Source organism: Pygocentrus nattereri, chromosome 2 (assembly GCF_015220715.1).
Source record: "Pygocentrus nattereri isolate fPygNat1 chromosome 2, fPygNat1.pri, whole genome shotgun sequence".
Lineage (NCBI taxonomy): Eukaryota > Metazoa > Chordata > Actinopteri > Characiformes > Serrasalmidae > Pygocentrus > Pygocentrus nattereri.
The window spans coordinates 7,541,115-7,650,993 of NC_051212.1; the positions used below are offsets into that span (position 1 = coordinate 7,541,115).

The 109,879-nt window shown below is 42.5% G+C and overlaps 7 protein-coding genes and 2 pseudogenes across 12 annotated transcripts; all 9 read right to left on the minus strand.

The window, feature by feature from the left end:
• Positions 1-1,850: 1,850 nt before the first annotated feature.
• LOC119262209 (E3 SUMO-protein ligase ZBED1-like) lies at positions 1,851-4,578 on the minus strand. Its single transcript, XM_037533180.1, has 2 exons — positions 3,761-4,578; positions 1,851-2,520 (listed from the first exon to the last, which is right to left on the minus strand). The coding sequence occupies exons 1-2, from the start codon at positions 4,576-4,578 to the stop codon at positions 1,851-1,853; spliced, it is 1,488 nt and encodes a 495-aa protein (XP_037389077.1).
• An 8,198-nt stretch (positions 4,579-12,776) lies between these two features.
• LOC119262375 lies at positions 12,777-15,862 on the minus strand (annotated as a pseudogene).
• A 7,576-nt stretch (positions 15,863-23,438) lies between these two features.
• Positions 23,439-31,390, minus strand: LOC108415592 (E3 ubiquitin-protein ligase TRIM39-like). 2 transcript variants are annotated; one of them, XM_037533900.1, is made up of 7 exons: positions 31,253-31,390; positions 30,230-30,819; positions 29,385-29,480; positions 27,684-27,917; positions 27,441-27,588; positions 27,127-27,153; positions 23,439-25,569 (listed from the first exon to the last, which is right to left on the minus strand). In XM_037533900.1, exons 2-7 carry the CDS (start codon positions 30,815-30,817, stop codon positions 25,025-25,027), a joined length of 1,638 nt encoding a protein of 545 aa, XP_037389797.1. In that variant the 5' UTR covers positions 30,818-30,819; positions 31,253-31,390; the 3' UTR covers positions 23,439-25,024. The 2 variants fall into 2 exon arrangements, with proteins under 2 accessions (XP_037389797.1, XP_017544127.1); XM_017688638.2 differs by having other exon boundaries at positions 27,127-27,156.
• Positions 31,391-32,807: 1,417 nt separating this feature from the next.
• Positions 32,808-44,292, minus strand: LOC119262365 (E3 ubiquitin-protein ligase TRIM39-like). 2 transcript variants are annotated; one of them, XM_037533905.1, is made up of 7 exons: positions 44,278-44,292; positions 40,236-40,825; positions 37,668-37,763; positions 35,197-35,430; positions 34,954-35,101; positions 34,614-34,640; positions 32,808-34,503 (listed from the first exon to the last, which is right to left on the minus strand). In XM_037533905.1, the coding sequence occupies exons 2-7, from the start codon at positions 40,821-40,823 to the stop codon at positions 33,956-33,958; spliced, it is 1,641 nt and encodes a 546-aa protein (XP_037389802.1). In that variant the 5' UTR covers positions 40,824-40,825; positions 44,278-44,292; the 3' UTR covers positions 32,808-33,955. The 2 variants fall into 2 exon arrangements, with proteins under 2 accessions (XP_037389802.1, XP_037389799.1); XM_037533902.1 differs by lacking the exon at positions 44,278-44,292 and adding an exon at positions 41,259-41,386.
• A 6,463-nt stretch (positions 44,293-50,755) lies between these two features.
• On the minus strand, positions 50,756-57,773 carry LOC108417267 (E3 ubiquitin-protein ligase TRIM39-like). 2 transcript variants are annotated; one of them, XM_037534150.1, is made up of 7 exons: positions 57,699-57,773; positions 56,676-57,265; positions 56,491-56,571; positions 52,041-52,274; positions 51,801-51,948; positions 51,472-51,498; positions 50,756-51,361 (listed from the first exon to the last, which is right to left on the minus strand). In XM_037534150.1, the coding sequence occupies exons 2-7, from the start codon at positions 57,261-57,263 to the stop codon at positions 50,814-50,816; spliced, it is 1,626 nt and encodes a 541-aa protein (XP_037390047.1). In that variant the 5' UTR covers positions 57,264-57,265; positions 57,699-57,773; the 3' UTR covers positions 50,756-50,813. The 2 variants fall into 2 exon arrangements, with proteins under 2 accessions (XP_037390047.1, XP_037390050.1); XM_037534153.1 differs by lacking the exon at positions 57,699-57,773 and having other exon boundaries at positions 56,676-57,266.
• A 3,460-nt stretch (positions 57,774-61,233) lies between these two features.
• Positions 61,234-65,618, minus strand: LOC119262212 (E3 SUMO-protein ligase ZBED1-like). Its single transcript, XM_037533221.1, has 3 exons — positions 65,593-65,618; positions 63,153-64,139; positions 61,234-61,903 (listed from the first exon to the last, which is right to left on the minus strand). Exons 1-3 carry the CDS (start codon positions 65,616-65,618, stop codon positions 61,234-61,236), a joined length of 1,683 nt encoding a protein of 560 aa, XP_037389118.1.
• Positions 65,619-67,219: 1,601 nt separating this feature from the next.
• On the minus strand, positions 67,220-87,615 carry LOC119262370 (E3 ubiquitin-protein ligase TRIM39-like). 3 transcript variants are annotated; one of them, XM_037533949.1, is made up of 7 exons: positions 75,096-75,104; positions 74,073-74,662; positions 73,888-73,968; positions 69,064-69,288; positions 68,821-68,968; positions 68,493-68,519; positions 67,220-68,382 (listed from the first exon to the last, which is right to left on the minus strand). In XM_037533949.1, exons 2-7 carry the CDS (start codon positions 74,658-74,660, stop codon positions 67,835-67,837), a joined length of 1,617 nt encoding a protein of 538 aa, XP_037389846.1. In that variant the 5' UTR covers positions 74,661-74,662; positions 75,096-75,104; the 3' UTR covers positions 67,220-67,834. The 3 variants fall into 3 exon arrangements, with proteins under 3 accessions (XP_037389846.1, XP_037389842.1, XP_037389851.1); XM_037533945.1 differs by lacking the exons at positions 73,888-73,968; positions 74,073-74,662; positions 75,096-75,104 and adding exons at positions 86,236-86,331; positions 87,028-87,615; XM_037533954.1 differs by lacking the exon at positions 73,888-73,968.
• Positions 87,616-90,268: 2,653 nt separating this feature from the next.
• LOC108416620 (nuclear factor 7, brain-like) lies at positions 90,269-95,168 on the minus strand. Its single transcript, XM_037533938.1, has 7 exons — positions 95,033-95,168; positions 94,134-94,717; positions 93,946-94,041; positions 92,241-92,474; positions 91,998-92,145; positions 91,668-91,694; positions 90,269-91,557 (listed from the first exon to the last, which is right to left on the minus strand). Exons 2-7 carry the CDS (start codon positions 94,713-94,715, stop codon positions 91,010-91,012), a joined length of 1,635 nt encoding a protein of 544 aa, XP_037389835.1. The 5' UTR covers positions 94,716-94,717; positions 95,033-95,168; the 3' UTR covers positions 90,269-91,009.
• A 2,955-nt stretch (positions 95,169-98,123) lies between these two features.
• Positions 98,124-102,011, minus strand: LOC108417771 (annotated as a pseudogene).
• Positions 102,012-109,879: the final 7,868 nt, after the last annotated feature.

A 109,879-nucleotide genomic window follows, 5' to 3' on the forward strand; every position in this document is an offset into this window, starting at 1 on the left:
ACTTAGTACAACATCCTTTTCCAGTTATGAAATCTTTCAAGCGTGAAACATAGCTTGACACAAGTGTCTTGCAGCGACCTATGGGTATCTTAGCCCATTCTTCATGGGCAAAAGCCTCCAGTTCAGTCACATTCTTAGGCTTGCGCGCTGCAACTGCCTTCTTTAGGTCCCACCAGAGGTTCTCAATTGGATTTAAGTCTGGTGACTGCGATGGCCACTCTAGAATGTTCCAGCCTTTCATCTTTAACCATGCTCTAGTGGACTTGGATGTGTGCTTCAGGTCATTGTCCTGTTGGAAGGTCCAACGTCTCACAAGCCGCAGGTTTGTGACTGACTCCATCACATTTTCCTCCAAGATCTCCTGGTACTGAAGGGAATTCATGGTACCCTGCACCCGTTGAAGCTTTCCTGTACCATTAGAAGCAAAACAGCCCCAAAGCATACTGCAGTAGACTTTTCTTGTTCTTTGGAGTCAGCAAGGGGGTGCGCCTGGGAGTTCTGGCATGGAGGTGTTCGTTATGCAGTGCGCGCCTTATTGTCTGAGCTGAAACTTTGGTGCCCACATCTGACAGGTCTTTTTTCAGTTCCTTAGCAGTCATGCAGGGATTTTTCTCCACATTACGCTTCAGGTAGCGCACAGCAGTCGCGGTCAGGATCTTCTTTCTGCCACGACCAGGTAGCGTTTCCAATGTGCCCTTTAACTTGAACTTGTGAATGATACTTCCGATAGTGTCTCTTGGAATATTTAACAACTTCGCAATCTACTTATATCCACTGCCATTCTTGTGAAGAGAAATAACCTCTTCTCGTGTCTTCTGGGACCATTCTCTTGCCTTCACCATGCTTGTAAACACACCAGTAGATGTCTAGAAGGAGCTGCGTATCACACTCCTTTTAAATCTGCCTAATTGGTGCTTATTATGCTTGATTGCTGCTCGTTGACGTCCACAGGTGGTTTTAATACCTGATTGAAAACACTGGAATGAACCTCTGTTCTTAAGAGTGGTAGTCGTAAAGGGGTTGAATAATTGTGTCAATGAAGAAATCACAAAAAGGCCATTTAATACTTTTTGACAAAAACAAGTGATGCTATTTTAGTTGCATTTAGTTCTTTAACAAGTCCTTGTAAGATTTAATTATGAACGCAATTACAAATGTGCACTGAATTCCATAAAACCCTTCACAGCATTGGGGGCTGAATAAATTTGATCACAACTGTATGTGTGTGTGTGTGTGTGTGTGTGTGTGTGTTTGTGGTTGTGCTAGGTGATTGGTTCTGTCATCTGTCAATAAAAAAGTCTGACTTGTGGGCGGGACTAGGAGCTGCATGGAGAACGGAAAGAGAGAGAGTGAGCTAAGCCAGTTCAACCACGCGGTAACGCAGCTAGTTCGGGTTTCAAATACTGATGGGATTTTCGGCTCTATTTTGAGATGCGGCTCTAATGGCTCTTCTTACTGTGGAGAGCCGGCTCTTTCGGCTCCCAAACGGCTCCCCATATATATATTTTTACATTATTAACTAATTAATAGCTTAAACCTAGTTTTATAACATTTTGTTTCATTATTGACATTGTTAAGCACTTGTGATGAGTAGAAATGCTGCATAACAATGCTTTATAAATAAAACTTTTATTATAACCAATTATTAAATTATCACAAAATAGCACCACTTCCACAAAAATAACTTGAAATAAATGAAACAGTTATACATACAATCACCCACCACAATACGAAAAAGTATTAAAGCAGCTTCATAGCAAAAAAGGTGCCACAATACAAATATCATGTGAACAACACAAGTTTTGAACCACTAGAGATAAAGAACTCACTGTATTAAATCACTCAAAGACTTACAGATTGGCATTGAGAAACACCAGGTGTCTAAGCTTGGCGGGGCTGATCCTGTTCCTTCTCTCAGTTATGATCTGTCCAGTTTTAGAGAAGATCCTCTCTGAGGGGACGGATGTTGCCACTATGCACAGTCTACGTTCCATCACATGAGAGAGATGTGGATAGATCAGTGTCCTTGTCTCCCACCAGCTCAGTGGGTCAGCACTGCGCTGGAAAAGAGGCTCCTCAAGGTAGGACCTCACCTCCAGAATAGCATCAGCTGTAGGATTCCTGGTTGCAGTGTCTCCGCTTGCCCGCTCCTCAAAAAACCTCCAAACAGCCGATGCTTGAGGCTCCTCCAGCTCACGTGCTGCTGCTGCCTCCTCTCCTCCATGACCCCCTTGCAGGTGAGATGACTGCCCATACCTTAATGCTGCTGTAGTTATTCTTTGGAGAGCTTCGTCGACTGCTCGTTTGTCATTAAAGGCCACCTTTTTGAAACGGGGGTCAAGGATGGTGGTTTCGGACAGAATTGTGTTGTACTCCATCCGGTGGAATTTTTTGTCCATGCTAGAACAGAGAGAATTCACCAACTCCTTCACGCTCTCTGTGGTTACTCTGCTCTGATGCTCTGCTGTCACTCTCTGAAGACCCCTACACAGTATCAGCATTTTGGAGGCGGTAACATACCTGAAAAAAGAAGCATCAAAATATTATATTTTATATAATATTTATTTATATAGCCTATTTAGCAATAGTATTTTGTTTCATTTCTAAATTGCTTTACATAATATTTTTTTTATTTATTAGTATTATTTTCAACCATTTCTAAACCTGTTTGTCAAATAAATAACAAATAAAAAAATATTACAATGATAATAACATCATAATAAAGTTTAATAGGTATCATAGTAAAGTTCAATGAGATGATGTTTGAACACTTTGGATTAGATATACAACCTTTGGATTAGATATACAGCCTGTTAAACTGAAGTTGACTACTATGATTGGAAGAAGCATGACAGTGAACAGCGAGCGAGTTATGGGCCTTAGAGTAAGAGGGTACAGTTCAGCAGTTTACATTGATCTTCCCTGTTCGTATAGTAAAAACTGTATTCCTGTAAACCGTGAACACATCCCCACCTGTGAGACAGCTAAACAGTGGAGCCATCTGCGCACAATTGCAGCAAAGATTCCTTCTTTGCTGGAATGTGAAGTGGGCCTTTTGATAGGCTATAACTGCTCAAGAGCTTTGGCACCTAGGGAAGTGAGATTGGGTGGAAATGAGGAACCGTATGCTGTACGGACAGACTTGGGGTGGAGTATCGTAGGACATTCATGTCCACGTTCTGACTCCTTGAGTCATGCTAGTGTATGTCATAAAGTGGTGGTTAAAGAGTCTCCATGCATTGTACCAATAGATGTTATTCACGTACTTGAATCTGATTTTAAGGATATTCAAGGTGATGAGAGAACTGTTTCACAAGAAGATCTTTTCTTTCTTCACAAGTTGAAGAATAACATTGTTAAGAATAACTATGGTCACTATGAACTGCCCTTGCCTTTCAAAGAAAGACCGAAATTGCCTGACAATAAGCCGCTTGCCCTTAGTAGACTTGTACATCTCAAAAGGAAGCTCCTGAGAGATGAGAAGTACAAGGAACATTATATCGAGTTCATGAATGAAATTATTGAAAAGAAGGATGCTGAAGAAGTTGTAGATGGAGGAAAGCTGGGAGAAAAATTGTATATTCCCCATCATGGAGTTTATAATGCCAAGAAGCCAGACAAGCTGAGAGTAGTTTTCGATTGTTCAGCTAAGTATGAAGGAATTTGTCTAAATGATCATCTCCTTACTGGCCCTGACCTAATTAACAACTTGACAGGGATTCTTATTCGCTTTCGTTATTCAGCAGGGATGCTACAGTACCTCTCTGCGCTGATCTCCACTGTGACCTGGTCGAAGGGCTCCAGGACACTGCAGGCCTCTTGCAGAGCCTCCCACTCCTCTTGGCTGAGAGGAACCACAGGTGCATTGATGACTGACAATGTTGCGATAACCGCATCCTTTGATTTGAGCATTCGCTGGATCATATGGAATGTAGAATTCCAGCGGGTGACACACTCCTGTTTGAGCTTAAGCTCTACCATAGACATCTGTCGCTGGGTGGATTTAAGCTTTTGGGTGGCTGCTGTGCTTCGGTGGAAAAATTCCACTATTGCCTTCACTTTGTCCACAGTGGGCTTCATAGCCCTCAGAGCATTTCTCACAAATAGATTAATGGTGTGTGCTAGGCATGGATGGTGTGTCCCTTTCAACAGCTGGATGGCTCTCGTAATGTTGGCTGCATTGTCTGTGACGCAGCATACAACTTTGTGTTCCACCCCCCACTCTCTTGCCACTCGGAGGAGCTCTTCAGCCAAGTTTTCAGAGGTGTGTCTGTCACTAAACTCAAAGCAGTCTAGCAGAGATGACACCATACTGTAGTTTTCAATGAAGTGGCAGGTGACAAACATAAAAGATGTGGTGGCGCGGGATGTCCAGCAGTCAGTGGTCAAGCATACAGCTGAGGCTCTCTTCACTCTTTCTTGCAAAGATGCCCTTGCTGCATCATATAGGCCTGGGATTATTTTTTGTGACAGGGTTTTTCGGCTGGGGATGACATACATGGGATTGAGGGCATGGCTGTAACTCCTAAATCCGACATCCTCTACAATTGAAAAGGGCTGGAAATCACGTGCCACCATCTTGGCAAGCTCCTCGTCAATTGCATTCTGTCTTGCTGGAGTTTCTGCAGGAATTGCTTGATTGAGCTGTGGGTTGTAGATGCAGGAGGGTGGGATCCAGGCTGGGATGTAGGAATGGGGGCAGACGTTGTGGCAGCTGAAGAAGCAGTTAGAGTTGATATTATTGCACCTGAAGAAGTAGTTGCAGTTGATGCACTTGCACTGTCAGAAGGTTCTCTTTCTGGTCTCGACTCCTCCAGCAATACTGATGAGTGTGATGTCCTCATGTGCCTGTGCAAGTTGTTTGTCGAGCCTGCTCTATATGAAATGCTGACTTTGCACAATCTTGCTACGTTTTCTGTCACTCATTTTCACACCTAGGCCTATTGTGTTCTCACACAGACTCACCTTCTTTCTGCCGTGCTTCTTGACCGCTGTATGTGAGTGTCTGTATTAACACCTGCCCACGAACGCAATACAGCGTGGCCACTTGCCTGCCGTTTCCACAAAAAAGTGGAGATAAACTTTTTTTTCAGTGTTTCCCCGTTACCTTATTAATTGAAAGCTGCGTGTGATTGATCAGATGTGTGGAGCACACGCTTGACATGCGGGCAGTGGAGACATTAAGGCACCGATTGAGGAAAAACTCTCCGCTCTGTAGCGCTGGCAGAAGCAGAGCAAGACGCGCAAGGAGAGGAGGAGGGGAGAGACAGGAGGCACCGAAGGACAAAAAAACGACGTTGGAAAAAAAACTCTCGGCTCTGTGGCACTTGCAGAGCACAAGCGCAGCGACAGGGAGGCGGAGAGACAGCGAGATACTGAAGGAAAAAAACGGCTCCCAAATAGGATCTTAAATGGGAGCCGGTTCCAATCGTTCACTTCAAAGAGCCGACTCTTAGAGCCGGATCATTTGCGAACGACACATCACTAAAAGAGAGGGCTGTAAGCGGCTGCCTGGACGGTTCACCATTTGCACGACCCTCGCTCTCAGCCGGATCTGCTGTCGGCCTGTTCCTACGCCCACCTGCTCGCACCAGAGATCCACAACTTTCGCTAGAGGTCCTGAATACTGTGCTTGTGTAACCCACTCAAAATATTAATCATCAAATAAGTTGTAATCCACTCTAAAAAAAAAATAACCTCCTCAGAAAATGATAGTAAACTACATTAATTAAAAAGAAAAGAAATAGATGAATAATAATTATAAATAAATAAATAAAGGAAAAGATTATGGGGGTAGTTTACGCTGCTGCGCATGCTCAGTGAGTCCGGGGTGAACCCAGCAGATTGGAGGGAGAGGAGAGAGCTCGTCAGCCAAAACACAGGTTTCATCCACATAACCTCACTAATACCCTGATTTTATGCTAGGAAAGCAGGTTAAAGCATATTTGGTACAGTATTTTGGAGGTTCTGTAACTTTTAAACGGTGCTGTTATGCTGTTTTATCAAGGTTTCTAGCGGCAGTGCGGGCTGCTGCTTCGCTGGCTGTAGGCTAAGCTGCTAACAGACATGTTGGTAATTTGTGCAGAAGTTACGTGTTAATGTTAATAATGCAGTGTTAGTCGTAAAATAATGAATATTTCTTGGTTATTGCTCATGCATATATCTGAGATGTGTGTATTTTTTTGGAGAATTTGGTAAATAAGCACACTACAGGGTAAGCTAGCGGTGTTTTTCTTTTGTATTTGTTCATATCGCTTTATGCTGTTAACAGTTAAGAGTCTGTACTGTACGATTTACTGTACTAATGAGTGATTTAGCTGTGCGTTGGTTAAGTAGTGTAAAGCAGTTCGGCCGTAAAGTTTTACGCTGCTGCGCATGCTCAGTGAGTCCGGGGTGAAGCCAGCAGATTGGAGGGAGAGGAGAGAGCTCGTCAGCCAAAACACAGGTTTCATCCTCATAACCTCACTAATACCCTGATTTTATGCTAGATGGGAGAGATCTTGCTCTGTGGGACTGCTCTGCTGTGCCCTATGATGCTGACCGACTGCTGATGCCATGCAAACGGACCCGAGAGGATTTGTTGCTGCTGTGTTTTTTATAAGGATCCTAGTAAGAGCGCGCGCGTTTCACATTCTTACACATTTTTTTTCTTCAAGATTTTTTTTACCTGCAGGTGAATTTTTTTTTTGAACAGAAAGGCCTAAAGACAATTTTTTTTTGTATTTCAGCACAAAAGGACTGCATTAAGGTGAACCCCACCCACATTGACGTTCAGTTCTTTGCATTGGTACATTTACAGTAAAAACAAAAGTTCCTACCACGGTGTGCTTGGGCCTGATATTTCTTTATTCAGACTCTGTGGTAGTACATTGCTATCGGACCCACATAAAACAAGTTCCTCGTTAATCCCTTATTGTACATACAAGGTGGTTTAGACCTTGTGTACTAGGTTACACTTGCACCCCAGAAAGTTTTGTGTTGCTTACATTAAGTAAGTGAAGTGGTTATAAATGTTTTGAGCCTCAACGCGCTACGAGCTGCGATCCAGGCCTGAAACGTTTTTCAAATTCAGCTCTTCTAATTCATACAATTGTCACAGTACAAGTTGGCTACGACATAAAACTTATTGTTTTGGTTCTCTGTGTTCTCATTTGATCTAGCTTTTGTTTTAGATACAGCTATAGCACCACTAAATACAAAATCTCCTTTTAGTACTTTACTACTCCATTTTATATGTTGTGTTCATATAGGTCTTCAGACTAAGGAATATTATATGAAGCACTAAAACTTTATTGGGGTGGGAGAGAAAAGGGAGACATCCGGTGGCGTTTTGAGTTGAATTTCATTAGAGCCTACTAAGTCCATTTCATTTCGTTTACATCAAACAAATTGTAACATATCGTGTTCATCACCCCTAGTAAATGGGACCCAGGGCGCTGCCTTTATTTCACAGAGAGTTAGGCAGGGTGTTACATATATATGAACCGTATGGGTTAAGAATGGGATTCCACTCAAGTTCATATGTGTGTGATGGCAGACGAGGGAATACTTCTGGAAATATAATGTACTTGTCAATGGTCTAAACTCTGAAAAGGTTGTCTTGATATGTTATCAAAGTTATACACTATGAATTAAAAGAAGAAAAAGATAGGTTTTAGGTTATACACAACAATAAAATTAATAAACTAAGTAGTATTGCTTACAGATTATATAAATTTTGACAATTAAGCTGACAATGCATCAAGTTTCCCTGGGTTCTTCAAAAGGACATGTCCTTATGGTGCTGCTGTGTTGTGCCTCATTATCACCATTTGGGGTTGATGTAGCTCCACATCTGAATTGTCAATAAAATCTAAGAAGGATAACTTTGTTATAGATTCTCAATACAACCTCGTTTTTGGTGTCTCCAGGCTTTTTGAAATGAACCCCTTTGAATGGTGGCAGTTCTGCATTGGTGCATTTTAATTTGCAAGTTTAGTTAAAAGTTTGGTGAGGCCTGTAGCTGCATCCAGGAAAGGGTTTGTAGCTGCATCCAGGAAAGGGTTTGTAGCTGCATCCAGGCGAGGGTTTGTAGCTGCATCCAGGCGAGGGTTTGTAGCTGCATCCAGGCGAGGGTTTGTAGCTGCACCCAGGCGAGGGTTTGTAGCTGCACCCAGGCGAGGGTTTATAGCTGCATCCAGGCGAGGGTTTGTAGCTGCATACAGGAAAGGGTTTGTAGCTGCATCCAGGCGAGGGTTAGTAGCTGCATCCAGGCGAGGGTTTGTAGCTGCATCCAGGCGAGGGTTTGTAGCTGCACCCAGGCGAGGGTTTGTAGCTGCACCCAGGCGAGGGTTTATAGCTGCATCCAGGCGAGGGTTTGTAGCTGCATACAGGAAAGGGTTTGTAGCTGCATCCAGGCGAGGGTTTGTAGCTGCACCCAGGCGAGAGTTTGTAGCTGCACCCAGGCGAGGGTTTATAGCTGCATCCAGGCGAGGGTTTGTAGCTGCACACAGGAAAGGGTTAGTAGCTGCATCCAGGCGAGGGTTTGTAGCTGCATCCAGGAAAGGGTTTGTAGCTGCATCCAGGAAAGGGTTTGTAGCTGCATCCAGGTGAGGGTTTGTAGCTGCATCCAGGCGAGGGTTTGTAGCTGCATCCAGGCGAGGGTTTGTAGCTGCATCCAGGCGAGGGTTTGTAGCTGCACCCAGGCGAGGGTTTGTAGCTGCACCCAGGCGAGAGTTTGTAGCTGCACCCAGGCGAGGGTTTGTAGCTGCATCCAGGCGAGGGTTTGTAGCTGCATCCAGGCGAGGGTTTGTAGCTGCACCCAGGCGAGGGTTTGTAGCTGCATCCAGGCGAGGGTTTGTAGCTGCATCCAGGCGAGGGTTTGTAGCTGCACCCAGGAAAGGGTTTGTAGCTGCATCCAGGAAAGGGTTTGTAGCTGCATCCAGGAAAGGGTTTGTAGCTGCATCCAGGCGAGGGTTTGTAGCTGCATCCAGGAAAGGGTTTGTAGCTGCATCCAGGAAAGGGTTTGTAGCTGCATCCAGGCGAGGGTTTGTAGCTGCATCCAGGCGAGGGTTTGTAGCTGCATCCAGGCGAGGGTTTGTAGCTGCACCCAGGCGAGGGTTTGTAGCTGCACCCAGGCGAGGGTTTATAGCTGCATCCAGGCGAGGGTTTGTAGCTGCATACAGGAAAGGGTTTGTAGCTGCATCCAGGCGAGGGTTAGTAGCTGCATCCAGGCGAGGGTTAGTAGCTGCATCCAGGAAAGGGTTTGTAGCTGCATCCAGGAAAGGGTTTGTAGCTGCATCCAGGTGAGGGTTTGTAGCTGCATCCAGGCGAGGGTTTGTAGCTGCATCCAGGCGAGGGTTTGTAGCTGCATCCAGGCGAGGGTTTGTAGCTGCACCCAGGCGAGGGTTTGTAGCTGCATCCAGGCGAGGGTTTGTAGCTGCATCCAGGCGAGAGTTTGTAGCTGCACCCAGGCGAGGGTTTGTAGCTGCACCCAGGCGAGGGTTTATAGCTGCATCCAGGCGAGGGTTTGTAGCTGCATACAGGAAAGGGTTTGTAGCTGCATCCAGGCGAGGGTTAGTAGCTGCATCCAGGCGAGGGTTTGTAGCTGCATCCAGGAAAGGGTTTGTAGCTGCATCCAGGAAAGGGTTTGTAGCTGCATCCAGGTGAGGGTTTGTAGCTGCATCCAGGCGAGGGTTTGTAGCTGCATCCAGGCGAGGGTTTGTAGCTGCATCCAGGCGAGGGTTTGTAGCTGCACCCAGGCGAGGGTTTGTAGCTGCACCCAGGCGAGAGTTTGTAGCTGCACCCAGGCGAGGGTTTGTAGCTGCATACAGGAAAGGGTTAGTAGCTGCATACAGGAAAGGGTTAGTAGCTGCATCCAGGCGAGGGTTTGTAGCTGCATCCAGGAAAGGGTTTGTAGCTGCATCCAGGAAAGGGTTTGTAGCTGCATCCAGGTGAGGGTTTGTAGCTGCATCCAGGCGAGGGTTTGTAGCTGCATCCAGGCGAGGGTTTGTAGCTGCATCCAGGCGAGGGTTTGTAGCTGCACCCAGGCGAGGGTTTGTAGCTGCACCCAGGCGAGAGTTTGTAGCTGCACCCAGGCGAGGGTTTATAGCTGCATCCAGGCGAGGGTTTGTAGCTGCATACAGGAAAGGGTTAGTAGCTGCATACAGGAAAGGGTTAGTAGCTGCATCCAGGCGAGGGTTTGTAGCTGCATCCAGGAAAGGGTTTGTAGCTGCATCCAGGAAAGGGTTTGTAGCTGCATCCAGGTGAGGGTTTGTAGCTGCACCCAGGCGAGGGTTTGTAGCTGCATCCAGGCGAGGGTTTGTAGCTGCACCCAGGCGAGGGTTTGTAGCTGCACCCAGGCGAGGGTTTGTAGCTGCATCCAGGCGAGGGTTTATAGCTGCATCCAGGCGAGGGTTTATAGCTGCATCCAGGCGAGGGTTTGTAGCTGCATCCAGGCGAGGGTTTGTAGCTGCATCCAGGAAAGGGTTTGTAGCTGCATCCAGGAAAGGGTTTGTAGCTGCATCCAGGAAAGGGTTTGTAGCTGCATCCAGGAAAGGGTTTGTAGCTGCATCCAGGCGAGGGTTTGTAGCTGCATCCAGGCGAGGGTTTGTAGCTGCATCCAGGCGAGGGTTTGTAGCTGCACCCAGGCGAGGGTTTGTAGCTGCATCCAGGCGAGGGTTTGTAGCTGCACCCAGGCGAGGGTTTGTAGCTGCATCCAGGCGAGGGTTTGTAGCTGCATCCAGGCGAGGGTTTGTAGCTGCACCCAGGCGAGGGTTTGTAGCTGCATCCAGGCGAGGGTTTATAGCTGCATCCAGGCGAGGGTTTATAGCTGCATCCAGGCGAGGGTTTATAGCTGCATCCAGGCGAGGGTTTGTAGCTGCATCCAGGCGAGGGTTTGTAGCTGCATCCAGGCGAGGGTTTGTAGCTGCATCCAGGCGAGGGTTTGTAGCTGCATCCAGGCGAGGGTTTGTAGCTGCATCCAGGCGAGGGTTTGTAGCTGCATCCAGGCGAGGGTTTGTAGCTGCCTGGTATACCTTATGGAGCAAAGGGGATTTGCTAACCTCCAACAGTGTCTTTACTTTGAAGAGCTTAATAACAATAAGTGATTGAATTTTAGAGCATGTTCCATATAAAGAACATGAAGAAATTAGGTGTGTGTTCTGTTTCTTTCTCTCTTAGGTCATTAATGAAGGCATGACACTATGAATTGAAAATGATTTATTATTATTATTATTATTATTATTATTATTATTATTATTATTATGGGCTCCATGTTCCCCTTGCTGTGCTGTTTTTTATGGGAGGTTTCCAATGAACACTGTATTACTGTTTATTTGAATACAGACATTTCTACCTTACAGCTCCACCAAACAGAGTTATTACAGTTATTCCACCAACAAACATTAACATCTACTGAGTCTCATATTTACTCTTAAAAAAGATGCTACTTCAAGGATTCTTTGACGATTTGTCAACGAATGACATATGACAAACTGCATGAATCCACAGATCCAGACTGGCTTGTGGGAACAGTTCAAGCTGGTGGAGGTGGGGTAATGGTTTATAGACACAATTGTATATAGCGTGTATATAGGTTGTGTATAGCGTAGTGGGTAGAACCTTCATGCTGTAGGCTGGGGGTCAATCCCCGCCTGGGTAAACACCCTATATTATACTATACTATACTATACACTCTATACTATACCAAGAGTCTTTGGGCAAGACTCCCAACACTGCCTTCACCTACCTGTGTAAAAATGAGCAAATTGTGAGTCATTCTGGATAGGAGCGTCTGCCAAATGCTATGATAGGTCTAGTGTGATAATACACCACTGCATCCACTGAACATAAGAATAAGTTCAGTGAACTTCAATGATCTTTACAGTCCCCAGATCTGAATCCAGCAGAGTGCTGTTCAGACGTGGCAGAACAGGAGATTCACAGCAATGTTCATCTGATGAGACTGTGACACATACATTAGAGAAAAATCTGTATTTCCTGATAAGATTGATTTTGTTTTTTATTTAAATAAAAGTTATAAGTCTGTTAATATTTAAAAAGAAAAACCAAAAGTATCAGAAATGAAGACGTCTTTACAGTCTGTTTTGCTCTGGTTTATTAAGGAGGCCGATATTTGAGGAGGGCACGGTACGGAGGAGCCTGCAGAGAAAGTTCTACTGTGTATAAATCCTCAGGAAAACTGCACTGACATCAAAACACTTTATGGAGCTTTGAGAAGTTCAGTAGATCTGTTTATTTCTTTTGTAGAGCTTAATTTGACATTTAATACAGCTTCATTGAAACTTGAGCGTTTCATGCTTTAAACAGACTGAAATAAAAACAGACAACATGAACACAGAGCTCATGCTAACACACACATTTCCTCGATTTGGTTATTGTTTCCAACTGAACTTAAAAGTCAGCTCAAGCTTATTAATTAAACACTTAGATTTGAGAGTTTAGATGTTTAAAATGTTATTTTAATGGGATTTGGAGTAAATTTATAATAACTTTAAGCATTTACACAAATCAAAAAGACGCAGAGCTTCATCTTCATATAAAAGACTGAGATTCCCACATCAAGGTCATCAAACTGAAGCTGATATTTTGAGCTTTATGATCATTTCAGTTCATTAAAAGGAGATCTGTGATAAACAGTGTTATAACACTGTTCAACTGACTTAGAGTTCTCCAAAATGAGTGAATCAAAAATCGTCTATTAATTTATTAGCTTGTTAATTAATTCATTAATTACATAATGTTATAAAGAGTTTAAGACTCTATTTATGCTCTGAAACATTTCAAGTGACAGATTTGTTTCTGACAAGAATGTTTTATTAAAGAAGTTCACCTTATTTCTGAAGTTTAACAGGTGTGATGATCAGCGGTGCTGAGTTTTTACCTCCTTCACTGAGACAGGGACTAAAGTATGGATAGAGTTTCTCAGTGAAAGACTGACCAGTGAAAGAGTAGATATGAGATCTGGACTCAACACCATAGAAGGAGACCAGACCCTCCTCATAGTCCACAAACACCCCCACCTTCTGGGGAACCTGTTTCAGGGAGAGGCGGACAGAAGAAGAGTCCAGAGCTTTATATTCAGTCTCATTTCTCAGAAATAGAGTCCAGTATCCTTTCTTAGGACTTGGTATAATCTGTCCCTTCCTGCTACTGGACTCTGTGGTCACTCCTAAATCACAGTTAGTCTTCCCGCTGACCTGAACCTCATAGTAAAATCTCCCTGAGCAGAACCCCTCCTTTCCCAGCACACAGACACAATAATCAAACCTCTCTGGTTTATCGGGGAGATTCTGTCATTTGTCTCCATATCTCACTTGTTTCCCGTCATCAGACAGGATGAGATCAGGATGAGCTGAATCAGGATCCAGAGTCACGTCCACTGAGAGAGAAACACACAGTTTAACCCATTTTAACACTAACCATACTCACACTAATGCAGACTCATATATTTTACTCAATAATATTATGTATCAGTGAGAATCCACACACCTGCATATTGTTGAATTCTCTGCATTTCTGTGTTAGAAGAATAAAGGATGACATCATTTGTTATTAGAATCTATATTGAGCTAAATTAAATGCCTCATTAGTATCGACTACAAGCCAGCATTTCATATTAACACTAAGTGACAGTGCAGTGATGTCATGGATGGGAATTTTAAAAGATTAAAAATCTAATAATTAAATATTTAAATGCCTGATTTACACAAACATTCATTTCTGGTATTTGTATCTTGATGAAGTCCTGAATTTTTCTTCCTACCAATATTTTTTTTCTGCTGAACATCAAAATGTTTTAATAACCAGTAAAGACTTACTGATCTCAGGAATCTTCTTCATCTCCTTACTGAGCTCTTCCTGAAGCCGAGTCAGAGCTCTCCTCAGAGTCTCCACCCTCAGATGAGAGTTAATCCTGACCTCAGTCCAGTTCTTGGTGGGTGGAGGGCTGCAGAGGGACGGGTAAACCTACAGTCCAGCAGGAGAGAGGAGAAACCCCTCAGGATGGGCAGCGCTGTCCTGTGATGGACTGCATTACTATGGAGAAATAGAGGGACTCTGACCTGTAGGAGGTGGAGGTGGTCCTCAGTGTGGGAGAGCTGCTCCAGCTCAGTGTCTCTCCTCTTTAGCTCACTGAATTCCTGCTCCAGCTCTTTAATGAACTCTTCAGCCTGCCTCTCTGCTGCTTTCTGCTTCTCCTCCATCACCTCAAGCAGCTCTGCCTGGCTTCTCTCAATGCAGCGCAGCAGAGCTCTGAAGACCTCCACACTGTCTGCTTTCTCCTTCTCTGAGCTTTTCTAACAGGAGACAATAATGACATTGTTAATAAAGCAGCTTTTGTACATTAAATGTATTCAATTTACTTTACATTATATGAATCGGCCTAAAACAGTAATAGAGAACAATAAAGAACATAAACACTTACAGAAAGAGATAAATGAGAGTAAAACTGGGAATTTAATAAAAAAGTCATTACTGAAATTAAAACATGGCAATAAAAGAAATGAAAGAAAACAGAACCATTAGTTGACTTCTAAGTATTCAAGCATTCAAAAGGACAAACACTGATACTGTAGCGTGTTTGAGAGACGTTTCTGTCATGATAGGTTTTGGTTTTGTGTTTCCTGGCATTTATTCACTGAGTTCAATTTGATTAAGGACTCTTATTGATGTTGGGCAGAGCTAGGAAACCCCCCGGAGGGTGTATGTGTGGGCCGAGGGGGAAAGAAGCAGATGTGAGCTGGTGCAGAGAACGGAATGTTAGGCAGACGAAAGCTTCACTGATGTCTGGCGTTGCTGAGGCCACCAACAGCTAGAAAGTAAAGCACCATGACTGGTGTGTCTGTTTTAACAGCAGTGAACACTACAATACTCTGTGATTATCACCAGTGGTGGACAGTAATGAAACAAATGTAATTAGTTTCTGTACTTTAGTATTTTTGGTGTATCTGTACTGAAGTTTCTCCATTACTGGGCGACTTTTTCCTTTCACTCCACTACATTTCAGAGTCTAATATCCGACTTTTTCCTCCTACATTTTGAGAAATCTGTCGTTCCTTTTGGTTTCTGTGTATAAAAACGTAACATGTCAAAACGAAAGAAGCGCAAAGCCAGAGCACCAATCAGGGCCCAGCGGTCACTTTGTTTAGAGCTTATTTTGACCTGTTGGTCATACCGACCCAGTGCAGCATGCGGTTCAACGTCAGCGCAGCAGCGTAAAACTTTGGGAGAGTCTGTTCAACATAAATGATGAACTAACCTAACTTTGTGTAAATAGAGCACAATATAGAAATATGTCCACATATGCAGTCGAGACTGACGCGGCTTTTTTCTCAATTTCTACAAACACCATTTCATTTTATAGTAAATTAGTTTGGGCTGGTTTATGTTTATGAACAGAGGCCTACAGATCAACATAGTAAAGGAGCTCATCTGTGATCCTGTGTAAGCTCATATTTAAGACCTGATATAAATTCAGCTGAGACTCACTTTATTGAGCTCTACAGACTGTTTGATGTCCTCAATCTTCTTCAGTTGGATCATCTGCTGAACTGAACATCTGCCTGTGTCTTTCCCAGCTGAGTCTATAAAAAAGGACAAAATATAACAAAACCACTCTTTCATTTAAACCCTAACACAACAGAACAGAGGGAACATTTCTCTAAATGTTCCTCACCTTCTTCTCTCCACTCTCCTCCTCTATAGGACCTCTATGCAGAACTGACACACACACGTCTGGTCGTCTCTACAGAAGAGCTCCAGGGGTCTCTCATGTTTCTGGCAGATGTAGTTCTCCAGGTTCTCCACAGGGTCCATCAGCTTGTGTTTCTTTAATACAGTGACTCTCTGATGAGGTTCCAGATGAGTCTTGCAGTAAGAGGCCATACAGGTCAGGCAGGACTTCAGAGCTGCACTTCTCTTTTCACAGCAGACATCGCAAAGCACCTGGCAGGTTTCTCTGGAGCTCTGCTGGATTTGACCTGAACTGACTTCTTGAACTGAGCAGCCAGTCCAGAGATGAACGTGTTCACACGCAGCTCAGGCCTTTTGGACAGAAATGATCTGAACAGCTGGATGTGTTTTCAGTAACAGACAGTAAGAAACTTAGACTCATTACCACTTTCACTTTCTCTCCTTTGGTCTGCTTTTCTGCTTCTTCTTCTTCTTTCCTGGCGGGAGAACCTTCAGACTGGAACCTGTGTCCTGCTGGAAGAACTGGATTCTGTTTATGAAGCTCCCTTTACTTTCGTTTTCGTTTCGGAGAGGAAATAGTGCTGGAAATCCCTACTTAAGTAAAAACACAGTCACTGAAGTGATAATTTACTTCATGATTTAGTTCAGTACAAGTGAAAATAATAATAAAGGACATTATAAAGTAAATAAGTAAGGAAAGTCAGAGTAAATAAGCAGTTTCTTGGAAAACTACTTGAATAATAGAGTTAATCTTTTTAGATTTTTAATCACAACCTGGAATATTTCTGAGTCGTCTCGGCTACATCCGAGAAAATAATGTGTACCATCAAAACTAAAGCAAGACATGATATAAACATGAGAAACCAGTTCTGAGCGCTGAGAGAGATCTCAGTACACTCTGCTAGTGACAGTTACAGTCTCTCTGTGAACTGCATCAGGAACCAGGGTTACATTAAACTACATGCTTTTCATGGTCGGGTGATTATATGAGGCGTCCGAGTTTTTCTGCTTCAATAGTTTGGAATCTCTTAAATGACTTTAAGAGACAAAATAACAGGTTTATTACTCAAACAATGATAATGTGATTACGAATGACAGCCCTGCTGCCCATCAGCTCTCTGACCGTCAGCTTCCACTAACAGGTGTGAACGTCTACACACAGTCACATTCACAGGCTTCAATCCGGACGAATTCACTGATACCTGTATGGAATATTTCTACCATTAACATCAATACCATTAAAAGCAGGTACCACTTCTGGCCAGACCAATATGACTGATGACCCCTTGTCCACCCCAGCAGTGCATGTTACTCTTTCACTGTCACTGGAAAGAAGTCTGATATGGACGTTTGTTCCACCACGGCCACTGAGTGTTCACGGCCTGTGCTGCTCTGTTTGGATTGACCAGCATTCTTTCCCACTGGCTTCATCCCCAACAAACAAGCCTCAGCCAAATGTCCTGGCCAGCCGCACATCCAGCCCTGGTGATAGTCTTGTGCGACAGTTCGGTATGGGCAGTGGACAAGCCCATAGGCAGATGTTCTGGTCAGCTGCATGTCCAGCAACAGCAATAGCCCCTTTGTCACTCTCTGTTTGGCCGTGGTTGCGGCCAGAGCTCGGATCATTTCTGTCATCACCTCTGCCTACACTCAGCTCTGCCTGCAGGACTGACGGCCACATGCTGCTCTCCTGGGTGGAATGACTCGCCCCTGGAGGCTGTGGTGTTCCTGAAAGACGCAAACTCAACGCCGACTTCCTCAGTTGTCTTATCAATAGCGGTGCAATGATTATTCGACTTTGTCGCCTAAAATCGATGACCAAATTAATTGGCAAATAATTTAGTAGTCGATCGGTTGGTGGCGTCATTACGTGTCTTTCTCGTGTTCACCAGGAACGTTTTGACATTACTGCTCACTGGTGAGTTAACACCAGTGTGACTGCAGCCTCAAGAACAAAATCCTCAAACATGCAGGAGCTAAACCCAGAAGAAAAAGGTGGTCAGTTGTGCTATGTGTAAAGGTCAGCTAAGAACAGCTCATCTAGTTTGTACTGCAGTCCGCTCAAAGTTTCGTTACACGCTTCCACAGCGTAAGACTAATGTGGTTTCTTTAGTAGCGATGCTGTAAAGGTGTAGGAACAAACTCTTCGGTGACACTCGTCTCTTGTATATAAAGATGTTTATTAGCATTGAGAGGTCGAAGTCACAGACAAGCCTTTGCAAATCAGCTTGGAGAGAAGAGCCAAATTCCTCTCTGACATACATTCCCAACTCAGGGTTTTTATATGTTGGTGTGGACATATAGTCCACATCTGGTTTCTATTAAGATAGCCTCTGCAATGTATGGGTCTTCTTCAAGCAAAATACCTTTTCCCCAGAGTAGCCTTCATCACCTAATACCATATATGGCTTGTTTACATTCAGGGGGCCTCTTTCCTGGCCAATGGACCCTGGATCTCAAATCCACTGGTACCTTGAGATCCTGCTCCCATTTCAGTCTGGGGCCCACAGAATAAACTCCAACCAGGATCTTACACAGTATAATAACCAATATGATAGAAATTAATGTTATGACTATAGAATTAATAAGATCAAATTCACCACACTAGTTCAACCATAATAATGGATAGTCTTTAGTAAGTCTGGGGTTTTAAGGGGTAAAATGGACACAATGACACAAAAGGTCAGCTGTCAATGTGCTGCGTGCTGCGCACACACGACACGCTGACATGACTTGTACAGACTGACTAGACTGATTTACATATCTCGCGCTGCGTGCACATGGAACTCAGGGCTGCGTCACACATGCGCAGTATGCAATATTATGCACTTGAACATTTACTCTACATGACATCTCCCCCCCCTTTTCAAGTATAGTAGGCGTACACTATACAAACATTAACTGTTGGCATAACTTATAACTATACATGTACAGCCACTTATCTCAGTTATCACTTGTAAACAAAATCTTCCATATACCCAACAAAACACATTCTTACAAAGTTTCTTTTTGTTTTTTTTTTTACAACAGTAACTAAGGGTGTGGGTAGACTACCACAGTCCCTTGAGATGAGGACGGATTTATTCTGCCCTTTTTGTCCATCATCTCAACTAACTTGCATACCTGGGGTTTGGTTTAACAGTCCGACCAAACCTGGTGACAACTGGAGTTGGGTGTTCAGGGGAACCAGGGGTATCAGCAGGAGCACTGGCGGTGGTTAAGCCCTGCTCAGCTGGCTCACGCTGTCCATCTTGATCCAATGGCTGAGGAACATCCATCTTTCGCGGTGATGACAGCTCCTGGTTGGCCAGCCGGATGTGGTGCCGGTTCTGTCGCGGTATGTCGCCTCGCTCCGTCTCCAGTGTAAAGGAACGCGGCGCAGTCTCCTGGCGCTGCACAGTTGCTGGTGTTGTCCAAGCCTTTTCTCCGTCGATCTTCAATCTGACTTTATCGCCAATGGAGAGTGATGGTAGAGGCTTGGCAGAGTACCTGCGGTTGTAGTACTTCTCATAGGACTGTTTTGCTTTCGCGTCATTTTTCTTGACGGTCTCTAGATTTGGCCACATTGGCCGCAGGCTCTCTTTGAGTACAGGGAGTGTTGTACGGATTTCTCGACCCATTAGCAACTTGGCCAGACTTTGCCTAGTTGGCTCTGTTGGTGTTGAGCGGTAGCTCAGAAGAGCTAGATGAGGGTTGTCTTGCTTGAGAATCCACTTCGCCGTCTTCACAGCTCGTTCGGCCGTGCCGTTGGATTGTGGGAAATGAGGGCTTGAAGTAATGTGCTGGAAGTCGTACTCAGCTGTAAAATTTCTGAACTGTTCGGCTGAGAACTGAGGGCCGTTATCTGTCATGAGCTCCTCTGGAATCCCGTAGCGTGTGAAGATGCTTTTCAACTTCTGTATGATGGTTTCTGAGTTTGTTTTTGGTAAGTGTAGGATCTCGAGCCATCTGGAGAAGTAGTCGATCACGATTAAGTAGTCAGAGATCAACGGTTCTCTGCTTTGGCTCGGTCTGTAGATGTTGCAATGTTTACATGACGTCACAAGCTTCTTCACGTCACTGGCGATGCCCGGCCACCACACAGCGCCATTGTACCGTTCTCGGCACTTGGTAAGGCCTTGGTGGCCCTCGTGAATCTTCTGCAACATGTAGTCTCTCATACTGCTAGGAATCACGATCTGCTTGCCGCGTCGCAGCAATCCATTGGTCTCACTGAGTAAGCCACGCTCTTTGAAGTAGGCGCTTGCTCTGACAGCTACGCTCTTCATGTATTCCGGCAACCCCTTTTGGACGTACTTGAGGACAGCCTGGAGCTCAGCATCTGTTCTTGTCTGGTCTTTTATCTGCTCGACGATCGGCTTCCTCACTCTCAGGTCGTCCTCCACTGAGTCCACGTACGCTTTCACCTCCGCTTCTAGGTCACCTGGATTGGTGTCCGCCATGGGTTGCCTAGATAGGGCGTCTGCGACGACTAAGTGTTTGCCTGGAACATATTCTGCGACTGGGTTAAACTTCATTAACCTGATAAGCAGGCGCTGACAATGAATTGGTGTGGTGTCGAGGTCTTTTGAGTTGATTAGAGTTACCAGTGGCTTGTGGTCTGTAAGCAGCTTGTATCTCTCTAAGCCACAAAGATACTGGTAGAAACGCTCAGAGGCCCACACTCCTGCAAGGCACTCTTTTTCGATCTGAGCATATCTCTTCTCAGTATCCGTCAACGTACACGAACAGAACGCAACAGGTTTCAGGACTCCATCATGGCTCTGCAGGAGGACTCCTCCGAGCCCGTAACTGCTTGCATCTGCACTGACAACGGTTGGCTTCGCCGGATCAAAGAACTCCAAGACTGGTGCTGATGAAATTAGCTGTTTCACTTCTGCGAATGCTCTGTCTTGCTGTGGACCCCAGCACCAATCATGCTCAGTCTTGAGTAGCTCGTTGAGCGGCTGTAACACCGTGGAGAGGTTTGGTAGGTAACGGCCTATGTAGTTCACCATACCAAGTAGCCGTCTCAGCTGACTCACGCTCTGAGGTGGTTCCATTGTTGTTATGGCTTTGACCCTCTCTTGATTAGGGGCTATGCCGTCCTTGGTCACGACCTGTCCCAGGAAGTTCAGCTCTGGTTGGCTAAGCCTGCATTTGTCTTTGTTGAGTCGTAGACCTGCGGCGGTGATGGTCTCCATGACTTGCTTTAGCCTCTGGTCGTGTATTTCCTGTGTTTCTCCAAAAACCAAAATGTCGTCCATGTATACGACTGTCCCCTCGTGCCCATGCAGTAGCTCAGACATCTTTCGCTGAAAGATCTCGGGCGCCGATGTTATCCCAAACGGTAGCCGCTTAAAACAGTATCTGCCTAGGGGCGTGATGAAGGTGGTCAGACGTGCACTGTTCTCTTCTAGAGGAATTTGCCAGAATCCGCTCTCGGCGTCTAGGCTGGAGAACACAGTACTCTTTGCTAGCTTGGGCATGATGTCATTCAACGTAGGTAAGATAAACTTTTCACATTTTACATTTTCATTAAGTTTTTTCAGATCCACACAAATTCTTATTTTTCCATTCTTTTTAATAACAGGTACCATGGGCGCGCACCATTCGGTCAGGTCAGTCACTTTTTCTATTATACCCATTGACTCCATTATCTTTAACTCCTCTTCGACCCTGGGGAGTAGTGGAATTGGTACTCGCCGTGGCATAGCGATGCTGTATGGCTCTGCACCTTCTTTGAGTGTGATTTTCACTGGTTCTCCTTTCAATGTGCCTGTGCCACTGAATGTGTTGATCTCATCGATGCGCTTAATTAGGCCCAGTCTGGTTGCCACTGTTCTGCTCAGGAGATTTTCCCCATTGGTTTTAACTACAACTACTCTGAAGCAGCAATTTCGTAGTTGCCCACTGATATTAGCTTTTAATTTAGCTAAGAACTGGCCCCTTGTGGCCACAGTGCCACCTGGACTCTGAAGGGTGTTTTTCACTTCACTGAGTTTAGGTTTGCTCCGTAGTGTTTCATATGTGGCTTCAGACATGATTGAGGTATCTGCACCTGAGTCGATCTTAAATGACACTGGCGTATCTGCTACGTCTAGAGTGGTGCGCCATGGTGGCTCATCCTCTGCTAGTCGTACATCTTTTTGTTTTAGCTCTACTGAGCCTAGGAACACTGTGTCATCCTCGCCAGCTTCAGTTACCTCTTGAACAACTTTTGAATAGCACACAGCCGCAAAGTGCCCAATTTTGTTACACTTCATGCATTTTTTTCCTTTCGCATTGCACTGCTCGGCCTCCATATGATTACGCCCGCATCTTGTGCACGCTCCTGTTTTCGTCTTTTTGTTTATCTTTGCCATGTTGCCGTATCTCTTACGTTCAGTTTTTCTCACTGACTTTACATTGTCCACGTGCTCTGCACCGTGCCCTCTCTCTGTATTCTGTGACTTGATCAACTCACAATGCCTGGCTGTTTCAATGGCAGTCTTCAATGTTAAATCACTTTTCATTTGCAGTCTCTGCGACACTTGTTCATCTCGAATTCCGATCACTATGCGATCCCGCATTTGTTCCTCTTTTAGTGCCCCAAAATCACAGTTTTCAGCTAGTTCATACAGTTGCCTGACGAATGCTTCCACACTCTCGCCTGGTTGTTGAACTCTTGAGTGGAACTTAGCACGCTCATAGATCACGTTTCGTTTCGGAATGAAATGTTCGTCGAATTTAGCCATTACAACATCGTACTCATCTGCATCCGTTGCATTAGTAAACGTGAAAGCCTTGAAAATGTGCTCAGCCTCCGCTCCCATGGAATAAATCAATGCATTCACCTGCACTTTTTCCTCTTCCTCTGTAAGCAGTGAAGCTATGCGATACCTGCCGAACCTTAGCTTCCAGTCAGGCCATGCTTCGGGCTTTGATAAATCAAACTGCTCCGGTTCTTCTCACTCACGTCCGACGTTTTTCATCCAGTTTTCTTCTGACACCATGTGTCGTTTACATCACCAAGTAACGCGAGGTGGACGACATTATATTTCTAATGCGTTGTTTATTGAACACACACACGACACGCTGACATGACTTGTACAGACTGAGTAGACTGATTTACATATCTCGCGCTGCGTGCACATGGAACTCAGGGCTGCGTCACACATGCGCAGTATGCAATATTATGCACTTGAACATTTACTCTACATGACAGCAGTGATGTCAGATTAATGACAATCAGCTCCTTAAAGGGCCAGGGCCCAAATTCTTATTACACATTTTATAACGTTTGAATAGCTCAGCCAGTTTGCACTGAAGTCCCTGTAGTTACTAAGGCTTATAGTTCAGTATGTGTAACACCGGTCAGCGAGGAGGCGATCGCACATGCTGAGATAAGCGACTTTTATTATGGGCAAGAGCAGGAGGGACAGATATGACAAAATGAACACAGAACCTCAAACAACAACCAAACACCACGAGAATACATCACACCCAACACGATCAAACATCCAAACATGCAAACAACAAAGACCAGCAAAGACAAGGGGCAAACACCGGGCTTAAATACAACAGGGATGATGAGGGCCAGGCGGAAAACAGGTGGCGACAATCAGGGGTGGAGTCACAAAACAAGGGGCCGGACTAGGAAACCAAAACAAAGAAAACACACGGACTAGACCAAAACAAAACACGAACACACAGACAGGACCGGGAGGGGTGTTGTTTATTCTCAGTTGTGTAGGTGGGGAGACGAAAGCTCTGTAGACACCATCTGGATTTAAACATGAACAACTTTATTTCAAATTAATAAGATAGCGCTAAAGCCCTGTGAGAGTCCTGAAGGCCAATGTGGGATCTCCTCCCTGCGTCCGGGTTGGCTCTGGTTTATATATGGTGAATGACCGCAAAAACACACATCCATACATCCCACAAGGAAACATCTGGAAAAACTTATTTCAACACAATCAGAAACCCCCGGCAAACACTGTTCTCCTAACCGTAACATGTTATTCTATACATTAGCTTCCTTCCTCTTGAAGGAAGGGGCGAAAGAGGCCCTCAACAGAACACACACACACAGAAGGATTTTAAGGGGTTAAAATAACTGCTTGTTTAAAACCTTTAACACTGATATGTAAATCAGCTCTGCTCTTATTGGCTGTCCTCTATTATGCTTCATTTAAACAGCAGTCAAGGCTCAAACACTCCTTATAAGGTGAAAGGGTGGGGCTAAACTGCTGCAGGCAAAATACCCAAAAATATGTAAAAGCACTGATTTTTTTGTGACATAAAAAACAAAGAATTCAAATCAAACTTTTTAAAGCATAGTTTCCAGGGATAGACGCTACAAACTGGACAGACAGCGTTTCCCATAAGCAGGCTCTACAGCCAAAGGTATTTTGAGAGCTACCCAAATATATTTTGTCACATTTAAATAAATTCCAAAGAGAAACTATTTGAGATTTTAATGTATAAACACAGTGTCACTGATGTAAAGCATCACTCTTTCCCCTGTGGTCATTTCCATAACTTTAACCTTCACTTTAGTAAAGTCCAAGACACATTTCTTAAATATGATACTAACAACTTCAGTGAAATTCAGTGACCTCCAGTCACCACATCTGAATCTGATAGAGCACCTTTAGGATGCGGCAGAACAGGAGAACTAGAAGACTGGAAGAACCTGGAGACTGGAAACAGGGAGGAAACTCCACAGAAAGAGTTTCTGTATTCGTCTTTTATAGATATTTTGTAGAACGTCCTAATAAGATGTGTATAACAACCTATGCTGTAGTTTAAACATGATATCATGAATAAACATGAACAATGTGAACAGTGTTTGTGCCAAAGACATGATGTCCTTGTTTTGTTTGTCTTCTTCAGTTTATTAGTGAAACATTTTAACCAGTTTTCATTTACGTTTGATTGGCATTTGAAGTGCATTTCTGAAATGTGGTCCAAACTAAAATAACCATGCATTTACAGACAAAGAGCAAATAAAAAAAGAGGTCCATTTCTCTGAGAGGCCAAAGTTCTGTGTGAGTTTTATCTATAAAAGAGCTGTGACTCCCACAGGGTTCATTAATGGCTCAACTGAAGCTGATTTTCTGAACTTTGTCATTATTTCATTTGATTAAAATGACATCTGTGATAAGCAACGTCGTATGTTGTACATCTTGCTTCCAAAAAACCCGTCCAACTTTAGTAAATTAGTCCTTTAATTTTTCACTTAGAGTTGATAAATATATTCATCACATCATTAAGTGAAGAATGAAAACACCCTCAAGTTACACCCTGAAATACATTTTAATTGATCGCTTTTTTTAATAAAAAGGTTTTATGGGAGAAAAAAGGACCTTCATTTAAGTTTAACAGGTGTGATGATCAGTGGTGCTGAGTTTTTGCCTCTATTATTGCTGCAGGGACAGAAGTATGGATAGAGTTTCTCAGTGAAAGTCTGACCAGTGAAAGAGAAGATATGAGACCTGGCCTCAACATTGTAGAAGGAGACCAGACCCTCCTCATAATCCACAAACACCCCCACCTTCTGGGGAGCCTGTTTCAGGGAGAGGCGGACAGAAGGAAAATCCAGAGCCTCATATTCGGTCTTATTCCTCAGAATCACAATCCAGTATCCATCTTCAGGACAGGCTATAATCTCTCCCTTCCTGTTACTGGACTCTGTGACCACTCCTAAATCCCAGTTAGTCTTCCCACTGACCTGAACCTCATAGTAAAAGCTCCCTGAGGAGAACCCCTTCTTTCCCAGCACACAGGGACAATAATCAAACCTCTCTGGTTTATCAGGGAGATTCTGTCGTTTGTCTCCATCTCTCACTTGTTTCCCGTCATCAGACAGGATGAGGAAGGGATTTGCTGAATCAGGATCCAGAGTCACGTCCACTGAGAGAGAAACACACAGTTTAAATCAAATGAACACTTTACAACATTAATACATAACATAGCATAATTGAGCAGACACACATACATACATATACACACAGTACTGTACGAAAGGCACCCAAGACAAATTTTAAAAATCTATTTATTTGTGTAGTTTGTGCTGAGAAAAGTGTTAATATTTGAATAAACAAAATCTATAGAATAATAATTAATAATGATTTTGTCTGTATTATGTATATATATATATATATATATATATATATATCCATACACACACACACACACACATACACACACGTGATGTCCTTAAAACAAGTCAAAATGAGGCTCAGGCTACCTCTGGCGAGCTCATGGAGGGCTGTGCGGCCCTCCAAAGAAATGCCACCCCACACCATTACTGACCCACTGCCAAACCGGTCATGCTGAAGGATGTTGCAGGCAGCAGATCGCTCTCCACGGCGTCTCCAGACTCTGTCACGTCTGTCATGTGCTCAGTGTGAACCTGCTTTCATCTGTGAAGAGCACAGGGCGCCAGTGGTGCACGGTGTTGGGCTGTGAGCACAACCCCCATCTGTGGATGTCGGGCCCTCATACCATCCTCATGGAGTCGGTTTCTAACCGTTTGTGCAGACACATGCACATTTGTGGCCTGCTGGAGGTCATTTTGCAGGGCTCTGGCAGTGCTCCTCCTGTTCCTCCTTGTACAAAGGCAGAGGTAGCGGTCCTGCTGCAGGGTTGTTGCCCTCCTACGGCCTCCTCCACGTCTCCTGGTGTACTGGCCTGTCTCCTGGTGGCGCCTCCAGCCTCTGGACACTATGCTGACAGACACAGCAAACCTTCTTGCCACAACTCACATTGATGTGCCATCCTGGATGAGCTGCACTACCTGAGCCAGCAGAAAGGTACTGAGAAGTGGTCTGTGGTCCCCACCTGCAGAACCACTCCTTTATTGAGCGTGTCTTGCTAATTGCCAATAATTTCCACCTGTTGTCTGTTCTATTTGCACAACAGCTGTGAAATTGATTGTCAATCAGTGTTGCTTCCTAAGTGGACAGTTTGATTTCACAAAAGTTTGATTTACTTGCAGTTATATTGTGTTGTTTAAGTGTTCCCTTTATTTTTTTGAGCAGTGTATATATATATATATATATATATACACACATGCAACAGCCTTGGTGCACCTTGTTGAGCTACATATGCTGTTAATAATTTGACACATCTTCTAAAGTGAACAGACTTCTGCACATTTTAATACACAATTACTGTTTATTTACTGAATTTACCAGAACAAAAAATAAAGTGCAGCCTGTGCAAAAGACATATTTTATATTTTATGTTTTAAGTTTTTAGCAATATTTTAACTCAAATACTTTGGAATTGCACTAAAATGAACAGAAGAGAGTTGTTTTAATTTGGTTCCTGGTACAGGGGGTTTATTTTATCTCTAAAACACGTCTAACATTTTTTCACTTAGAAAATGAACAAAACTTAATGTGGCCAGGGGGTGATCAGACATTTGCATACGACTGTATGATGTGATCAGTGAGAGCGGCTCACCTGCGTATTGTTGAATTCTCTTCAGTTCTGCTTGAAAAAGAAAAATGGACAAAAACCTTCACTGTTAGAATTTAAACTGGGCTTAATTAAATGACTCTTTATCATCAACAAACCAGCATTTTAATATTAACACCAAGTGATGTGCATGGATGGGAATTTTAATAGATAAATAAATCCATGATTAATTGTATGAATGTCGCATGAATCAACCATTAATTTCTGGCATGAGGATCTTAATGACTTCCTGAATTCTTCTTCCTCCAAATCCATTTCCCTTGAACATCAAAATGACTTACTGATCATTAAATACTTACTGATCTCAGGAATCTTCTCCATCTCCTTACTGAGCTCATCCTGAAGCTTTGTCAGAGTTCTCCTCAGAGTCTCCACCCTCAGATGAGAGTTAATCCTGACTTCAGTCCAGTTCTTTTTGTGTGGAGGGCTGCAGAGGGACGGGTAAACCTACAGTCCAGCAGGAGAGAGGAGAAACCCCTCAGCATGGGCAGTGCTGTCCTGTGATGGACTGCATTACTATGGAGAAACAGAGGGACGCTGACCTGTAGGAGGTGGAGGTGGTCCTCAGTGTGGGAGAGCTGCTCCAGCTCAGTGTCTCTCCTCTTTAGCTCAGTGATCTCCTGCTCCAGCTCTTTAATGAACTCTTCAGCCTGCCTCTCTGCTGCTTTCTGCTTCTCCTCCATCACCACAAGCAGCTCCGCCTGGCTTCTCTCAATGCAGCGCAGCAGAGCTCTGAAGACCTCCACACGGTCTGCCTTCTCCTTCTCTGAGCTTTTCTAACAGGAGACAATAATGACATTGTTAATAAAGCAGCTTTCGTACATTAAATGTATTCAATTTACTTTACATTATATGAATCAGCCTAAAACAGTAATAGAGAACAATAAAGAACATAAACACTTACAGAAAGAGATAAATGAGAGTAAAACTGGGAAATTTAATATAAAAGTAATTACTGAAATTAAAACATGGCAATAAAAGAAATGAAAGAAAACAGAACCATTAGTTGACTTCTAAGTATTCAAGCATTCAAAAGGACAAACATGATACTGTAGCGTGTTTGAGAGACGTTTCTGTCATGATAGGTTTTGGTTTTGTGTTTCCTGGCATTTATTCACTGAGTTCAATTTGATTAAGGACTCTTATTGATGTTGGGCGGAGCTAGGAACTCCCCGGAGGGTGTATGTGTGGGCCGAGGGGGAAAGAGGCAGATGTGAGCTGGTGCAGAGAAGGAAATGTTAGGCAGACGAAAGCTTCACTGATGTCTGGCGTTGCTGAGGCCACCAACAGCTGGAAAGTAAAGCACCATGACTGGTGTGTCTGTTTTAACAGCAGTGAACACTACAATACTCTGTGATTATCACCAGTGGTGGACAGTAATGAAACACATGTAATTAGTTTCTGTACTTTAGTATTTTGTGGTGTATCTGTACTGAAGTTTCTCCATTCTGGGCAACTTTTTCCTTTCATTCCACTACATTTCAAAGTCTAATATCCGACTTTTTCCTCCTACATTTTGAGAAATCTGTCGTTCCTTTTGGTTTCTGTGTGTATAAAAACGTAACATGTCAAAACGAAAGAAGCGCAAAGCCAGAGCACCAATCAGGGCCCAGCGGTCACTTTGTTTAGAGCTGGTTTTGACCTGTTGGTCATACCGACCCAGTGCAGCACACGGTTCAACGTCAGCGCAGCAGCGTAAAACTTTGGGAGAGTCTGTTCAACATAAATGATGAACTAACCTAACTTTGTGTAAATAGAGCACAATATAGAAATATGTCCACATATGCAGTCGTGACTGACGCGGCTTTTTTCTGAATTTCTACAAACACCATTTCATTTTATAGTAAATTAGTTTGGGCTGGTTTATGTTTATGAACAGAGGCCTACAGATCAACATAGTAAAGGAGCTCCTCTGTGATCCTGAGTTTAAAGCCAGTTTTTATTCAACTTAAACTTGGAATTAAGTTGAATTAAGTTCATTAATCTTTTAGTACTTTTACTTTGATACTTAAGTACATTTGAAGACAAATACTTTTGTACTTTTACTCAAGTGGAGGTCTAAATGGAGGAACTTCTGCTTTTACTGGAGTAAAAAGTAAAATTGTGTATCTCTACTTTAACTCCAGTACATGATTTGTTTACTTTGTCCACCTCTGCTCATCACTAGTCTGTCTGACGTCACTAGCAACATTTACCAATGCTGTACTTTACTAAGACCTGATATAAATTCAGCTGAGACTCACTTTATTGAGTTCTACAGACTGACTGATTTCCTCAATCTTCTTCAGTCGGTCCTGGATCATCTGCTGAACTTCAGCCTGTGTCTTTCCCAGCTGAGTCTATAAAAAAGCACAAAATATAACAAAACCACTCATTCCATCCATCCATCCATCCATCCATCCATCCATCCATCCAACCATCCATCCGTTATCTTCTGCTTCTCCGTGGTTCAGGTCGCGGGGGCAGCTTCCTAAGCAATGAGGCCCAGGCCTCCCTTTCCCCAGCCACTTCCACTATCTCCCCAGGGGGATTCCGCGGTGCTCCTGGGGATTATAGTCACGCCAGCAGGAGGCATCCTAACCAGATGCCTGAACCAACTCAGCTGGTTCCTCTCGATGTGGAGAAGCAGCGGCTCTACTCCGAGTCCCTCCTGGATGACCGAACTTCTCACCCTATCTCTAAGGGAGAGTCCAGAGACCCTGCAGAGGAAACTCATTTCGGCCGCTTGTATTCGCAATCTTATTCTTTCGGTCATTACCCAAAGCTCATGACCATAGTTGAGGGTGGGAACGTAGATCGACCGGTAAATCGAGAGCCTTGCCTTATGGCTCAGCTCTTTCTTTACCACAACAGACCGGTAAAGAGCCCGCATCACTGCTGACCCAGCACCAATCCGCCTGTCAATCTCCCGCTCCCTTGTACCATCACTCATGAACAAGAGCCCGAGATACTTGAACTCCTCCACTTGAGGCAAGAGCTCATCCCCAACCCAGAGAGGGCTCTCCACCCTTTTCCGCCTGAGAACCACTTATTCATTTAAACCCAAACACAACAGAACAGAGGTAACAATTCTCTAAATGTTCCTCACCTTCTTCTGTCCACTCTCCTCCTCTATAGGGACAGTGCTGTGAGTCTTGTGGTCTCCTTCAGTGCAGAACTGACAAACACACATCTGATCATCTCTACAGAACAGCTCCAGGGGTCTTTCATGTTTCTGGCAGATGTAGTCCTCCAGGTTCTCCACAGGGTCCATCAGTTTGTGCTTCTTAAATTTAGGTGTGGTTTTATGAAGTGCTAGATGAGTCTCACAGTAAGAGACTCCACAGTCCAGACAGGACTTTACAGCCTCCAGCTTCTCCTCACTGCAGGACTCACACAGAACCTTTGTAGGCTTGGAGGGTCGTTTCTCTGGAGCTCTGCTGGATTTGACCTGAACTGACTTCTTGAACTGAGCAGCCAGTCCAGAGATGAAGGTGTTCACAGACAGTTCAGGTCTTGTTGGGAATTCAGTCTTACAGACTGGACACTGGCAGCGTGAACTGCTGTCCCAGTACTCTTTGAGACAGACCCTGCAGAAGTTGTGTCCACATGAAGTAGAAACTGGATCAGTGAACACATCCAGACAGATGGAGCACTGGAGCTGATCTTCAGACAGGAGACTGCTGGAGGAAGCCATGACTGACAGAGAAGAGACACATAGAGGTGATTAGAAACCACAAAAGATGTCCTGGACGTTGAAGGTCAACCCTTCTAACTTCACGGGTTGAGTGAAGAACAAAATATGAAAAGACGATGTGAAATGAAAATGTGATGAAAACCCTTTTTATGGTTTTGTATAACTGGAATGGGTTTGAGCAGGAAGGCCGTGATGTTCTCATTAATCACCATCATTCATCTGGCTGATCAGCCTCACACTGTTCCTATTAACCGTGCTCTACATCCTCCTCTGTGTGGTGAGCGCTCTCTCTGTCTGCTCTGATTCTCTGTAGCTGAACAGTAACAGCTCCACATGTGAAAACACAGGTGACAGATTCCAGCTTTCTGAGCAGTTTAATAAAGTAAGCAGTAGTTAGAGGTAGAAATGTGCTGAAAAGCAGCTCTTAGAAATTACCAGGTTCTCTTTTTCTCTCTTGGCCTGGTTTTCTGCTCCTTCAGTTCGTCAGCAGAGGCTTTAAGTCCTTTAAGAAGCTTTAAACTGAAGCTCGTGTCCTGCTGAAAGGATCTGGATTCTGTTTATGAAACAGTTTTACTTAACTTTCGTTTCTCCCCAGTGACGTCACGAGGCCATGCCCACTTCGCCGTGACGTTGGTCTGTTGCACTTCCAGGTTTTGGCCACCAGGCAGCAGAAATTCACCAACTGACTTATAGCACATTCACCTGTTTCTCAGTATTTTCCAAAGAAATAAATATTAAAACAAAGAATATTTAATTAATCCACATGAAGATTTATCTAGTTAACCAGGTACTACTGACTTTAAACAGGTTTAAGATACATTAGGCTTTTACAGCAGTGCTGGTTTTCTGAGTCTGAGATTTTGATCTGAAGACGTACAGAATCAGAGTCAATAACCAAAAACATCTTCAAAACGCTGTGAAAACCTTCATCAGTTCACACTGGAGCAGATTGATAAAAGGATGTTTTATCTTCAGTGTTGAAGGTCTTGGTGAAGATACACAGACTCATGTTCCAGACTGTAAATCATGTAAATGAGGTCTATTTATTTGAATACACACATTTCTAGCTTACAGCTCCACCAACCAGTGGTATTACAGCCTTCCACCACCAGACATTAACGCCAAACACTAACATCTACTGATTCTTATATTTCCCACGACCCTGAGGGAGAAGCGGCTTAGAAAATGGATGGATGGATGGATGGATGGATAATTCTTATATTTACTCTTAAAAAAAGATTCTACTTCTAGGATTCTTAGACAGTTTGTCAAACAATGACGTGACATTCAGAGTTTATCAAAAACGGCATTAACCCACAGATACATATATATAACATCTCTGCCTTCCACGCTGTAGACTGGGGTTCAAACCCCACCTGGGTAAACACCCTGCACTATACCAATAAGAGTCTTTGGGCAAGACTCCCAACACTGCCTTCACCTACCTGTGTAAAAATGATCAAATTGTGAGTCGCTCTGGATAAAAGCGTCTGATAAATGCTGTGATACGTCCAGTGTGATAATACACCACTGGATCCACTGAACTTGAGAACAAGTTCAGTGAACTTTAATGACCTTCACAGTCCCCAGATCTGAATCCAGCAGAGCGCCGTTCAGACGTGGTAGAACAGGAGATTTACAGCAATGTTCAGCTGACAAATCTGCAACACTTACATGATGCAAACATGTTATTTCAGCAAAGGGAGGCTGCACAAAGAATTAAACGAAGAGGTGCCGATGACTGTGACACACAGATTAGAGAGAAATCTGTATTTCCTGATAAGATTGATTTTGTTTTTTATTTAAATAAAAGTTATAAGTCTGTTAATATTTAAAAAGAAAAACCAAAAGGATCAGAAATGAAGAAGTCTTTACAGTCTGTTTTGCTCTGGTTTATTAAGGGGGCAGATATTTTAGGGGGGCACGGTACGGAGGAGCCTGCAGAGAAAGTTCTACTGTGTATAAATCAAAACACTTGATGGAGCTTTGAGAAGTTCAGTAGATCTGTTTATTTCTTTTGTAGAGCTTAATTTGACATTTAATACAGCTTCATTGAAACTTCAGCATTTCATGCTTTAAACAGACTGAAATAAAAACAGACAACATGAACACAGAGCTCATGCTAACACACACATTTCCTCGATTTGTTTATTGTTTCCAACTGAACTTAAAAGTCAGCTCAAGCTTATTGATTAAACACTTAGATTTGAGAGTTTAGCTGTTTAAAATGTTATTTTATTGGGATTTGGAGTAAATTTATAATAACTTTAAACATTTACTGTCACACATCCCTCCGGTACATTGCAAGACCCTGAACCAAGTACAGAGTCCACTGAGAACTCAAAATCCCAGGATCCCTCTGAGAGTCATGTGACCATCTCACCACACCACCACACCAATCATCTCTGCTCTAGATCATCAGAGTATGGACAGCTATTTCTCGTTCACCACCTGTTTTAAAGCTCAGTCTTTCCATTACACTTTGTGAAGTATTGCCCCTGCACGTGCTTACCAGGCCTTCTACATCTCTGTTTGCTACTTTGTGTGTGACCCATTCTGTCTCTGTATTTGCCTTTGGATTGCCCCTGTATTGTTGGGTTTCTCCTGTCGGTACTTGACCTTGCTTCCTGTTTTCGAGTCTGCCTTGGCTTTGCCCTTCTGTTTGGTTTTGACCTCCACTAACTCGACTTCCGTGTTTTTGCCTAGGCCCTTGGTAATAAGCACCTTGCTCCATTGTACCAGCGCCTAACTGTTCTGTACAGAAGCCTTACATTTACACACAAATTTAAAAAAAAAAGTTTTTTTCCTGACAGGCCAAAACGCAGAGCTTCATCTTCATATAAAAGACTGAGATTCCCACATCAAGTTCATCAAACTGAAGCTGATATTTTGAGCTTTATGATCATTTCAGTTCATTAAAAGGAGATCTGTGATAAACAGTGTTATAACACTGTTCAACTGACTTACAGACTTCTTCAAAATGAGTGAATCAAAAATCGTCTATTAATTTATTAGCTTGTTAATTAATTCATTAATTACATAACGTTATAAAGAGTTTAAAAATCTCTATTTATGCTCTCAAATGTTTCAAATGACAGATTTGTATCTGACAAAAATGTTTTATTAAAGAAGTTCACCTCATTTCTGAAGTTCAACAGGTGTGATGATCAGCGGTGCTGAGTTTTTACCTCCATTATTGAGACCAGGAAAGAAGTATGGATAGAGTTTCTCAGTGAAAGACTGACCAGTGAAAGAGTAGATATGAGACTTGACCTCAACATCATAGAAGGAGACCAGACCCTCCTCATAATCCACAAACACCCCCACCTTCTGGGGAGCCTGTTTCAGGGAGAGGGGGACACGAGGAGAGTCCAGAGCTTTATATTCAGTCTCATTTCTCAGCCACACAGTCCAGTATCCAATCTCAGGACTCAGTGTAATCTTCCCCTTCCTGTTACTGGACTCTGTGGTCACTCCTAAATCCCAGTTAGTCTTCCCTCTGACGTGAACCTCATAGTAAAATCTCCCTGAGGAGAACCCCTCCTTTCCCAGCACACAGGGACAATAATCAAACCTCTCTGGTTTATCAGGGAGATTCTGTCGTTTGTCTCCATCTCTCACTTGTTTCCCGTCATCAGACAGGATGAGTTGAGGATGAGCTGAATCAGGATCCAGAGTCACATCCACTGAGAGAGAAACACACAGTTTAACCCATTTTAACACTAACCATACTCACACTAATGCAGACTCATATATTTTACTCAATAATATTATGTATCAGTGAGAATCCACACACCTGCATATTGTTGAATTCTCTTCATTTCTGTGTTAGAAGAATAAAGGATGACATCATTTGTTATTAGAATTTATATTGAGCTAAATTAAATGCCTCATTAGTATCGACTACAAACCAGCATTTCATATTAACACTAAGTGACAGTGCAGTGATCTCATGGATGGGAATTTTAAAGGATTAAAAATCTAATAATTAAATATTTAAATGCCGGATTTACACAAACATTCATTTCTGGAATTTTTATCTTGATTTTTATCTTGAAGTCCTGAATTTTTCTTCCTACCAACATTTTTTTTTTCTGCTGAACATCAAAATGTTTTAATAACCAGTAAAGACTTACTGATCTCAGGAATCTTCTCCATCTCCTTACTGAGGTCTTCCTGAAGCCGAGTCAGAGCTCTCCTCAGAGACTCCACCCTCAGATGAGAGTTAATCCTGACCTCAGTCCAGTTCTTGGTGGGTGGAGGGCTGCAGAGGGACGGGTAAACCTACAGTCCAGCAGGAGAGAGGAGAAACCCCTCAGCATGGGCAGCGCTGTCCTGTGATGGACTGCATTACTATGGAGAAACAGAGGGACTCTGACCTGTAGGAGGTGGAGGTGGTCCTCAGTGTGGGAGAGCTGCTCCAGCTCAGTGTCTCTCCTCTTTAGCTCAGTGATCTCCTGCTCCAGCTCTTTAATGAACTCTTCAGCCTGCCTCTCTGCTGCTTTCTGCTTCTCCTCCATCACCTCAAGCAGCTCCGCCTGGCTTCTCTCAATGCAGCACAGCAGAGCTCTGAAGACCTCCACACTGTCTGCTTTCTCCTTCTCTGAGCTTTTCTAACAGGAGACAATAATGACATTGTTAATAAAGCAGCTTTCGTACATTAAATGTGTTCAATTTACTTTACATTATATGAATCGGCCTAAAACAGTAATAGAGAACAATAAAGAACATAAACACTTACAGAAAGAGATAAATGAGAGTAAAACTGGGAATTTTAATAAAAAAGTAATTACTGAAATTAAAACATGGCAATAAAAGAAATGAAAGAAAACAGAACCATTAGTTGACTTCTAAGTATTCAAGCATTCAAAAGGACAAACATGATACTGTAGCGTGTTTGAGAGACGTTTCTGTCATGATAGGTTTTGGTTTTGTGTTTCCTGGCATTTATTCACTGAGTTCAATTTGATTAAGGACTCTTATTGATGTTGGGCGGAGCTAGGAGGGTGTATGTGTGGGCCGAGGGGGAAAGAGGCAGATGTGAGCTGGTGCAGAGAACGAAATGTTAGGCAGACGAAAGCTTCACTGATGTCTGGCGTAGCTGAGGCCACCAACAGCTGGAAAGTAAAGCACCATGACTGGTGTGTCTGTTTTAACAGCAGTGAACACTACAATACTCTGTGATTATCACCAGTGGTGGACAGTAATGAAACAAATGTAATTAGTTACATCACTTCATTGGCTGCCTGTTAAACTCTGTATTGATTATAAAATTCTCTTATTGACATATAAAGCCCTACATGGTCTTGCTCCTGAGTACCTGCAAGTGCTGGCTCATTAATAGTTCCTAGAAATCATAAGGCTGCAGCTGGGGGAAGAGCTTTTTCTTATAAAGCCCCCAAACTCTGGAATGATCTTCCAGAAACTGTTCAGGACTCAGACACAGTCTCAATCTTTAATCTTTTCACTGAGATAAGGCTGAAAACTCACTTGTTCAGTTTAGCTTTTGGTAGCTAATGTTCCCCCTTAGATAAAGGCAGCAGATCCAGGGGTCCATGGACACAGGGCATTATAGTAAACTGAGACGCTGGTGCTGTCGTCCCGCTGCTCGCACACGGTCACTCAGGTTTGAGGACGGTGGAGCCGAGGGACGCCAGACTGTCTCAGAGTGCTGCCGTGTCTGTGTCCTTCTGGTTCTCTCCTTTTAGTTAAGCTGTCATAGTCAGATCTGCCGGGGTCATTAGCCACACTCTGTAAATGTTTACATTCCCTGTTTTACGTACAAACAGACAGAATAAAACTAATTCCCTCTCCCTGCTTTTTTTCAGAGTATACAACCCCCAACATGTCCGGCCGGACACTGAAGGACGACAGACTGTCGAGCCCTCCTGCTACCCACTTCAGACCAGCTGCCCACGCCCAGCTACCACCACCTACCTTGGACCAACTGCCCACCCTACACTGATGTTCTCATAGACTCCTAGCTATTCCTACTACTAATACTACTGCTATTAATATTAGTAGTATAATCACTTGTAGGTAGTTTGACCAGAGGAGGATGGGTCCCCCCTGGTGAGCCTGGTTCCTCCCAAGGTTTCTTCCTCACTTGTGAGGGAGGTTTTCCTTGCCACTGTTGCCCCTGGCTTGCTCACCTGGGGGTTTTTTACACTTATTAAAACTCTTTTCTGGAATTCTGTGAAGCTGCTTTGCGACAACATCCGTTGTAAAAGGCTCTAGAAATAAATTTGATTTGATTTGATACTTAAGTAGATTTTTCATGTATCTGTACTTTACTGAAGTTTTTCCATTTTGGGCGACTTTTTATTTTCACTCCACTACGTATCAGAGTCTAATATCTGACTTTTTCCTCCGCTACATTTTGAGAAATCTGCCGCTCCTTTTAGTTTCTGTGTGTATAAAAATGTAACATGTCAAAAAAAAAGAAGCACAAAGCAAGAACTCCAAACAGGGCCCAGCGGTCACTTTGTTTTTTTATAATAAATTTGTTTGGGCTGGTTTATGTTTATGAACAGAGACCTACAGATCAACATAGTAAAGGAGCTCATTTGTGATCCTGAGTTTAAAGCCAGTTTTTATTAAACTTAAACCTGGAACTAAGTTGAATTAAGTTAATTAATCTTTTTGTACTTTTACTTTTGATACTTAAGTACATTTGAAAGCAAATACTTTTGTACTTTTACTCAAGTGGAGGTCTAAAGGGAGGAACTCCAGTACATGATTTGTTTACTTTGTCCACCTCTGCTTATCACTAGTCTGTCTGACGTCACTAGCAACATTTACCAACGCTGTACTTTTACTAAGACCTGATATAAATTCAGCTCAGACTCACTTTATTGAGCTCTACAGACTGTTTGATGTCCTCAATCTTCTTCAGGCGGTCCTGGATCATCTGCTGAACTTCAGCCTGTGTCTTTCCCAGCTGAGTCTATAAAAAAGGACAAAATATAACAAAACCACTCATTCATTTAAACCAGGGGTCTCAAAGTGTCGGCCCGCGGGCCACATCCGGCCCGCGACGCAGTTTCATACGGCCCCTCACGAGTTAACAAAATCTGGCCCGCAATTAAATTTAATTATTTTTGCATTACTATGTTAAGTTTTATATTTTATCTTAACTTGTTGTATTTTTGGTGTTGTTTCTGTGTGTGTGTGTGTGTGTGTGTGTGTGTGTGTGTGTGTGTGTGTGTGTTTGCTTACTCAGCGTTGCCTGGTGATTAGCACTAGGCAACGCTGCGTAAGCCCAATCCACTCGTAGGCTGCACGTCTCTACGCATATGTGCTCACCATTCCCGGAAAAAAACATTCTGTTAGCCGAAATGTTTCTTTCAAAACTCTCAAAAAATAAAAGAAAAGTTGACTTGGAGCACAGACAGTTTCGAGAGAGCTAGACTATCGATTATTTATTCGTTGAGCTTAACGCGACTGCCACTTGTCTGATATGCAAGGAGAAAGTTGCCGTGCTTAAGGAGCACAATCTCAGGCGTCATTATACCACTAAACATGCAGAGCAGTATGCTGGGTATGAGGGAGAGACGAGACGCTCATCTTCGCAAAGATCTTTCCCTGCAGCAAAACTATTTCCAGCGAGCGAAAAGAGAAAGTGATGCTGCAGTTGAGGCAAGCTATGTGCTAAATGAGCTCTTTTGGTGAGCTGTGTGCTAAATGAGCTCTTTTGGTGAGCTGTGTGCTAAATGAGCTCTTTTGGTGAGCTGTGTGGTGAGTGAGCTCTTTTGGTGAGCTATGTGCTAAATGAGCTCTTTTGGTGAGCTGTGTGGTGAGTGAGCTCTTTTGGTGAGCTATGTGCTAAATGAGCTCTTTTGGTGAGCTGTGTGGTGAGTGAGCTCTTTTGGTGAGCTATGTGCTAAATGAGCTCTTTTGGTGAGCTGTGTGGTGAGTGAGCTCTTTTGGTGAGCTGTGTGCTAAATGAGCTCTTTTGGTGAGCTATGTGCTAAATGAGCTCTTTTGGTGAGCTGTGTGGTGAGTGAGCTCTTTTGGTGAGCTATGTGCTAAATGAGCTCTTTTGGTGAGCTGTGTGGTGAGTGAGCTCTTTTGGTGAGCTATGTGCTAAATGAGCTCTTTTGGTGAGCTGTGTGGTGAGTGAGCTCTTTTGGTGAGCTGTGTGGTGAGTGAGCTCTTTTGGTGAGCTGTGTGCTAAATGAGCTCTTTTGGTGAGCTATGTGCTAAATGAGCTCTTTTGGTGAGCTGTGTGGTGAGTGAGCTCTTTTGGTGAGCTGTGTGCTAAATGAGCTCTTTTGGTGAGCTGTGTGCTAAATGAGCTCTTTTGGTGAGCTATGTGCTAAATGAGCTCTTTTGGTGAGCTGTGTGCTAAATGAGCTCTTTTGGTGAGCTGTGTGCTAAATGAGCTCTTTTGGTGAGCTGTGTGGTGAGTGAGCTCTTTTGGTGAGCTGTGTGGTGAGTGAGCTCTTTTGGTGAGCTGTGTGGTGAGTGAGCTCTTTTGGTGAGCTGTGTGCTAAATGAGCTCTTTTGGTGAGCTGTGTGGTGAGTGAGCTCTTTTGGTGAGCTGTGTGGTGAGTGAGCTCTTTTGGTGAGCTATGTGCTAAATGAGCTCTTTTGGTGAGCTGTGTGCTAAATGAGCTCTTTTGGTGAGCTGTGTGCTAAATTAGCTCTTTTGGTGAGCTGTGTGGTGAGTGAGCTCTTTTGGTGAGCTGTGTGGTGAGTGAGCTCTTTTAGTGAGCTGTGTGCTAAATGAGCTCTTTTGGTGAGCTGTGTGGTGAGTGAGCTCTTTTGGTGAGCTGTGTGGTGAGTGAGCTCTTTTGGTGAGCTGTGTGCTAAATGAGCTCTTTTGGTGAGCTATGTGCTAAATGAGCTCTTTTGGTGAGCTGTGTGGTGAGTGAGCTCTTTTGGCTGGGAAGCCGTTTACAGAGGGACAGTTTCTGAAGGACTGCATGCTTCAGGCTGCTCATATCCTTGGGTTTATTCAGATACTTAAGTCTCACTGCGAATACTGTAGCCGAGCGGACCAGTGAGTTGTCTGCTGATATTTATGATCAGCTGTGCACCAAAGTGCGAGGATTCAGTGCATATTCACTAGCGCTTGATGAATAATACTGCTCACCTGGCTGTATTTGTCAGGAATAAACGACCAGTTTGAGGTGACCGAAGAGAAGTTTCTGGTAGCAAGCACTGAGTAAGCACAAAGCAAGCACTGAGCAAACACTGAACAAAATGTATTTAATTTCTGTATGTGTACATAGTTATTACATATTAAAATAGTTGATTTTCCCTTTTCCCACTGCTTTTTGTCGAAATCCTTTAATCTGGCCCCTCATCGTAAACACAGCCTGGTTAGTGGCCCCCAGGTAATTTGAGTTTGAGACCCCTGATTTAAACCCAAACACAACAGAACAGAGGGAACATTTCTCTAAATGTTCCTCACCTTCTTCTCTCCACTCTCCTCCTCTATAGGAACAGTGTTGTGAGTCTTGTGGTCTCCTTCAGTGCAGAACTGACACACACACGTCTGGTCATCTCTACAGAACAACTCCAGGGGTCTCTCATGTTTCTGGCACATGTAGTCCTCCAGGTTCTCCACAGGGTCCATCAGTTTGTGCTTCTTCAGTTTAGGTGTGGTTTTATGAAGTGCTAGATGAGTCTCATAGTAAGAGACTCCACAGTCCAGACAGGACTTTACAGCCTCCAGCTTCTCCTCACTGCAGGACTCACAAAGAACCTTTGTAGGTTTGGAGGGTCGTTTCTCTGGAGCTCTGCTGGATTTGACCTGAACTGACTTCTTGAACTGAGCAGCCAGTCCAGAGATGAACGTGTTTACTAGCAGCTCAGGCCTTTTGGAGAATTCCTCTTTACAGACTGGACACTGGCAGCGTGAACTGCTGTCCCAGCACTCTTTGAGACAGACCCTGCAGAAGTTGTGTCCACATGGTGTAGAGACGGGATCAGTGAACACATCCAGACAGATGGAGCACTGGAACTGATCTTCAGACAGGAGACTGCTGGAGGAAGCCATGACTGACAGAGAAGAGACACATAGAGGTGATTAGAAACCACAAAAGATGTCCTGGACGTTGAAGGTCAACCCTTCTAACTTCACGGGTTGAGTGAAGAACAAAATATGAAAAGACGATGTGAAATGAAAATGTGATGAAAACCCTTTTTATGGTTTTGTATAACTGGAATAGGTTTGAGCAGGAAGGCCGTGATGTTCTCATTAATCACCATCATTCATCTGGCTGATCAGCCTCACACTGTTCCTATTAACCGTGCTCTACATCCTCCTCTGTGTGGTGAGCGCTCTCTCTGTCTGCTCTGATTCTCTGTAGCTGAACAGTAACAGCTCCACATGTGAAAACACAGGTGACAGATTCCAGCTTTCTGAGCAGTTTAATAAAGTAAGCAGTAGTTAGAGGTAGAAATGTGCTGAAAAGCAGCTCTTAGAAATTACCAGGTTCTCTTTTTCTCTCTTGGCCTGGTTTTCTGCTCCTTCAGTTCGTCAGCAGAGGCTTTAAGTCCTTTAAGAAGCTTTAAACTGAAGCTCGTGTCCTGCTGAAAGGATCTGGATTCTGTTTATGAAACAGTTTTGCTTAACTTTCGTTTTTCCCCAGTGACGTCATGAGGCCATGCCCACTTAGTCTGTTGCACTTCCAGGTTGTGGCCACCAGGCAGCAGAAATTCACCAATTGACTTACAGCACATTCACCTGTTTCTCAGTATTTTCCAAAGAAATAAATATTAAAACAAAGAATTTTTAATTCATCCATGTTCAGATTTATCTAGTTAACCAGGTACTACTGACTTTAAACAGGTTTACAGATAGATTAGGCTTTTACAGCAGTGCTGGTTTTCTGAGTCTGAGATTTTGATCTGAAGACGTACAGAATGAGAGTCAATAACCAAAAACATCTTCAAAACGCTGTGAAAACCTTCATCAGTTCACACTGGAGCAGATTGATAAAAGGATGTTTTATCTTCAGTGTTGAAGGTCTTGGTGAAGATACACAGACTCATGTTCCAGACTGTAAATCATGTAAATGAGGTCTATTTATTTGAATACACACATTTCTAGCTTACAGCTCCACCAACCAGTGTTATTACAGCCTTCCACCACCAGACATTAACGCCAAACACTAACATCTACTGATTCTTATATTTCCCACGACCCTGAGGGAGAAGCGGCTTAGAAAATGGATGGATGGATGGATGGATGGATAATTCTCATATTTACTCTTAAAAAAAGATTCTACTTCTAGGATTCTTAGACAGTTTGTCAAAAAATGACGTGACATTCAGAGTTTATCAAAAACGGCATTAACCCACAGATACATATATATATCATCTTTGCCTTCCACGCTGTAGACTGGGGTTCAAACCCCACCTGGGTAAACACCCTGCACTATACCAATAAGAGTCTTTGGGCAAGACTCCCAACACTGCCTTCACCTACCTGTGTAAAAATGATCAAATTGTGAGTCGCTCTGGATAAAAGCGTCTGATAAATGCTGTGATACGTCCAGTGTGATAATACACCACTGGATCCACTGAACATGAGAATACGTTCAGTGAACTTTAATGACCTTCACAGTCCCCAGATCTGAATCCAGCAGAGCGCCGTTCAGACGTGGTAGAACAGGAGATTCACAGCAATGTTCAGCTGACAAATCTGCAACACTTACATGATGCAAACATGTTATTTCAGCAAAGGGAGGCTGCACAAAGAATTAAACGAAGAGGTGCCGATGACTGTGACACACAGATGAGAGAGAAATCTGTATTTCCTGATACGATTGATTTTGTTCTTTATTTAAATAAAAGTTATAAGTCTGTTAATATTTAAAAAGAAAAACCAAAAGGATCAGAAATGAAGAAGTCTTTACAGTCTGTTTTGCTCTGGTTTATTAAGGTGGCCGATATTTGAGGAGGGCACGGTACGGAGGAGCCTGCAGAGAAAGTTCTACTGTGTATAAATCCTCAGGAAAACTGCACTGACATCAAAACACTTGATGGAGCTTTGAGAAGTTCAGTAGATCTGTTTATTTCTTTTGTAGAGCTTAATGTGACATTTAATACAGCTTTATTGAAACTTGAGCGTTTCATGCTTTAAACAGACTGAAATAAAAACAGACAACATGAACACAGAGCTCATGCTAACACACACATTTCCTCGATTTGTTTATTGTTTCCAACTGAACTTAAAAGTCAGCTCAAGCTTATTTATTAAACACTTAGATTTGAGAGTTTAGATGTTTAAAATGTTATTTTATTGGGATTTGGAGTAAATTTATAATAACTTTAAGCATTTACACGAATCAAAAAGACGCAGAGCTTCATCTTCATATAAAAGACTGAGATTCCCACATCAAGTTCATCAAACTGAAGCTGATATTTTGAGCTTTATGATCATTTCAGTTCATTAAAAGGAGATCTGTGATAAACAGTGTTATAACACTGTTCAACTGACTTACTGAGTTCTCCAAAATGAGTGAATCAAAAATCATCTATTAATTTATTAGCTTCTTAATTAATTCATTAATTACATAATGTTATAAAGAGTTTAAAACTGTAGTCCTGTAGCAGATGTAGTCCTCCAGGTTCTCCACAGGGTCCATCAGTTTGTGTCTGTTCAGTTTAGCTGCAGTTTTATGAGGCGTCAGATGAATCTCACAGTAAGAGACTCCACAGTCCAAACAGGACTTTACAGCCTCCAGTTTCTCCTCACTGCAGAGGTCACACAGAACATTTGTAGGTTCGGAGGGTCGTTTCTCTGGAGCTCTGCTGGATTTGACCTGAACTGACTTCTTGAACTGAGCAGCCAGTCCAGAGATGAACGTGTTCACAGACAGTTCAGGTCTTGTTGGGAATTCTGTCTTACAGACTGGACACTGGCAGCGTGAACTGCTGTCCCAGCACTCTTTGAGACAGACCCTGCAGTAGTTGTGTCCACATGGAGTAGAGACTGGATCAGTGAACACATCCAGACAGATGGAGCACTGGAGCTGATCTTCAGACAGGAGACTTCTGGAGGAAGCCATGACTTACAGAAAAGAGACACATAAAGGTGATTAGAAACCACAAAAGATGTCCTGGACGTTGAAGGTCCACCCTTCTAACTTCACGGGTTGAGTGAAGAACAAAATATGAAAAGACGATGTGAAATGAAAATGTGATGAAAACCCTTTTTATGGTTTTGTATAACTGGAATGTGTTTGAGCAGGAAGGCCGTGATGTTCTCATTAATCACCATCATTCATCTGGCCGATCAGCCTCACACTGTTCCTATTAACCTTGCTCTACATCCTCCTCTGTGTGGTGAGCGCTCTCTCTGTCTGCTCTGATTCTCTGTAGCTGAACAGTAACAGCTCCACATGTGAAAACACAGGTGACAGATTCCAGCTTTCTGAGCAGTTTAATAAAGTAAGCAGTAGTTAGAGGTAGAAATGTGCTGAAAAGCAGCTCTTAGAAATTACCAGGTTCTCTTTTTCTCTCTTGTCCTGGTTTTCTGCTCCTTCAGTTCCTCAGCAGAGGCTTTAAGTCCTTTAAGAAGCTTTAAACTGAAGCTCGTGTCCTGCTGAAAGGATCTGGATTCTGTTTATAAAACAGTTTCGCTTAACTTTCGTTTCTCGCAGTGACGTCATGAGGCCATGCCCACTTCGCCATGACGTTGGTCTGTTGCACTTCACTGCAGTAGTTGGTATGCGCTCACACACCTTAATTCACTGATTTCCCTTCAGATGTATATATACACAGTTGTGATCAAATTTATTCAACCCCCACTGAAATAGAGTGTTTTGGCCAGTTTGACATTGATTTTGATCATTTCAGTCATCTTATTTACAATTATATCAAAGAGGCACTTATAAATTAGACAAATATAACATAACATTTATGATGAAATAACCACAAATGTCTTTTCTGTGCTCACATCATTATCAGTTTTATTCAACCCCCTAGTGACATTATTTTTTAGTACTTAGTACAACATCCTTTTCCAGTTATGACATCTTTCAAGCGTGAAAGATAGCTTGACACAAGTGTCTTGCAGCGACCTATGGGTATCTTAGCCCATTCTTCATGGGCAAAAGCCTCCAGTTCAGTCACATTCATAAGCTTGCGCGCTGCAACTGCCTTCTTTAGGTCCCACCAGAGGTTCTCAATTGGATTTAAGTCTGGTGACTGTGATGGCCACTCTAGAATGTTCCAGCCTTTCATCTTCAACCATTCTCTAGTGGACTTGGATGTGTGCTTCGGATCATTGTCCTGTTGGAAGGTCCAACGTCTCCCAAGCCGCAGGTCCATCACATTTTCCTCCAAGATCTCCTGGTACTGAAGGGAATTCATGGTACCCTGCACACGTTGAAGCTTTCCTGTACCATTAGAAGCAAAACAGCCCCAAAGCATAATTGACCCCCGCCATGCTTCACAGTAGGCAAGGTGTTCTTTTGTTCATAAGCCTGGTTCTTCCTCCTCCAAACATAGCGCTGGTCCATTGGCCCAAACAGTTCTAATTCAGTTTCATCTGACCACAGTACACTGTCCCAAAACTTTTGTGGCTTGTCCACATGACTTTTGGCATACTGCAGTCGACTTTTCTTGTTCTTTCGAGTCGGTAAGGGGGTGCGCCTGGGAGTTCTGGCATGGAGGTGTTCGTTATGCAGTGCGCGCCTTATTGTCTGAGCTGAAACTTTGGTGCCCACATCTGACAGGTCTTTTTTCAGTTCCTTAGCAGTCATGCAGGGATTTTTCTCCACATTACGCTTCAGGTAGCGCACAGCAGTCGCGGTCAGGATCTTCTTTCTGCCACGACCAGGTAGCGTTTCCACTGTGCCCTTTAACTTGAACTTGCGAATGATACTTCCGATAGTGTCTCTTGGAATATTTAACAACTTCGCAATCTTCTTATATCCATTGGCATTCTTGTGAAGAGAAATAACCTCTTCTCGTGTCTTCTGGGACCATTCTCTTGCCTTCACCGTGCTTGTAAACACACCAGTAGATGTCTAGAAGGAGCTGCGTATCACAGTCCTTTTAAATCTGCCTAATTGGTGCTTATTATGCTTGATTGCTGCTCGTTGACATCCACAGGTGGTTTTAATACCTGATTGAAAACACTGGAATGAACCTCTGTTCTTAAGAGTGGTAGTCGTAAAGGGGTTGAATAATTGTGTCAATGAAGAAATCACAAAAAGGCCATTTAATACTTTATGACAAAAACAACTGATGCTATTTTAGTTGCATTTAGTTCTTTAATAATTCCTTGTAAGATTTATTTATGAACACAATTACAAATGTGCACTTCCATAAAACCCTTCACAGAATTGGGGGCTGAATAAATTTGATCACAACTGTATATATATATATATATATATATATATATATATATATATATATATGTGTGTGTGTGTGTGTGTGTGTGTGTGTGTGTTTGTGGTTGTGGTTGTGCTAGGTGATTGGTTCTGTCATCTGTCAATAAAAAAGTCTGATTTGTGGGCGGGACTAGGAGCTGCATGGAGAGCGGAAAGAGAGAGAGTGAGCTAAGCGAGTTCAACCACGCGGTAACGCAGCTAGTTCGGGTTTCAAAGGTGTCCCAAAACGTGGTGGACGGACAGTTCGACCACCTCGGAGACACTTTTAAGAACATTGGCTAAGGACCCGGCGAGCGTTACTGGAAAGCCCAATGAGCTGCACGGAACTGGAGCCGCTAAAGAGAGGGCTGTAAGCGGCTGCCTGGACGGTTCACCATTTGCACGACCCTCGCTCTCAGCCGGATCTGCTGTCGGCCTGTTCCTACGCCCACCTGCTCGCACCAGAGACCCCCAACTTTCGCTAGAGGTCGTGAATACTGTGCTTGTGTAACCCACTCAAAATATTAATCATCAAATAAGTTGTAATCCACTCTAAAAAAAAAATTAACCTCCTCAGAAAATGATAGTAAACTACATTAATTAAAAAGAAAAGAAATAGACGAATAATAATAATAAATATATAAATAAAGGGAAAAGATTATGGGGGTAGTTTACGCTGCAGCGCATGCTCAGTGAGTCCGGGGTGAACCCAGCAGATTGGAGGGAGAGGAGAGAGCTCGTCAGCCAAAACACAGGTTTCATCCATATAACCTCACTAATACCCTGATTTTATGCTAGATGGGAGAGATCTTGCTCTGTGGGACTGCTCTGCTGTGCCCTATGATGCTGACCGACTGCTGATGGCATGCAAACGGACCCGTGATGATTTGTTGCTGCTGTGTTTTTTGTAAGGATCCTAGTAAGAGCGCGCGCATTTCACATTCTTACACATTTTTTTTCTTCAAGATTTTTTTTTACCTGCAGGTGAATTTTTTTTTTGAACAGAAAGGCCTAAAGACAAATTTTTTTTGTATTTCAGCACAAAAGGACTGCATTAAGGTGAACCCCACCCACATTGACGTTCAGTTCTTTGCATTGGTACATTGACAGTAAAAACAAAAGTTCCTACCACGGTGTGCTTGGGCCTGATATTTCTTTATTCAGACTCTGTGGTAGTACATTGCTATCGGACCCACATAAAACAAGTTTCTCGTTAATCCCTTATTGTACATACAAGGTGGTTTAGACCTTGTGTACTAGGTTACACTTGCACCCCAGAAAGTTTTGTGTTGCTTACATTAAGTAAGTGAAGTGGTTATAAATGTTTTGAGCCTCAACGCGCTACGAGCTGCGATCCAGGCCTGCAACGTTTTGTTTTCGTACATGTCTGAGTGAGTGTGAGTCCAATGTTCAGATATGTAATATTGTCATTTATGGAGTAACTAGTTAAGTGTATTGGATCAGAGCTGTGAATTTGATTTTGGGTTTCAGATAGTTGGTAATTAGTACCATGGATACATATATAACATTCTACCTTTTGAGGTTTGGACAATAATATTCATCTGAACTATATTTCATTTTCTTTAAAACTGAAAATTCAGCTGTTCTAATTCATACTATTCTCACAGTAAAAGTTGGTTACGACATAAAACTTATTGTTTTGGTTCTCTGTGTTCTCATTTGATCTAGCTTTTGTTTTAGATACAGCTATAGCACCACTAAATACAAAATCTCCTTTTAGTACTTTACTACTCCATTTTATATGTTGCGTTCATATAGGTCTTCAGACTAAGGAATATTATATGAAGCGCTAAAACTTTATTGGGGTGGGAGAGAAAAGGGAGACAGCCGGTGGCGTTTTGAGTTGAATTTCATTAGAGCCTACTAAGTCCATTTCATTTAGTTTACATCAAACAAATTGTAACATATCGTGTTCATCACCCCTAGTAAATGGGACCCAGGGCGCTGCCTTTATTTCACAGAGAGTTAGGCAGGGTGTTGCATATATATGAAGCGTATGGGTTAAGAATGGGATTCCACTCAAGTTCATATGTGTGTGAAGGCAGACGAGGGAATACTTCTGGAAATATAGTGTACTTGTCAATGGTCTAAACTCTGAAAAGGTTGTCTTGATATGTTATCAAAGTTATACACTATGAATTAAAAGAAGAAAAAGATAGGTTTTAGGTTATACACAACAATAAAATTAATAAAATAAGTAGTATTGCTTACAGATTATATAAATTTTGACAATCAAGCTGACAATGCATCAAGTTTCCCTGGGTTCTTCATAAGCACATGTCATTATGGTGCTGCTGTGTTGTGCCTCATTCTCACCATTTGGGGTTGATGTAGCTCCACATCTGAATTGTCAATAAAATCTAAGAAGGATAACTTTGTTATGGATTCTCATAACAACCTCGTTTTTGGTGTCTCCAGGCTTTTTGAAATGAACCCCTTTGAATAGTGGCAGTTCTGCATCTGTGCAAACTTTAGAAACTTGATTTCTTTTCATTCGCAAGTTTAGTTAAAAGTTTGGTGAGGCCTGTAGCTGCATCCAGGAAAGGGTTTGTAGCTGCATCCAGGCGAGGGTTTGTAGCTGGATCCAGGCGAGGGTTTGTAGCTGCATCCAGGCGAGGGTTTGTAGCTGCATCCAGGCGAGGGTTTGTAGCTGCATCCAGGCGAGCGTTTGTAGCTGCATCCAGGCGAGCGTTTGTAGCTGCATCCAGGCGAGGGTTTGTAGCTGCATCCAGGCGAGGGTTTGTAGCTGCATCCAGGCGAGGGTTTGTAGCTGCATCCAGGCGAGGGTTTGTAGCTGCATCCAGGCGAGGGTTTGTAGCTGCCTGGTATACCTTATGGAGCAAAGGGGATTTGCTAACCTCCCACTGTTTCTTTACTTTGAAGAGCTTAATAACAATAAGTGATTGAATTTTAGAGCAGATGTTCCATATAAAGAACATGAAGAAATTAGGTGTGTGTTCTGTTTCTTTCTCTCTTAGGTCATTAATGAAGGCATGACACTATGAATTGAAAATTATTTATTATTATTATTATTATTATTATTATCTCCATGTTCCCTGTGTTGTGCTGTTTTTAATGGGAGTTTTCCAATGAACTCTGTATTACTGTTTATTTGAATACAGACATTTCTAGCTTACAGCTCCACCAACCAGAGTTATTACAGCCTTCCACCAACAGATGCCGCCAAACATTAACATCTACTGAGTCTTATATTTACTCTTAAAAAAGATGCTACTTCAAGGATTCTTTGACGATTTGTAAAAGAATGACATGTGACATTCAGCGTTTTTCAAAAACTGCATGAATCCACAGATCCAGTCTGGCTTGTGGGAAGAGTTCAAGCTGGTGGAGGTGGGGTAATGGTTTATAGACACAATTGTATATAGCATGTATATAGGTTGTGTATAGCGTAGTGGGTAGAACCTTCATGCTGTAGGCTGGGGGTCAATCCCCGCCTGGGTAAACACCCTATACTATACTATACTATACCAAGAGTCTTTGGGCAAGATTCCCTACACTGCCTTCACCTACCTGTGTAAAAATGAGCAAATTGTGAGTCGCTCTGAATAGGAGCGTCTGCCAAATGCTATGATAGGTCCAGTGTGATAATACACCACTGGATCCATTGAACATAAGAATAAGTTCAGTGAACTTCAATGATCTTTACAGTCCCCAGATCTGAATCCAGCAGAGCGCCGTTCAGATGTGGCAGAACAGGAGATTCACAGCAATGTTCAGCTGATGAGACTGTGACACATACATTAGAGAAAAATCTGTATTTCCTGATAAGATTGATTTTGTTTTTTATTTAAATAAAAGTTATAAGTCTGTTAATATTTAAAAAGAAAAACCAAAAGGATCAGAAATGAAGAAGTCTTTACAGTCTGTTTTGCTCTGGTTTATTAAGGAGGCCAATATTTGAGGAGGGCACGGTACGGAGGAGCCTGCAGAGAAAGTTCTACTGTGTATAAATCCTCAGGAAAACTGCACTGACATCAAAACACTTGATGGAGCTTTGAGAAGTTCAGTAGATCTGTTTATTTCTTTTATAGAACTTAATTTGACATTTAATACAGCTTCATTTAAACTTGAGCGTTTCAAGCTTTAAACAGACTGAAATAAAAACAGACAACATGAACACAGAGCTCATGCTAACACACACATTTCCTCGATTTGTTTATTGTTTCCAACTGAACTTAAAAGTCAGCTCAAGCTTATTGATTAAACACTTAGATTTGAGAGTTTAGATGTTTAAAATGTTATTTTAGTGGGATTTGGAGTAAATTTTTAATAACTTTAAGCATTTACACAAATCAAAAAGACGCAGAGCTTCATCTTCATATAAAAGACTGAGATTCCCACATCAAGTTCATCAAACTGAAGCTGATATTTTGAGCTTTATGATCATTTCAGTTCATTAAAAGGAGATCTGTGATAAACAGTGTTATAACACTGTTCAACTGACTTACAGAGTTCTCCAAAATGAGTGAATCAAAAATCATCTATTAATTTATTAGCTTGTTAATTAATTCATTAATTACACATTGTTATGAAGAGTTTAAAACTCTCTATTTATGCTCTCAAATGTTTCAAGTGACAGATTTGTTTCTGACAAAAATGTTTTATTAAAGAAGTTCACCTCATTTCTGATGTTTAACAGGTGTGATGATCAGTGGTGCTGAGTTTTTACCTCCTTCATTGAGGGAGGGACTGAATAATGGATACAGTTTCTCAGTGAAAGACTGACCAGTGAAAGAGTAGATATGAGACCTGGACTCAACATCATAGAAGGAGACCAGACCCTCCTCATAATCCACAAACACCCCCACCTTCTGGGGAGCCTGTTTCAGGGAGAGGGCAACAGTAGGAGAGTCCAGAGCCTCATATTCAGTCTCATTTCTCAGCCACACAATCCAGTATCCTTTCTTAGAACTGGCTGTAATCTTCCCCTTCCTGTTACTGGACTCTGTGGTCACTCCTAAATCCCAGTTAGTCTTCCCTCTGACCTGAACCTCATAGTAAAATCTCCCTGAGGAGAACCCCTCCTTTCCCAGCACACAGGGACAGCGATCAAACCTCTCTGGTTTATCAGGAAGATTCTGTCGTTTGTCTCCATCTCTCACTTGTTTCCCGTCATCAGACAGGATGAGTTGAGGATGAGCTGAATCAGGATCCAGAGTCACGTCCACTGAGAGAGAAACATACAGTTTAACCCATTTTAACACTAACCATACTCACACTAATGCAGACTCATATAGTTTACTCAATAATATTATGTATCAGTGAGAATCCACACACCTGCATATTGTTGAATTCTCTTCATTTCTGTGTTAGAAGAATAAAGGATGACATCATTTGTTATTAGAATCTATATTGAGCTAAATTAAATGCCTCATTAGTATCGACTACAAACCAGCATTTCATATTAATACTAAGTGACAGTGCAGTGATGTCATGGATGGGAATTTTAAAGGATTAAAAATCTCATAATTAAATATTTAAATGCCGGATTTACACAAACATTCATTTCTGGTATTTGTATCTTGATGAAGTCCTGAATTTTTCTTCCTACCAATATTTTTTTTCTGCTGAACATCAAAATGTTTTAATAACCAGTAAAGACTCACCATGCTCATCAACCTTCTCCATCTCCTTACTGAGCTCTTCCTGAAGCTGAGTCAGAGCTCTCCTCAGAGGCTCCACCCTCAGATGAGAGTTAATCCTGACCTCAGTCCAGTTCTTGGTGTGTGGAGGGCTACATAGGGATGGGCAAACCTACAATGCAGGAGAGAGGAGAAACCCCTCAGCATGGGCAGTGCTGTCCTGTGATGGACTGCATTACTATGGAGAAACAGAGGGACTCTGACCTGTATGAGGTGGAGGTGGTCCTCAGTGTGGGAGAGCTGCTCCAGCTCAGTGTCTCTCCTCTTTAGCTCAGTGATTTCCTGCTCCAGCTCTTTAATGAACTCTTCAGCCTGCCTCTCTGCTGCTTTCTGCTTCTCCTCCATCACCTCAAGCAGCTCCGCCTGGCTTCTCTCAATGCAGCGTAGCAGAGCTCTGAAGACCTCCACACGGTCTGCTTTCTCCTTCTTTGAGCTTTTCTAACAGGGGACAATGGTAGTAACATTTCTTTTGCAACTCCATTGAAATACGGCTTAAAGCGCTTAATGGAAACCTAGTATGTGAGAACAGCAGAATAATGAAGGAAGTAAAACTCTGAACAAGTAAAAGAAAAAATATATTAAATTTTAATCAAACAAAACAATAAAACAAACAAATATATAAAGAAAAGGAAAAATAAACAAAACCATGTGCAATGGTACTTTTGTGCAGTAGACCCAATGAGATCACTTTCAGTTTCATACCTGTTCATTTTCAGAACTGCTGCTTGTCTCATTTCTGATACCAGACAAACAGTAAACCAGCCCTGTCGTATGCTGTCGTATGAGGATGTAATTATCTTTTCATGATGACTTAACTAGACATGGATTACTTAACTGGGCAGATCACAATGTTATTATTACTATGTTTTCATTTAACGACACAAACGGATGTATTTTGTTTGGTTTATATCATGTTGGCTTTAGGTGGTGATTCTAAATGAGTTGTAAAGAAGGAGGGATGGAGAAGAACAAAGGTACAAAGTTTGATTATTTAGTGGTATGTTTTACAAAAGACAGTAGAAATTATAACATATTAATACTAATATTAAAAACATGGATAATCAATGATAATGACTGTAATTAAATATTATGAAATAGAAATTATTTTCATTTTTTCTTCTACGTTTTATGAATCTAATCTCAGTCTTGACTCAGAGTCGACTCTAGTGGCCTTGAGTACAGCTCAGCCTGCACACTGTATATATTAGGTTTTTAGATGAAAATGAGATTTTTTTTTGTTGAAAAACTCACTTTATTCACTTCTACAGTTGGTAGTAGGGTTGATTATACTTCCGGTTCCGGTTGAGAGTACGCTGTGCGCTTTGTTTGCTGCCGCTTCTCGCTGGATCTTCTTCTATTTTTTTTTTCTTTTTTCTCTTTTTTCACTTTTCTGTCTGTTATACTTTGCTGGACTTTAACTCGACTGCTCGGGATTTCGGTTTTCTCTGGACACCTGTTTTGATCCGCTGCTGCAGCTTTGCTTGCGCTGTGGTGATATTCCTGGCTTTTTGTTTGCACCGGCAGTTTCATCGACTGTTGTTGCTAGCTGCGAGCCTGTCTGCGAGCCTGTCTGCGAGCCTGCCTGCACGAACTGCACATTTCTAACTTTTGGTTACACCGGCAATTTCGTCGGCTATTGTTGCTAGCTGCGAGCCTGCCTGCACGAACCGCCCCTGTGGCTCTGATGTCGAGTGGGTGGCTAAATGGGCTTGCGGTGTGTTTACTTTTGCCTTTTCTCAGATTATCATTTTTTGATTGGGCGATGGAGGAATTAACTGGTACTCCGAGCCTTTATCCTATATACTCATACTTCAGCGAGGACTTACGAAGGCTGCGTTCTTTCCGTCGGCTTGATGCTCCCACTTACAATCTTTGCTGCTCTATCAGCATCTCTAGACGACCGCGATATATACATCGTGGCCGTAAACGTCAGACTTATCCAGCACCTCAGGCACTGTGCATCAATCATCCCGCAGTACGGATTACTGATCGTTGCTTTAGGCGACGCCCTGGAAGAGCGCATCGTGGAGTGAACCATAGGTTTCTACTGGAGGTCCCTCGTTCTACATCGTCGCATCAGTCTGCTCCTTCAATCTCGGCACAGCGTCTATCTAACCTGGCGCTACTGAACTGTCGCTCGCTCACAGATAAGGCTGCATTAGTCAATGACCTTATCGACCAGCATCAGTTCCTGTCATTGATAAGCTGTTTTGATCTAACTCAACACGTTGACTTTCCGACTCATAAGAAGGGTCATATTCTGGACATAATCTGTTCTACGGGTGGGATTTTTACTAATATAACTGGACATTGTGTTGGTGTGTCTGACCATATACTAATCAATGTCTCTTTCTCTCCACCTGTTCCTAAACCTCACTCAAAATCTGTACTTACTTATCGTAATGTTAAGGCTATTGATTGTCCTTCTCTGTTGGCCTCTCTGGAAACGTTTAATTTTGCCCATCTTAGTTCAATGCAATCCACTGATGATGCTGTATCATTCTATAACTGTACTCTACGTGCTTGTCTTGACACCTTGGCACCGATGAAAACTAGATCTGTGCCTTCTACTCATAGATCGCCTTGGTTTACTCCTGCTCTCCGCAATATGAAAACAGCTGGAAGACGTCTAGAACGTCTTTTTAAGAAATCCGGATTGCAGGTTCACTATCTAGCTTACACTGATCATCTGGCCTCATACAAAGTAGCACTAAACAATGCTCGTGCATCATACTACGCGGATGTTTTCAGTGCTGCTGGTCAGAATCCCAAGCTTCTGTTTTCAGTGGTAAATAAGCTTCTGCGACCCCCATCAACTCCAAATACTGCCTCAACTGATCTATGTAATGCCTTTCTGAAATTCTACGGTAACAAGGTGTCAACCATCTACAAAGACCTGTTGAATACCCCTGCTGACTGCCATGGGCCTATCGTTTTCTCTCCAACTCTGTCACTTTCTTTTTCAAATTTCTCTCTGACTGACTCAACTTCTATTGTCAATATTATAGCTAACTCTAAGACTTCATCCTCTCGACTGGACCCTGTTCCTACCCATCTTCTTCAACGCTGTGTCTCTATCTTTTCCGAACCAATATGCCACTTGGTTAATCTTTCACTCACTTCTGGATATGTTCCTGTGTCTTTAAAAACAGCAGCTGTCACACCTATTATTAAGAAACCTGACTCAGATATAACAATTTTGAGCAATTACAGGCCTATTTCAAATCTCCCATTCATCTCTAAAGTCCTAGAAAAGGTCGTGGCTTCCCAGCTGCTTGATTTTTTGAACACTAATGATTTATTTGAAAAATTTCAATCTGGTTTTCGTTTGCATCATAGCACCGAGACTGCTCTTCTCTGTGTCCTAAATGACCTTCTCCTTTCCACGGATACAGGTTGCATCTCCATTCTTTTGCTTCTTGATCTCACTGCTGCTTTCGACACAGTAAATCACAATGTTCTTTTAACTAGGCTCACTGAGATTGGTCTCTCTGGAACCGTACTATCCTGGTTCCACTCGTATCTGACTAACAGGCTTCGGTTTATTTCAATTGGGAACCATACGTCTGACACAGTGCCCATTGAATATGGTGTCCCTCAGGGTTCCTTCCCCTCCTTTTTATAATCTATATTCTCGCCCTCGGTCATATTTTTCGTAGTCACAATTTACATTTTCATTGCTATGCTGATGATACTCAGATCTATCTCAGCTTCAAACCAGCAGCACTGTTTCCCCCACCCCAGTTAAATAGATGTCTTATTGACCTGAACTCCTGGCTTAGGGCAAATTTTCTTTCTTTAAATGCACGTAAAACCGAGTTTATAGTCACTGGCTCCAAGTCCACTGTTAACGCTCTCAAAAATCTTGCTCTCACTGTAAATGATATTACAATCACTCCATCTGTCACTGTCCAAATCCTAGGTGTTCTTTTTGACCCTTCTTTGTCTTTTGAACCGCACATCAAGTCTCTGTCTAGGTCGGCATTTTTCCACCTTCGCAATATTTCACGTATCCGTCCTTTACTGTCCCCGGCTGCAGCTGAGTCTCTGGTCCATGCTTTTGTTACTTCTCGCCTGGACTATTGTAACTCATTGCTCTATGGGCTCCCCGCTAAGTCACTTAGGTCATTACAAATAGTGCAAAATTCTGCAGCACGGATTCTCACATACACTAAAAAATCTGAGCACATTACTCCTGTTCTTCAGAGACTTCATTGGCTGCCCATTACTTTATGTATTCACTATAAAATTCTACTTCTCACATTCAAGACACTTCATGGCCTGGCTCCTGCTTACTTACTCGACCTTCTAATACCCTACAAGCCCACTCGTAACCTCAGGTCTTTGGAAGCAGGCCTTCTAGTGGTCCCTAGGTTCAGGCTCAGCTTTATGTGTGGTCGTTCCTTCAGTGTTGCGGCCCCCTTGCTGTGGAACTCTCTGCCTCTCTCTCTTCGCTCTACCTCTTCTCTTTCTCACTTCAAATCTTTATTGAAATCTCATCTTTTTCTCCTTCATTTTTCTCCTGCATCTTCCTCGGGCCTTGTGTAATGTGATATGCATTTGTAAAGCGACCTTGGGTTTTATGTAAAGGCGCTATATAAGTTCAACTTATTATTATTATTATTATTATTATTATTATTATTATTATTATTACAGACTGTTTGATTTCCTCAATCTTCTTCAGTCGGTTTTGGATCATCTGCTGAACTTCTGCCTGTGCCTTCAACAGCTGAGTCTATGATGAAGAAATAAATTGTAAGCTCTCATTCAGTTAGACTATTTTTATTAAAAGGACTGAACAGGAGACAAAGTTACCAATTCTTTCTAAACGTCTCTCACCTTCTTCTCTCCACTCTCCTCCTCTATAGGAACAGTGCTGTGAGTCTTATGGTCTCCTTCGGTGCAGAACTGACACACACACGTCTGGTCATCTCTACAGAACAACTCCAGGGGTCTCTCATGTTTCTGGCAGATGTAGTCCTCCAGGTTCTCCACAGGGTCCATCAGTTTGTGTTTCTTCAGTTTAGCTGCAGTTTTATGAGGCGTCAGATGAGTCTCACAGTAAGAGACTCCACAGTCCAGACAGGTCTTTACAGCCTCCAGCTTCTCCTCACTGCAGAGGTCACACAGAACATTTGTAGATTTGGAGGGTCGTTTCTCTGGAGCTCTGCTGGATTTGACCTGAACTGACTTCTTGAACTGAGCAGCCAGTCCAGAGATGAACGTGTTCACAGACAGTTCAGGTCTTGTTGGGAATTCTGCCTTACAGACTGGACACTGGCAGCGTGAACTGCTGTCCCAGTACTGTTTGAGACAGACCCTGCAGTAGTTGTGTCCACATGGAGTAGAGACTGGATCAGTGAACACATCCAGACAGATGGCGCACTGGAGCTGATCTTCAGACAGGAGACTGCTGGAGGAAGCCATGGCTGACAGAGAAGAGACACAGAGAGGTGATTAGAACCCACAAAGGATGTCCTGGACGTTGAAGGTCAACCCTTCTAACTTCACGGAATGAGTGAAGAACAAAATATGAAAAGACGATGTGAAATGAAAATGTGATGAAAACCCTTTTTATGGTTTTGTATAACTGGAATGTGTTTGAGCAGGAAGGCCGTGATGTTCTCATTAATCACCATCATTCATCTGGCCGATCAGCCTCACACTGTTCCTATTAACCGTGCTCTACATCCTCCTCTGTGTGGTGAGCGCTCTCTCTGTCTGCTCTGATTCTCTGTAGCTGAACAGTAACAGCACCACATGTGAAAACACAGGTGACAGATTCCAGCTTTCTGAGCAGTTTAATAAAGTAAGCAGTAGTTAGAGGTAGAAATGTGCTGAAAAGCAGCTCTTAGAAATTACCAGGTTCTCTTTTTCTCTCTTGTCCTGGTTTTCTGCTCCTTCAGTTCCTCAGCAGAGGCTTTAAGTCCTTTAAGAAGCTTTAAACTGAAGGTCGTGTCCTGATGAAATGATCTGGATTCTATTTATAAAACAGTTTTGCTTAACTTTCATTTCTCGCAGTGACGTCATGAGGCCATGCCCACTTCACCATGACATTGGTCTGTTGCACTTCCAGGTTTTGGCCACCAGGCGGCAGAAATTCACCAACTGACTTACAGCACATTCACCTGTTTCTCAGTATTTTCCACAGAAATTATTAAAGCAAACGCTGTGAAAACCTTCATCAGTTCACACTGGAGCAGATTTATAAAAGGGCATTTTATCTTCAGTGTTGAAGGTCTTGGTGAAGATACACAGACTCATGTTCCAGTCTGTAAATCATGTAAATGAGGTCTTGATGAGAGAAAGTCACAGTGACTGTCACGATTGGCCCTGCAGTTACCCCTCCTGCCCACAGGAGGTCACTCTCGCCCCAGTTCTAGCACTCACTCACCTGCATCTCATCTGTAATTAGCTCAGTATTTAAGCACGCTGCTCTGAACTCACCTTGCGACGTCTTGTCTTCCCATAGCCATTTCGAAGCGTTTGTCCTTTCTCTGTGTTTTTTTGTGTATGACCTTTCTCTGTTTGAACTTGACCACGATTTAGGATTTCCCTTTGTTTGTATGCCTCTGGATGATCTTTCTTCTGTGTACCCCGACTACGATGATTGGATTCCCCTCTGTTTGTACGTTTTTTGGATTGGTTTAACCTTATCCTCAATAAACCTGCGATTGGATTCTACCCTGGTCTCGCGTTACAGTGACCAAGGCAGAGGACAGCAGGGAGACATCCAGAACTACAGTAGAGCTCTTTATTAAGAAGATCAGCTTCTGTAAGTGTAAAAATCAATGTACCCAGACCTTCAAACACTGTGGTCAGAAACTGGATGAACACAAACAGTCAGAGTTTTTATTAACAATAAACAAAGAACAGGTAGATCTGCAGATGCAGGCAAACTAAACCCCAACGTGCAGTCAGTGAGTTACAGAAGGATGGAGTGCAGGTGGGCTAATCTGATCCAGAGGACAGAACAGAACCAAAGAAAAGAAAACAATATAACAAACTACTCTGGGCTGTGTTTTAAACATCGAGTCTAATGGGAATAAAAGAAAAGCCCACTTTTACACTGGATTAAACTACAACCCCGTTTCCAAAAGGGTTCATACGCAGTGCAATGATGTGCAGACCATTTAAACACTATATTCAATTGTAAATAGTACAAAGACAACATATCACATATTAAAACCGATTTATATATATATATATATATATATATATATATATATATGTAACCCAGTCGAATTTCCCAATTATTGAATTCATTTATTTATTTTGTTCCATAGGACATTCTAGAAAAGCTCATTTTAATGTGTGCAGTAGTTGGTATGCGCTCACACACCTTAATTCACTGATTTCCCTTCAGATGTATATATACAGTTGTGATCAAATTTATTCAACCCCCACTGAAATAGAGTGTTTTGGCCAGTTTGACATTGATTTTGATCATTTCAGTCATCTTATTTACAATTATATGAAAGAGGCACTTATAAATTAGACAAATATAACATAACATTTATGATGAAATAACCACAAATGTCTTTTCTGTGCTCACATCATTATCAGTTTTATTCAACCCCCTAGTGACATTATTTTTTAGTATTTAGTACAACATCCTTTTCCAGTTATGAAATCTTTCAAGCGTGAAACATAGATTGACACAAGTGTCTTGCAGCGACCTATGGGTTTCTTAGCCCATTCTTCATGGGCAAAAGCCTCCAGTTCAGTCACATTCTTAGGTCCCACCAGAGGTTCTCAATTGGATTTAAGTCTGGTGACTGCGATGGCCACTCTAGAATGTTCCAGCCTTTCATCTTCAACCATGCTCTAGTGGACTTGGATGTGTGCTTCGGATCATTGTCCTGTTGGAAGGTCCAACGTCTCCCAAGCCGCAGGTTTGTGACTGACTCCATCACATTTTCCTCCAAGATCTCCTGGTACTGAAGGGAATTCATGGTACCCTGCACCCGTTGAAGCTTTCCTGTACCATTAGAAGCAAAACAGCCCCAAAGCATACTGCAGTCGACTTTTCTTGTTCTTTGGAGTCGGCAAGTGGGTGCGCCTGGGTGTTCTGGAATGGAGATCTTCGTTATGCAGTGCGCGCCTTATTGTCTGAGCTGAAACTTTGGTGCCCACATCTGACAGGTCTTTTTTCAGTTCCTTAGCAGTCACGCGGGGATTTTTCTCCACATTACGCTTCAGGTAGCGCACAGCAGTCGCGGTCAGGATCTTCTTTCTGCCACGACCAGGTAGCGTTTCCAATGTGCCCTTTAACTTGAACTTGTGAATGATACTTCCGATAGTGTCTCTTGGAATATTTAACAACTTCGCAATCTACTTATATCCATTGCCATTCTTGTGAAGAGAAATAACCTCTTCTCGTGTCTTCTGGGACCAGTAGATGTCTAGAAGGAGCTGCGTATCACAGTCCTTTTAAATCTGCCTAATTGGTGCTTATTATGCTTGATTGCTGCTCGTTGACATCCACAGGTGGTTTTAATACCTGATTGAAAACACTGGAATGAACCTCTGTTCTTAAGAGTGGTAGTCGTAAAGGGGTTGAATAATTGTGTCAATGAAGAAATCACAAAAAGGCCATTTAATACTTTATGACAAAAACAAGTGATGCTATTTTAGTTGCATTTAGTTCTTTAACAAGTCCTTGTAAGATTTAATTATGAACGCAATTACAAATGTGCACTGAATTCCATAAAACCCTTCAGAGCATTGGGGGCTGAATAAATTTGATCACAACTGTATATATATATATATGTGTGTGTGTGTGTGTGTGTGTGTGTTTTTGTGGTTGTGCTAGGTGATTGGTTCTGTCATCTGTCAATAAAAAAGTGATTTGTGGGCGGGACTAGGAGCTGCATGGAGAACGGAAAGAGAGAGAGTGAGCTAAGCCAGTTCAACCACGCGGTAACGCAACTAGTTCGGGTTTCAAATACTGATGGGATTTTCGGCTCTATTTTGAGATGCGGCTCTAATGGCTCTTCTTACTGTGGAGAGCCGGCTCTTTCGGCTCCCAAACGGCTCCCCATATATATATATTTACATTATTAACTAATTAATAGCTTAAACCTAGTTTTATAACATTTTGTTTCATTATTGACATTGTTAAGCACTTGTGATGAGTAGAAATGCTGCATAACAATGCTTTATAAATAAAACTTTTATTATAACCAATTATTAAATTATCACAAAATAGCACCACTTCCACAAAAATAACTTGAAATAAATTAAACAGTTATACATACAATCACCCACCACAATACGAAAAAGTATTAAAGCAGCTTCATAGCAAAAAAGGTGCCACAATACAAATATCATGTGAACAACACAAGTTTTGAACCACTAGAGATAAAGAACTCACTGTATTAAATCACTCAAAGACTTACAGATTGGCATTGAGAAACACCAGGTGTCTAAGCTTGGCGGGGCTGATCCTGTTCCTTCTCTCAGTTATGATCTGTCCAGTTTTAGAGAAGATCCTCTCTGAGGGGACGGATGTTGCCACTATGCACAGTCTACGTTCCATCACATGAGAGAGATGTGGATAGATCAGTGTCCTTGTCTCCCACCAGCTCAGTGGGTCAGCACTGCGCTGGAAAAGAGGCTCCTCAAGGTAGGACCTCACCTCCAGAATAGCATCAGCTGTAGGATTCCTGGTTGCAGTGTCTCCGCTTGCCCGCTCCTCAAAAAACCTCCAAACAGCCGATGCTTGAGGCTCCTCCAGCTCACGTGCTGCTGCTGCCTCCTCTCCTCCATGACCCCCTTGCAGGTGAGATGACTGCCCATACCTTAATGCTGCTGTAGTTATTCTTTGGAGAGCTTCGTCGACTGCTCGGTTGTCATTAAAGGCCACCTTTTTGAAACGGGGGTCAAGGATGGTGGTTTCGGACAGAATTGTGTTGTACTCCATCCGGTGGAATTTTTTGTCCATGCTAGAACAGAGAGAATTCACCAACTCCTTCACGCTCTCTGTGGTTACTCTGCTCTGATGCTCTGCTGTCACTCTCTGAAGACCCCTACACAGTATCAGCATTTTGGAGGCGGTAACATACCTGAAAAAAGAAGCATCAAAATATTATATTTTATATAATATTTATTTATATAGCCTATTTAGCAATAGTATTTTGTTTCATTTCTAAATTGCTTTACATAATAATAATTTTTTTTATTTATTAGTATTATTTTCAACCATTTCTAAACCTGTTTGTCAAATAAATAATTTAACAAATAAAAAAATATTACAATGATAATAACATCATAATAAAGTTTAATAGGTATCATAGTAAAGTTCAATGAGATGATGTTTGAACACTTTGGATTAGATATACAACCTTTGGATTAGATATACAGCCTGTTAAACTGAAGTTGACTACTATGATTGGAAGAAGCATGACAGTGAACAGCGAGCGAGTTATGGGCCTTAGAGTAAGAGGGTACAGTTCAGCAGTTTACATTGATCTTCCCTGTTCGTATAGTAAAAACTGTATTCCTGTAAACCATGAACACATCCCCACCTGTGAGACAGCTAAACAGTGGAGCCATCTGCGCACAATTGCAGCAAAGATTCCTTCTTTGCTGGAATGTGAAGTGGGCCTTTTGATAGGCTATAACTGCTCAAGAGCTTTGGCACCTAGGGAAGTGAGATTGGGTGGAAATGAGGAACCGTATGCTGTACGGACAGACTTGGGGTGGAGTATCGTAGGACATTCATGTCCACGTTCTGACTCCTTGAGTCATGTTAGTGTATGTCATAAAGTGGTGGTTAAAGAGTCTCCATGCATTGTACCAATAGATGTTATTCACGTACTTGAATCTGATTTTAAGGATATTCAAGGTGATGAGAGAACTGTTTCACAAGAAGATCTTTTCTTTCTTCACAAGTTGAAGAATAACATTGTTAAGAATAACTATGGTCACTATGAACTGCCCTTGCCTTTCAAAGAAAGACCGAAATTGCCTGACAATAAGCCGCTTGCCCTTAATAGACTTGTACATCTCAAAAGGAAGCTCCTGAGGGATGAGAAGTACAAGGAACATTATATCGAGTTCATGAATGAAATTATTGAAAAGAAGGATGCAGAAGAAGTTGTAGATGGAGGAAAGCTGGGAGAAAAATGGTATATTCCCCATCATGGAGTTTATAATGCCAAGAAGCCAGACAAGCTGAGAGTAGTTTTCGATTGTTCAGCTAAGTATGAAGGAATTTGTCTAAATGATCATCTCCTTACTGGCCCTGACCTAATTAACAACTTGACAGGGATTCTTATTCGCTTTCGTTATTCAGCAGGGATGCTACAGTACCTCTCTGCGTTGATCTCCACTGTGACCTGGTTGAAGGGCTCCAGGACACTGCAGGCCTCTTGCAGAGCCTCCCACTCCTCTTGGCTGAGAGGAACCACAGGTGCATTGATGACTGACAATGTTGCGATAACCGCATCCTTTGATTCGAGCATTCGCTGGATCATATGGAATGTAGAATTCCAGCGGGTGACACACTCCTGTTTGAGCTTAAGCTCTACCATAGACACCTGTCGCTGGGTGGATTTAAGCTTTTGGGTGGCTGCTGTGCTTCGGTGGAAAAATTCCACTATTGCCTTCACTTTGTCCACAGTGGGCTTCATAGCCCTCAGAGCATTTCTCACAAATAGATTAATGGTGTGTGCTAGGCATGGATGGTGTGTCCATTTCAACAGCTGGATGGCTCTCGTAATGTTGGCTGCATTGTCTGTGACGCAGCATACAACTTTGTGTTCCACCCCCCACTCTCTTGCCACTCGGAGGAGCTCTTCAGCCAAGTTTTCAGAGGTGTGTCTGTCACTAAACTCAAAGCAGTCTAGCAGAGATGACACCATACTGTAGTTTTCAATGAAGTGGCAGGTGACAAACATAAAAGATGTGGTGGCGCAGGATGTCCAGCAGTCAGTGGTCAAGCATACAGCTGAGGCTCTCTTCACCCTTTCTTGCAAAGATGCCCTTGCTGCATCATATAGGCCTGGGATTATTTTTTGTGACAGGGTTTTTCGGCTGGGGACGACATACATGGGATTGAGGGCATGGCTGTAACTCCTAAATCCGACATCCTCTACAATTGAAAAGGGCTGGAAATCACGTGCCACCATCTTGGCAAGCTCCTCGTCAATTGCATTCTGTCTTGCTGGAGTTTCTGCAGGAATTGCTTGATTGAGCTGTGGGTTGTAGATGCAGGAGGGTGGGATCCAGGCTGGGATGTAGGAATGGGGGCAGACGTTGTGGCAGCTGAAGAAGCAGTTAGAGTTGATATAATTGCACCTGAAGAAGTAGTTGCAGTTGATGCACTTGCACTGTCAGAAGGTTCCCTTTCTCGTCTCGACTCCTCCAGCAATACTGATGAGTGCGATGTCCTCATGTGCCTGTGCAAGTTGTTTGTCGAGCCTGCTCTATATGAAATGCTGACTTTGCACAGTCTGCTCTCTGCCCTGGAGCTCATTAAAATGAGTCCAAATCTTGCTACGTTTTCTGTCACTCATTTTCACACCTAGGCCTATTGTGTTCTCACACAGACTCCCCTTCTTTCTGCCGTGCTTCTTGACCGCTGTATGTGAGTGAGTGTCTGTATTAACACCTGCCCACGAACGCAATACAGCGTGGCCACTTGCCTGCCGTTTCCACAAAAAAGTGGAGATAAACTTTTTTTTCAGTGTTTCCCCGTTACCTTATTAATTGAAAGCTGCGTGTGATTGATCAGATGTGTCGAGCACACGCTTGACATGCGGGCAGTGGAGACATTAAGGCACCGACTGAGGACTGTAGCAGTGGCAGAAGCAGAGCAAGACGCGCAAGGAGAGGAGGAGGGGAGAGACAGGAGGCACCGAAGGACAAAAAAACGACGTTGGAAAAAAAACTCTCGGCTCTGTGGCACTTGCAGAGCACAAGCGCAGCGACAGGGAGGCGGAGAGACAGCGAGATACTGAAGGAAAAAACCGGCTCCCAAATAGGATCTTAAATGGGAGCCGGTTCCAATCGTTCACTTCAAAGAGCCGACTCTTAGAGCCGGATCGTTTGCGAACGACACATCACTAAAAGAGAGGGCTGTAAGCGGCTGCCTGGACGGTTCACCATTTGCACGACCCTCGCTCTCAGCCGGATCTGCTGTCGGCCTGTTCCTACGCCCACCTGCTCGCACCACAGACCCCCAACTTTCGCTAGAGGTTGTGAATACTGTGCTTGTGTAACCCACTCAAAATATTAATCATCAAATAAGTTGTAATCCACTCTAAAAAAAAATTAACCTCCTCAGAAAATGATAGTAAACTACATTAATTAAAAAGAAAAGAAATAGATGAATAATAATAATAATAAATAAATAAAGGAAAAGATTATGGGGGTAGTTTACGCTGCAGCGCATGCTCAGTGAGTCCGGGGTGAAGCCAGCAGATTGGAGGGAGAGGAGAGAGCTCGTCAGCCAAAACACAGGTTTCATCCTCATAACCTCACTAATACCCTGATTTTATGCTAGATGGGAGAGATCTTGCTCTGTGGGACTGCTCTGCTGTGCCCTATGATGCTGACCGACTGCTGATGCCATGCAAACGGACCCGTGAGGATTTGTTGCTGCTGTATTTTTTATAAGGATCCTAGTAAGAGCGCGCGCGTTTCACATTCTTACACATTTTTTTTCTTCAAGATTTTTTTTTACCTGCAGGTGAATTTTTTTTTTTGTATTTCGGTACAAAAGGACTGGTGTGTTGTGCCTCATTCTCACCATTTGGGGGTGATGTAGCTCCACATCTGAATTGTCAATAAAATCTAAGAAGGATAACTTTGTTATAGATTCTCATAACAACCTCGTTTTTGGTGTCTCCAGGCTTTTTGAAATGAACCCCTTTGAATGGTGGCAGTTCTGCATTGGTGCAAACTTTAGAAACTTGATTTCTTTTAAGTCGCAAGTTTAGTTAAAACTTTGGTGAGGCCTGTAGCTAAATCCAGAAAAGGGTTTGTAGCTGCATCCAGGCGAGGGTTTGTAGCTGCATCCAGGCGATGGTGTGTAGCTGCATCCAGGCGATGGTTTGTAGCTGCATCCAGGCGAGGGTTTGTAGCTGCATTCAGGCGAGGGTTTGTAGCTGCATCCAGGCGAGGGTTTGTAGCTGCCTGGTATACATTATGGAGCAAAGGGGATTTGCTAACCTCCCACAGTGTCTTTACTTTGAAGAGCTTAATAACAATAAGTGATTGAATTTTTCTAGCAGATGGTCCATATAAAGAATATGAAGAAATTATGTGTGTGTTCTGTTTCTTTCTCTCTTAGGTCATTAATGAAGGCATGACACTATGACTTGAAAATTATTTTTTATTATTATTATTATTATTATTATTATTATGGGCTCCATGTTCTCTGTGTTTTGCTGTTTTTATGGGAGGTTTCCAATGAACTCTGTATTACTGTTTATTTGAATACAGACATTTCTAGCTTACAGCTCCACCAACCAGAGTTATTACAGCCTTCCACCAACAGATGGCGCCAAACATTAACATATACTGCGTCTTATATTTACTCTTAAAAACGATGCTACTTCAAGGATTCTTTGACGATTTGTCAAACAATGACGTGACATTCAGCGTTTGTCAAAAACAGCATGAATCCACAGATCCAGACTGGCTTGTGGGAACAGTTCAAGCTGGTGGAGGTGGGGTAATGGTTTATAGACACAATTGTATATAGCGTGTATATAGGTTGTGTATAGCGTAGTGGGTAGAACCTTCATGCTGTAGGCTGGGGGTCAATCCCCGCCTGGGTAAACACCCTATACTATACTATACTATACTATACAAACTATACTATATTATACACATTATACTGTACTAAGAGTCTTTGGGCAAGACTCCCAACACTGCCTTCACCTACCTGTGTAAAAATGAGCAAATTGTGAGTCGCTCTGGATAGGAGCGTCTGCTAAATGCTGTGATAGGTCCAGTGTGATACACCACTGGATCCACTGAATATAAGAATAAGTTCAGTGAACTTCAATGATCTTTACAGTCCCCAGATCTGAATCCAGCAGAGTGCCGTTCAGACGTGGCAGAACAGGAGATTCACAGCAATGTTCAGCTGATGAGACTGACACACAGATTAGAGAGAAATCTGTATTTCCTGATAAGATTGATTTTGTTTTTTATTTAAATAAAAGTTATAAGTCTGTTAATATTTAAAAAGAAAAACCAAAAGGATCAGAAATGAAGACGTCTTTACAGTCTGTTTTGCTCTGGTTTATTAAGGGGGCCGATATTTGAGGAGGGCACGGTACGGAGGAGCCTGCAGAGAAAGTTCTACTGTGTATAAATCCTCAGGAAAACTGCACTGACATCAAAACACTTGATGGAGCTTTGAGAAGTTCAGTAGATCTGTTTATTTATTTTGTAGAGCTTAATTTGACATTTAATACAGTTTCATTGAAACTTGAGCGTTTCATGCTTTAAACAGACTGAAATAAAAACAGACAACATGAACACAGAGCTCATGCTAACACACACATTTCCTCGATTTGTTTATTGTTTCCAACTGAACTTAAAAGTCAGCTCAAGCTTATTGATTAAACACTTAGATTTGAGAGTTTAGATGTTTAAAATGTTATTTTAGTGGGATTTGGAGTAAATTTTTAATAACTTTAAGCATTTACACAAATCAAAAAGACGCAGAGCTTCATCTTCATATAAAAGACTGAGATTCCCACATCAAGTTCATCAAACTGAAGCTGATATTTTGAGCTTTATGATCATTTCAGTTCATTAAAAGGAGATCTGTGATAAACAGTGTTATAACACTGTTCAACTGACTTACAGAGTTCTCCAAAATGAGTGAATCAAAAATCGTCTATTAATTTATTAGCTTGTTAATTAATTCATTAATTACATAGTTATAAAGAGTTTAGAACTCTCTATTTCTGCTCTGAAATGTTTCAAATGACAGATTTGTTTCTGACAAAAATGTTTTATTAAAGAAGTTCACCTCATTTCTGATGTTTAACAGGTGTGATGATCAGCGGTGCCGAGTTTTTACCTCCATAACTGAGAGAGGGACTAAAGTATTGATAGAGTTTCTCAGTGAAAGACTGACCAGTGAAAGAGTAGATATGAGACCTGGCCTCAACATCATAGAAGGAGACCAGACCCTCCTCATAATCCACAAACACTCCCACCTTCTGGGGAGTCTGTTTCAGAGAGAGGGGAACACGAGGAGAGTCCAGAGCTTTATATTCAGTCTCATTTCTCAGCCACACAGTCCAGTATCCATTCTCAGGACTCAGTATAATCTTCCCCTTCCTGCTACTGGACTCTCTGGTCACTCCTAAATCCCACTCAGTCTTCCCTCTGACCTGAACCTCATAGTAAAACCTCCCTGAGGAGAACCCCTCCTTTCCCAGAACATTGACACAATAATCAAACCTCTCTAGTTTATCAGGGAGTTTCTGTCGTTTGTCTCCATGTCTCACTTGTTTCCCGTCATCAGACAGGATGAGGAAGGGATGAGCTGAATCAGGATCCAGAGTCACGTCCACTGAGAGAGAAACACACAGTTTAACCCATTTTAACACTAACCATACTCACACTAATGCAGACTCATATATTTTACTCAATAATATTATGTATCAGTGAGAATCCACACACCTGCATATTGTTGAATTCTCTTCATTTCTGTGTTAGAAGAATAAAGGATGACATCATTTGTTATTAGAATCTATATTGAGCTAAATTAAATGCCTCATTAGTATCGACTACAAACCAGCATTTCATATTAACACTAAGTGACAGTGCAGTGATGTCATGGATGGGAAATTTAAAAGATTAAAAATCTAATAATTAAATATTTAAATGCCTGATTTACACAAACATTCATTTCTGGTATTTGTATTTTGATGAAGTCCTGAATTTTTCTTCCTACCAATATTTTTTTCTGCTGAACATCAAAATGTTTTAATAACCAGTAAATACTCACCATGCTCATCAACCTTCTTCATCTCCTTACTGAGCTCTTCCTGAAGCCGAGTCAGAGCTCTCCTCAGAGTCTCCACCCTCAGATGAGAGTTAATCCTGACCTCAGTCCAGTTCTTGGTGGGTGGAGGGCTCCAGAGGGACGGGTAAACCTACAGTCCAGCAGGAGTGAGGAGAAACCCCTCAGCATGGGCAGTGCTGTCCTGTGATGGACTGCATTACTATGGAGAAACAGAGGGACTCTGACCTGTATGAGGTGGAGGTGGTCCTCAGTGTGGGAGAGCTGCTCCAGCTCAGTGTCTCTCCTCTTTAGCTCACTGATCTCCTGCTCCAGCTCTTTAATGAACTCTTCAGCCTGCCTCTCTGCTGCTTTCTGCTTCTCCTCAAGCAGCTCCGCCTGGCTTCTCTCAATGCAGCGCAGCAGAGCTCTGAAGATCTCCACACCGTCTACTTTCTCCTTCTCTGAGCTTTTCTAACAGGGGACAATAGTAGTAACATTACTTTTGCAACTTTCATCCATTGAAATACAGCTTAAAGCGCTTAATGGAAACCAGATGACAGAACAGCAGAATAATGAAGGAAGAAAACTCTGAACAAGTAAAAGGAAAAAAATATTAAATTTTAATCAAACAAAACAACAAAACAAACAAATATATAAAGAAAAGGAAAAATAAACAAAACCATGTGCAATGGTACTTTTGTGCAGTAGACCCAATGAGATGACATTCAGTTTCATACCTGTTCATTTTCAGAACTGCTGCTTGTCTCATTTCTGATACCAGACAAACAGTAAACCAGCCCTGTCGTATGCTGTCGTATGAGGATGTAATTATCTTTTCATGATGACTTAACTAGACATGGATGACTTAACTGGGCAGATCACAATGTTGTTATTACTATGTTTTCATTTAACGACACAAACGGATGTATTTTGTTTGGTTTATATTATGTTGGCTTTAGGTGGTGATTCTAAATGAGTTGTAAAGAAGGAGGGATGGAGAAGAACAAAGGTACAAAGTTTGATTATTTAGTGGTATGTTTTACAAAAGACAGTAGAAATTATAACATATTAATACTAATATTAAAAACATGGATAATCAATGATAATGACTGTAATTAAATATTATGAAATATGAATTATTTTCATTTTTTCTTCTACTTTTTATTAATCTAATCTCAGTCTTGACTCAGAGTCGACTCTAGTGGCCTTGAGTACAGCTCAGCCTGCACACTGTATATGTTCGATTTTTAGATGAAAATGAGATTTTTTTTGTTGAAAAACTCACTTTATTCACTTCTACAGTTGGTAGTAGGGTTGATTATACTTCCGGTTCCGGTTGAGAGTACGCTGTGCGCTTTGTTTGCTGCCGCTTCTCGCTGGATCTTCTTCTATTTTTTTTTTCTTTTTTCTCTTTTTTCACTTTTCTGTCTGTTATACTTTGCTGGACTTTAACTCGACTGCTCGGGATTTGGGTTTTCTCTGGACACCTGTTTTGATCCGCTGCTGCAGCTTTGCTTGCGCTGTGATGACATTCCTGGCTTTTTGGTTGCACCGGCAGTTTCATCGACTGTTGTTGCTAGCTGCGAGCCTGTCTGCGAGCCTGTCTGCGAGCCTGCCTGCACGAACTGCACATTTCTAACTTTTGGTTACACCGGCAATTTCGTCGGCTATTGTTGCTAGCTGCGAGCCTGCCTGCACGAACCGCCCCTGTGGCTCTGATGTCGAGCGGGTGGCTAAATGGGCTTGCGGTGTGTTTACTTTTGCCTTTTCTCGGATTATCATTTTTTGATTGGGCGATGGAGGAATTAACTGGTACTCCGAGCCTTTATCCTATTTACTCATACTCCAGCGAGGACTTACGAAGGCTGTGTTCTTTCCGTCGGCTTGATGCTCCCACTTGCAATCTTTGCTGCTCTATCAGCATCTCTAGACGACCCCGATATATACATCGTGGCCGTAAACGTCAGACTTATCCAGCACCTCAGGCACTGTGCATCAATCATCCCGCAGTACGGATTACTGATCGTTGCTTTAGGCGACGCCCTGGAAGGGCGCATCGTGGAGTGAACCATAGGTTTCTACTGGAGGTCCCTCGTTCTACATCGTCGCATCAGTCTGCTCCTTCGATCTCGGCACAGCGTCTACCTAACCTGGCGCTACTGAACTGTCGCTCGCTCACAGATAAGGCTGCATTAGTCAATGACCTTATCGACCAGCATCAGTTGGATCTATTCTTTTTAACTGAAACGTGGCAGGTACCGGGTGACTTTTCTTACCTGAATGCTGCTTCTCCCCCTAATTTTAATTATCTGGCCTCACCTAGAAAAACAGGTAGAGGTGGGGGACTGGCGGTTTTATTCAGGGACAATTTTGACTTGACTTTGGGCAACCCACAAAATGTTTCCTCTTTTGAAGTCATGGTTCTCAAGGCTCCTGGGTGTATCTTCTTAATGATTTACCGCCGCCCGAAGAGTTCTCTGACTGAATTTTTGTCAGAATTTGGGGAGATCTTGGCGTTTGCCAGTTCACTCTCCTCTTCCATCATTGTTCTTGGCGATGTTATTATCCACCTTGACTCTAACTCTTCTGCCTCTTCAGAATTCCTGTCATTGATAAGCTGTTTTGATCTAACTCAACACGTTGACTTTCCGACTCATAAGAAGGGTCATATTCTGGACATAATCTGTTCTACGGGTGGGATTATTATTAATATAACTGGACATTGTGTTGGTGTGTCTGACCATATACTAATCAATGTCTCTTTCTCTCCACCTGTTCCTAAACCTCACTCAAAATCTGTACTTACTTATCGTAATGTTAAGGCTATTGATTGTCCTTCTCTGTTGGCCTCTCTGGAAACGTTTAATTTTGCCCATCTTAGTTCAATGCAATCCACTGATGATGCTGTATCATTCTATAACTGTACTCTACGTGCTTGTCTTGACACCTTGGCACCGATGAAAACTAGATCTGTGCCTTCTACTCATAGATCGCCTTGGTTTACTCCTGCTCTCCGCAATATGAAAACAGCTGGAAGACGTCTAGAACGTCTTTTTAAGAAATCCGGATTGCAGGTTCACTATCTAGCTTACACTGATCATCTGGCCTCATACAAAGTAGCACTAAACAATGCTCGTGCATCATACTACGCGGATGTTTTCAGTGCTGCTGGTCAGAATCCCAAGCTTCTGTTTTCAGTGGTAAATAAGCTTCTGCGAACCCCATCAACTCCAAATACTGCCTCAACTGATCTATGTAATGCCTTTCTGAAATTCTACGGTAACAAAGTGTCAACCATCTACAAAGACCTGTTGAATACCCCTGCTGACTGCCATGGGCCTATCGTTTTCTCTCCAACTCTGTCACTTTCTTTTTCAAATTTCTCTCTGACTGACTCAACTTCTATTGTCAATATTATAGCTAACTCTAAGACTTCATCCTCTCGACTGGACCCTGTTCCTACCCATCTTCTTCAACGCTGTGTCTCTATCTTTTCCGAACCAATATGCCACTTGGTTAATCTTTCACTCACTTCTGGATATGTTCCTGTGTCTTTAAAAACAGCAGCTGTCACACCTATTATTAAGAAACCTGACTCAGATATAACAATTTTGAGCAATTACAGGCCTATTTCAAATCTCCCATTCATCTCTAAAGTCCTAGAAAAGGTCGTGGCTTCCCAGCTGCTTGATTTTTTGAACACTAATGATTTATTTGAAAAATTTCAATCTGGTTTTCGTTTGCATCATAGCACCGAGACTGCTCTTCTCTGTGTCCTAAATGACCTTCTCCTTTCCGCGGATACAGGTTGCATCTCCATTCTTTTGCTTCTTGATCTCACTGCTGCTTTCGACACAGTAAATCACAATGTTCTTTTAACTAGGCTCACTGAGATTGGTCTCTCTGGAACCGTACTATCCTGCTTCCACTCGTATCTGAATAACAGGCTTCGGTTTATTTCAATTGGGAACCATACATCTGACACAGTGCCCATTGAATATGGTGTCCCTCAGGGTTCCGTCCTTGGTCCCCTCCTTTTTATAATCTATATTCTCGCCCTCGGTAATATTTTTCGTAGTCACAATTTACATTTTCATTGCTATGCTGATGATACTCAGATCTATCTCAGCTTCAAACCAGCAGCACTGTTTCCCCCACCCCAGTTAAATAGATGTCTTATTGACCTAAACTCCTGGCTTAGGGCAAATTTTCTTTCTTTAAATGCACGTAAAACCGAGTTTATAGTCACTGGCTCCAAGTCCACTGTTAACGCTCTCAAAAATCTTGCTCTCACTGTAAATGATATTACAATCACTCCATCTGTCACTGTCCAAATCCTAGGTGTTCTTTTTGACCCTTCTTTGTCTTTTGAACCGCACATCAAGTCTCTGTCTAGGTCGGCATTTTTCCACCTTCGCAATATTTCACGTATCCGTCCTTTACTGTCCCCGGCTGCAGCTGAGTCTCTGGTCCATGCTTTTGTTACTTCTCGCCTGGACTATTGTAACTCATTGCTCTATGGGCTCCCCGCTAAGTCACTTAGGTCATTACAAATAGTGCAAAATTCTGCAGCACGGATTCTCACATACACTAAAAAATCTGAGCACATTTCTCCTGTTCTTCAGAGACTTCATTGGCTGCCCATTACTTTACGTATTCACTATAAAATTCTACTTCTCACATTCAAGGCACTTCATGGCCTGGCTCCTGCTTACTTACTCGACCTTCTAATACCCTACAAGCCCGCTCGTAACCTCAGGTCTTCGGAAGCAGGCCTTCTAGTGGTCCCTAGGTTCAGGCTCAGCTCTATGTGTGGTCGTTCCTTCAGTGTTGCGGCCCCCTTGCTGTGGAACTCTCTGCCTCTCTCTCTTCGCTCTACCTCTTCTCTTTCTCACTTCAAATCTTTATTGAAATCTCATCTTTTTCTCCTTCATTTTTCTCCTGCATCTTCCTCGGGCCTTGTGTAATGTGATATGCATTTGTAAAGCGACCTTGGGTTTTATGTAAAGGCGCTATATGAGTTCAACTTATTATTATTATTATTATTATTATTATTATTATTATTATTACAGACTGTTTGATTTCCTCAATCTTCTTCAGTCGGTTTTGGATCATCTGCTGAACTTCTGCCTGTGCCTTCAACAGCTGAGTCTATGATGAAGAAATAAATTGTAAGCTCTCATTCAGTTAGACTATTTTTATTAAAAGGACTGAACAGGAGACAAAGTTACCAATTCTTTCTAAACGTCTCTCACCTTCTTCTCTCCACTCTCCTCCTCTATAGGAACAGTGCTGTGAGTCTTGTGGTCTCCTTCGGTGCAGAACTGACACACACACGTCTGGTCATCTCTACAGAACAACTCCAGGGGTCTCTCATGTTTCTGGCAGATGTAGTCCTCCAGGTTCTCCACAGGGTCCATCAGTTTGTGTTTCTTCAGTTTAGCTGCAGTTTTATGAGGCGTCAGATGAGTCTCACAGTAAGAGACTCCACAGTCCAGACAGGTCTTTACAGCCTCCAGCTTCTCCTCACTGCAGAGGTCACACAGAACATTTGTAGATTTGGAGGGTCGTTTCTCTGGAGCTCTGCTGGATTTGACCTGAACTGACTTCTTGAACTGAGCAGCCAGTCCAGAGATGAACGTGTTCACAGACAGTTCAGGTCTTGTTGGGAACTCTGCCTTACAGACTGGACACTGGCAGCGTGAACTGCTGTCCCAGCACTCTTTGAGACAGACCCTGCAGTAGTTGTGTCCACATGGAGTAGAGACTGGATCAGTGAACACATCCAGACAGATGGCGCACTGGAGCTCATCTTCAGACAGGAGACTGCTGGAGGAAGCCATGGCTGACAGAGAAGAGACACAGAGAGGTGATTAGAACCCACAAAGGATGTCCTGGACGTTGAAGGTCAACCCTTCTAACTTCACGGAATGAGTGAAGAACAAAATATGAAAAGACGATGTGAAATGAAAATGTGATGAAAACCCTTTTTATGGTTTTGTATAACTGGAATGTGTTTGAGCAGGAAGGCCGTGATGTTCTCATTAATCACCATCATTCATCTGACTGATCAGCCTCACACTGTTCCTATTAACCGTGCTCTACATCCTCCTCTGTGTGGTGAGCGCTCTCTCTGTCTGCTCTGATTCTCTGTAGCTGAACAGTAACAGCTCCACATGTGAAAACACAGGTGACAGATTCCAGCTTTCTGAGCAGTTTAATAAAGTAAGCAGTAGTTAGAGGTAGAAATGTGCTGAAAAGCAGCTCTTAGAAATTACCAGGTTCTCTTTTTCTCTCTTGTCCTGGTTTTCTGCTCCTTCAGTTCCTCAGCAGAGGCTTTAAGTCCTTTAAGAAGCTTTAAACTGAAGGTCGTGTCCTGCTGAAATGATCTGGATTCTATTTATAAAATAGTTTTGCTTAACTTTCATTTCTCGCAGTGACGTCATGAGGCCATGCCCACTTCACCATGAAATTGGTCTGTTGCACTTCCAGGTTTTGGCCACCAGGCGGCAGAAATTCACCAACTGACTTACAGCACATTCACCTGTTTCTCAGTATTTTCCACAGAAATTATTAAAGCAAACGCTGTGAAAACCTTCATCAGTTCACACTGGAGCAGATTTATAAAAGGGCATTTTATCTTCAGTGTTGAAGGTCTTGGTGAAGATACACAGACTCATGTTCCAGTCTGTAAATCATGTAAATGAGGTCTTGATGAGAGACAGTCACAGTGACCAAGGCAGAGGACAGCAGGGAGACGTCCAGAACTACAGTAGAGCTCTTTATTCAGAAGATCAGCTTCTGTAAGTGTAAGAATCAATGTACCCAGACCTTCAAACACTGTGGTCAGAAACTGGCTGAACACAAACAGTCAGAGCTTTTATTAACAATAAACAACGAACAGGAAGATCTGCAGATTCAGGCAAACTAAACCCCAACGTGCAGTCAGTGAGTTACAGACGGATGGAGTGCAGGTGGGCTAATCTGATCCAGAGGACAGAACAGAACCAAAGAAAAGAAAACAATATAACAAACTACTCTGGGCTGTGTTTTAAACATCGAGTCTAATGGGAATAAAAGAAAAGCCGACTTTTACACTGGATTAAACTACAACCCCGTTTCCAAAAGGGTTCATACGCAGTGCAATGATGTGCAGACCATTTAAACCCTATATTCAATTGTAACTAGTACAAAGACAACATATCACATATTAAAACCGATTTTTAATATATATATATGTAACCCAGTCCCATTTATCGAATTCATTTATTTATTTTGTTCCATAGGACATTCTAGAAAAGCTCATTTTAATGTGTGCAGTAGTTGGTATGCGCTCACACACCTTAATTCACTGATTTCCCTTCAGATGTATATATACAGTTGTGATCAAATTTATTCAACCCCCACTGAAATAGAGTGTTTTGGCCAGTTTGACATTGATTTTGATCATTTCAGTCATCTTATTTACAATTATATGAAAGAGGCACTTATAAATTAGACAAATATAACATAACATTTATGATGAAATAACCACAAATGTCTTTTCTGTGCTTACATCATTATCAGTTTTATTCAACCCCCTAGTGACATTATTTTTTAGTACTTAGCACAACATCCTTTTCCAGTTATGACATCTTTCAAGCGTGAAACATAGCTTGACAAGTGTCTTGCAGCGACCTATGGGTTTCTTAGCCCATTCTTCATGGGCAAAAGCCTCCAGTTCAGTCACATTCATAGGCTTGCGCGCTGCAACTTCCTTCTTTAGGTCCCACCAGAGGTTCTCAATTGGATTTAAGTCTGGTGACTGCGATGGCCACTCTAGAATGTTCCAGCCTTTCATCTTTAACCATGCTCTAGTGGACTTGGATGTGTGCTTCGGATCATTGTCCTGTTGGAAGGTCCAACGTCTCCCAAGCCGCAGGTTTGTGACTGACTCCATCACATTTTCCTCCAAGATCTCCTGGTACTGAAGGGAATTCATGGTACCCTGCACCCGTTGAAGCTTTCCTGTACCATTAGAAGCAAAACAGCCCCAAAGCATAATTGACCCCCCGCCATGCTTCACAGTAGGCAAGGTGTTCTTTTGTTCATAAGCCTGGTTCTTCCTCCTCCAAACATAGCGCTGGTCCATTGGCCCAAACAGTTCTAATTTAGTTTCATCTGACCACAGTATACTGTCCCAAAACTTTTGTGGCTTGTCCACATGACTTTTGGCATACTGCAGTCGACTTTTCTTGTTATTTGGAGTCGGCAAGTGGGTGCGCCTGGGAGTTCTGGCATGGAGGTGTTCGTTATGCAGTGCGTGCCTTATTGTCTGAGCTGAAACTTTGGTGCCCACATCTGACAGGTCTTTTTTCAGTTCCTTAGCAGTCACGCGGGGATTTTTCTCCACATTACGCTTCAGGTAGCGCACAGCAGTCGCGGTCAGGATCTTCTTTCTGCCACGACCAGGTAGCGTTTCCACTGTGCCCTTTAACTTGAACTTGCGAATGATACTTCCGATAGTGTCTCTTGGAATATTTAACAACTTCGCAATCTTCTTATATCCACTGCCATTCTTGTGAAGAGAAATAACCTCTTCTCGTGTCTTCTGGGACCATTCTCTTGCCTTCACCATGCTTGTAAACACACCAGTAGATGTCTAGAAGGAGCTGCGTATCACACTCCTTTTAAATCTGCCTAATTGGTGCTTATTATGCTTGATTGCTGCTCGTTGACGTCCACAGGTGGTTTTAATACCTGATTGAAAACACTGGAATGAACCTCTGTTCTTAAGAGTGGTAGTCGTAAAGGGGTTGAATAATTGTGTCAATGAAGAAATCACAAAAAGGCCATTTAATACTTTATGACAAAAACAAGTGATGCTATTTTAGTTGCATTTAGTTCTTTAACAAGTCCTTGTAAGATTTAATTATGAACGCAATTACAAATGTGCACTGAATTCCATAAAACCCTTCACAGCATTGGGGGCTGAATAAATTTGATCACAACTGTATATATATATATATATGTGTGTGTGTGTGTGTGTGTGTGTGTGTGTGTGTGTGTGTGTGTTTTTGTGGTTGTGCTAGGTGATTGGTTCTGTCATCTGTCAATAAAAAAGTGATTTGTGGGCGGGACTAGGAGCTGCATGGAGAACGGAAAGAGAGAGAGTGAGCTAAGCCAGTTCAACCACGCGGTAACGCAACTAGTTCGGGTTTCAAATACTGATGGGATTTTCGGCTCTATTTTGAGATGCGGCTCTAATGGCTCTTCTTACTGTGGAGAGCCGGCTCTTTCGGCTCCCAAACGGCTCCCCATATATATATATTTACATTATTAACTAATTAATAGCTTAAACCTAGTTTTATAACATTTTGTTTCATTATTGACATTGTTAAGCACTTGTGATGAGTAGAAATGCTGCATAACAATGCTTTATAAATAAAACTTTTATTATAACCAATTATTAAATTATCAAAAAATAGCACCACTTCCACAAAAATAACTTGAAATAAATTAAACAGTTATACATACAATCACCCACCACAATACGAAAAAGTATTAAAGCAGCTTCATAGCAAAAAAGGTGCCACAATACAAATATCATGTGAACAACACAAGTTTTGAACCACTAGAGATAAAGAACTCACTGTATTAAATCACTCAAAGACTTACAGATTGGCATTGAGAAACACCAGGTGTCTAAGTTTGGCGGGGCTGATCCTGTTCCTTCTCTCAGTTATGATCTGTCCAGTTTTAGAGAAGATCCTCTCTGAGGGGACGGATGTTGCCACTATGCACAGTCTACGTTCCATCACATGAGAGAGATGTGGATAGATCAGTGTCCTTGTCTCCCACCAGCTCAGTGGGTCAGCACTGCGCTGGAAAAGAGGCTCCTCAAGGTAGGACCTCACCTCCAGAATAGCATCAGCTGTAGGATTCCTGGTTGCAGTGTCTCCGCTTGCCCGCTCCTCAAAAAACCTCCAAACAGCCGATGCTTGAGGCTCCTCCAGCTCACGTGCTGCTGCTGCCTCCTCTCCTCCATGACCCCCTTGCAGGTGAGATGACTGCCCATACCTTAATGCTGCTGTAGTTATTCTTTGGAGAGCTTCGTCGACTGCTCGGTTGTCATTAAAGGCCACCTTTTTGAAACGGGGGTCAAGGATGGTGGTTTCGGACAGAATTGTGTTGTACTCCATCCGGTGGAATTTTTTGTCCATGCTAGAACAGAGAGAATTCACCAACTCCTTCACGCTCTCTGTGGTTACTCTGCTCTGATGCTCTGCTGTCACTCTCTGAAGACCCCTACACAGTATCAGCATTTTGGAGGCGGTAACATACCTGAAAAAAGAAGCATCAAAATATTATATTTTATATAATATTTATTTATATAGCCTATTTAGCAATAGTATTTTGTTTCATTTCTAAATTGCTTTACATAATAATATTTTTTTTTTATTTATTAGTATTATTTTCAACCATTTCTAAACCTGTTTGTCAAATAAATAACAAATAAAAAAATATTACAATGATAATAACATCATAATAAAGTTTAATAGGTATCATAGTAAAGTTCAATGAGATGATGTTTGAACACTTTGGATTAGATATACAACCTTTGGATTAGATATACAACCTTTGGATTAGATATACAGCCTGTTAAACTGAAGTTGACTACTATGATTGGAAGAAGCATGACAGTGAACAGCGAGCGAGTTATGGGCCTTAGAGTAAGAGGGTACAGTTCAGCAGTTTACATTGATCTTCCCTGTTCGTATAGTAAAAACTGTATTCCTGTAAACCGTGAACACATCCCCACCTGTGAGACAGCTAAACAGTGGAGCCATCTGCGCACAATTGCAGCAAAGATTCCTTCTTTGCTGGAATGTGAAGTGGGCCTTTTGATAGGCTATAACTGCTCAAGAGCTTTGGCACCTAGGGAAGTGATATTGGGTGGAAATGAGGAACCGTATGCTGTACGGACAGACTTGGGGTGGAGTATCGTAGGACATTCATGTCCACGTTCTGACTCCTTGAGTCATGTTAGTGTATGTCATAAAGTGGTGGTTAAAGAGTCTCCATGCATTGTACCAATAGATGTTATTCACGTACTTGAATCTGATTTTAAGGATATTCAAGGTGATGAGAGAACTGTTTCACAAGAAGATCTTTTCTTTCTTCACAAGTTGAAGAATAACATTGTTAAGAATAACTATGGTCACTATGAACTGCCCTTGCCTTTCAAAGAAAGACCGAAATTGCCTGACAATAAGCCGCTTGCCCTTAATAGACTTGTACATCTCAAAAGGAAGCTCCTGAGAGATGAGAAGTACAAGGAACATTATATCGAGTTCATGAATGAAATTATTGAAAAGAAGGATGCTGAAGAAGTTGTAGATGGAGGAAAGCTGGGAGAAAAATGGTATATTCCCCATCATGGAGTTTATAATGCCAAGAAGCCAGACAAGCTGAGAGTAGTTTTCGATTGTTCAGCTAAGTATGAAGGAATTTGTCTAAATGATCATCTCCTTACTGGCCCTGACCTAATTAACAACTTGACAGGGATTCTTATTCGCTTTCGTTATTCAGCAGGGATGCTACAGTACCTCTCTGCGCTGATCTCCACTGTGACCTGGTCGAAGGGCTCCAGGACACTGCAGGCCTCTTGCAGAGCCTCCCACTCCTCTTGGCTGAGAGGAACCACAGGTGCATTGATGACTGACAATGTTGCGATAACCGCATCCTTTGATTTGAGCATTCGCTGGATCATATGGAATGTAGAATTCCAGCGGGTGACACACTCCTGTTTGAGCTTAAGCTCTACCATAGACATCTGTCGCTGGGTGGATTTAAGCTTTTGGGTGGCTGCTGTGCTTCGGTGGAAAAATTCCACTATTGCCTTCACTTTGTCCACAGTGGGCTTCATAGCCCTCAGAGCATTTCTCACAAATAGATTAATGGTGTGTGCTAGGCATGGATGGTGTGTCCCTTTCAACAGCTGGATGGCTCTCGTAATGTTGGCTGCATTGTCTGTGACGCAGCATACAACTTTGTGTTCCACCCCCCACTCTCTTGCCACTCGGAGGAGCTCTTCAGCCAAGTTTTCAGAGGTGTGTCTGTCACTAAACTCAAAGCAGTCTAGCAGAGATGACACCATACTGTAGTTTTCAATGAAGTGGCAGGTGACAGACATAAAAGATGTGGTGGCGCGGGATGTCCAGCAGTCAGTGGTCAAGCATACAGCTGAGGCTCTCTTCACCCTTTCTTGCAAAGATGCCCTTGCTGCCTCATATAGGCCTGGGATTATTTTTTGGGACAGGGTTTTTCGGCTGGGGACGACATACATGGGATTGAGGGCATGGCTGTAACTCCTAAATCCGACATCCTCTACAATTGAAAAGGGCTGGAAATCACGTGCCACCATCTTGGCAAGCTCCTCGTCAATTGCATTCTGTCTTGCTGGAGTTAGAGACTTCTGCAGGAATTGCTTGATTGAGCTGTGGGTTGTAGATGCAGGAGGGTGGGATCCAGGCTGGGATGTAGGAATGGGGGCAGACGTTGTGGCAGCTGAAGAAGCAGTTAGAGTTGATATAATTGCACCTGAAGAAGTAGTTGCAGTTGATGCACTTGCACTGTCAGAAGGTTCCCTTTCTGGTCTCGACTCCTCCAGCAATACTGATGAGTGTGATGTCCTCATGTGCCTGTGCAAGTTGTTTGTCGAGCCTGCTCTATATGAAATGCTGACTTTGCACAGTCTGCACTCTGCCCTGGAGCTCGACGTTGCATTAAAATGAGTCCAAATCTTGCTACGTTTTCTGTCACTCATTTTCACACCTAGGCCTATTGTGTCCTCACACAGACTCCCCTTCTTTCTGCCGTGCTTCTTGACTGCTGTATGTGAGTGAGTGTCTGTATTAACACCTGCCCACGAACGCAATACAGCGTGGCCACTTGCCTGCCGTTTCCACAAAAAAGTGGAGATAAACTTTTTTTTCAGTGTTTCCCCGTTACCTTATTAATTGAAAGCTGCGTGTGATTGATCAGATGTGTGGAGCACACGCTTGACATGCGGGCAGTGGAGACATTAATGCACCGACTGAGGACTGTAGCACTGGCAGAAGCAGAGCAAGACGCGCAAGGAGAGGAGGAGGGGAGAGACAGGAGGCACCGAAGGACAAAAAAACGACGTTGGAAAAAAAACTGTCGGCTCTGTGGCACTTGCAGAGCACAAGCGCAGCGACAGGGAGGCGGAGAGACAGCGAGATACTGAAGGAAAAAAACGGCTCCCAAATAGGATCTTAAATGGGAGCCGGTTCCAATCGTTCACTTCAAAGAGCCGACTCTTAGAGCCGGATCGTTTGTGAACGACACATCACTAAAAGTGAGGGCTGTAAGCGGCTGCCTGGACGGTTCACCATTTGCACGACCCTCGCTCTCAGCCGGATCTGCTGTCGGCCTGTTCCTACGCCCACCTGCTCGCACCAGAGACCCCCAACTTTCGCTAGAGGTCGTGAATACTGTGCTTGTGTAACCCACTCAAAATATTAATCATCAAATAAGTTGTAATCCACTCTAAAAAAAATTAACCTCCTCAGAAAATGATAGTAAACTACATTAATTAAAAAGAAAAGAAATAGATGAATAATAATTATAAATAAATAAATAAAGGGAAAAGATTATGGGGGTAGTTTACGCTGCTGCGCATGCTCAGTGAGTCCGGGGTGAACCCAGCAGATTGGAGGGAGAGGAGAGAGCTCGTCAGCCAAAACACAGGTTTCATCCACATAACCTCACTAATACCCTGATTTTATGCTAGGAAAGCAGGTTAAAGCATATTTGGTACAGTATTTTGGAGGTTCTGTAACTTTTAAACGGTGCTGTTATGCTGTTTTATCAAGGTTTCTAGCGGCAGTGCGGGCTGCTGCTTCGCTGGCTGTAGGCTAAGCTGCTAACAGACATGTTGGTATTTTGTGCAGAAGTTACGTGTTAATGTTAATAATGCAGAGTGTTAGTCGTAAAATAATTTATTATTTTTATTATTAATATTTCTTGGTTATTGCTCATGCATATATCTGAGATGTGTGTATTTTTTAGAGAATTTGGTAAATAAGCACACTACAATGTAAGCTAGCGGTGTTTTGTTTGTATTTGTTTATATTGCTTTATGCTGTTAACAGTTAAGAGTCTGTACTGTACGATTTACTGTACTAATGAGTTTTGGTGATTTAGCTGTATGTTTATTAAGTAGTGTAAAGCAGTTCGGCGGTAAAGTTTTTTTTTTTTTTTTGAACAGAAAGGTCTAAAGACTAATTTTTTTTTGTATTTCGGTACAAAAGGACTGCATTAAGGTGAACCCCACCCACATTGACGTTCAGTTCATTGCATTGGTACATTGACAGTAAAAACAAAAGTTCCTACCACGGTGTGCTTGGGCCTGATATTTCTTTATTCAGACTCTGTGGTAGTACATTGCTATCGGACCCACATAAAACAAGTTTCTTGTTAATCCCTTATTGTACATACAAGGTGGTTTAGACCTTGTGTACTAGGTTACACTTGCACCCCAGAAAGTTTTGTGTTGCTTACATTAAGTAAGTGAAGTGGTTATAAATGTTTTGAGCCTCAACGCGCTACGAGCTGCGATCCAGGCCTGCAACGTTTTGTTTTCGTACATGTCTGAGTGAGTGTGAGTCCAATGTTCAGATATGTAATATTGTCATTTATGGAGTAACTAGTTAAGTGTATTGGATCACAGCTGTGAATTTGATTTTGGGTTTCAGATAGTTGGTAATTAGTACCATGGATACATATATAACATTCTACCTTTTGAGGTTTGGACAATAATATTCATCTGAAGTATATTTCATTTTCTTTAAAACTGAAAATTCAGCTCTTCTAATTCATACTATTGTCACAGTACAAGTTGGCTCCGACATAAAACTTATTGTTTTGGTTCTCTGTGTTCTCATCTGATCTAGCTTTTGTTTTAGATACAGCTAGAGCACCACTAAATACAAAATCTCCTTTTAGTACTTTACTACTCCATTTTATATGTTGTGTTCATATAGGTCTTCAGACTAAGGAACATTATATGAAGCACTAAAATTTTATTGGGGTGGGAGAGAAAAGGGAGACATCCGGTGGCATTTTGAGTTGAATTTCATTAGAGCCTACTAAGTCCATTTCATTTCGTTTACATCAAACAAATTGTAACATATCGTGTTCATCACCCCTAGTAAATGGGACCCAGGGCGCTGCCTTTATTTCACAGAGAGTTAGGCAGGGTGTTATATATATATATATATGAAGCGTATGGGTTAAGAATGGGATTCCACTCAAGTTCATATGTGTGTGAAGGCAGACGAATACTTTTGGAAATATAATGTACTTGTCAATGGTCTAAACTCTGAAAAGGTTGTCTCGATATGTTATCAAAGTTATACACTATGAATTAAAAGAAGAAAAAGATAGGTTTTAGCTTATACACAACAATAAAATTAATAAACTAAGTAGTATTGCTTACAGATTATATAAATTTTGACAATCAAGCTGACAATGCATCAAGTTTCCCTGGGTTCTTCATAAGCACATGTCCTTACGGTGCTGCTACATTTTTTTTTAATTCGCAGGTTTAGTTAAAAGTTTGTTGAGGCCTGTAGCTGCATCCAGGAAAGGGTTTGTAGCTGCATCCAGGCAAGGGCTTGTAGCTGCATCCAGGCAAGGGTTTGTAGATGCATCCAGGCAAGGGTTTGTAGCTGCATCCAGGAAAGGGTTTGTAGCTGCATCCAGGCGAGGGTTTGTAGCTGCATCCAGGCGAGGGTTTGTAGCTGCATCCAGGCAAGGGTTTGTAGCTGCATCCAGACGAGGGTTTGTAGCTGCATCCAGGCGAGGGTTTGTAGCTGCATCCAGGTGAGGGTTTGTAGCTGCATCCAGGCGAGGGTTTGTAGCTGCCTGGTATACCTTATGGAGCAAAGGGGATTTGCTAACCTCCCACAGTGTCTTTACTTTGAAGAGCTTAATAACAATAAGTGATTGAATTTTAGAGCAGATGTTCCATATAAAGAACATGAAGAAATTAGGTATGTGTTCTGTTTCTTTCTCTCTTAGATCATTAATGAAGGCATGACACTGAATTGAAAATTATTTATCATTATTATTATTATTATTATTATTATTATTATTATTATGGGCTCCATGTTCCCTGTGTTGTGCTGTTTTTTATGGGAGGTTTCCAATGAACTCTGTATTACTGTTTATTTGAATACAGACATTTCTAGCTTACAGCTCCACCAAACAGTTATTACAGCCTTCCACCAACAGATGGCGCCAAACATTAACATCTACTGAGTCTTATATTTACTCTTAATAAAGATGCTACTTCAAGGATTCTTTGACGATTTTTCAAACAATGACATGTGACATTCAGCGTTTGTCAAAAAGTGCATGAATCAACAGATCCAGACTGTCTTGTGGGAACAGTTCAAACTGGTGGAGGTGGGGTAATGGTTTATAGACACATTTGTATATAGCGTGTATATAGGTTGTGTATAGCGTAGTGGGTAGAACCTTCATGCTGTAGGCTGGGGGTCAATCCCTGCCTGGGTAAACACCATATACTATACTATACTATACTATACAACCTATACTATACCAAGAGTCTTTGGGCAAGACTCCCAACACTGCCTTCACCTACCTGTGTAAAAATGAGCAAATTGTGAGTCGCTCTGGATAGGAGCGTCTGCCAAATGCTATGATAGGTCCAGTGTAATAATACACCACTGCATCCACTGAACATAAGAATAAGTTCAGTGAACGTTTAGAGCTGGTTTTGACCTGTTGGTCATACCGACCAAGTGCAGAACACGGTTCAACGTCATCACAGCAGCGTAAAACTTTGGGAGAGTCTGTTCAACATAAATGATGAACTAACCTAACTTTCTGTAAATAGAGCACAATATAGAAATATGTCCACATATGCAGTCGTGACTGAAGCGGTTTTTTTCTGAATTTCTACAAACACGATTTCATTTTATAGTAAATTAGTTTGGGCTGGTTTATGTTTATGAATAGAGGCCTACAGATCAACATACTAAAGGAGCTCATCTTTGATCCTGAGTTTAAAGCCAGTTTTTATTAAACTTAAACTTGGAACTAAGTTGCATTAAGTTAACTAATCTTTTAGTACTTTTACTTTTGATACTTAAGTACATCTGAAGCCAAATACTTTTGTACTTTTACTCAAGTGGAGGTCTAAAGGGAGGAACTTCTACTTTTACTGGAGTAAAAAGTAAAATTGTGTATCTCTACTTTAACTCCAGTACATGATTTCTTTACTTTGTCCACCTCTGCTTATCACTAGTCTGTTTGACGTCACTAGCAACATTTACCAACGCTGTACTTTTACTAAGACCTGATATAAATTCAGCTGAGACTCACTTTATTGAGCTCTACAGACTGTCTGATTTCCTCAATCTTCTTCAGTCGGTCCTGGATCATCTGCTGAACTTCAGCCTGTGTCTTTCCCAGCTGAGTCTATAAAAAAGGACAAAATATAACAAAACCACTCATTCCATCCATCCATCCATCCATCCATCCATCCATCCATCCATTCATTATCTTCGGCTTCTCTGGGGTTCGGGTCGCGGAGGCAGTATCCTAAGCAATGAGGCCCAGGTCTCCCTTTCCCCAGCCAATTCCACTATCTCCCCAGGGGGATTCCATGCTGGGTATTATAGTCACGCTAGCGTGTCCTGGGTCTTCCCCATGGTCCCGGCTGGACTTGCCTGTGACACTTCCCGAGGGAGGCATCCATGAGGCATACTAACCAGATGCCCGAACCTCAACTGGCTCCTCTCGATGTACAGAAACAGTGGCTCTACTCCGAGTCCCTGCCGGATGACTGACCTTCTCACCCTATCTTTAAGGGAGAGTCCAGACACCCTGCGGAGGAAACTCATTTCGGCCGCTTGTATTCGTGATCTCGTTCTTTCGGTCATTACCCAAAGCTCATGACCATAGGTGAGGGTGGGAACGTAGATCGACCGGTAAATCGAGACCCTTGCCTTATGGCTCAGCTCTTTCTTTACCACAACAGACCGGTAAAGAGCCCGCATCACTGCTGACCCAGCAGACGCGGGAAGTGCTCTCCACCCTTTTCCGCCTGAGAACCACTCAGAACCAACCCAAACACAACAGAAGAGAGGTAACATGTCTCTAAATGTTCCTCACCTTCTTCTCTCCACTCTCCTCCTCTATAGGAACAGTGCTGTGAGTCTTGTGCTCTCCTTCAGTGCAGAACTGACAAACACACGTCTGGTCATCTCTACAGAACAGCTCCAGGGGTCTCTCATGTTTCTGGCAGATGTAGTCCTCCAGGTTCTCCACAGGGTCCATCAGTTTGTGCTTCTTAAATTTAGGTGTGGTTTTATGAAGTGCTAAATGAGTCTCACAGTAAGAGACTCCACAGTCCAGACAGGACTTTACAGCCTCCAGCTTCTCCTCACTGCAGGACTCACACAGAACCTTTGTAGGTTTGGAGGTTCGTTTCTCTGGAGTTCTGCTGGATTTGATCTGAACTGACTTCTTGAAGTGAGCAGCCAGTCCAGAGATGAATGTGTTCACAGACAGTTCAGGTCTTGTTGGGAATTCAGTCTTACAAACTGGACACTGGCAGCATGAACTGCTGTCCCAGTACTCTTTGAGACAGACCCTGCAGTAGTTGTGTCCACATGGAGTAGAGACTGGATCAGTGAACACATCCAGACAGATGGAGCACCGGGGCTGATCTTCAGACAGGAGACTGCTGGAGGAAGCCATGACTGGCAGAGAAGAGACACAGAGAGGTGATTAGAAACCACAAAAGATGTCCTGGACGTTGAAGGTCAACCCTTCTAACTTCACGGGTTGAGTGAAGAACAAAATATGAAAAGACGATGTGAAATGAAAATGTGATGAAAACCCTTTTCATGGTTTTGTATAACTGGAATGGGTTTGAGCAGGAAAGCTGTGATGTTCTCATTAATCACCATCATTCATCTGGCTGATCAGCCTCACACTGTTCCTATTAACCGTGCTCTACATCCTCCTCCGTGTGGTGAGCGCTCTCTCTGTCTGCTCTGATTCTCTGTAGCTGAACAGTAACAGCTCCACATGTGAAAACACAGGTGACAGATTCCAGCTTTCTGAGCAGTTTAATAAAGTAAGCAGTAGTTAGAGGTAGAAATGTGCTGAAAAGCAGCTCTTAGAAATTACCAGGTTCACCAACTGACTTACAGCACGTTCACCTGTTTTTCAGTATTTTCCAAAGAAATAAATATTAAATCAAACGCTGTGAAAACCTTCATCAGTTCACACTGGAGCAGATTTATAAAAGGACGTTTTATCTTCAGTGTTGAAGGTCTCACAGGAACACAGACTCATGTTCCAGTCTGTAAATCATGTAAATGAGGTCTTGATGAGAGACAGTCACAGTGACCGAGGCAGAGGACAGCAGGGAGACGTCCAGAACTACAGTAGAGCTCTTTATTCAGAAGATCAGCTTCTGTAAGTGTAAAAATCAATGTACCCAGACCTGTGATCAGCAAAAGAGCATCATCTCCCAGACTGCATTTATCTAGAACTACATAGCTGAAGACTGGAAATAAGAAAAGAAAACAATATAACAAACTACTCTGGGCTGTGTTTTAAACATCGAGTCTAATGGGAATAAAAGAAAAGCCGACTTTTACACTGGATTAAACTACAACCCTGTTTCCAAAAGGGTTCATACGCAGTGCAATGATGTGCAGACCATTTAAACCCTATATTTAATTGTAAATAGTACAAAGACAACATATCACATATTAAAACCGATTTTAAATATATATATATATATGAACCGTATGGGTTAAGAATGGGATTCCACTCAAGTTCATATGTGTGTGAAGGCAGACGAGCGAGTATTTTTGGAAATATAGTGTACTTGTCAATGGTCTAAACTCTGAAAGGGTTGTCTCGATATGTTATCAAAGCTATACACTATGAATTAAAAGAAGAAAAAGATACGTTTTAGGTTATACACAACAATAAATTAATAAACTAAGTAGTATTGCTTACAGATTATATAAATTTTGACAATCAAGCTGACAATGCATCAAGTTTCCCTAGGTTCTTCATAAGCACATGTCCTTACGGTGCTGCTGTAGGGTTTGTAGCTGCATCCAGGCAAGGATTTGTAGCTGCATCCAGGCAAGGGTTTGTAGCTGCATCCAGGCGAGGATTTGTAGCTGCATCCAAGCGAGGGTTTGTAGCTGCATCCAAGCGAGGGTTTGTAGCTGCCTGGTATACCTTATGGAGCAAAGGGGAGTTTCTAACCTCCCAGACTCCAGACTCCCAAGGTAACATTCTTAATAGCTGTAAAACTTGTTGGCAACTTAATCCTGTTTTATGGCTTCTACCTCAGGCTTTGTGGAACCACAGCTTGTAGTTTGGGTCATGTGGAAAATTCTTCTGAACAGCAGTGCCTTTGGCTCAACCAGATGGTGGTGTTGGCTACACTTTTCTGGAAACAATGTTGTACAAAATACATTCCTACTGTTTAACGTTGTATACCTAGATTGTGCTGCTAGTATTTCAGTGAGGTAGTTCAATAGTAAAAACTGTTCCAGAGCAGGTTAAACTCAGTGAAAACAATTTTAAATATGCTAAATATAACAGCCTGAAATCTGAAACACAATAGACTTTGACTACTTTGAAGAGCTTAATAATAATAAGTGACTGAATTTTAGAGCAGATGTTCCATAAAAAGAACATGAAGAAATTAGGTGTGTGTTCTGTTTCTTTCTCTCTTAGGTCATTAATGAAGGCATGACACTGAATTGAAAATGATTTATCATTATTATTATTATTATTATTATTATTATTATTATTATGGGCTCCATGTTCCATTTCTAGCTTACAGCTCCACCAACCAGAGTTATTACAGCCTTCCACCAACAGATGGCGCCAACCATTAAAATCTACTGAGTCTTATATTTACTCTTAAAAAAGATGCTACTTCAAGGATTCTTTGACGATTTGTCAACAATGACATGACATTCAGCGTTTGTCAAAAACAGCATGAATCCACAGATCCAGTCTGGCTTGTGGGAACAGTTCAAGCTGGTGGAGGTGGGGTAATGGTTTATAGACACAATTGTATATAGCATGTATATAGGTTGTGTATAGCGTAGTGGGATGAACCTTCATGCTGTAGGCTGGGGGTCAATCCATAGGGTAAACACCCTATACTGTACTGTACTATACTATACAACCTATACTATACTATACTATACTATACTATACTATACTATACTATACACTCTATACTATAGCAAGAGTCTTTGGGCAAGACTCCCAACACTGCCTTCACCTACCTAAGTCTGTTTATATTTAAAAAGAAAAACCAAAAGGATCAGAAATGAAGAAGTCTTTACAGTCTGTTTTGCTCTGGTTTATTAAGGGGCCGATATTTGAGGAGGGCACGGTACGGAGGAGCCTGCAGAGAAAGTTCTACTGTGTATAAATCCTCAGGAAAACTGCACTGACATCAAAACACTTGATGGAGCTTTGAGAATTTCAGTAAATCTGTTCATTTCTTTTGTACAGCTTAATTTGACATTTAATACAGCTTCATTGAAACTTGAGCGTTTCATGCTTTAAACAGACTGAAATAAAAACAGACAACATGAACACAGAGCTCATGCTAACACACACATTTCCTCGATTTGTTTATTGTTTCCAACTGAACTTAAAAGTCAGCTCAAGCTTATTGATTAAACACTTAGATTTGAGAGTTTAGATGTATAAAATGTTATTTTATTGGGATTTGGAGTAAAATTATAATAACTTTAAGCATTTACACAAATCAAAAAGACGCAGAGCTTCATCTTCATATAAAAGACTGAGATTCCCACATCAAGTTCATCAAACTGAAGCTGATATTTTGAGCTTTATGATCATTTCAGTTCATTAAAAGGAGATCTGTGATAAACAGTGTTATAACACTGTTCAACTGACTTACTGAGTTCTCCAAAATGAGTGAATCAAAAATCATCTATTAATTTATTAGCTTGTTAATTAATTCATTAATTACATAATGTTATAAAGAGTTTAAAAATCTCTATTTACGCTCTGAAACATTTCAAATGACAGATTTGTTTCTGACAAAAATGTTTCATTAAAGAAGTTCACCTCATTTCTGATGTTTAACACGTGTGATGATCAGCGGTGCTGAGTTTTTACCTCCATTATTGAGGTGAGGGCTGAAATATGGATAGAGTTTCTCAGTGAAAGACTGACCAGTGAAAGAGTAGATATGAGACCTGGACTCAACATCAAAGAAGGAGACCAGACCCTCCTCATAATCCACAAACACCCCCACCTTCTGGGGAGCCTGTTTCAGGGAGAGTGGAACAGAAGGAGTGCCCAGAGCTTTGTATTCAGTCTGATTTCTCAGCCATACAGTCCAGTATCCTTTCTTAGGACTCAGTGTAATCTTCCCCTTCCTGTTACTGGACTCTGTGGTCACTCCTAATGTCCACTCAGTCTTCCCGCTGAACTGAACCTCATAGTAAAATCTCCCTGAGGAGAACCCCTCCTTTCCCAGCACACAGGGACAGCGATCAAACCTCTCTGGTTTATCAGGGAGATTCTGTCGTTTGTCTCCATCTCTCACTTGTTTCCCGTCATCAGACAGGATGAGATCAGGATGAGCTGAATCAGGATCCAGAGTCACGTCCACTGAGAGAGAAACACACAGTTTAACCCATTTTAACACTAACCATACTCACACTAATGCAGACTCATATATTTTACTCAATAATATTATGTATCAGTGAGAATCCACACACCTGCATATTGTTGAATTCTCTTCATTTCTGTGTTAGAAGAATAAAGGATGACATCATTTGTTATTAGAATCTATATTGAGCTAAATTAAATGCCTCATTAGTATCGACTACAAACCAGCATTTCATATTAACACTAAGTGACAGTGCAGTGATGTCATGGATGGGAATTTTAAAAGATTAAAATTCTAGTAATTAAATATTTAAATGCCTGATTTACACAAACATTCATTTCTGGTATTTGTATCTTGATGAAGTCCTGAATTTTTCTTCCTACAAATTTTTTTTCTTCAGCTGAACATCAAAATGTTTTAATAACCAGTAAAGACTTACTGATTTCAGGAATCTTCTCCATCTCTTTACTGAGCTCTTCCTGAAGCTGAGTCAGAGCTCTCCTCAGAGTCTCAACCCTCAGATGAGAGTTAATCCTGACCTCAGTCCAGTTCTTGGTGGGTGGAGGGCTGCAGAAGGACAGGTAAACCTACAGTCCAGCAGGAGAGAGGAGAAACCCCTCAGCATGGGCAGCGCTGTCCTGTGATGGACTGCATTACTATGGAGAAACTGAGGGACTCTGACCTGTAGGAGGTGGAGGTGGTCCTCAGTGTGGGAGAGCTGCTCCAGCTCAGTGTCTCTCCTCTTTAGCTCAGTGATTTCCTGCTCCAGCTCTTTAATGAACTCTTCAGCCTGCCTCTCTGCTGCTTTCTGCTTCTCCTCCATCACCTCAAGCAGCTCTGCCTGGCTTCTCTCAATGCAGCGCAGCAGAGCTCTGACGACCTCCACACTGTCTGCTTTCTCCTTCTCTGAGCTTTTCTAACAGGAGACAGTAATGACATTGTTAATAAAGCAGCTTTCGTACATTAAATGTATTCAATTTACTTTACATTATATGAATCGGCCTAAAACAGTAATAGAGAACAATAAAGAACATAAACACTTACAGAAAGAGATAAATGAGAGTAAAACTGGGAATTTTAATAAAAAAGGAATTACTGAAATTAAAACATGGCAGTAAAAGAAATGAAAGAAAACAGAACCATTAGTTGACTTCTAAGTATTCAAGCATTCAAAAGGACAAACACTGATTCTGTAGAGTGTTTGAGAGACGTTTCTGTCATGATAGGTTTTGGTTTTGTGTTTCCTGGCATTTATTCACTGAGTTCAGTTTGATTAAGGACTCTTATTGAAGTTGGGCGGAGCTGGGAACCCCCCCCGGAGGGTGTATGTGTGGGCCGAGGGGGAAAGAGGCAGATGTGAGCTGGTGCAGAGAACGAAATGTTAGGCAGACGAAAGCTTCACTGATGTCTGGCGTAGCTGAGGCCACCAACAGCTGGAAAGTAAAGCACCATGACTGGTGTGTCTGTTTTAACAGCAGTGAACACTACAATACTCTGTGATTATCACCAGTGGTGGACAGTAATGAAACAAATGCAATTAGTTTCTGTACTTTAGTATTTTTTGGTGTATCTGTACTGAAGTTTCTCCATTCTGGGCGACTTTTTCCTTTCACTCCACTACATTTCAGAGTCTAATATCCGACTTTTTCCTCCTACATTTTGAGAAATCTGTCGTTCCTTTTGGTTTCTGTGTGTATAAAAACGTAACATGTCAAAACGAAAGAAGCGCAAAGCCAGAGCACCAATCAGGGCCCAGCGGTCACTTTGTTTAGAGCTGGTTTTGACCTGTTGGTCATACCGACCCAGTGCAGCACGTGGTTCAACGTCAGCGCAGCAGCGTAAAACTTTGGGAGAGACTGTTCAACATAAATGATGAACTAACCTAACTTTGTGTAAATAGAGCTCAATATAGAAATATGTCCACATATGCAGTCGAGACTGACGCGGCTTTTTTCTGAATTTCTACAAACACCATTTCATTTTATAGTAAATGAGTTTGGGATGGTTTATGTTTATGAACAGACGCCTACAGATCAACATAGTAAAGGAGCTCATGTGTGATCCTGAGTTTAAAGCCAGTTTTTATTAAACTTAAACTTGGATTTAAGTTGAATTACGTTAATTAATCTTTTAGTACTTTTACTTTGATACTTAAGTACATTTGAAGACAAATACTTTTGTACTTTAACTCAAGTGGAGGTCTAAAGGGAGGAACTTCTACTTTTACTGGAGTAAAAAGTAAAATTGTGTATCTCTACTTTAACTCCAGTACATGATTTGTTTACTTTGTCCACCTCTGCTTATCACTAGTCTGTCTGACGTCACTAGCAACATTTACCAACGCTGTACTTTTACTAAGACCTGATATAAATTCAGCTCAGACTCACTTTATTGAGCTCTACAGACTGTTTGATGTCCTCAATCTTCTTCAGTCGGACCTGGATCATCTGCTGAACTTCAGCCTGGGTCTTTCCAAGCTGAGTCTATAAAAAAGGACAAAATATAACAAAACCACTCATTCATTTAAACCCAAACACAACAGAACAGAGGGAACATTTCTCTAAATGTTCCTCACCTTCTTCTCTCCACTCTCCTCCTCTATAGGAACAGTGCTGTGAGTCTTGTGGTCTGTCTCAGTGCAGAACTGACACACACATGTCTGGTCATCTCTACAGAACAGCTCCAGGGGTCTCTCATGTTTCTGGCAGATGTAGTTCTCCAGGTTCTCCACAGGGTCCATCAGCTTGTGCTTCTTTAATACAGCGACTCTCTGATGAGGATCCAGATGAATCTTGCAGTAAGAGGCCATACAGGTCAGGCAGGACTTCAGAGCTGCGCTTCTCTTTTCACAGCAGACATCGCAAAGCACCTGAGATTTGGCAGGTTTCTCTGGAGCTCTGCTGGATTTGACCTGAACTGACTTCTTGAACTGAGCAGCCAGTCCAGAGATGAAGGTGTTCACACGCAGCTCAGGCCTATTGGAGAATTCCTCTTTACAGACTGGACACTGGCAGCGTGAACTGCTGTCCCAGCACTCTTTGAGACAGACCCTGCAGAAGTTGTGCTCACATGAAGTGGTGACCGGATCAGTGAACACATCCAGACAGATGGAGCACTGGAGCTGATCTTCAGACAGGAGACTGCTGGAGGAAGCCATGACTAACAGAGGAGATGACAATTCATGACAATTCTTAGTGGTTTAATAAACACTACTGTGTATTTCTTTTAACTGGATGTCAACAGAAAAAGACTTGTTCTCATGAAATGTGGATCTTCAATCATTCACATTCATCTGACTGATGAGCTTCACATTCTACCTGTCAATCATGAATCTGTAGCTGTACAAACGATCACAGCTTCTGCTGTAAAACACGGACCAAACTGACAAACCCTGACTGACAGTGACGGACAGAAATGATCTGAACAGCTGGATGTGTTTTCAGTAACAGACAGTAAGAAACTTAGACTCATTACCACTTTCACTTTCTCTCCTTTGGTCTGCTTTTCTGCTTCTTCAGAGTTTATCTGTAGAGTTTCACTGAGTTTCCTGGCTGGAGAACCTTCAGACTGGAACCTGTGTCCTGCTGGAAGAACTGGATTCTGTTTATGAAGTTCCCTTTACTTTCGTTTCTTCCGAGTGACGTTATGTGAACCCACCTGCTTTATCACGACGACGGTTTGATGCACTTGCAGGTTTTGACCAGCAGGTGGCAGATATTTACCATCTGACTTACACAGGAGAGGAAATAGTGCTGGAAATCCCTACTTAAGTAAAAACACAGTCACTGAAGTGTTGATTTACTTCATGATTTAGTTCAGTACAAGTGAAAATAATAATAAAGGACATTATAAAGTAAATAAGTAAGGAAAGTCAGAGTAAATAAGCAGTTTATTGGAAAACTACTTGAATAATAGAGTTAATCTTTTTAGATTTTTAATCACAACCTGGAATATTTCTGAGTCGTCTCGGCTACATCCGAGAAAATAATGTGTACCATCAAAACTAAAGCAAGACATGATATAAACATGAGAAACCAGTTCTGAGCGCTGAGAGGGATCTCAGTACACTCTGCTAGTGACAGTTACAGTCTCTCTGTGAACTGCATCAGGAACCAGGGTTACATTAAACTACATGCTTTTCATGGTCGGGTGATTATATGAGGCGTCCAAGTTTTTCTGCTTCAATAGTTTGGAATCTCTGAAATGACTTTAAGAGACAAAATAACAGGTTTATTACTCAAACAATGATGATGTGATTACGAATGACAGCCCTGCTGCCCATCAGCTCTCTGACCGTCGGCTTCCACTAACAGGTGTGAACGTCTACACACAGTCACATTCACAGCCTTCAATCTGGACGAATTCACTGATACTGTTTAGTACATTTCCCCCATTTAAAACATTAACAACAACAGCAGTTTATCCAGTTTAGATCTTAGACCCTCTGGCGTGAGCGAGTTCAGAGTCAGGCTGTGTTCTGTGATGAACTGACAGAACACCGTCTCTGATGCTGTGGTACTGTCTGTACGATGAGGTCGAGGAGTCAATGTGTTGTGGTGTTTACTGCTATTAAGAAGACACAGTTCACTGCACAAACTGTTGGGCTTTATTTTAGGATGAATTCTAATCAAGTAGAAACACCTGATTTTACTTCTTTAACCTCCCTGGAATGATTCTCTACAGCTCTGCTCAGCTCTACATGCTGAACCGGATTATTCCAGACTGTTTCGTCCACCATCTGCTCAGCTCTAACAGCTCTGTTCAGTCCTGTGGGGGCTCTGATGTGTAGGAATAAAGGTACGCAGCTCTGTACAAACACTGGGAGCTTTTCTTTTAGCTCCCATTCAGAGAAAAACAATATTAAACAGAATCTATTCAAACATTACTGAGCTAAAAGCAGCAGCTCCTCGATTCAGCTGTTCACTTCTTTACAGACACAGACAAGAAACGTCTATCAGTGTTTAATCATTCAGTTAAACCTGCTCTACAAACTTTCCTTCACTCATAATCACAAACTGTCATTAGTCATATATAACTCAGCACAGCTGTACAGATGTTCCACATAAACAGCATGAAGAAATCAGGTGTGTGTTCTGTTTCTCTCTCTTAGGTGATTAATGAAGACATGAAACTATGAACTGTTAGCACTTATTATTATTATTATTATTATTATTATTATTATTGGTTTAATTTGTTTGTTGTCTTTGCTGTGCTGTTTTTATGGGAGGTTTCCACTGAACTCTGAATTACTGTTTATCTGAATACAGACATTTCTAGCTTACAGCTCCACAAAATAGAGTTATTACAGGCTTCCACCACCAGAGGGCGCCAAACTTTAACATTAAACCTTAAAAAGATTCTACTTCAAGGATCCTTTGACGATTTGTCAAACGATGACATGTGACATTGAGAATTTGTCAGAAACGGCATGAACCCACAGATCCAGTCTGGCTTGTGGGAACAGTTCAGGCTGGTGGAGGTGGGGTAATGGTTTATAGACACAATTGTATATAGCGTGTATATAGGTTGTGTATAGCGTAGCAGGTAACATCTCTGCCTTCCACACTGCAGGCTGGGATTCAATCCCCACCTGGGTAAACACCCTGCACTATACCAATAAGAGTCCTTGGGCAAGACTCCCAACACCGCCTTCACCGACTTGTGTAGGTCTGTAAGTCTGTAAGTCGCTCCGGATAAAAGCGTCTGCCAAATGCCACAAACATAAACAATTCATGCATCTTCTCATGACTACTTCCAGTGTGATAATGCACCTTGGCATCAGGTCATCTTGAACTGGATCCACTGAACATAAGAATAAGTTCAGTGCACTTTATTGACCTTCACAGTCCCCAGATCTGAATCCAGCAGAGCGCCGTTCAGACGTGGTAGAACAGGAGATTCACAGCAATGTTCAGCTGACGAGTCTGCAACACTTACATGATGCAAACATGTTATTTCAGCAAAGGGAGGCTGCACAAAGAATTAAACGAAGAGGTGCCGATGACTGTGACACACAGATTAGAGAGAAATCTGTATTTCCTGATACGATTGATTTTGTTTTTTATTTAAATAAAAGTTAGAAGTCTGTTAATATTTAAAAAGAAAAACCAAAAGGATCAGAAATGAAGAAGTCTTTACAGTCTGTTTTGCTCTGGTTCATTAAGGGGGCCGATATTTGAGGAGGGCACGGTACGGAGGAGCCTGCAGAGAAAGTTCTACTGTGTATAAATCCTCAGGAAAACTGCACTGACATCAAAACACTTGATGGAGCTTTGAGAAGTTCAGTAGATCTGTTTATTTCTTTTGTAGAGCTTAATTTGACATTTAATACAGCTTCATTGAAACTTGAGCGTTTCATGCTTTAAACAGACTGAAATAAAAACAGACAACATGAACACAGAGCTCATGCTAACACACACATTTCCTCGATTTGTTTATTGTTTCCAACTGAACTTAAAAGTCAGCTCAAGCTTATTGATTAAACACTTAGATTTGAGAGTTTAGATGTTTAAAATGTTATTTTATTGGGATTTGGAGTAAATTTATAATAAATTTAAGCATTTACACGAATCAAAAAGACGCAGAGCTTCATCTTCATATAAAAGACTGAGATTCCCACATCAAGTTCATCAAACTGAAGCTGATATTTTGAGCTTTATGATCATTTCAGTTCATTAAAAGGAGATCTGTGATAAACAGTGTTATAACACTGTTCAACTGACTTACAGAGTTCTCCAAAATGAGTGAATCAAAAATCATCTATTAATTTATTAGCTTCTTAATTAATTCATTAATTACATAATGTTATAAAGAGTTTAAAACTCTCAATTTATGCTCTGAAACATTTCAAATGACAGATTTGTTTCTGACAAAAATGTTTTATTAAAGAAGTTCACCTCATTTCTGATGTTTAACAGGTGTGATGATCAGCGGTGCTGAGTTTTTAACTCCTTCACTGAGACAGGGACTAAAGTATGGATAGAGTTTCTCAGTGAAAGACTGACCAGTGAAAGAGTAGATATGACACCTGGACTCAACACCATAGAAGGAGACCAGACCCTCCTCATAATCCACAAACACCCCCACCTTCTGGGGAGCCTGTTTCAGGGAGAGGGGAACACGAGGAGAGTCCAGAGCTTTATATTCAGTCTCATTTCTCAGCCACACAGTCCAGTATCCATCTTCAGGACTGGCTGTAATCTGTACCTTCCTGTTACTGGACTCTGTGACCACTCCTAAATCCCAGTTAGTCTTCCCGCTGACCTGAACCTCATAGTAAAATCTCCCTGAGGAGAACCCCTCCTTTCCCAGCACACAGGGACAATAATCAAACCTCTTTGGTTTATCAGGGAGTTTGTCTCCGTGTCTCACTTGTTTCTCGTCATCAGACAGGATGAGGAAGGGATGAGCTGAATCGGGATCCAGAGTCACGTCCACTGAGAGAGAAACACACAGTTTAACCCATTTTAACACTAACCATACTCACACTAATGCAGACTCATATAGTTTACTCAATAATATTATGTATCAGTGAGAATCCACACACCTGCATATTGTTGAATTCTCTTCATTTCTGTGTTAGAAGAATAAAGGATGATATCATTTGTTATTAGAATCTATATTGAGCTAAATTAAATGCCTCATTAGTATCGACTAGAAACCAGCATTTCATATTAATACTAAGTGACAGTGCAGTGATGTCATGGATGGGAATTTTAAAAGATTAAAAATCTATTAATTAAATATTTAAATGCCTGATTTACACAAACATTCATTTCTGGTATTTGTATCTTGATGAAGTCCTGAATTTTTCTTCCTACCAATATTTTTTTCCGCTGAACATCAAAATGTTTTAATAACCAGTAAATACTCACCATGCTCATCATCCTTCTCCATCTCCTTACTGAGCTCTTCCTGAAGCTGAGTCAGAGCTCTCCTCAGAGTCTCCACCCTCAGATGAGTGTTAATCCTGATGTCAGTCCAGTTCTTGGTGGGTAGAGGGCTGCAGAGGGACGGGTAAACCTACAGTCCAGCAGGAGAGAGGAGAAACCCCTCAGCATGGGCAGTGCTGTCCTGTGATGGACTGCATTACTATGGAGAAACAGAGGGACTCTGACCTGTAGGAGGTGGAGGTGGTCCTCAGTGTGGGAGAGCTGCTCCAGCTCAGTGTCTCTCCTCTTTAGCTCAGTGATTTCCTGCTCCAGCTCTTTAATGAACTCTTCAGCCTGCCTCTCTGCTGCTTTCTGCTTCTCCTCCATCACCTCAAGCAGCTCCGCCTGGCTTCTCTCAATGCAGCGTAGCAGAGCTCTGAAGACCTGCACACGGTCTGCTTTCTCCTTCTCTGAACTTTTCTAACAGGGGACAATGGTAGTAACATTTCTTTTGCAACTCCATTGAAATACGGCTTAAAGCGCTTAATGGAAACCTAGTATGTGAGAACAGCAGAATAATGAAGGAAGTAAAACTCTGAACAAGTAAAAGAAAAAATATATTAAATTTTAATCAAACAAAACAATAAAACAAACAAATATATAAAGAAAAGGAAAAATAAACAAAACCATGTGCAATGGTACTTTTGTGCAGTAGACCCAATGAGATCACTTTCAGTTTCATACCTGTTCATTTTCAGAACTGCTGCTTGTCTCATTTCTGATACCAGACAAACAGTAAACCAGCCCTGTCGTATGCTGTCGTATGAGGATGTAATTATCTTTTCATGATGACTTAACTAGACATGGATGACTTAACTGGACAGATCACAATGTTATTATTACTATGTTTTCATTTAACGACACAAACGGATGTATTTTGTTTGGTTTATATTATGTTGGTTTTAGGTGGTGATTCTAAATGAGTTGGAAAGAAGGAGGGATGGAGAAGAACAAAGGTACAAAGTTTGATTATTTAGTGGTATGTTTTACAAAAGACAGTAGAAATGATAACATATTAATATTAATATAAAAAATCAATGATAAGGACTGTAGTTAAATATTATGAAATATGAATTATTTTCATTTTTTCTTCTACTTTTTATTAATCTAATCTCAGTCTTGACTCCGACTCAACTCTAGTGGTCTTGACTACAGCTCAGCCTGCACACTGTATATATTAGATTTGTAGATGAAAATGAGATTTTTTTTGTTGAAAAACTCACTTTATTCACTTGTACAGAGTGTTTGATTTCCTCAATCTTCTTCAGTCGGTTTTGGATCATCTGCTGAACTTCTGCCTGTGCCTTCAGCAGCTGAGTCTATGATGAAGAAATAAATTATAAGCTCTCATTCAGTTAGACTATTTTTATTAAAAGGACTGAACAGGAGACAAAGTTACCAATTCTTTCTAAATGTCTCTCACCTTCTTCTCTCCACTCTCCTCCTCTATAGGAACAGTGCTGTGAGTCTTGTGGTCTCCTTCAGTGCAGAACTGACACACACACGTCTGGTCATCTCTACAGAACAACTCCAGGGGTCTCTCATGTTTCTGGCAGATGTAGTCCTCCAGGTTCTCCACAGGGTCCATCAGTTTGTGTTTCTTCAGTTTAACTGCAGTTTTATGAGGCGTCAGATGTGTCTCACAGTAAGAGACTCCACAGTCCAGACAGGACTTTACAGCCTCCAGCTTCTCCTCACTGCAGGACTCACACAGAACCTTTGTAGGTTTGGAGGGTCGTTTCTCTGGAGCTCTGCTGGATTTGACCTGAACTGACTTCTTGAACTGAGCAGCCAGTCAAGAGATGAACGTGTTCACAGACAGTTCAGGTCTTGTTGGGAATTCTGTCTTACAGACTGGACACTGGCAGCGTGAACTGCTGTCCCAGCACTCTTTGAGATAGACCCTGCAGTAGTTGTGTCCACATGGAGTAGAGACTGGATCAGTGAACACATCCAGACAAATGGAGCACTGGAGCTCATCTTCAGACAGGAGACTGCTGGAGGAAGCCATGACTGACAGAGAAGAGACACAGAGAGGTGATTAGAAACCACAAAAGATGTCCTGGACGTTGAAGGTCCACCCTTCTAACTTCACAGGTTGAGTGAAGAACAAAATATGAAAAGACGATGTGAAATGAAAATGTGATGAAAACCCTTTTCATGGTTTTGCATAACTGGAATGTGTTTGAGCAGGAAGGCCGTGATGTTCTCATTAATCACCATCATTCATCTGGCTGATCAGCCTCACACTGTTCCTATTAACCGTGCTCTACATCCTCCTCTGTGTGGTGAGCGCTCTCTCTGTCTGCTCTGATTCTCTGTAGCTGAACAGTAACAGCACCACATGTGAAAACACAGGTGACAGATTCCAGCTTTCTGAGCAGTTTAATAAAGTAAGCAGTAGTTAGAGGTAGAAATGTGCTGAAAAGCAGCTCTTAGAAATTACCAGGTTCTCTTTTTCTCTCTTGGCCTGGTTTTCTGCTCCTTCAGTTCCTCAGCAGAGGCTTTAAGTCCTTTAAGAAACTTTAAACTGAAGGTCGTGTCCTGCTGAAATGATCTGGATTCTATTTATAAAACAGTTTTGCTCAACTTTCGTTTCTCGCAGTGACGTCATGAGGCCATGCCCACTTCGCCATGACGTTGGTCTGTTGCACTTCCAGGTTTTGGCCACCAGGGGGCAGAAGTTCACCAACTGACTTACAGCACACACACACATATATATATATATGTACATATATATATATGTACATGTATAAGTTCTGACGGAGGTGTGAGTTGAAGATCAATCTGACAGGTTCTTCTGCTAGACGTTCCCAGCAAACCCTCACTATGCGTTTGGGCTTGCCTGGTCTGACCGGCATCTTCCCCCACCACCTGATCCAACTCACCACCAGGTGGTGATCAGTTGACAGCTCAGCTCCTCTCTTTACCCGAGTGTCCAAAACACATGGCCGCAAGTCCGATGACACGACTACAAAGTCAATCATTGAACTGCGGCCTAGGGTGTCCTGGTGCCATGTGCACTTATGGACATCCTTGTGTTCAAACATGGTGTTCGTGATGGACAAACTGTGGTTTGCACAGAAGTCCAAAAACTGAACACCACTCGGGTTCAGATCAGAGAGGCCATTCCTCCCAATCACACCCCTCCAGGTCTCACTGTCATTGCCCACGTGAGCATTGAAGTCCCCCAGTAGGACAATAGAGTCTCCAGGAGGAGCACTTTCAAGCACCCTTCCCAAGGACTCTAAGAAGGCTGGGTACTCTGAACTGCTGTTCGGTGCATAAGCACAGACAACAGTCAGGACCCGTTCCCCAACCCGAAGGCGTAGGGAAGCTACCCTCTCGTCCACCGGAGAAAACCCCAACATACAAGCACCGAGTCGAGGGGCTATGAGAAAGCCCACACCTGCCCGCCGCCTCTCACCATGGGCAACTCCAGAAAAGAATAAAGTCCAGCCCCTCTCAAGGAGATTGGACCCAGAGCCCAAGCTGTGTGTTGAGGTGAGCCCGACTATATCTAGCCGGTATCTCTCAACCTCGCGCACCAACTCAGGCTCCTTCCCCGCCAGTGATGTAACGTTCCAAGTTCCAAAAGCCAGTTTCAGCAACCGAGGATCAGAACGCCAAGGCCCACGCCTTCGGACACTGCCCGATCCACAACGCACCGAACCCCTACTACTGCCCCTCCCATTGGTGGTGGGTCGATGGGAGGGGGGACTCATGTATCTCCTTCGGGCTGGGCCCGGCCGGGCACCATGAGTAAATGCCCGGCCACCAGACGCTCGCTGGCGAGCCCCTCCCCCAGGCCTGGCTCCAGGGTGGGGCCCCGGTAACCCTGTTCCGGGCAGGGTACACAAGTCCTGTTTTTCTGTCTTCATAGGGGTTATTATGGATCACACTTTGTCTGACCTGTCACCTAGGACCAGTTTGCCATGGGAGACCCTACCAGGAGCTTTTGCTCCAGACAACATAGCTCCTAAGATCATTCAAGCACGCAAACCCCTCCACCACGATAAGGTGGTGATCCAAGGAGAGGTTTTTTCTTTGACCAGATATTGGGGGAGGTGGGGGACATTGACTCAGAATGGGCCATGTTCCGTTCCTCCATTGCTGAAGCGGCTGACTGTAGCTGTGGCTGTAAGGTAGTTGGTGCCTGTCGGGGCGGTAATCCTCGAACCCGGTGGTGGACACCCCAGGTGAGAGATGCCGTCAAGCTGAAGAAGGAGTCTTACCGGGCATGGTTGGCCTGTGGGACACCAGAGGCAGCTGGCAGGTATCGACAGGCCAAGTGATCTGCGGCTTCAGTTGTTGCCAAGGCAAAAACCCGTGTATGGGAGGAGTTTGGTGAGGCCTTGGAAACTGACTTTAAGTCGGCTCCGAAAAGATTCTGGCAAACCGTCAGGCGACTCAGAAGGGGAAAGCAGTGTGCCACTAGCACTGTATATAGTGGAGATGGTGTGCTGCTGACTTCGACTGAAGACGTCATTGGGCGGTGGAAGGAATACTTTGAGGACCTTCTCAATCCCACCGACACGTTCTCCAGTGAGGAGGCTGAGTCTGGGGACATGGGAATAGGCTTGTCCATTACTGAGGCCGAAGTCGCTAAGGTAGTTAAGAAGCTCCTTGGTGGCAAGGCTCCAGGGGTGGATGAGATCCGCCCTGAGTTCCTCAAGGCTCTGGATGTTGTGGGGCTGTCTTGGCTGACACGCCTTTTCAACATTGCGTGGACATCGGGGGCGGTGCCACTGGATTGGCAGACTGGGGTGGTGGTGCCTCTTTTTAAAAAAGGGGACCGGAGGGTGTGTTCCAACTACAGGGGAATCACACTCCTCAGCCTCCCTGGCAAGGTCTATGCAGGGGTACTGGAGAAGAGAGTCCGGCTTATAGTCGAACCTCGGATCCAGGAGGAACAGTGCGGGTTCCGCCCTGGTCGTGGAACACTGGACCAACTCTTCACCCTCTCCAGGATTCTGGAGGGTTCATGGCAGTTTGCCCAACCAGTCCACATGTGCTTTGTGGATCTGGAGAAGGCATTCGACTGTGTTCCCCGGGGTATTCTGTGGGAGGTGCTTCGGGAGTACGGGGTACATGGCTCTTTGCTACGAGCCATTCAGGCCCTGTACAAACAAAGCTGGAGTTTGGTTCGCATAGCCGGCAGTAAGTCAGACTCGTTCCCAGTGAGAGTTGGACTCCGTCAGGGCTGCCCTTTGTAACCGATTCTATTCATAATTTTTATGGATAGAATTTCTAGGCGCAGTCAAGGGATGGAGGGTGTCCGGTTTGGTGACCTCAGGGTCACATCACTGCTGTTCGCAGATGATGTGGTCCTATTGGGGACATCAGGCCGCGAACTTCAGCTTTCGCTGGATCGGTTTGCAGGCGAGTGTGAAGCGGCTGGGATGAGAATCAGTACCTCTAAATCCGAGACCATGGTTCTCAGGCGGAAAAGGGTGGAGAGCCCTCTCTGGGTCAGGGATAGGCTCTTGCCTCAAGTGGAGGAGTTCAAGTATCTCGGGGTCTTGTTCACGAGTGATGGTACAAGGGAGCGGGAGATTGACAGGCGGATTGGTGCTGGGTCAGCAGTGATGCGGGCTCTTTACCGGTCTGTTGTGGTAAAGAAAGAGCTGAGCCATAAGGCAAGGCTCTCGATTTACCGGTCGATCTACGTTCCCACCCTCACCTATGGTCATGAGCTTTGGGTAATGACCGAAAGAATAAGATCGCAAATACAAGCGGCCGAAATGAGTTTCCTCCGCAGGGTGTCTGGACTCTCCCTTAGAGATAGGGTGAGAAGTTCAGTCATCCGGGAAGGACTCGGAGTAGAGCCGCTGCTTCTTCACGTCGAGAGGAGCCAGCTGAGGTGGTTCGGGCATCTGGTTAGGATGCCTCCTGGACGCCTCCCTCGGGAGGTGTCACAGGCGAGTCCACCTGGGAGGAGACCCCGGGGAAGACCCAGGACACGCTGGCGCGACTATATCGCCCAGCTGGCCTGGGAGCGCCTCGGAATCCCCCTTGGAGAGCTGGTGGAAGTGGCTGGGGAAAGGGAGGTCTGGGCTTCATTGCTTAGGATGCTGCCCCCGCGACCCGAACCCCGGACAAGCGGAAGATAATGGATGGATGGATGGATATATATATATATGTAACCCAGTCGAATTTCCCAATTATTGAATTCATTTATTTATTTTGTTCCATAGGACATTCTAGAAAATCTCACACACCTTAATTCACTGATTTCCCTTCAGATGTATATGTACAGTTGTGATCAAATTTATTCAACCCCCACTGAAATAAAGTGTTTTGGCCAGTTTGACATTGATTTTGATCATTTCAGTCATCTTATTTACAATTATATCAAAGAGGCACTTATAAATTAGACAAATATAACATAACATTTATGATGAAATAACCACAAATGTCTTTTCTGTGCTCACATCATTATCAGTTTTATTCAAGCCCCTAGTGACATTATTTTTTAGTACTTAGTACAACATCCTTTTCCAGTTATGACATCTTTCAAGCGTGAAACATAGCTTGACACAAGTGTCTTGCAGCGACCTATGGGTATCTTAGCCCATTCTTCATGGGCAAAAGCCTCCAGTTCAGTCACATTCATAGGCTTGCGTGCTGCAACTTCCTTCTTTAGGTCCCACCAGAGGTTCTCAATTGGATTTAAGTCTGGTGACTGTGATGGCCACTCTAGAATGTTCCCGCCTTTCATCTTCAACCATGCTCTAGTGGACTTGGATGTGTGCTTCGGATCATTGTCCTGTTGGAAGGTCCAACGTCTCCCAAGCCGCAGGTCCATCACATTTTCCTCCAAGATCTCCTGGTACTGAAGGGAATTCATGGTACCCTGCACACGTTGAAGCTTTCCTGTACCATTAGAAGCAAAACAGCCCCAAAGCATAATTGACCCCCCGCCATGCTTCACAGTAGGCAAGGTGTTCTTTTGTTCATAAGCCTGGTTCTTCCTCCTCCAAACATAGCGCTGGTCCATTGGCCCAAACAGTTCTAATTTAGTTTCATCTGACCACAGTACACGGTCCCAAAACTTTTGTGGCTTGTCCACATGACTTTTGGCATACTGCAGTCGACTTTTCTTGTTCTTTCGAGTCGGTAAGGGGGTGCGCCTGGGAGTTCTGGCATGGAGGTCTTCGTTATGCAGTGCGCGTCTTATTGTCTGAGCTGAAACTTTGGTGCCCACATCTGACAGGTCTTTTTTCAGTTCCTTAGCAGTCACGCGGGGATTTTTCTCCACATTACGCTTCAGGTAGCGCACAGCAGTCGCGGTCAGGATCTTCTTTCTGCCACGACCAGGTAGCGTTTCCACTGTGCCCTTTAACTTGAACTTGTGAATGATACTTCCGATAGTGTCTCTTGGAATATTTAACAACTTCGCAATCTACTTATATCCATTGCCATTCTTGTGAAGAGAAATAACCTCTTCTCGTGTCTTCTGGGACCATTCTCTTGCCTTCACCGTGCTTGTAAACACACCAGTAGATGTCTAGAAGGAGCTGCGTATCACAGTCCTTTTAAATCTGCCTAATTGGTGCTTATTATGCTTGATTGCTGCTCGTTGACATCCACAGGTGGCTTTAATACCCGATTGAAAACACTGGAATGAACCTCTGTTCTTAAGAGTGGTAGTCGTAAAGGGGTTGAATAATTGTGTCAATGAAGAAATCACAAAAAGGCCATTTAATACTTTATGACAAAAACAATTGATGCTACTTTAGTTGCATTTAGTTCTTTAATAATTCCTTGTAAGATTTATTTATGAACGCAATTACAAATGTGCACTTCCATAAAACCCTTCACAGCATTGGGGGCTGAATAAATTTGATCACAACTGTATATATATATATATATATATATATATATATATATATATATATATATATATATATATATATATGTGTGTGTGTGTGTGTGTGTGTGTGTGTTTGTGGTTGTGGTTGTGCTAGGTGATTGGTTCTGTCATCTGTCAATAAAAATGTCTGATTTGTGGGCGGGACTAGGAGCTGCATGGAGAGCGGAAAGAGAGAGAGTGAGCTAAGCGAGTTCAACCACGCGGTAACGCAGTTAGTTCGGGTTTCAAAGGTGTCCCAAAATGTGGTGGACGGACAGTTCGACCACCTCTGAGACACTTTTAAGAACATTGGCTAAGGACCCGGCGAGCGTTACTGGAAAGCCCAATGAGCTGCACGGAACTGGAGCCGCTAAAGAGAGGGCTGTAAGCGGCTGCCTGGACGGTTCACCATTTGCACGACCCTCGCTCTCAGCCGGATCTGCTGTCGGCCTGTTCCTACGCCCACCTGCTCGCACCAGAGACCCCCAACTTTCGCTAGAGGTCCTGAATACTGTGCTTGTGTAACCCACTCAAAATATTAATCATCAAATAAGTTGTAATCCACTCTAAAAAAAATTAACCTCCTCAGAAAATGATAGTAAACTACATTAATTAAAAGAAAAGAAATAGATGAATAATAATAAATAAATAAATAAATAAATAAGGGGAAAAGATTATGGGGGTAGTTTACGCTGCTGCGCATGCTCAGTGAGTCCGGGGTGAACCCAGCAGATTGGAGGGAGAGGAGAGAGCTCGTCAGCCAAAACACAGGTTTCATCCACATAACCTCACTAATTCCCTGATTTTATGCTGGATGGGAGAGATCTTGCTCTGTGGGACTGCTCTGCTGTGCCCTATGATGCCGACCGACTGCTGATGCCATGCAAACGGACCCGTGAGGATTTGTTGCTGCTGTGTTTTTTGTCAATGGTCTAAACTCTGAAAAGGTTGTATTGATCTGTTATCAAAGTTATACACTATGAATTAAAAGAAGAAAAAGATAGGTTTTAGGTTATACACAACAATAAAATTAATAAACTAAGTATTAATGCTTACAGATTATATAAATTTTGACAATTAAGCTGACAATGCATCAAGTTTCCCTGGGTTCTTCATAAGCACATGTCCTTACGGTGCTGGTGTGTTGTGCCTCATTCTCACCATTTGGGGTGATGTAGCTCCACATCTGAATTGTCAATAAAATCTAAGAAGGATAACTTTGTTATAGATTCTCAATACAACCTCGTTTTTGTTGTCTCCAGGCTTTTTGAAATGAACCCCTTTGAATGGTGGCAGTTCTGCATTGGTGCAAACTTTAGAAACTTGATTTCTTTTAATTTGCAAGTTTAGTTAAAAGTTTGGTGAGGCCTGTAGCTGCATCCAGGAAAGGGTTTGTAGCTGCATCCAGGCGAGGGTTTGTAGCTGCATCCAAACAAGGGTTTGTAGCTGCATCCAGGAAAGGGTTTGTAGCTGCATCCAGGAAAGGGTTTGTAGCTGCATCCAGGCGAGGGTTTTTAGCTGCATCCAAACAAGGGTTTGTAGCTGCATCCAGGAAAGGGTTTGTAGCTGCATACAGGAAAGGGTTTGTAGCTGCATCCAGGAAAGGGTTGGTAGCTGCATACAGGAAAGGGTTTGTAGCTGCATCCAGGCGAGGGCTTGTAGCTGCATCCAGGCGAGGGTTAGTAGCTGCATCCAGGCGAGGGTTAGTAGCTGCATCCAGGAAAGGGTTTGTAGCTGCATCCAGGAAAGGGTTTGTAGCTGCACCCAGGCGAGGGTTTGTAGCTGCATCCAGGCGAGGGTTTGTAGCTGCATCCAGGCGAGGGTTTGTAGCTGCATCCAGGCGAGGGTTTGTAGCTGCATCCAGGCGAGGGTTTATAGCTGCATCCAGGCGAGGGTTTGTAGCTGCATCCAGGCGAGGGTTTGTAGCTGCATCCAGGCGAGGGTTTGTAGCTGCCTGGTATACCTTATGGAGCAAAGGGGATTTGCTAACCTCCCACTGTGTCTTTACTTTGAAGAGCTTAATAACAATAAGTGATTGAATTTTAGAGCAGATGTTCCATATAAAGAACATGAAGAAATTAGGTGTGTGTTCTGTTTCTTTCTCTCTTAGGTCATTAATGAAGGCATGACACTATGAATTGAAAATGATTTTTTATTATTATTATTATTATTATTATTATTATTGGCTCCATGTTCCCTGTGTTGTGCTGTTTTTTATGGGAGGTTTCCAATGAACTCTGTATTACTGTTTATTTGAATACAGACATTTCTAGCTTACAGCTCCACCAACCAGAGTTATTACAGCCTTCCCCCAACAGATGGAGCCAACGATTAACATCTACTGAGTCTTATATTTACTCTTAATAAAGATGCTACTTCAAGGATTCTTTGACGATTTGTCAAAGAATGACATGTGACATTCAGCATTTGTCAAAAACTGCATGAATCCACAGATCCAGACTGTCTTGTGGGAACAGTTCAAGCTGGTGGAGGTGGGGTAATGGTTTATAAACACCCTATACTATACTATACAAC

Coding starts and splice junctions, on each gene's coding strand:
- LOC119262209 (XM_037533180.1), bottom strand. CDS start 4,578: ATGGTGGCACGTGATTTCCAGCCCTTTTCAATTGTAGAGGATGTCGGA. Junction 2,521..3,760: donor GTGGAGATCAGCGCAGAGAG/GTACTGTAGCAT, acceptor TTCTTTTTTCAG/GTATGTTACCGCCTCCAAAA.
- LOC108417267 (XM_037534150.1), bottom strand. CDS start 57,263: ATGGCTTCCTCCAGCAGTCTCCTGTCTGAAGATCAGCTCCAGTGCGCC. Junction 52,275..56,490: donor TTGAGGAAATCAAACAGTCT/GTAATAATAATA, acceptor GTCCCCTGTTAG/AAAAGCTCAAAGAAGGAGAA. Junction 51,499..51,800: donor GGAGAAGGTTGATGAGCATG/GTGAGTCTTTAC, acceptor CTTCTAACACAG/AAATGAAGAGAATTCAACAA.
- LOC119262212 (XM_037533221.1), bottom strand. CDS start 65,618: ATGTGGAGCTACATCACCCCCAAATG. Junction 64,140..65,592: donor AGCTACATCACCCCCAAATG/GTGAGAATGAGG, acceptor CTACTTCTTCAG/GTGCAATTATATCAACTCTA. Junction 61,904..63,152: donor GTGGAGATCAACGCAGAGAG/GTACTGTAGCAT, acceptor TTCTTTTTTCAG/GTATGTTACCGCCTCCAAAA.
- LOC119262365 (XM_037533905.1), bottom strand. CDS start 40,823: ATGGCTTCCTCCAGCAGTCTCCTGTCTGAAGATCAGTTCCAGTGCTCC. Junction 35,431..37,667: donor AGTCTGTAGAGCTCAATAAA/GTGAGTCTGAGC, acceptor GTCTCCTGTTAG/AAAAGCTCAGAGAAGGAGAA. Junction 34,504..34,613: donor GAGAATTCAACAATATGCAG/GTGTGTGGATTC, acceptor TTTCTCTCTCAG/TGGATGTGACTCTGGATCCT.
- LOC119262370 (XM_037533945.1), bottom strand. CDS start 87,615: ATGGCTTCCTCCAGCAGTCTCCTGTCTGAAGATCAGCCCCGGTGCTCC. Junction 69,289..86,235: donor AGTCTGTAGAGCTCAATAAA/GTGAGTCTCAGC, acceptor GTCCCCTGTTAG/AAAAGCTCAGAGAAGGAGAA. Junction 68,383..68,492: donor GAGAATTCAACAATATGCAG/GTGTGTGGATTC, acceptor TTTCTCTCTCAG/TGGACGTGACTCTGGATCCT.
- LOC108416620 (XM_037533938.1), bottom strand. CDS start 94,715: ATGGCTTCCTCCAGCAGTCTCCTGTCTGAAGATCAGCTCCAGTGCTCC. Junction 92,475..93,945: donor AGTCTGTAGAGCTCAATAAA/GTGAGTCTGAGC, acceptor GTCTCCTGTTAG/AAAAGCTCAGAGAAGGAGAA. Junction 91,558..91,667: donor GAGAATTCAACAATATGCAG/GTGTGTGGATTC, acceptor TTTCTCTCTCAG/TGGACGTGACTCTGGATCCT.
- LOC108415592 (XM_017688638.2), bottom strand. CDS start 30,817: ATGGCTTCCTCCAGCAGTCTCCTGTCTGAAGATCAGCTCCAGTGCTCC. Junction 27,589..27,683: donor ACCACCTCCACCTCCTACAG/GTCAGCGTCCCT, acceptor GCTGGACTGTAG/GTTTACCCGTCCCTCTGCAG. Junction 27,157..27,440: donor GGAGAAGATTCCTGAGATCA/GTAAGTATTTAA, acceptor TTCTTTTTCAAG/CAGAACTGAAGAGAATTCAA.